This window comes from Acanthopagrus latus, chromosome 13 (genome assembly GCF_904848185.1).
Source record: "Acanthopagrus latus isolate v.2019 chromosome 13, fAcaLat1.1, whole genome shotgun sequence".
Taxonomy (NCBI): domain Eukaryota; kingdom Metazoa; phylum Chordata; class Actinopteri; order Spariformes; family Sparidae; genus Acanthopagrus; species Acanthopagrus latus.
This window is the reverse complement of record NC_051051.1, coordinates 23854695-23998873: the sequence shown is the minus strand read 5'-3', so window position 1 is coordinate 23998873 and position 144179 is coordinate 23854695. Positions and strand designations below refer to the sequence as shown.

At 40.8% G+C, this 144179-nt stretch overlaps 7 protein-coding genes and 1 long non-coding RNA gene across 16 annotated transcripts in view; 2 read left to right on the top strand and 6 right to left on the bottom strand.

Moving 5' to 3' along the window:
• LOC119031442 overlaps positions 1–43610 on the bottom strand; it is a 44542-nt gene extending 932 nt beyond the window's left edge. The window contains exons 1-2 of the long non-coding RNA XR_005078596.1: positions 43526–43610; positions 10305–10483 (exon numbers count right to left, since the gene is read on the bottom strand). This is a non-coding gene — a long non-coding RNA (uncharacterized LOC119031442). The remainder of the gene's footprint in view (positions 1–10304; positions 10484–43525) is intronic.
• An 11422-nt stretch (positions 43611–55032) lies between these two features.
• On the top strand, positions 55033–68814 carry pitx1 (paired-like homeodomain 1). 3 transcript variants are annotated; one of them, XM_037120428.1, is made up of 5 exons: positions 55033–55263; positions 55653–55707; positions 61074–61223; positions 62523–62725; positions 67401–68814. In XM_037120428.1, the coding sequence occupies exons 1-5, from the start codon at positions 55048–55050 to the stop codon at positions 67947–67949; spliced, it is 1173 nt and encodes a 390-aa protein (XP_036976323.1). In that variant the 5' UTR covers positions 55033–55047; the 3' UTR covers positions 67950–68814. The 3 variants fall into 3 exon arrangements, with proteins under 3 accessions (XP_036976323.1, XP_036976324.1, XP_036976325.1); XM_037120429.1 differs by lacking the exon at positions 61074–61223; XM_037120430.1 differs by lacking the exons at positions 55033–55263; positions 55653–55707 and adding an exon at positions 60760–60962.
• A 16686-nt stretch (positions 68815–85500) lies between these two features.
• Positions 85501–103068, bottom strand: LOC119030987 (pterin-4-alpha-carbinolamine dehydratase 2-like). Its single transcript, XM_037119029.1, has 4 exons — positions 102869–103068; positions 101472–101603; positions 88542–88622; positions 85501–85733 (listed from the first exon to the last, which is right to left on the bottom strand). Exons 1-4 carry the CDS (start codon positions 102980–102982, stop codon positions 85638–85640), a joined length of 423 nt encoding a protein of 140 aa, XP_036974924.1. The 5' UTR covers positions 102983–103068; the 3' UTR covers positions 85501–85637.
• A 651-nt stretch (positions 103069–103719) lies between these two features.
• txndc15 (thioredoxin domain containing 15) lies at positions 103720–108734 on the bottom strand. The gene is made up of 6 exons (XM_037119022.1): positions 108511–108734; positions 107512–107831; positions 106440–106586; positions 105919–106082; positions 104937–105067; positions 103720–104092 (listed from the first exon to the last, which is right to left on the bottom strand). The coding sequence occupies exons 1-6, from the start codon at positions 108602–108604 to the stop codon at positions 103896–103898; spliced, it is 1053 nt and encodes a 350-aa protein (XP_036974917.1). The 5' UTR covers positions 108605–108734; the 3' UTR covers positions 103720–103895.
• A 1125-nt stretch (positions 108735–109859) lies between these two features.
• Positions 109860–112945, top strand: LOC119030983 (tripartite motif-containing protein 16-like). Its single transcript, XM_037119021.1, has one exon. It carries the CDS (start codon positions 110012–110014, stop codon positions 111686–111688), a length of 1677 nt encoding a protein of 558 aa, XP_036974916.1. The 5' UTR covers positions 109860–110011; the 3' UTR covers positions 111689–112945.
• Positions 112320–121702, bottom strand: c13h5orf24 (chromosome 13 C5orf24 homolog). Of its 6 annotated transcripts, XM_037119028.1 has the most exons (4): positions 121347–121702; positions 117437–117898; positions 113590–113658; positions 112320–113360 (listed from the first exon to the last, which is right to left on the bottom strand). In XM_037119028.1, the coding sequence occupies exons 2-4, from the start codon at positions 117893–117895 to the stop codon at positions 113346–113348; spliced, it is 543 nt and encodes a 180-aa protein (XP_036974923.1). In that variant the 5' UTR covers positions 117896–117898; positions 121347–121702; the 3' UTR covers positions 112320–113345. The 6 variants fall into 6 exon arrangements, 5 of the variants coding, with proteins under 5 accessions (XP_036974923.1, XP_036974922.1, XP_036974919.1 ...); XM_037119027.1 differs by having other exon boundaries at positions 112320–113658; XR_005078485.1 differs by having other exon boundaries at positions 112606–113360; positions 113590–117898.
• A 253-nt stretch (positions 121703–121955) lies between these two features.
• ddx46 (DEAD (Asp-Glu-Ala-Asp) box polypeptide 46) lies at positions 121956–135517 on the bottom strand. Of its 2 annotated transcripts, none has more exons than XM_037119996.1 (23): positions 135359–135517; positions 134921–135091; positions 134242–134361; positions 133783–133870; positions 133521–133689; positions 132907–133148; positions 132037–132147; positions 131642–131807; positions 130336–130456; positions 129807–129982; positions 129297–129418; positions 128351–128429; positions 127088–127170; positions 126382–126546; positions 126064–126226; positions 125592–125785; positions 125350–125487; positions 124773–124922; positions 124392–124619; positions 123889–124107; positions 122749–122893; positions 122574–122647; positions 121956–122412 (listed from the first exon to the last, which is right to left on the bottom strand). In XM_037119996.1, the coding sequence occupies exons 1-23, from the start codon at positions 135373–135375 to the stop codon at positions 122365–122367; spliced, it is 3189 nt and encodes a 1062-aa protein (XP_036975891.1). In that variant the 5' UTR covers positions 135376–135517; the 3' UTR covers positions 121956–122364. The 2 variants fall into 2 exon arrangements, with proteins under 2 accessions (XP_036975891.1, XP_036975890.1); XM_037119995.1 differs by having other exon boundaries at positions 135341–135491.
• Positions 135518–136177: 660 nt separating this feature from the next.
• On the bottom strand, positions 136178–143055 carry camlg (calcium modulating ligand). The gene is made up of 4 exons (XM_037120164.1): positions 142691–143055; positions 141472–141929; positions 140719–140784; positions 136178–139739 (listed from the first exon to the last, which is right to left on the bottom strand). The coding sequence occupies exons 1-4, from the start codon at positions 142842–142844 to the stop codon at positions 139548–139550; spliced, it is 870 nt and encodes a 289-aa protein (XP_036976059.1). The 5' UTR covers positions 142845–143055; the 3' UTR covers positions 136178–139547.
• Between the last annotated feature and the right edge of the window lie 1124 nt (positions 143056–144179).

Below are 144179 nucleotides of genomic sequence, written 5' to 3'. Positions count from 1 at the left end.
CGTCTTTAATCCCTGCACAGGGATTTAGCCAGTGACGGGGGGAGGGAGGAGGGAGGAGGGAGGAGGGAGGAGGTCTCAAGGGTGAGAGCCTCCCTGAGGTGCTCCCACCCCAGGAGCAGGGCCCTAATTGGGGTCCTTGTAGCCAAGGTTTTGCTCTCAGCTGGAGCACATAGAGAGGTCAAACGTCCTGAAGGAGAATTGTTCTGCTCTGATCTCACTTGTTTTGTTCTGAATCGTTTCCAACATTTTCTAATATTAGCTTGTTTCTTTTGTTATGAAGCAGAGCTGCTGCCAAATGTCTCAGATAAAAGAGGCCTCGACTCAGAGGCTTCATAAAACAGCATGGCAACAAAACAATAGAGTTTGGAGAGACTTTGATCTGCTATCAGGTCCTCTACTGGTCGGATGCTGAGTCGTCCTGATGTGTGTCACAGTGAGAACCATCTGTCACACACACACACACACACACACACACACACACACACACACACACACACACACACACACAGGCCTGAGCCACACGGTGCATAACTGTGATGAGAAGAGTGACAGAGAAATTCACCAGCTCCGAGTTGTTTATGTCCCGAACTCTGAAGTTTATTCGCTTCAAAAAAGTAACTTCCAATTTTTTTTAGTTGCTGTCTGTTATTCGTCACTCATGCGGGGATCATCTCTCTTACGGATTAGACTGTTCTCTGTTGCAGCAGTTAATTAAATCCAGCTAAAAGTCCCAAACCACACACTTTGATTCCTGGCCGTGCATTAATGTGTTTGGCCCGACTGTGTTTGCTTTTACACTGTTTAGACACTTCGAAAACAAACCTCTTTATTCTGTAAGTCCCCGTGAAGTGCAGCCAAATAAGACACAGACTCCAAACACAATAAGCTTTCACTTTGTGCAAAGCGCATTTCAAAGAACCAGCGTCCCCGCAGACACGTCTCCAGTGGTCACGCTCAGGGATTTAATTCGTTATATCGCAGCCTCTCTGCCAGGCGAGACGGAGGCCAACAGATAAGTGATATCTTAAAGGAATTACACACATCTGCTCCTGTTGAAATATTACAGTGACAGTTTGTCACTTAAAAACACTAAGACAAATGTTGATGATTACCTTTATCATTACATGCATTATCAACATGTTTTTTAGCCATTCAAGGGTGAAACAAATCTCTCTGATTGGCTGTTCAGCTAAGCAAATCAGTTCACGAGAAGCAGCATGGCAGTCTCTGTGGTGTGTTTAAGTGCAGCTTTGTGGCCGAGACACAGATGAAGTGAGGCTGCGCAACAGTCGGCCTTCATCGCCGTGAAATGTTTTTTTTTTTTTTTTTTTATGATCATACCTGCCAACTTTTATAATGTTCAAATGGCACGTTCTGTTTCTGTAGACAACTAATTAAATGTGAGTTTTATGTGTTATCAACTGAAGATAGATCATAGTGTTGGTTAATAATTAATTAAATCAACAGTGCTTTAAGAAAATCTGCTGTAACAGACATTCATTCAGACTTTAGACGTGACTGAGTGGATTTGCTATCTTCACCAAACCTATTCAACTGTTACTCAATCCCATTTACGTAACTGAAAGCAGATTCAGCAGCGGACCTTCGTGAATCCACCTGTCATGATAACAACAGGCGATCAAAGCTTCACAGTAAAGATCAACAACATTTGTCCCTTTAAGGAGGACAGTCTCAACATCAGTACCAGGCGATTCTGTAAAGCCTTTAATTACGTTCATATCAGGTAATATTCAGACATTCAGGTAATATCTGGAAGTCTTTTATCCAACAATATCTGCACAGGACGACGACAGAGCGGTTTAGCAATAGGAACATTTTGGTTCCAGTTACTGACTTATTTATTTTTATACTTTATTCTCATTCTGGGAGAAAAAGAAATAGAGAGAGAGAGAGAGAGAGAGAGAGAGAGAGAGAGAGAGAGAGAGAGAGGCTTGGGTAAGAGTCAGGTAAGTGGAGGGAAGGGAGTGTAAGGGTGAGTCAGGGAGATTATACGGGGGAGGAAGGATGGGAGATGGAAGTCTGTAATTGGTTGCCTGCAGAGGATTAACCTGTCTGTCTCCAGCCTCTCCCTGCTCCCTTAAACAATATACCATATAACAGCGTTACCATGGCAACTACTCTCTCTCCTTTAAACCCCCTATCGTACCTCCTCCTCCTCCTCCTCCTCCAGGCGTCCACATCACTCCAAGAAACTCAAATGAAGTCACCTCTTGTTCTCTGTCTTTATCTTGGCTCTCTCCCCAGCTTCATCTCCATCGCCTCCCTCTCACTCTCAGCCTGTGATATAAACGATTAATCAAGTATGAGAGGGAGCAGTATCGTCCTACCTGAGCAGGTAAGCGGAACAGCGGCTACTGTACGCTACATTAGCATCTGGGTTTCCTGACTCCTTCGCCGCAAACACTATAATTAAAAGGCAGGGAAGGGCATCTCCCCCCCACCCCCACCTCCTTTTATCTCTGGATTTAAATTTGATTGACGCCTTGAGACTGCCATACCACACACACACTGTGCACGTGTACACATTTCACACACACACCCACTCACGCTCCTAAACCTCAGATGAAGCCGCAAGGCAAGCAGAAACTGGTCGGTGTGTGAGAAACCGCAGCCAGCCAGACACACAGAAACACCGACAAACAGCCCTGTGAAAAGGGATCGTTCTGCGACGTTCCCACCACATCGCTGGATGACAACACACAATAGGACAGGAAATAACAGCCAGACTACACACACCTCCATCCTGGATTCCGTCTGAACAAACAGTTGATTGAGAATAGTAAGATTAATGGATGAATGGTTTGCTCAATAGCGACAATGCTGCCAGGTATGAGAACACAGGCTCATTACACACCTATTGCACAAAACACTGTAATTATATATTTCATATTTTAAGAGATAGAAGTCCAGGACTGCCTATTATCTATTATTCATTCATTCAGTCACATTCATTCATGATTATCTTGCTCATTTTTAGTGTGTAATGTTCCCAGAACAAGTGCACAAGACAGATGATATCCAAAGACTACATAATCCATGAAAAAAAAAAAAAAAAACAGGAGCCGAGAGAAGAAAAAATGATCAGACCTGCAGCTTTCTTCATATTAACATGAAATACTGTAGATACAGAGGGTCATCTCTTTTTTCTTCACCTTCTTCTGTTCACAAATCATATAAAAACTCAACAATACACGCTCAGATACAATCAATAACAGTCATCTAACAAGTGTTACTCAATAATCATGACTTAATTTGAAGTCGTTGCCCAGAGAACTCCACAGTTTCACTCCATACACTGAAATAAACATCTGCTTTAATGCAAACAGACATTTAAAATCAAATTCTTGCTATGATGGTCTGATCTGATCTGAACAGAAAGATTTCAGGCGTTATATGTCTGACATTACACGTGACTAATAATGTTTTCAAGTTAATTCAATCCTCTTATTTAAATTCAAACAACAACACTGAACAAAGACAAACTATCTGTGTCCGATGACAAGATCTCAAGGGACACCTGTGTCCGTCCACGTGTGAAACAGCCTCTATAACACGTGTCATCTAATGTTTATCTTTCGCTCTCTGGTGGGTTTTCAATGGATGTTATTAGGGTATAGATTACATCTCTGTTTAAGAAAATGAATATGTACAACCTAGGATGGAATGAAGTTAAAACACAATCATTACTTGTTGTATATTTCAGTAATAAACTTTGCTTTGTAATAAATTCAAATTCATATATAGACTTAAAGGGTTTGGACTGACTGCAGACCCTTGTCAGACTCCACATTTAACCTCTTTAAATTCTGAATCATTAACTGCAAACTGCACTAATTGCTTTTATAATTTCCAGGAAACTTCTTGGTCCCCCTAATTCTATAATCCAGGAATTTAGGTAGAAAAAATAGTGGTCTGCTGAGTAGAGTGCAATGTTTAAATCAATAAATACCCCAACTGTGTTTCTTCTTATTTCATATAGCTGCTGTGATTTCTTTTATTTCCTCTATTATTGCTTTAGATGTAGATCCATTTGTTATAAATCCATACTGTGTCTCACTCAATTTATTGTTCCCTGTAAAGTGACCTTATCTTCGCGCAAAACAGATGTTATTTAAATATTGTATATGTATATAAAAAATAACACAGCATTGCTCAGCATTACATGTGTGATTAAACTGTCATTTAATCATTATTAAAATAAATGAATTCTTACTTTACAACATTTGTGGAAGAAGTACAGATTTCTGCATACTCTTTTTTTATTAGACCATATTATCAAACACAATCAATAATGATAATTTTATTTTGAAGCCATGATAGGATTCCAATTATGAATATAATCCATGTTAAGATTTTATTTTTTGTGTGAAAACTGTGCCAAAGCATTCAGAAAATACTGCTGGTATAATAAAACACCTTTCCGTAAGTGTGTGAAATCTCTCAGAAGCACTGAAGCCGCGTTGTGTTTAACCACAAGTTTCTTCATGCTGTGAATCCTCCTTCACGTCGTATAAACCTTTTACACGACTGCAGCAAATGCATCAGCTTTTCTGCTGTGCTACTGTGAGCAGCTAAAGCTGCACGGTGGCGACTGACAGCAATCCACCCATGAACTTCATGACTGATGTCGGATCAACTAAAGAGGCTGCTGATGATCCATGAAAGTCGGGCTTACTGGGATGAGTCTTAGTCATATGTGGTGGTGAGAAGCCGCTGCTCTGCTGAGTAACTGTTTTACTCACCTGTACTGAGAATAACTGGAAATGTTGGTCTGCATGCGTTTGTTGTATAAACTAATTTCATAGACTCATTTTAATTAACTGTTAGTCACTATTCACCCTCAAGAGCTGTTTTATTTCCCTTATCATGACAGGTGTGCGTTTACCTGATGTTGTTATGATGTTATATGTTATTGTAGGTGTTTAAAGGGACAGCATATCAGTAGAGTTTGTACTCGGTCATCAGTGCTTAAAGCATATATATTATATATATATATATATATATATATATATATATATATATATATATATATATATATATATATATATATATATATATATATATATATATATATATATATATATATATATATATATATATATATATATATTATATATATATATATATAAACTTTCCACTGAACGACACCATATGACAGTGCAGGAGGAAACAAGCATCTACTCATTAATGAGTGGCTTCATCAGCTAGCCTCATGTTCATGAGTAGATACATGTTGGCAGGTGTAGTTTGGTAAATATTGCTGTTTTTTGAATGTAATTTTTTAAATTATTTTTTTATTTGATTTAAAGCAAAACCCCACAGTTTCTTATTGCAACACCACTGTCATAAACACATTACATCATAACAATGTCATGTGTTGAAAATGTTCATCTTGAAGTAAACATGGATGTAACGCTGTCATCCAACCCTCTATCTGATTACAAAATCCGATTACAAAACACCGGATGATCAAATTGATATGAAAGCTGTTATTTTAAAGTGAAGTTACACAATGTTGCATTAACTTTTAATTTGCCTGGAATATGAGATTCAAAATCTATTATACAAGGGCGTCCTGGCCAAGACAGCAGCGTCTAAAGTTTCACATAAATGAACAAACAACATTTAATTTTTACAATAAAGCAACAAGAAACATTTAACTTAAAAACATGCAGGAAGTTACATCAAGATTGAATGAATTCACCAGTGTTCTGAACAAACAGTCCTTAATCCTATTTCTATAATCCTCCTTACTTACTATCAAGTTAAAGGTGTCTCTGTAGTTCACACCAGGATGAAGGAACAAAAACATTAAAAAGCACTTGAGGTACATCATCGTCCGCATGACTAAAGATGGCAGCTGCTGATACTTTTAGGAGTCCGTAGAGAACAAATGTTCTTTCGATATGGCCTTATTTCCAACGTTTCTCTCGTACACAGAAGACTAAATGACTTTCTCACACAAGCTGCAGTGACAGAGAAGGCAGAAATCTTGAATACAAATATCTCCAAAGCTCTGCAACTCACACCAAAACAATCCAGAAGGATAATTAAGACTACAGGTGAAAGGCACTGTCCTTTAAATGTTCTTTATCTGATGTTACAGCTGCATTATTACGTGCTTAACTTAACTTTCTCTCACACGGATCACAGGTGAAGGCAAGAGTGGTTTATGTTAAAATACCTTTAATGACGGTGTTGTTTCAGTTCATTCTCGCTTATTTCAGTCTTCTTCACTCACTGTTATTTTTTTTCATCTGCAGGAATGCTGCATGAAGAGACATGTAAATAAAGCCCTACAACAAAGAATAAAAAGATTTCTGCGGCTGAGCCTCAATGAAGCTGCCATGCGTTGTTACAGCGTGAGCTGAGACACACAGCAGAGCCACATACCCCATCACAGACCCGAGGATTATACTTTTTAAACAACATCTGTCTCTCCTTCTCCTCCTCCTCTCTCTCTCTCGCTGTCTTCAGGAGGACGGGATAAACAAGCCAATACGCATCCAGATCATAAACCATTATCTTGATCCTTTGCCTGTCTCCTGTGTATGTTGACGGAGATTACAAATTACCAAGTTTGTGTATTATTTTGCTTGGCTGCTTACGGTTTGGTTTTCCTGTGTATAACCAGATGTGGTTCACATCACCAGGGCCAACTGCAGTCTGTGTTTTAAAGTCCTCGTGAATGAGCTGTTGCCTGCAGGGAGATGTGTTAGTCAGTGAACCAACCAGAGAGACACAATACCAACCAACCAACAAGAACGAGCCAACTGGTCAGCAGAGAGAATCGGCTCGTGGTCATCATCGTCGGTCATCGGCAGGATAAAAAGCCGACACACTGAAGCCTGGTTGGAGCTGACGGGGGTCAGCTGAGAGGAAATCACTGTGCCTGACTGAGACCACCTGACAGACCATGACATGAACAACCCAAAAATACTCATCTTTAACTGCTTAACAAGCAGCATCTTCCAAGCGAACAAGCTTTATCCACCAAAATTGTTTGTTTAAATGTTCAAAGGTTAAGAATGAATGCAATTATCAAAAGAATGTGACGAAATAAGAGTTTTAAAATTATATTAAAAGAGACATCTACTGAAGTTAGCATGCTAATTGACCGGTAAACCTCTCTCCTCCAGCAGTCAAAGCTTCTGTGTTCGTGCTTAAAACAACCAGTACTCCCACAGTACAGCTGGCTAACTGAGCTGACAAGCTAACACAAGCTAGTTAGCAGCTACTCCTGTGATGTGCTGTTTGTTGGGAGTATTAATATTACAGGTGACCAAATATAACATATTGCACCTTTAACTCTTCTCTCTGATGGAGATCCACGTGGTCCCAGAAACACTCAACATGGCAGGAAAAATGTTTCGGATGTGTGTGTGTGCACGTGTAAAAATTAGAGGGAAATTTACGAGGGAATACTTGATATTAAGGGATCAAAGTTAATATCCCCTTAATTGTTTTCAAGAACACCTCAAGTCAGCCATTAAAATAAGCCAAAATACCTATTATGATTCTATATTGTGTGAAAAACAAGTCTATTCACTTTGCAAATGCAAAGTGAACAAGGGGGTTTTCCCAATCACTTCAACAGCACAGGACAACTAGCTATGGATTTGAAAACAAAAAAACAATAGCTGTCTTTTTTTTTTTGGTTACTGGTTGTAATAACTTTTTACTCAGCAAAATAAATGCTGTATTGCTGCAGAGCAACCAACACATCTGGCAAAGACAACATCAGCTGGCATGCTAACCTGAACAGTGACTTACACAAGAAAACTACCAACCAAACTGTCATCTGAAGCAGAGAGAAATTAAGCAGGCAACAAACAGTCAATCAGGCCTTCAAATTGTCAACCAGCCAGAACACCAAAGGAATATTCATCTGGAGCTGAGGTGCACCGAGCAACCACACCTCAGGGATTGGCAGCAAGTGGCTTTTGTGGTGCAATCAAATGAAAACGGTCAATGATGTTCAGACGTGGGAAAGATTGTTTGTTTTTTTTTCTGTACAGTGCCAAGCCCAAACAGCAGATCAGAACCTGCTGATGATAAGCCTATCTGCTGATGAGCCCTTTAAACTGTGGAGAACTAGCTTCTATTTTGTGTCCCTGCTCGATAATTTACAGAGTGTATCTACAACTACAACTGCAACTACAAGGTCTATTTGAATAATCAAGTCATCATAATAAAGGGAACACTCAAAAAAATCTGTTCCGATGTGTAAGTGTAAGTATGTCACTGGGTCAGAGTAAATTATGTTGGTACACAGCATAAATTAGCGCTTTTTTTTCTTTTATAAACAATACAATTTTAGAATGATTATACCTGAGGAACGATGCAGCTGCAGCTCCAAATCTCTAGAATTCCAAATCAAAACATCTGAATATTAGCTCTACCAACTTTTATGTTAATAAAATGAATCAGAGCAATATGTTTGTAGGTTTCAGTAAAGAATACTCAGGCATATTTTGGCACTTTTTGGCACCAACTCTTGTGCCTAATTCTGCTGCAGTCAGGCTGTCAAAGGGCCAAGACAAGATTCTTTGGCACTTTTGCGTAAAATATACTTAAATGATTAATTATCAGTTATGCTACAAATGTGGGCTGTATTTGGCTGAATAACCGATGAGAAACATTTTTTCTAAAGAAACACAAGTAACACTCTTAAAAACTGAGTGTAAAGTGTGGATGTACCTCTCAATATCACCAGAAAGAGGCAATTACATTACTATGAACTCATCTCTTTCTAACGCAACTGGAAATAACCTGCTACTATCAGAGTTTGGATCTACTAGTCTGAGTTTTGCAGCAATGCAATTAAATACAAAATAAATTTGGAGATTATCAGCACCGTCACACCTCTATAAAACACTTTGGTACAATAAAAGCAAAGACAATCCCATCAGACACCTGCAGTTACCTCAGCATCTCTTTAGAGGATGACTCACTCGTCTGTCAGTCGTCTCTGTGCATCCACGCACTGTCACATCCTAATCAATTCATCACGCCGGCCTAACGAGAGCGAGTTCTGCTTGAGGTGTTTCAGCAAACCCAAGCGTGACAGCAGACGGAGAAAATAAACACCTTCTGTGCGATCTCTCACGCCTGGTTAACATCACTGACATTATGCCGAATTTCACAAAATCACCAGAGAGTTTTGCCTGTGAGCAAATGTGGAATCCAGTGAAGCGCGACGCTTTTGATGATAGTGCTGATGATGCATCATTCTCCTGCGCTCTCACAAGGGTCAGGTGAGGTTTTGTGAGCACAGTTGCTGTTATGATGAGCGGTTCATGGCGTCGCGTGTCTCTTTGGTTACGTTTGGTGTCGTGTTTTAGGGGAGCAGAGAGCTGTGTGAGGTCTGATCATGAAAGAGGGAAAATAAATGAATATTTCTGTGTTCCACAAAACCTCTGTGAAGGTTTTTGTCCTGTGACATACACACTCCAACACATGATATACCAACATCACCATAGCAAAGGAATACATCGTATGACTGGACCATATATGGAACAAACATATTTGTTTAGGTTTAGGGAACAAAAAGTAATTTATTTGGTTTAGGCAATGAAAAAATACTTCACCGGGTTTAGGGAACAAAATTACTTGGCAAGTTTTAGGAACAATATATTTGGTTTGGTTTAAGCAAAAAAAAATGAGTCACTGGGTTTAGGTAAGAAAAATAACTGGTTAGGTTCTAAGTACTTGATTTGGTTTAAGGGAACAGACATTTCTGGTCAGCTTAAGAGAACAAATATTTGGTTTTGTTGAGGCAACAAAAATACTAAGGATAAAAGTAAGTAAGTAAAAATGACTCCTCCTTTTGCAACTCGAGTTCTTCTAGTGTCCATGCATTCTGTAGAGTAAGTCTTAAAGCTGTATTTAGTGCATCTTTCTGTCATATGTTTTAGGTAGTTTGAACTTTTGATCTCAGTTCTCTTTGACATGAGAATATATCCAGCTGTTTTAAGGCCAACGCTCCTGTTTGGCCTCCTTGAAATTCTGGTGGCACACTCAATTCAAAACAAACCACATATCATCATGATACGTAGTTGTTTTATAGCTGTGCATTGCTGCAAATATGGAGTCGTAACAGTTGCAAGTATGTACTTTAGAAATAAAATCTTTTGTGTACTACTCCTAGAATCAATGCTGGGTCAATTAGTCCTGTACGCCTCAATGAGCAGAGCACCGTGTTGTGAAAACAGAAATGTCATGCTGAGAATCACTGTTGGTACAAGTGCTCATTAAATGTTAATTCTATTGTCATTACACACCATCAGTGATATTTGCCAACCTCTCCCCTGGTTCCTCCTGAAGCCCTGCCCTGTTTGATGTTCTGGATGAGAGCTAGTGTTTGTTCACAACGCCAGCGCAGGCAGAGACCCACCAAGTCAGCACCGCCGCAGGTCGGATCATGTCTGACTGTGGGTGGGAAGCATCGCTGAGGAAATACCTGCAGAGAGAAGGAGGACAGGAGAGGACTGACTGAAACCCTCTGTGTAGTGTTTGTGTCATTTTCTGTCTTCTTAATTTGTGATGGGACCACTTAAGCACAATTGCTGCTAATGAGGCCAAAATGCCAATTAGTGCTACTGCTGTCATTAATCTGCTGTTTATGCTGCCTTTATATTGTATTAAATAAGCATTTTGACCCTCACATTTTTGTCGCCACTAAAGAACAACTTGCTCGAGGATTGTTCAACACAGGACCAAGCAGCCAGAGACCTAACCACAGTCCACAGCCTGTTCTACTAACATATTATGAAACAAGTCTCATCAGTATATTTTTGCTGTTGTTGTTTTTTTTTTTTTTTTATTACCAATTAACTGAGCAAGTGGTGTTTATGTTAATGTCCTTTTGTGCACATTTCCATGTTTTTCAGCATGGCACAGGACTCGCTATTTACTCAATACTCAAAAAAATCGCTCCTCACTGCACCAGCATACTCGGTCTTTTCTACATAAACACACGCTGAACATCTTTGTTAGCATCTACAGGATCATTCTCACAGGTGGTGGTGGCTCCTTCACTGAGCCCAGTACTGCTGCCTCCCGGCTATCGTTCGCCCTTTGAACCTGGCTGGAGCCGCTTTCAGAGCTGACAGAACAGAGTTGGTTATTACACTATTATCTGAGTCAAAAGCCCCTGAGAGCCTCTCTCTTCTTCTTCTCCTCCTTCTCCTTTTCTTTTCCCTTTTTTTTCTGTTCAAGTCCTGACATACAGGAAATTACCACAAACACAGAGTAGTAGGAGTAAATTGCTCCAGTCATGTGGCCGGCCTGCGCTGCACTTTTGACATCTTTACCTCAAGTAAAAAAAGTCCTGTTCATGCACACACACATGTGGCAGTAACTGCTTCAGTTTACCCTCACAGAACATACGACCACCACAGCTACTGCTATAAACCTTGATTAAACTAAATTACTGACATAATTAATCACTTATCAACCAACTAATCTCCCTTTTTTTCATTAACTTAACAGTCGGAACCCCAAACATGCCGTGCTGCTCCAGCTGTTAGACATGAGATTATAAATGTTCTGCACCAATTGAACTGAACTGAATTGTCACAGTAAATGCAGTTTTTACTATTCATCTTTTGTTCACATCATCCATGGCTACTTTTTCATACTTACAAACACACACACTTCAAGCATGTCAAATAACTTCACCTGCCGTGGCCTTATTTGCCCCTTGCCCTTTACAATGCAGCTAATCCGCAGATACACCAGAGATCCCTCTATGCATTCTCCATGAGTGGAGGTCTGCGGCTCCGAGCGCAGTCAGCCTAACTGCCCCCCCTGAGACCACCGTAAACAAGGAGCCTCCGCCTGTCAATTACTCCCAGGAGTCTGTACACCAAAGCATATCGGCTGCTGCTAACATACACATGCACGGAACTGCTCTTGCATGTTGGCAGAGGAGCAGTGGCATCATGGATATGTATGACACACGCATTCACACAATCACACACCCAGACAGCTGTGATTTCCCCAGGTAGCCACTCTAAGCCTGCAGAGGGAGGATTTGTCGGAGTCCTTGTTTAACACAGATGTCAAGATGAGGGCGACGCGGTGCGCTGGAAGGGGGATGGAGTTGATTTCTGACAGAGATGTTCATCTCATGGTGCTTGATTGACAGGGAGACAAGCCCCCAGTTTAACCCTGCATGTCTGACAGAACATCTCCTGAATGATCAAGTGGTAACACAACTCAATTTAAGCAGCTGTTCATGTTCAAGAGGTTTTATGGGGTCAAAGGGGGTTTTGCATTTGAATTTGCAACAATTTTTGGGTGTCTCTCTGGTTTTAGCTGGCCGGGGTGCACGCTGGGAATTTTTTGCCATGCAAGCTGCGTGTCTTGGAAGATTGTGGTGCACATCAGTAGGTTCAGGTCGGTCCACCATTTTGATCCAGAGTGAAATAAATCAACAACTACTGAATGGATTTCCATGAAATTTTGTAGATACTCTTGGACCCAAGAGCTTGACTGTTCTTTTTTGATTTTCATCTATCGCCACCAACAGGTCAAAGGTACCAACCAATACTGGCAAAACTTGCAAAACCAATGACATTCTCTTCACAGATGCTTTGTGTTTAGTGATAATCATATACTAGCATTGTGACACACTTGTTTATCTACCTGGTAAAAATTGCCTTTCTAAACATGAGTGCATGAGCATGAGTTGTTGCAGTGGGCATGTTAGCAAGATCACATTCAGTTTAAAGCATTGCTATGCTAACCTGGTTTGTTATACAGAAGCATCTGGAAAGGCGCCACAGCTGTTTGGAAAAAGCAGGCACTTTCTAAAATACCTGACCGATGGTTGGACGAACCATCTGTCTATCAGCGTCTATCATGCTTCAACCTCAGCCAATCACATCAACAGTAGGAGAGTACAACCAGAGCCTTTGAGTGGAGAGAGTTGAGAAAACAGTTGTTCAAAATGCCAAAAGTCATGTGATTCAGAGAAGATATTTCCAGGAAGCTCTAAGCAGGCAATTTAAATGCATGATTATAGAGACCAAAGAACGTTGAAACGAATGTTTCATTTAAAGGCTCCACTATCTGCCGCTGTTTCAAAAAATAAAGTACACAGAGAATGACGCGACTCTTTGAATCAAGCAAAGTCAAAAATGCAATGCCTTTAACCTTCTTTGCTCTTCTATCAATGAAATAATCTCTCTAGTTCTGAAATTACTGATGCTACATCGGCTTCTATCACTGGTCCTCACATCTAACCCACGCCTGTTGCTGCTGTCTCTATAGTTCCTCAGAGGATGCTGACTGGCTCAACTGCTGTTCAAAAGCCTGGCAAGGTCTTATATGCCAAGACATGTGTGGTGTTTTCTTTGTGTTCTGCTAGTGTTTTATTCATACAAAACCAGAAGTTCCCAAGAAGTCACGTCAGGCCAAAACACTTCTAAAAAGTTGCCTCTGTGACTTTGTTAACTGCCCATGGGAAACTTTCTGACCTGTTACCTGCGAGGCCTTAAGTGCTGCTATGAGGAACTGTACCTTAATGACTCTCTGGGGCGTGGGCTGTCAAAAAAGAAAGAAAAGTTAGAGATGTAATCTCCTCTCCTGAACCATTCTGCTGCTTTTTGGTTACACTTGCAAACAAATCGTGCGTGGAGGGAAAAAAACTCAGCCCCTCGGGAGGACGAGACAACCCAGACAATGATTGGCAGCAGCTTAACAAAGCACCTGTCTGACAGAGACGAATAGACACCACACACGCAAACAAACAGCAGAACCTGTCCTGTTGTATGCCTCCACAAATGAGGCAGAAAGAGAAAAGGTCTTTAACTCGCTGCTGCCCATCCAAATTGGTGTGTAAGGAGAAACGGCGAGAAAGCAGCGTAACAAAATGGGTATGGGAAATTATGCAGAGGCAAACAGTGAGCGTTGCTGGAAGAGGAGGAGGAGGAGAAGATGTGGTGACATCAGACTTAAAGCCCAGAGATGGGGCTTGTTAGCAGGAAGCTCTATTAGGTTCGCCTCCTGCCCTCTTCTCCGTTCTCCTTTGTCCTCCTCACCTCTCCCGCCAGGCCTAAATTGGCCTCCAGAACTCCACCTGACTCCCCTCCCAGCCTGCAGCGCTCATGTATATGCATCTCAAATCCCCCCCGGACACGGGCAGACAGGCAGGCCAGGCGTAGCGCTGGTTCACCTAACAAAAGCAATTTGGTACGATACACCGTTTGGGTCAAGTACCCTGCGTGTTCCCCCTCAATTGTTTTAATCAGGCCAAGGTAGCAGGGAAGAGAGGGCTCGGAGGCACCTAAAGGCACCTTTCCTCCTGGCCATTATCCTCCGGTGGGTGAATCGTGGCTGTGGTTGTTAAGAGAGACGGACGTGACAGCCCATCTTGTAGACGAGTCAATTAAAGAGGACTGGAACTTTTTTAAGGGTGAAAGATGCATATAGACATATATGTTTTCAGGTGAAATTAAAGGACAGGTTTGACACCAGAGACGTGGAAGTGAGTGTCAAGAGGTGAAAAAAAAACACTTGTTAAATGGAAAGCTCGACAGAATTTATTGGAGTTCTCTGGAGCAGACAAATTAACACACTGTGGAGAAAAGTTTTCACATTCGTCCTTTTGCTTCTTATTATGAGTTTTGCACGACTGTCACCACTTTGACGATCACCTTATTGTAACACTGGCACATCAACGAGCTCAGAACATCCAAAAATTCCTAATCTGAGATTTTTGTCCTAAAATCTCTCTCACATTTAGCGAGCCATTCAACTTGTTGTGAATTGCTTGTTTCACATGAATGCAGCCTGTTCATGACAGGTGTATGTAGATTGTTCTTGACTCAAACAACGGCTGTGGAAAATACAAGAAAGATTTTATCCATGCAAGTAGCTTATTCCGAGTCATATTTACATTTACTGTTAAGTGGTGACCTCTTGCAAGTATCACGGGAGCAAAGGAGGAAGTCAGGTAATGTAGTTTAAAGAGTGAAGGGAGGAGGTCGGGAAGGATAGAATGGCCAAACCCATGTCTCGAGTGAAACAAAACATCATTTACCTGCTTAACTGAACAAACTTAAAGGGTCAAGTGGAAAAAAAGTTGATCTTTCAGTCTCATTCTAAGCTCAATGATTAGACATTTAACAATCGTACTTATTTTAACCCAAACCATGAGCTTTTCCTAAATCTACACACATTGGTGCCCATACACAACCAAACTGCAACTGTATCACAACATTAACCACAAGTTTAATATTTTTGCCATGACTAACCAAACCAACGCCTCTCCAACCGTCTCCATGTTTTGTGAGTCACTGAGAAAACACCTATTCTGTCCTTAAGGTTTGAAGAGGTGTTGGGCAACAAAATGGTTTTTACAGACCTCAGGAAAAATTTGATCTTGCGGTTCATCAGAAAAATTATGACAGATAAAAACATAGATACAAGCATCCCAAAAAATCTGTCCATTGGAACAATTTCAATAAGTAATCTTGGCTAGTTGTAGTTTATCAGGTAAGACGACGGACAGGCCAACAATGTCAAAGCATGAGGCAGTCATTTAAAAGTGAATCTTGGCACTGTTTATTCTTTGAAAATGAAGAGGAGAGAGCCGTCACATTTCAAAGACTGATTTTGGGGTTGATAGAAATATAACCACCACCCTGAGACAACATTTGGTAGGCTAAAGCTCTGTCCATGACAAGCACTTAACCATTTGTGAACCTCTTAAATGGTTTGTCTTCAATTTTTCTGACTTGAACTTGAAACAGCCAAACAGGAACCTCCAGATGTTAGGATGTGTTTAGTTTCATCTGTCTTTTCATCCAGTGTGTTACTGTGTCATTCACTTGGCTCTCATCCTGATTTAGATCATAGGAAAATAAACAGCAGCTGGCAGGACAAAGGGGAGAAAGATGCAGATAGATTCCACTGATCAAAAAGCAAAACAAACATTCATGTCCCGAGGCAGCCGTGCCCAGGATTCACCTTCACAAAGACTGTAAGTGTTTCGATATCTGAAAATCCTCAGGTGTCAATTGTACTTGATGTGAGTTAACACAGGTTCATGTGTTTCATAGGATATTTCTTTGGCCCCGGGCTACTTGAAAGTACAATGACTGACATCCTCCATGTAGATTACAGAACCATATTTTGACAAGTCACCTGACCCTGCCACTGCATGCTTCACAGTCTAATGAAACCATACTCACACACACTGATTACATACCAAAAGAGAATGAACAGAAACTGTCATTCACTATAAACGGACACTTGACAGTCCTGAAAATCAGCAAGTCACAGCAAACATCGCATGAACAACGTGGGAAGTCATGAGCTGCCCTTTGAAACATTCTTGGCGCTAGTTGTTAGCGCGCTACGGTTGTGTAGCACTGACAGTTTGTATGACAGATGTATGACTCATAAAAGAATGTGAAAGGCGGACTCCGACCGTGTAGAGGTGGAACGGCACGTTACCCACAGAACTGGTGTGAACAATTTCTTATTAAACGGCAGGGGAGGGCTTGTCTGGTAGCGAATGATTGGATAACAATGGGTACACGAGGCAAAAATACACTGGACTGTTGTGGAAATAAATGTGTCCTTAAGTTTTCTGGAGTAGCAAGATTGCAAAGCCAGCAAGCTAATTCGCTGGCTAATGGTTTTCAGCAGCTCAGTTAAAGATTTTCTTTTAAAAGGTGAGGAGCACTGAAAGTGTAGGTAGGATGGTAACTAACGTTCGGTAACTCAACAGTGACACTGCAGTCAGTCACTATAGAGACTTGGTAACAAAACAATGAGGCTGTAAGCAACAAATAAAAACAATTGCTGACAATCATGCTACCAAGCTGGCCACAACATCATTCAACGTTGATATTAGACTGAATGTAGGTTGTGACGTTGGGTGATCAGATTTCATTGTCAGGAGTCAGGACCACGTCTAATGATCACGTCAAGAGAGACGGAATACAGACACGCGTCCATCCATCAATCATTGTCTGTAATCGCTTCTCCTTTGCAGAGTCGTGGAGAGCCCGCAGTAGAGTCAACACTGGTCGGACACTGGTGACATCTGAAATTGATATTTGTTCGGCTTTAAGTCGTGTTGGATGAACCACATTGATTTGTCTTAAAAAAATGTAGAAGAAATGAACATGATATAGTTCACTAGGACTGTTGGACTGTGAATTTCTCAACACATTTGTGCTTAGGCATAAACAACCTGATCCAAAGTTTTATTTCATTTATTCAAGATGACATACATTTGAACACAAAATAACTACGAAATAAAAAACACACACAATTAAGGGATTAAATATGTACCATTTAGGTCAGGCTTAAAAATAGACTTGACATAGTTTTTGTGTCACTGACAATCACCTGATGTAGTGCGCTCCACCCGTATGTTTCCTTAACGTAGGTCAAACACAAAGGCATTTTTTTCAGCTGCACATTCAACTTGACTGCAACTGCTCGTTGTACAGCTGTGTAAGTGAAGCATGGTGATATTTTTAAAAAAAGAAGAGAAAAAAAAAGGAGAATGATATTTGAGAGGGGTTATTACAGGTATCTGTCTGTCTGATGAAGTGCAGATGGCGTCTCTGAATAGCTGACTGTCTGTGTCACAGGCAGAAAACAGAGTTTTTACACCACTGCAACCCATTTAAATGTTGTTAGTTTTGGCCTCTATATAAGGCTTCATGTTAACACATCATTGATACACATGCTCACCAGAGCTCTAATAAGCATCAAACCTCTACAGTTTGATCCTGAAATTGATAGAAATTATGGCTGCTTGAAGATAGGGAATCATAGAATAATTAATAGATGTGTAAATGGATGATTGCATCCACCTGCACTAAATATACTTTTCTTAAAAATCCCTTAAAAACTCTCCCTTCCTACAAACAAACCATATTCAGGTGACCCCATGCTGCAGCTTGAACACCCTCCAGCTCCTCCCATCAAATCTAACTACCTTCTACTGTCCAACTGATGTCTTATTGGTTTAAAATGCAAGTGTGTTATGTCCCGCCCAAACCTTCGACCACTCTATTCCTTAACCGCTTAATGTATTTGACTCATTTACATTCAGAGGTGGAGCCTCGCAGACCCCTGAAGAACGTTCAACTTGGGTCGAGCCTCACGGGCTTCCTGCTCTTTCTAAGAAACTTTAATTCATTGAAACGATCGTGAGCGCTTCAGGCAGCTGACAAACTGACAAAAGACCATTGCAATTTTTCTTGATGACAATGTCACGATGAGTCATGTGGGTGTGTGTGATTTCCGTTGCTTGCCAAAGTTCAAAGTCAAGCACTGCCCTTTATGTGTGCACATGCATGTTCCTGCACATTTCCCTCCGATTGTATTTCATTGAAAAAGAACATAAAAGTATTTGTCTGTGCATGTTTGTTTTTTAACTACCATCTTCAAGAGTAACCGTTTCCCTTACTGCTTTAAACTTGTCTCACCACCTCTTTTCACGTATCTGAAACGTTTCCACTCACACGTGCATATATACACAATGCCTCTCCTCCATGTCTGTGGTGGTGTGCGTGTTACTGCGACACCAGTGATTGACAGGTCACCCTGCAGGGCATCCTGACATGTTGACAAAGAAAACACAGACGATGAGAGAGACAGCGAAGAGGACTGGAGGGAAAACCTGCCCGGTGATAATTACACCGCCCTTCACCTCCTCCACTTAACCTTGACATGATGTAGATCAAAATCACTCCCATCGCTCTACTGCAAGCATTTTCAGAGAGAGAATGATGGTTAAAACTATACTGTTACAGGAAGCTGACCAAAGTTTCAAAAGAAACACTAATACCAGACAGTTTTTTCATTAACTTAAGGAGATAAACATACATTTAATTATTTTTAGGCAACTTAAAAAAAAAAAAAATTCAATTGAATATCTGCAATGTTGTCACAACAGGGCTCTCTTCATCTCTCTTTATGGCTACATGATCTCATGTGATCTCATGGGGAAGTAGACCTAAACTTGGGCCAGAACTACACTAAAAAAAGAAACAGAGGCAACATACTACCATGGCTATTGTGTGAGTCAGCAAAACCAGAATAAATAACTTCAGAGCCACACACATCGGACAAATTAAATATGGAAATCAAGATCGACATTTGATGTTAGTATAAAATCAAAAGACACAGGATTTGTTTATTGGTATCAAATTCATGTCCAAATACTGAAATAACAAATATTTTTTTGGATTCCCAATTGAACATGGGAAGACAGAATAAACACCGATTTTCTATTGTTGTGAAAGAATTGGAGATTTTAAGTTTCTGTCAACAGTAGTATGCTAGCTAACGTCAGCCTCGAGGGCTGGAATGTTTCCATTCCTTAGCAGCACCATCAACTGCTCAAGGATCACCAGTCAGCATGTTCAGCAGGCATCAAATGCTGCAAAACTGCTTCTCAGTGGACCCTGTGGTTACAATAGTTCCCCTGCTTCTGTTTCCAACATCTAGAACCTTAAAGATAGTCAAACATAGTTCAGTAAACTCATTTTAAAAGGTAGTAAGGACAAAGTTTCACCGGTCACAGCACAAATTAAAAGTTACATGCAAAATGTATTTGATATGACAGCAGCGAACAGTTTAACACCATCGAATCATCGGCTCATTTCACGGTAGTTTTGACTTTAGAGGCCTTTCAGCATCAATCCAATTCTTCTTACACGAGCACGCCCTGTCTTGATGGAGCCAAATGTTTGAGCAATGCTTTCCCAACTCAGCCAGCCCTCATTACCCTCCTCTGACTTGTCCAGGCTATCATCATCCCTCATTACACCCTTGCAGCGTGTAGTTTACCACGTGCAGCTCAACCAAAGGGATATAGATTCATAAAACATTCAGCGGCGTGCTACGTTTACACCCACTTTTCTAATGTAAACACAATGAGGGTGTAAAATGTCACAATGAATCTTTCAGGGTGGAAATTACACGGGCTGCTCGAGGGGCAAATTTCTGCAGGGTTTTTTTAGCTCGAGGTTTTGTTTTCGACTCTTCAGGGGCGAGAAAAGAAGATGGTGGCTGATTGAGGAAAACCACAAGCAAGCGTCACTACAGTGATTACAGGTCATAAATCTTCGCTGTTTAGAAAGGGCGATGAAGACAGTCAACCGCAGGCTGAATCTGCTGCGCTTTCAGAATAGAGACGAGAACAGATCAGTGGAATCAAATTTGTCGCCAGAAATAATAAAGGTTTCTTGAAGATAATTTACCCTGATTTTACTCCACGATACTTTACCCAGTATCCTGTACGCCGGAGGAGAATTTCAAAAAGCTTTAGCGACTTCATACTGCCAATATTTTGATTCAGAAAGCCCATTTTAAACACTTCTTGACTCATCTTTCAGATCTTGAGCTGCAGCCTCTCCACCTTCCTCGGCCAAAAACATTGGAGGGCCTGAAAATCCTTTCGTCAACTTTTTTTTTTTTTTTTTTTTTTGTCTGCTTCCCTTTGACACTGGAAGTGGATTTAACAGGTGAAATCAATAGGAAATAAGGGCTTTCACCTGGATTCAGGGGTCTTTTGATTTCATGAGAACAGCATGCAGTTTTTTGTGCCTCTCTGTGTGGGTACAACAAATAAGCATTGTGTGTCGAGGAGGAGTCGTAGCTACTGCAGAGTGTGTGAACAGCGCACCTTGTTTTGACTAGTGCCGTGAGAGAATTGTTGCGCTGCCACTGAGGCAGTTCCTGTGTGTTGATGGAGGCAGGTTAAGAGTGTCAGTCTTGCGTCTCGCGGATGCCCTGCCTTAACTGTTATTACTACAGCTATTCAGATGCTCCTGTGACATTTTGACACGGGGAGAGTGTGTGTGAGTGTGTGTATTCTGGGCTTTTGTATGCACATGCCTGCGTACATACATGGCTGTTGTGTGTCCTGTGCATGTCAGTGCGACTTTGTGACAAACGGCCGAAACATTTGACTCGAGGGCTGCAGCGCCGCTGAGTGAAGCCTCTATTGTTTTTGGGTTTATCTGCCATTCGAAGGCACTGAACTTGTACTAAATAGACTGGGAAGTTATTACTACCCTGTGTTGTGTCGTTGTTCTTGTTGGACAAATGAGAGTCAATGGGATTTGTTCGAGGGTTTTCTGTTACTTTGATAGAATTCGGCTGGACGAGCCTCGTCAGTTGAAGCCACTTGTGTGAGCAGCTGGAAGAATCAGAATGAGTAACTTCACATCAGCGCTGATCTTTAATAAATCCACTCTTGGATCGACTTACTTTCTATAAGCCTGGAAGTGTGTAACTACACCGGCGGCCTCATGATCTCAAGCTCATTATACACCGGAACAAAGAATCCATTGTTGCTGGTTGGATGAAAAAGGGGAGCGTTGTGATTCTAAGATCATGAATGTAAGATTTGCCCTGTCAGTGTCAGTGTAGGCAGAAAAAAGGTCTTGTTATTATTCTCTCTCTGTGTAGAGGTGATTTTAAAGTGGAACAGTTACAGAGCGTTTAAAGATATTTTATTTGTTTTCTTCCATGATAAAAATCATCTCACGATTTGTTTTGATTCAGAGGGCAACGGTGCGATTATAAAACGATTATCGCCACATAAAATATTTTCTGTCATTCCTCTCACCCAGCGACTGGTTGCCATTTTTAATATTTATCATATATATAATAATCAAAAAGTCAAATTAACAGATGAAATTTCCTTCTTAAGTGCAAAGAATGATGCAAAATTTAAGCAGTAGCCAAACTATGAACATATCTTAAAGTATTATTTATTTTATCACACCATCTCTGATAGAATGGTTCGGCCCATGTGGGGAAGCACTGTATGTACTTTGACATCAGCGATGGTTATAATCATCCTGTTTGCACCCTGTATTTATAAAAACCATGAGACATGATGAGCAGGTATTACAGTGTAATGCTGCCATCATTATTGTACTTATAAAGTATGCAGATTTTTCTAGAACATCATTATTTTAATGACATTGCGTGATAAAGATGAATCTGAACAATTCTGGCAAAACACTAATTATTCTTTAAGCCGTTCAAATCTAGACAAAGAACCTTAATGACGACATAGTTTCATCGAGCGATTGATCTAAAAATCCGTCATCTAATTACAAACTAAAGAGCAGCTCAGTGTTGGTACAGTTGCACTTCGGGAAACAGTGTTAATATATCATCCCAGGCACTTCTAAGGGTGGGCCATATTTAGTATACTGCCATAATACCCTATCATCAATTCTCTTTGTACCGGCGGATTGTGGAGGCTCACAAGATTACAACAGGCAGTTTGAGTGAGGCACATTTACAGGTGTAAGCTCGGGCTTTTGTCTGCACTTTGCGAGCGAAGCCTGTGTAAAGGCCGCTAAGACAGTGAGGCTGTGTGTTCGCCGCTGCTGCTGCTGTGGCTTTAAACACACAGTCAGGACCTCAAGCTGAGCAGTCAAGAACCCAAAGCTCCCCAGAGGGGGGGTTCGAAAGACTCGACAGGGACTCAGATATAAACTCTCTCTTCCGCATCGCCTTGTGTCTCCATCCTGTCCCAAATTGGCGACACAGTCTCTTGAAACAAATTCAAAGATGCAGCAGCTCCAGGTTTGGAAACAAATCTCGGCGTAGGTTCGTAAACAGAGGTCGAATCTCAAGCAGCGGAGAGACCGGATTACGTCTGCACTGCACCAAATCCAGCCAATCCCCACTTTAACCCCCACATCCCCTCCTCTCCTGTATCTGCTTCCACCTCAGCCACACGTGCTGACCAGGGTGGCTCCTAACAGACTAATGAGGGCCACTTAGGTGTCGGCATTAGGCTTAGATAGCAGAGTGACAGGGTGAGGACTTACAGTAAGTCCACTGTAAGTCCCTGCTTTTCTCGCTGACTCGCTATCTCCGTCCTTCTGTCTCTTTCTACTTTTCTTTTTCTGACTCTTCCAGTTGTTCTTCACAGTTTCTGTCTCTTTCCGTCTTAATTTTTCTTTCGCTGTCCTTCCTTGAATTCTTGGTTTCTTTCTTTTTCCCCCTCTCTACCAGTCAGGGCTTACAAAGGGCTCATATGGGGTCTGTGTGCAATGACTTCAGTCGCTATGTCTGAATAATTCAGGTGGGACTTTACCTTCAAATGCTGTCAAAACAATGGTATCGCTGTTACACCTGTAACCCCCCCTGGATTTGCTCCACAATCATTCTGTCAAAACATTCCAGAATTTGTTAACAGTTCGGACAATGAAGAAGAAAGTTTATCTCACGAACTGAGTGAATATGGACGAAAAACATTATTAACTGTAAACACAACTTTATGAATAAAAAGAGAGTACATGTAGTTTTACCACAGGTTGAAGGATGAAGTCATTTAGTAGAAAAACATTTGCCATTAATGACCAAAAAAAAAAAAAAATCAATTATGATGGAATGTTTAACTGGTGCTGCCGATAACAGTGATATTTAGAAAAGAAATGTTAAAATCATGTCAATAACACACATTTTATAATACTACATAAACAGGCCAGTGTCACTTTAATCATTTCAGTTTCTTTTGGTTCTCACTTAGTCCTAGTAGGTCACTAAAATGCATCTTCCCCTCAGAAAACAGTAGAAAAAGTAGGATCAGTACGATAGTGACAGTGTAGGCTTCATGGTGTGTATGTGTATCATATTACAGTTATTATTCTTACATAGTCACAAATTACCTCGTCACTATACATCCTGAAATCTTTCTTCCACTGACTTCCAAAACAAATGCACGCGCTAGCCAAACAAACCATGTATGTTCTTTGTACCTGCTTTGATTTAAAGAACTAATACCACCCTGTCAAAATACTCTATTACAAGTAGAAGAGAGAAGAGAATAGTGCAGTAAGTAATATTGGCAAAAGTATGCAAAGGTACAAGTAGTCATTTTTATTGCAACAACACAATGCAAGTATTGATACATTCACATGTTAGCACTAATTTAATGTTAATCATTAATAATCAATAGGTTTTGTGTTGAATCTTCATATGAAAAGAAATCATAGCTGTGAAATAAACTTCTGCAGAATAACCCAGAAAAATACTCAGTTGCAAGTACTTCAAGATTGTTTTTTAGTAAATATACTCTGTTGCAACAGATGAAAGTCATTTCTCTTCACTGAGTAATACATCAGAAATTAAGTGTCAGTGCCAGAAACCACCAGTAATGAGGAATCTCAGGTGCTCATAGTGTGAGATGTTGTTGAGCTGCTTTTCAGGTGATCTCTGTTCTAATTTCTATTGTACAGAAATCTTTTTAGAACATAATTTCTGTTTTTTCAGGGTCATAACACCTGAGAAGTGGCTCAGCGTTACTACCAGTTGACAATTTCTCTTTAATCACATGCAATTTTCTGTTAAGGACAGAAAAGCAACCAAAGCAGGATCAAGTCACACACTCATGGCACTCCGAAGCCTGCAATGCGGAAAACATCAAAGCAAAGCAAAGAAGTCACAGGGAAAGGCAGAGCTGATGATACAGCTGGATAACTGGTTTTAATTATATGTGTGGTGGGTAATAACCGTCTCGTGGCAACCATCTCCTACAGCCAGAAAATAACCAGGGCTGGCACAGGAAATCAAAGTATAACCTTGTCATAAAGTTCAGGTTTGGCGAGCGGGTTTAAAGTTATCGTTCCTCAATGGCACATAAATACAGCGTGTTGGAAAAGAACCAGATCACACCAATTTTCTGACAAAGGTAATTTGAGGTGTCATGTGGGACAGAAGACCTCCATCTAATTTCTGCAAGCCACGGAGAAAACAAAGCGGTTATTCTCCTGCACACACGACGTCAACCCTCACGCTGCTCCAAACTTCCAGAGTGATTAGGCTTTCCCCCCTCGTGTTATTTTTCTTCCCGAGCAGAACCTGTCACAAACCGTGTGCTGGCTCTGTGGGTTTGACAGGTGCAGCCTTACACGTCTCTCCCAGGCATGAGGTTTATACTTTTTTGCTCGTTTGAACCGAACGCCTAAACAGAAATCCTGCAGAATGGATACGAATGTCGACTCTGAACTCGTGACCTTTAGACCAGAGAAACAGTTTCCCTCCTCTGGTGACAGGATTTCATGACAAGCTAACATTCAAATTTACTTTTGACATATTTCACAGGGCACAATCATCTAAAACTATAAGAAGTACCAATGGAGAGATATTTATCTGATGTGTGGAGGAGGCAGTCAGAAATGTGAATACCACAAAGGAAAATGCTCGAGTACTCTTGTAAGCTGGTATTATCTTGACTGTTACTATCAGCAAAATGCACTCAAAGCACCTGGAAAGCTGTTTCAAACTCTGATCTATACATACATTGTCAGACAAAGAGTCATTTAGAGTCATCGTTTTGTCCTCCAGTCACCAGCTGGTCACTAACTTTACCTGTGTCCTGTTTGGTGCTGTCCAGGTGGTATACACTCTTTTTTTCAGATTTGTTTTGTTCTGTTTTATGTTTTTTGTTGTTTGAAACAGCTGCCTTCCTGGAATGACACATCAGCACAAAAAGTCAAAAAGGGCAGAGTTGCTGATGATTCTCTGCATTATCATCTCTAAGAGTGACTCCTTTCACATTATGATGGGCCAATTGTTATTATATTATTATAGCAGCTTTAAATGCACAATATGTAATTCCTGCCACTAGGGGTCTTTCAATCAAAGTAGTGTTGGATCGCAGTTGTCCTAATACAGCATCCAAAATCTATTGGTTTTATTCAAGTTTGTTACTGTCATATCAGCTGATGTTTTCCCGGAAGTTATAGTGAAGGCCGACCAAATGAAACACACAGTTACTTTAAAAAAACGATTTCATTCTCTGGGTTTTAACACATCGTTGGAAATATTTACAATAATATAAGAACACAACTCAATAAAACAGTCTGTAAAATGTATTGTCAGATTGATGCATCTCATCCCCTTCAAGATAGATAATTTTACCAGGAACACTTAAATTAGATTATTATTATTATTATTAGTATTATTATTATTATTATTATTATTATTATTATTATAGCACACAAGCATTTTTCACAACTTTAGATGCCAAGAAAGCCACATTTTCTGTCTCTGTACAGATACACAACTGCAGAAAAGAAAATCTTGGCTTCACGTTCACAGACGTCTAAATTGGGTGGATTTTTCTGATTCTGTCGAGGTTTTGTGGGGTGCAGAGAACAGCTTTGATGTCACCATATATCTTCCTGATCTCTCCGGCTCCGCTCTGGCCTCTGCTACCTTCAGGTTTTACTTAAAGCACCACCAAACGTCTAATTTAGGGCCAGGCTTATGGAAATTGGACTTAATATACTGCTTGTCCCTTTCCCCTTCTCAAGTACCCGAACAGTCCCCTCTGAGTTGGGGAACGTAACTCATCGGTAAAGGTGTTTGACCAAAAAACCAGGATAAACCACGACTGAAAATGTGTTTCACAGTTCTACCTTTAGCAAATAGGCATCTTCCTTCAAATAATCAACGAGCGCAATCACATTTATATTCAGAAGAAGATGCAACAGAGCATTCAGTGACATGCATATTATAGAGCTTATGAATGAATCATCATCGGTTTGCATCTGTGACAGTGAGCACAGCTGGCGTTGTGTTGGGAAGTTCATGTTAGTGGCCAAAACACAGGGAAGTCCCTCCAACAGTCAGTCGGAAAAATCAGTTGGTAAGGAACAATGATGCTGAACATGACGCCAGTACAAACACACAGGTACGATCATGTCTTTTCTGCACAAGCACCATCTTATAGTGCTGCTATTTTGAGACCTTCATTTCTTTAGTTTGGGCTTCAAACATGGTGTGCAAAGAGCCATCGAGTTACGAATAACTGTCGTACAGTCAACTCATAAAGTTCACAGTCAGGTGTCAGAGGATGATATTGACCAGCTGAAGGAAACACAGTTGAACAAACAACACACCTCTGATGACACTGTATCCTAACCCTCTATTTAGCATTTAAATCAGTAAGTGTGTGTTAGTTTTACAGTAAATGTTAAAAAAAAAACAACAACACAAAAAACAAAACAACTATAAAATAAATGCCTGATATCATAAATTAATATAGTTTAAATTATATATATATAATGTAATGTCTTCATTGGTTTTTAACATATTTTAAACCACCTTTTGGATAAACGAGTAAAGGATTCATTACACACAATAAAGAAGAGCATACTTCAGTGGTGTCACGTGCTCCTGTCATACACTGATACATCTTTGTTGTACTGTGTTATCAAGTATCTATACAACTGTCAGAGATGCGTGGTTGGAGGGGTTATGATTGATGACAAATGCATTTATAAATAAATCCTTTCACGTTTGATCATAACTTCATTATAACCCATTATTACCCATCTCTAAAGGGTTTGTACAGTGCTTTGAAATGCTAAATATGGGCGGTCATCCCACCTGTTTTCATTCAAGGTGTAAAGTTGAATAGTAAAAGCAGAAACTGTAATATCATATCAGTGCTTTTCCATGTTCTAGCCTACTTTCTTCATATCACACATACATTTTGTGAACCACACTGCTGTATTCTTTATATATATTCTTGTCATTATCATTATTATTGCTCTCAGCCTCCCTTAATTTCAACATGATATCAAAATTGAAGTTCCTCAATCTTTGTTAAGCAGCCATCGTCGTCGTCCACGGTCATTTTCTTTTGTTATTACAAATCTTTTTTCACAGTTATGTGTCATAATTGTCATGAAGTAATGTCATGCAGACTTTCTGCACAACCACGCCTGGATAAAGGGATACTGACAAAAATAAAATGCAGATTTTTCCTTTGTGCATATCTGTTCTGTGCCACACCACAGCCCAGTTATGCAGAGGGCGATCTTATGTATGCACAGGAAACTGATACACGCAAATGATTTGCTTTGCATTAAATCACCTTAACAAAACACGTGCATTAGGCCAACGGTCTGTCTCCTCCTCCCTCTGCATTTGAATAAAAATGCACCTTGACGTAGAAAGAACAAGAGCGAGAAGGAGAAAGAGAAGCCTTGAAATGTAAGCGGTCTGTCCTTGATATCCCCTCCAATTTATTCTGCCTGTCTGTCAGCACTGCCATCCATCTGTAACATGAAGACAATGATGAAGCTGTCTCTCATTTGGCAGCTGTGGCCACTTGTCAGGAGCCGACCAACTCCTTTGCATGCAATGCAAACACCCCAGCCTACCTTACAGCAGCCCAGTCTTCATATTAAGCAGGTAGAGCTGGTTGGAGACAATCAGTAATGGAGGTGTAAGGCTTGTTGCAGCAGTAGAAAAAGGGAGGGGTGAGCATGAATTATTCCTACTGTGCTTTTGAATGGTGTTGACATCTGCATATGACAATGCAATGAAACAAACCGCAAGCAGCTGCCAAGACAGGTGGATTTAATGCAAGAATGCAGATTTGAAAAAATGACCCGAAACTATTTGGCCATGCCAAAGACGCGGCACGGCAACAACAAAAAAGCCATCGCGGTGACACATCCTGTGTCCTTAACAAACATCCATGAGGGTTTGGAAAGCTGACAAAAGTGCAGCAATCCATTACACCTAATGATGAATACGCCCAGAGGAAGAAAAAAGTAAGCACCTTTAGCCATGTGTCTGAGAACAATCCACACATCCGCATGTGCTTCAATTAGATAAAAGGCTTCCATCGTCCGGGCCTTTGTAGAGAAGATATGTTATTATCAGTGATTGTTGCACATACATAAAGTGACAAATGACAAAGAACTGAGACCTGATGACGACGAAAGGACGCGGTTAACTCGCTTTCAATGGGCAATGCATGCGGTTTGTCCTCTGATAATGGTACATTGTGAACAACAAATCTGTGTTGAAATTAGCAGGAGGAGGAGGAGATAGTTAGCTGTTAGCTGTTAGCTGTTAGCATCCAGTGGGCAACAGAGTCCTGTGGTGTGTTTTGGATAAGGGAGCATACAGCTAACGGAGCTCTAAGAGTTAATGGAGCAGCTAAAGGAGGTAATCGCTAATGCTGCTTTCCATTCAACTCAGAACGAAACAATTCCGAGCTCCAGCATGAAAAAGTACAATGTCAGGCCACTTGAAGCTCAAAATTCCTATTTGTAAACTCATAGACATCCATCCATCCTGAGTCTGACTTCACACAATCATTGCAGCACCCATGAGGAGGGGTAGGATGTATTGGTATTAAGCCAGTTTATGGCATGTTTACACACATTTTCAAGTATTAAAAGTTGTGATACAAAATGCACAACGGCCTGTTCAGGTTACATCTGCCAATAGAAAGTGTGGACTACTGTTAACCTGCATGTATGTCAACACGTGGCTTCTACAGAAGCGCCTTTGTTTTCTATTGTTCTGTGCCGATTTTTGATTCAGACACGTCTCATATTTTGTCACTCACATCAATAAAACCACAATTGTGTGCTGCTGACAGCTGAGCAGCTTGTTTACAAAGGGAGAGATTTACACTTTCACTTCTCCTGCCACAAATTTGTCAGTCGGGATTGGGGATTCACACCCCGGCTCCAAGATCACAACCTCACTTCTCAAACTCCTTCTGGTCTTCCAGCTGGCCCCTTGGAACAGCAATAACATACTGACATAAACAATGTGTCAAGTCATTTCTCTGCCTGGCTGCGGCTTCTACCAGATATTTGTGGATGTACAACTCACACTGTGACGCTTTAAGGAGGAAGCAGTGATGGATGGAGTCCAAGCAAATTACAAAAGTGAAGAGGACACTTACATCGTGGAGGAGGTGTCTGACTGGACGATGGAAGCAGATACCAGAAAGAAAAACTGGACTCTCCTCCACAAATTCCAGTGCTGAAATACTTTTCAGTGTGTATTTGGGCTGACACAACATGCTCATAAACACATATAAGAGCAAATGTTTCTCATACAGACTGAAACACTAAGACACAAATAAAACCCTGCATTGACATCATAAACCATTTTTAACTGAAGGGCAAACCTTCAAACTAACACAATGACTAACTGTCCAAGATGTCTACTACTGTTCAGTTGGAGATCTGAGAGATTTGTGAGAAAGATATATTTTAGGCTACTAGTTTGTGTTTGGTTTAAAGTGGAAGCAGTATTAGAGTTACCTTGGATTGAAGGTTAAACGGCGGTCAAGTCAGAAGAAGGTTAAACATCCACTACGAATCTGTGCACAAACTGGTGCCTCATTTTGGGTAAAGTAGTTGACGCTGTGTAGGCTTAACTGTGGAGGCAGATGGACTCCTGACATTATGTGATGAAGTCAAGAAAAAGGTTAACACTGATGCTGCTATAGCATCAGTTTAATCAAAACTGGAGAATGTTGTTAATTGACAGACTAATCAATGGATGTTGGAATAGTTAGAGACATTTGGTTTTGGACTCTCTCTTTATAGTCTGACCAGGGACCGTTAAGTGAAATCTTGTTGTTACAGAATACAAGGATACTTCCAGCTTTGTAGCAACAGTCAGTGGAAGGTCTAACCAGAGGCACAAGACAGTACATTTCACAAAGCCGTCTGAGAAAGTGCAGTTCGAAACTTTTCGGAAAAGGACAAATACTTGTCTACTACTTCATCGTCCATCACAGGCTAACTTGGACCAGTCAAACCAACAGTAGGAGAGGCTACCACGAGCTAGTTGGTAAATCAAACTGTTAAAGGAATCACAAACCCTTAAAGAAGTCTATCAGCAGAACAAAGAAAACAAGCCATTGTTGTTTTCAAATGTACAGTCGCTTCTCTGGCTGGTCGTCACATCCAAACCTGGCTCATAGCTGCTGTTTCTATATGCCAGCGGTTCTTAATTGGTTGAACAACTGTGTTCGGCCACGAGCACAAAACTTGAAGATGGATTCGCAGGATCGGATGATCTTGTGAATCTAGCTGCCTTCCTAGAAACATTACCATTTTACTTATTGGACTCAAATTCTGATAATGGATCATTTCAGTTTGTGATGCTCAGAGTTCGAGGGCTTATACAGTACATAGCTGTATTTCATTACAACAATGGTTGTAAAGTTGAGAGAGATAAGAGTGTCCACTTGCTTTTGACCGTAAAGTGTAGATAGACAGACCTCTGACAAGGTCACGGATGAAAAGGCAGAGCAGAAAGACAAAAGAGACAGAAAGAGACAGAAGAGGCTGATTTATTGAAAACAATGTGGAGACGGGATGGGTCTGGGCATCGAGAGAGCATTCCTCCCCGACCAGACATGATAGGGAGACGGAGAGAGAGAGAAACAGAGATGTGGCGAAGAGCTGAACAAGAAAGTCAGACACGAGAAATCAAAGCAAATGTTTCAAAGTGAGAAAAAACGGAGGGGGCGGCCAGGAGGACCGGCAAATAGATGGATGATAGACGAGATGAAGGGCAAACAAAAGGGAGAAAAAAGTTACAAAAAAAGGAGAAGAAAAGGGGATAAAAGGCTGAGAAGAGAGGAGGGATTAGGGGAGGGAAAGAGGGAGAGGGCAGAAGAAGTTACAGAAGTGAAAGAAAGAAGTGACAGAAGGGGAAAGAAAGATCAGAAGGGAGACAGAAGTGAGACAAAATGTAAATGACACAGAAAGACGAGGGAGCGAGGAGGAGGAAAAGAGGAGAGAACAGCTTTTTAAGCCAGCCAGGAGGAGAGTGCCAGCTGTGTTTATCTGACCTCTGACCTCAAGGCCACTCCAATCTCTACAAGACCCCAGTCTGACTAGCAGGCACACACACACACACACAACCACACACACACACAGTGTATGTACCTCACCACAGTGCGGCTGCAAACAGTGGATTACTGAGGCACTACTTTACCTGATTAAAACAGAGCAAAGGTTAGACCGACTGACCAGGCAGGAAATACAGACATTTGTCTGAGAGGAGAACACACCTGGCAGAAAACTAAACCACCCTCCAACTGAGGAACAGTACAGGTCATTTACAAGTGACTCGTTTCTTTAATTTAGGGAGGTTAGTGTAGTTTCTCACCAAGAACAGTGTTTTGTAAAATTGGAAAATAAAATCAGAGCCTGTTTTTGAATATATCGTGGCGAGAAAGAGTCTCTGCAGTCATGCAATCAACAAAATTGTCTTAATACGCAGCTGAAAATAGTCCCCAGCAAATTCTCACTTTACATGGCTGGAAAGTCTCACGAGGTCTCCTTAAAATATGCAGTAACGCCACACTTGAAATGTTCAAACACGAAGCGTGGTCAGTGGATTCAAAGCCCACTATCCTGTAACTCCCTCAGTATCCCCTCCATGCAAAGTATAATGCAAGCTTTATCTTTTATACTCCACATGACAGTCTAGTCATCACTCCGATGTGTCGATCTTCTTACTGTGTAAAAATGGGGGCTTAAAAGACACAGATTTTAAAAAGGAGAGGTCAGGATTGTTGGAGCAGAGGTTGAAATATATTGAATTCTAGTCTCAGACTCTGTTCAAGATCCAAAAACATTGGATACCACATTTCCCATGATGCAATCATTATCATGCCTTTGAAACTCCACACTGCAGTTTGTGAAGCAGGCTTTCATGACATCAGGATTATTTCCTCAGTCTAGAATAGAGACGTCATTTTAAGTCGTATTAATCAGGGTGAGAGAACTAATTTATTATAGAGGCACCCGACTGGTTTCTCAACATATGCTTTACCATTGTGTAAGGGTTGGTTGTTTACATCAGCAAAGTATGTAAAAGAGCTCTAAAATTCTCAAACGCTATAATCATATATGCAAAAACCTTAAATCTATATGCTCACCTTCAGTTAGATAATGGATTTTAATGGATTTTTCTTTTTTTTTTTCTTTTTTTTTTACTCACAGACACAAACAGACGTGGAAGAAAAACCAAGGAGGGGAAGTTTTTCAGCTTTTTGTGCCAGAAGAGGAGAGCTGCTCTCTAATCCTGCAGCCCTGGCCTCTGGCAATCAGCTCCTCGCTCACAGGCCAGACACACACAAACACACACTTACACACACTTACACACAATGTGTAGGCCAGATCAAAGCCTGACAGCCTGCGCAGACCCCCACTGCAGCCTGAAATATGTCTCCAGGCCTCCATGCCACACCTCTTTTTCTCCTTCTCCCCCAACATTTCTCCCCATCTTTAAAATTCTCCCTCATTTCTCACCCTCTCACCCTTTATATCCCCTGTCCCCAAAACTCCATTTCGCTATCTCCCCCTTTTTTTTCTCCCTCTCTCAGCGCCTGCATCTCTCTTTCTATCCCCGTGAAATATGTCCAGCTGGATTTAGCTTCTTCCTCCTCAGCACTCAGCTCACAAACCCAAGAGAGAAAGAGGAGCAGCTGGTTTTACACAGCAAGAGGAAGGGATGGCTGGATGGATGGGGGGGGCGGGTATAAGAAGGTAGATGGGAAAAGAGATATGGGGAGTGAGAGACGGAGAAATATGGGAGAAGGTGACAGAGGAAGGCTGGGAGATGGAGAGAGACAATGAACATGGAGGGGGAAGTAAGGAGAGACATAACAGTGGAGATTTGCTGATGTAGATTTCAGCCTCCACTGTATATAAAGAATTATTGTCTTATTCAATATATACTCACCTCAAGATGTATGCCGACATTCAGTGCCAATGCAGGAAGTTGTGCACCCTGTACACACCAAGACCATGTGTTGTTTTACTGACCATCAACATAATCTTTTTTCTTTTTTTTTTTTTTTGCAGAATTGTCCAACATCATACTGTTAAACCAAGTGTACCATCTTTATCTACATCAGTTTCTTCAGGGTCCTGGTCTTGCATGTTCTGGTCCAGTGTCACTCATGTGTACTTACTTATGTATTACATATGTGAGTTGACATGAAGGGACAAACAATTAAGACTCTGGAGATGATGTTTCACAAAAGTTATAAAGCATAACTTAACAACTCACAAGACGTCTTGATTTCTAAAGGGGGTCTGGCGCTGATGTGCAGCCACCACCTTAAAACAAAAAGATAAAGCGAGACTGGTTTGTTTATTATCCAGATAACATGTCCAGATATACAGATTGCACTTTAATACCAGATGCAAATGGGGTGACTCTCATCGTTAGCTGTTAGATCTCTAAAGATCACACCTGTGCTGCTGTGACAAAATGGTGGCTGTGAAAAGCGGATTGTTCAGTTTCACCTGCATGGAAATGACACTTTTATACCACTGTCACATAGAAAAGACATTTATATGATCATACACAGAGTGATAATGACTGAAAGAATGATCAGTCTGGGACTCAAATTACTTTTGATATATAAGTAAATAGACTTTAAGACTTTTACTCAGGTGCAACTCATCTGGGTGACCAAAAGTTTTTTTTTTTTCTTTTTTTTTTTACTTTTACTCTGTAACGAGCTTTGGGAACTTTTTACAACACTGCATTTGGTTTGGTTTATCCAACAAACATGCTTCGGTTAATGTTAGCTTCATATTTTGTCTTTAGTTGAATGTCAATAAAGAAACCAGCCCAGACGTGCCCTTGACTTGTCACTGGCATTTGCACAAAAATATCATATCACATTCACAATACATGTTTTATGACCTGACTTTCGTATCAGGAGGTGGAGGTGATGATGGTGGAGTTTCAGATGAAAATTTGCCAAGCCAATGACTGCAGTCTGTGGTGACCGAAGCAGGTATTTTAAGCCAAAACATGATCTGCTCCTTATCCTAAGCAACTTGCTTTTGTGCCTAAACCTGAAGAACCTAAAGAACAGTTTTAACATGTCAGAAAGATTTGCAGTAACCTACATTGAGACTGTTTATTCGGGTGACAAGGCTAAAAGAAACTCTTCTTGCCTGTAAGTCACATAGACTCTTAAACCAAGATCATAACGTCTTTAACCAAACACTATGAGTGCCTGAACTTTACTATAAATGTAATGATGCTGCAGTTTCTTTGAGAGAATGTTGAAATCTAAAATCAGAAATCAAATGAAATACGCTGTCGGTGAACGTTTTACTGACATGTATGACGTGTTTATAGAAAATGTAAATCAGCACAACTGTATATTTCCTCCGCAGCGTATCTGACGTTAGTCTTGTATCACAGTAAAAATGTAGGAGACTTGTTTATAATAACTTCTGTTTAGTTACCCCGTTTCACCTTCAACAGTTTGTCTCCGGTTTGATCTCCCAAAAGACCCAGAATGAAACTGAAAATATTCATTAGAGCTCCTGATATGGGTGAAATGAAATGCACACAGAGCAAAAGATGTGGATAAGCGGCTGAAATATGCGGCTAGGAACAGGCAACATGGGTGAAAGCTCGGCGCTCAGAACAAGCACTTTGTTCAGATTAAACAGAAGACAAACTACATTGTTATCGTTGCCAACAACAACCATCGGGGGCTGAAAAGAAAAGAGCACCACCTCTTATCAACATAAATTCCAAGTGAAGAGACGGCAGCATCGCCCACGCAGCTCCTGAATGAAAGAAAACGAAGAAATCTTTTAGGATTACAACATTAAACTCACCCTCACTCACCACAGATGAGAACACCAACTAAACATCTACAGGCTTCTTTCACATCATTTAATCACACCTATACTTAACATATTAATTTGGCATTTGAGGATTAGTTTGGTAAATTACAGTGGCGACTGTTGATTTCTATGATAGACAGAGTGCTTTGGGTTTTAGCACACCCGTCCGAGGAATGAGTCACAGCATTATACTTCTCAGACTGAGACAAACAGAGATTACTGGGCTTACCTACTGCCACACAGGTAGACACTCTGTCAAACACACATGCATGAGACACTAGGACACACACACACACACACACACACACACCACCACCAGCAGACAGCAGCTAAAGCTTTAAGACAACTTATCAGGAGCACCAAAGGAATGAAATTTGATCCAGTACTGTTGCAATCAGTTTAAACGGTAGAAAGGTAACTGATCGGAATTCAAGGTGGTTTCAGCCCGTTCAAAGAGCCTTTGTTTCACTCCCAAACGAGCATCAGTGCAAAAAAAACTGTTTTACCGCCATGAAAAGTCTTATGCAACGCTGTGTTTTTTATAAGCGTATGAAGCTTATGCAAGAGCCGTACATTTCAAAATGTGCATTACCAAACAGATTCTGTTGAATTGTTTTTCTGGGAAGTTGTTACACACGATACAAACAGAACAACGTACCGTAAGATATCGCTGCAGTTGTTGACTGTTTCTGATATCAAGTGAGATATAGGATTACATATTTACCCAATAGTTTTAGATATTAATTGGTTTATATCTCACAGTTTCATAATTGCACAACTAGACAGTCTCAGGATCTCCATCTCCCTTCGTATTAAACATCAGTTTCCTATCAAATATTGTGGCGTTACCTTATGGATTGATACTGTTTAATTATTAAAGTCTCATTGTTTATACAAAAACTAGACTCAGATATTTTCAGCCATTCTAATCATTTGATCAGTTGATTGAAACAATAATAATCACTCTTAGAAACCGATGTTCATACTGTTAAAATGCTTCTAAATTCTATCCCATCGACTTTTATTGTGAAATTGTATTTTGTATTTAAAACTAAAACTGTTGATTGAGGTTTTAATATAAGCTGTGCAGGTTTCCAACTCTTTAATTTCCTCATGTGTTTTGTATTTCTGTACTTGAAATTAATATACTGACACATTAGGTGTTGTTAAAAGTATTCAAAAGTCAAACTCGGGTTAAAAGATAGAGATGTTAAATCTTACTTTGGTAAGGTGAATAGTGCTTGACTAAAAGTATCTGATATTGAATAAACTTAAAATAAAATCACTTTTAAAAGTAAATTACAAAGATATTTATGTGCCTGTTTATACATTAATAGAACAAATCAGATCCGATATTCAGCTTTTACCTGCTTCTTCTTTCTCTTCTTTTCTTTTTTTTCTGATAAAAAGCAATAGATTTTAAAAATGCATTCACTTTGATACAGCCTGATATCAGCAAAGTACCACAAACCTAAAGTTATCAAATAGATCGTGGATATTTCAATATTTGCCTTCAAAAATTCAGTAGAGTGGAAACATAAAGTAACAGCAAAAGTACAGAGCATGAGTAAATGAACATTACATTCAATCACTGGAATTAGGCAACAAATGCACTTTGTTTAAAGGTAAGAGAAAGTTTGTGGTTTCTTGATTACATATATATCAACATATATAGACTATTTAAATTATTGGCATCAGTCGATGACCAAATTAATTAGATTTAAAAAATGGGCTACTTTGGTTCTGATGCAGTCTACAATCTTAAAAGTAACTGGTAACTAAAGTTATGAAATAAATTTAGTAGAATATAAACTACAGTATTTGCCTCAAATGTGTTGCATAGTGGAAATAATATAGTACTTGGGCATTTATTAGTTATATTAAATCTCTGGATACATTAGATTGATAAGATATGCTGTGATTTTTTTCTCCTAAATAACAACAATAAAACAACGAAAGAAAAATGCGTCTTTCAGTTGTGTTGTGCCACATGTGTTTGCAGACAATGTTTAACATTCTCACTAACAGCTTCATAAAAACAGTCTGTAAAACCTGATGACAGATTACGATGCTCATTTAATTTATCGCCTCACTGTTGCGTAATGTCTCCCACTTTAATTCTTCATTTGGAGTGCGGCACTGTGCACCAGAGTTTGCCCTGTTATGAGACAGGTGGGGTCACACTGCCTCACCGACAAGATTTTTTATTAGGGTTTGGCTTTAAAAGGAGAGTTTTAGTGTCCCGAGATGATCTCAGTGTTGTTTCTGAGCCTCCGCCGCCCCAAAGACAATAAACTACAACTCCCTGGAGAACAGTTCGCATGAAAAACAGAACACTGATCAACTGCTGGGATATTTAAATATATCCTTTTATAAAACAAAATGTACAAATGAAAGAACTGTATTGTGTTAATTAATTAAAGGTTTTATGTGATTAAAGTAAATTTCTTTTGATTGAATTCAATTCTACTTTGTTGTCATTATAATTGCATGGGAGTATAGAGTAAACATATGGAAAAGTTGGGTGCAAGATAATTTAAAGTGTTCACCATTTTATGCACATTCAGACAAAGTCAAGGAACATTTCTACATTTTTAGAAATAAGTTCCAGCATGTGTTATACTGTACTATCCACTTTTCCTTGTGTAATTCATATAATCATATCTTGTGTCAACTGTGTTCAGCTCAAAAACAGAATTTAAGGTTAATAAAAATAACTTTTGCTCTGCACTGTGAGAACGTGTGTTTCGGCCTATTTGCCAGCAGAGCTTGTAGGTTCGCTCCTGACCATGAAAACAGCAGTTTCACCAGGTATCACTACTTTCTTGTTTCCAGAGCTCTCAACCACAACTTGTGGTCTGTACAGGGGTGTATCAGATATGGCCTCCTTGTTCTTTTTCCAGCCTCGAACGACAACCTGTTACATGACCAAAACTAGACCTCCGCCAACGCCCAGCCGTCCCCTTTACGCCTAATCCGATATCAAATAAAACGTACTCAAATCCACTAGATCCGGGTTTTATTTTTTATCACATCAACCTGGATACCAGCCAAGTCTAAATACATCAGCCTTTTTTTCAAGGAGACCCGTAAAAATCATCATGGATCATGCTGATTTTTTTTCTCATCAAGATCTGTAAATTATTCATAGCTCGGTCCAGAACAAACCCCATTTACCAAAAGTTAAAAGGGGTCTATTCTGGGCCGAGACCCATCTTCCATCCAGGTTTCATGGAAATCCCTTCAGCAGTTTTTGTGTAATGCTGCTGACAAACCAACAAATGGACACGGCTGAAAAGATGAGCTCCTCCGCAGACATAACCACATACTCAGGTAACAAAATGTCTGTAAAAATGGAAAATGTGCATGTGCACGAGTGTTTGTGTGTGTGTGCATGTGTGTGTGTGTTGTTTCCAAGTTGAATTTACCTTCAGACTATTACATCCATTATGTTGACATGACACTGTATACTGTCAGCCACACTGAGTCAATGGGATGACTGAATTGAATGACAGCGCTCAAATTACTACACACACATACCCTAACATATAGAGACAGACACAAAGAAACACACGCCCTTATAGATGGAAACACACACACACACACACACACACACACACACACACACACACACACACACACACACACACACACACACACACACACACACACACACACACACACACACACACACACACACACCACCCTCAGCCCAATTCCTCAGCCGCCTACTGCGTACATTGTCTGCTGCTCCTGAAAACGAATTAGTCACACATGTTTGCATTTGTACACAAACCCTCCCAGAAACAAACACAACAGGCATTCAGGGTCATACGTGCATGTGCATGTGCACACACACACACGCACAACACGCATGTGCACAACTACACACACACACACTGAAACTTGTCAGGATGTTTAATAGCACACACATGAAGACAAACATGCAAAAATGAGCATTCTTCTTTGCAGCAAAAGCACACGCACACACGCACACACACACACACACACTACACTGGTGGTCCTGCTTGGAGAAGAGCTAAAGCTCCGTCTCTTTTGTCTCTCGTGGGAGGCCCAGACAAAAGCAACAACCTGACAGGTAAACAAGCCATCATGTTTGGGCAGACCTACCTGGGAAAGGCTCTCACCCTTCTCAGCCTCACCCGACACACCCTCCTCCCACCTCTCTCCCACCGCCACCGCCACAGTCTGTGGCTTTTCTTCCCCGACACTCCTACCTTCACCCTCGTCCGTCCGGGCATTTCACTGCGTTTCGTAAACCTGGACAGAAGTGTCGAGATCCGGAAGTGAGGTGCAAATTAGAGGCGTGATGCGAGAGAACGCTGGATGTGGCAGCCATTTTGGAGGTCCATTAGCTCCACAGCAATAACATGTGACCATAATCCAACAGATGTGGTTAAATATGTGCTATGTCGGAGTCAAAACTGGTCACCTGCACACTTAAGACATTCACTCGCTCAAATAAAAGCTTGAAGTGACTGTATCTTGAATCTGATAAGCACAGTAGTTATTCTACAGCTATTTAGGATGTCGAGTTATTAGCCAGTGGTTGAAAGGAACTTACAAGTTACTCAAATACTTAAGTACAATTTGAAGGTATTTCTACTTATTTTCTGTAACTTTATTCTTCATCTCTACTGCCTTTCAGGGGGGAAATACTGTACTTTCTACACCACTTCATTTATTTGACACCTGTAGAAGTTTCTTTACAGATTGAGATTTGACAGAAAAGCATGTGGTCCACAATAACTTTATGAGTTGCACTGTTAAAGTAAAGACTGAACCAGTGTTTAACAGCATTTTTTGCTCATGACTCCTTACAAAAATAACAGCTGGGACCTCCATATCACATTTTAAATGTCTATTAGTTGTTAATAGTTCCAGTAAAGACGTCCTCACATTACTTCCCAAACTAAATATGTGGAAAGTTAGTTTCATATCAGTCAGTCACACTTTGATGTATACATGTGAATTATAATAACATGTTACAGGGATCATTTTTCAAGGATCAGTTCTTTTACTCCTTTCCTTTAATTTAAGTGGGATTTTGAAGAGATCTCAGCACATCTTCCACCACAGTCACTGGCTGTAACTGCAGTGGACAGCACCTTTTAATTTTTACATTTTACTTACATCTTAAAAAAGCTCTGAAGATGATTTGTCCACATAAAATGTCAATGCGACCTTTAAACATTCCCTGTTCTGTTGCTGCTCACGTGTCCTCTGCCTTTGTATTTGAATGTTGGCTCCACTTTAGGTCCTCAGCATGATTCTTTGGACATTAATCATGCAATGGCTCTTCTAGTCTGTTCATCATGCCACTACACACCCCACCAGGGCAGGTTTCATTGTATAATCAGGAAATAAAGACGTGTTTCACAAGATGGAAAAAGAACAAAAGATGTGATGATCTGGCTGGGCTTGTGCATGATGTCACTGAGAGTGGATTAAAGTTCAGTCGTGGTTGGTTATACAGGTTCATAAATGTCATAGCTGACTTAACGGCATTTTTAAATGAGGCTACATTTGTTATATCTCAGCCTTCAAACCTCAGAGAATCGTTTTTAGAATGAGTTTTTCTCCCCAAGAATAACATTTCCACTGCAACGCTGAAAATGTGGGAGTTTCTTTGCCAGCAGCTTCAGTCCAAAAATAGCATCATCACATTTCCATATTGGTAAAATCTTTATTATCTTTATTACAGCGGGTCTCACGATTCTTGGCAAACACTGAATGTTTGTCAGTTTTGGCACGGAAACTGAAATGTATCATGACAATTAACAAATATTGGTCAAACTAAAATTATCAGAGCTTTAGGCCAATGACACTCGGTTTGATGTGTGTATAATTCTCCCTCACACACAGCTATCTTAAGTGCACACACACACATACACACACAGTGAAGCAACAAATCCTTGCCAACTTCAGCCTTTCCAAACAATTCAAAACATTTGGGAATAAAGCCTCGCAGCGTAAGACAAGAGTCTAACAAAAGCCACCCACACCTGCTTTATCACTGGAGTGTATTTCTGGCGTTTCCCTCTGACTAAACATTGGGAACTGGATCGTTCATTCTGCAGAGCAGATGTCAGATGGTGGACGATCACGACCACAGGGACGGAGAAGGAAGAAGATGGAGATAGGAGCAAAAAAAACAGACAAACGGATGAGGAGTGAGGAGAAAGAAGACGCTCGGTCAGAGACTCTGATGAAAACTTGACATGGTCAGGGATTTAATGAGTGTAGACACAGGTTACTTTACTTACTGTTTACCCAATTTGATTAAAGATCCACTTTGTGAGTTTTGGGATGGCAACCGACAATCGCAAAGCCTCAGTATCCAGGGGTCAAGAATCAACTCTCTTACAAAGTGGACCTTTAAGTAATACGCTCATCTTTGCGTGCTTTCTCTTGATTTTGCTGAGGTGAACTCACAGTACAGTCTGTGAAGAGAAGTGTGGAACTGGAGAAAACAGTTTTCAGTAAATAAATGCATTAAAGCATAATAGATTTTCGGCTACACGGTATTTGGACAGCGATTGTGCTTTATGATGATCACCAGTGAGAGGTCACTTTTTATTGAAAACTACATCATCAGATAAGCCTGACAGAGGGGGGAGCAGTAAAGGCAGGAGAGCTGAACGCCGTGTTACGTGAGAGGCCACGACAAGCCGTTTGCGTGAGCTGCTGTGGGAAAACACTCGTTCCTGACTGAAGATAACCAGAGTCCCTCAGTTCATCGTCCTCCTCCTCCTCCCTTACTCCTCTTTAACCTGGCCTGCTCCGTCAGTCAGGCTACTGTGTGTGTGTGTTAGCATCTGTGTGTGTGTGTGCCTGTGTTCACCTGTGTCTGTGTGTCTGGCTCAGTACTCAGCCTGCAAAAACTAAAGGACAAAGAAACAAGTTGCTGCCTATAGCATAAAGTTTATCGAATGCAAAAAGAAATTTTTTGTAAAGAACATTTGGGCTCAAAAGCATCTCTGGTGTTCACTGAAACATATGATCCAAAAAATGTTTCCGATTTACGCCACAACGACCGGGAGGCCGATGTTAAAATGCTTAAACATGTTTAAGGAGGTGCAAAACACGTTGCTTGACACTTTAGCTAATATCAGCGCTCATGACCAGTGTACAGGGGCTGAATGTTTATAACTCACTTATTGAAATTATATTGAAGCTTAAAGTTCTGCATAATTAAGGGCATGGCCACTTTGAGTGACAGCTAGCCGCGAGCTGTCTGCTCAGCTAACCTCTCGGCCGTGTGTGCAAATATCTGAGTAATCATGTCACTTGCTGTGCTGTTAACTGGACTAAGAGGTCAAAGTGGAGGGAGAGACGCTGGTGGTTTGAATTAACGATGGACCCCGTTAGCGTTAACAGGCAGAGAGATTCTGGAGGCGACAGCCATGGACAGAGCTGCAGAGTTTCTGGAGGTGATGGAGATGCAAAGATGTTGATCATCCAGTGTTTGTGATGGATTCAGTGGTGTGAAAAGAAAAGGGTATTGTTGACGTCTTTGAAATAAGCATTTTGCAGAAACAAAGTGATGCACCAATCATTTTTGGAGCATTTTGTCAGCGATAACTTTTATCAGGGCAGTTGAAGGTCTTTGTGGATAGTTTTATCCTTACATGAGTACATAGTTGAAATTCAAAACACTTTACTAACCGAGAGGCCTTTGCTGATATCCTTTTTACAGAGCAGAGGCTCAGTGTTTAAGAGATTTTGATTGATGAACTTGAAAGAAAAGGTTTTATTTTCACCACAAGTACGCTGCTGCTTTAAAGAGAGGTCTTCAGAAGAAGCTCCAGGCCTCTGTGCACTTTTATTGGCCTCACTAATGACACAGTGTTTGTGCGATTTTTTTTATCAGAAGCCAGAACGTGAGAAGGAGCTAAAGTGCTCCTTGCTAAAGACTCTCATGCACAGCTTTAGAGCAGCAGATAGCGTTTTATCTGACAATCAAGATAAAACTGCCAGGGTGAGTTCACTGCTCCGGCTTTTCCCACTCTCCATTCCCATACCTGGATCATGTGGAATTCCCAGAGAAGGGCAGTAAATTGTCCAGCGGGGCGACGTTGTCCTCTCCCTCCTGAATACCTTTCACTCTGAGGAAAAGAGACAAGAGCAGAGGCATGTTGAGTTTCACCTACGTGTCCTTTCTGAAAAACACATATATCACTTTTTTTTTTTTTAAAGGGAGCCTGAGCGTGTGTGTGTGTGTGTGTGTGTGTGTGTGTGTGTGTGTGTGTGTGTGTGTGTGTGTGTGTGTGCATGTAAATACTGTATGTGCTACGTTCAGTCCATGACCTTCTCAAGTCGGACAACTTCCCAGAGTGCGCGAACAGGGAGCGCGCCTCCTTTGTGAGAAATAAAATATGCGGTTGACCTTTTGTTGATGGACAAACACAGCTGAGGTACCTGAACAAATATGTAGAGGCTCGTTCCCCCTCGGCGGTTTCTCTCGATCAATATATGAAGTTTACTGCAGAGAAGTTCAGACCTCGCCAAGAACACGTCACCTCAATAGATGCTGTTTTGATGTATTAGCCTCTCAGAAAGTAATGGAACACATGAGTGGTTTTATAAAGCGACGCTGTGGTCAGTTCAGGGCGTGTTGTCAGCTCTCTGAAAGCTGAGGTGTAAGGCAACGCTTTGTATGTGCACTCATTATTAGATGTGAGTCCATAAGAGTCAGTGAGTTTAACCTGCAGCGTTTCAGGTTTTCCCATCTTCATAACTCAAGTGATAATATACCAGACCTGTAAAGTGCGAGTCTTCAAACAGGAGTCACATTGGACATTTAAGAACGGTACATTTACAGCAACAATCCTAAAGCTTCCGTAAGCGTCCTCACAGTTAAAGAAATATGCTTATTGGCTGTGGTGACAAGACTCCAGGTCGTGACTGCACCCCGCCAAGAAACAGTCCTGCACATAATCCTCAGCAAATCAAAACAATGCTTCAGTGATGTGTAATATAGTGACTGGGAATGTTTTCCCCTTTAGGCAGAGTCACACTAGCTGTTCTGAGTCTTTGTGCTAAGCTCAGCTAACCGTCTCCTGGCTGTAGGTATCCAAGGCGAGTTGATTTTCTAATCAAAATATCAGCATGAAAGCAAAGGTTTGACTGCTACCAAGACACACTTCTCTTTATGAATGAGAGAGTAAAAGTGCCCCCCACACACCACTGGAAATGTTGAAGGAGTCCAGCCGTGTTTGTGCTGATCAAAACGGGTATTTGAAGCCAAAACATGATCTTTTCTGAACCCTGACCACGTGGTTTTTGTGCCCAAACTGACCAGAGCACAAGCATTGTCAGAACTCGAGACCCCCCCCCCAAAATCCATGCCTGAATCCATGTTCATGCAGCTTATCATGCTTTATTTTCCGTTCTCTGCTTACCGTCTCCCGTTCAATTAGCTTTAATTACTTCCTGTTTTACAATAGCATGCAATATAATTCCCCTGCATCACTTTATGATATGACCGTTAGAGGAAGTTACGTGAAGCGGCAGAAGCAGACCAATCACAATTTCTCCTGTGTTTGCAAGGACACTTGAACAAGCACTTTTCTTATAAACTAGATTCCACTGACTCGCCGTACCTGCAGAGCCACCAGATGCACCTGTGGAACAGGTAACGTGATGATTCAGTTCTGGAGTATAAATCAACACTGAAGTCTGTAGTCAGCACGCAACCAATCCCATGAATGACCCGAAATGTGCAGTGTTACATACGTGTGCATGAGCGCATGTTCTCTGAGGACATACAGCTGTACGCATGTGTGAGTGAGTTCGTGCACATGTGCATGGGAGTGTGTTTATAACTGTTTACACTCTCAGAGGTTCAAGCCTTTGCTCGGCCTGGTTCCACTGAGCAGACAGGTACACCGACAGGCAGGGAGGCCGTGGCAGCTTCTTAATCATTTCTCCCTCCTTTTTGTCTCTTCTGACAGTCCTTCGCTCTTGTGTGACGGCCCACGCCGCCCCCGCCGCCGCCCCCGGGCCTGCTTCCCTTTTCACGGCTCCTGAAGCGAGACTACTAATGCACTTGCTGCACTGCTCGCCGCCTCGCCCTGAGCTCCACACTCCCATGACAGCGCAGGACGCTCACTTTGTCTGCCGTGTTTGTCCAAAAATTGTTTCAATATGTATTTTTGGGAACGGTAATGTTTGCTTAATAAATCTTTGTGTCAGGGGAGCACAAAGAGAGTTATAGGTCGAAACCTGGGCGGGTCGGATTGGACACTCTCTCTCTCTCTTTTCCTCGTTTACTCTCCGCTCTACTTTCCATTCTCTCTCTCTCTCTCTCTCTCTCTCTCTCTCTCTCTCTCTCTCTCTCCCAGGTTGTTTTTCCAGCCTGCTGTCAGTAGGTTTACATATACATGTATCAGGCCCGGTGCACAGCCTTCATCTGAGTAACCTTTGACAGTTCTCATGCCCTCAGTTTTACTACCTTCACATGCCCAGTTAGCACAAGGTTCCCGAGTCTCTGCAGAGATATACAACCTGCTGTGGAGAGCATCCACACGCCATAAACATTTTGTTGTCATCCAAATTTCTAAAGTTAGTAGTGGACATGCACCAAGAAATCCAGCTATCAACTACATGCTGAGCAAAGCTTCAGGCTCTTGTGCCAAAAACAACTTATCTAGAAATCTCTCCTCAAGTAGAATTTCATTGCATTTAAACTGATCTCTTGTTATGGGAACGCTTTATACAAAAGGCCGAAAGGATTTTTACAGACACTCTGGGCAGCTCTGCTGAAGCTGAGTCAACACACACACACACACACACAGAGGAGGGGAAGTAATGTACCTCCAATGATGGAAAATTGGAAACGGTCCCTTTCTTTCAGCCCAAAGATGAGGAAGTGGAGCAGCAACGATCGACACAGGCCAGAAAAACAGAGAACAAGTACAGGCGTCTGGCAGCGATGTTCAAAAAGTCACCATGACCTCCAGCACTGATAGAAAAATAATTCAGTTTTACTAAAATAAGCTTAAACACATGTTGAATTAAACATTTTGCATTTGAAAAAAAAAACATTCTTGCCTCATCAAGTGCCCAGTCTGTCAGATTAAAATTGGCTGGCTGGATTCTTTTTTTCATTTTATTTTCACTATCTGTGTCATGTAAATATAAAGTACCTAATGTTAAATATCAGATGGAAGTACATCATCATATGCAGCTCATTAAGGAGAGGGAGCGCACCCACAATGAGGCGGCAGGCATTCATGAGTGGGGGCACCAGTTATATCACAGCCCCTACTTGGAGGCGCCACTGCTGTTGTAGCAGGAGGTTGAGGGGAAGGTGATGGTGTTATTCCAAACAGTAGTTGAGTTCAGGCCACTGATATTTTTAAGGAAAACTAGACATTTCCAGACATTTTGGTGGCTACAAAACCGTGGTTTTTTTTACAGGAGACCTGCAGACATTTCCAGCGGTTACAGCATAATATGAGCATAATGTAGCTGATCAGCAGAATTTGTTACCTTTAAACAGATCCACGCTAGTCATTTCCCTTTGTTTCTAAATATTTATGCTAAGCTAAGCTAACTGGCTGCTCATCCTGCTTTCCGCCAGAAGTCAAATTTCAAAATATGCCTTTAATGTTTGAGAGGAGATCTGTCAGGGTAAGAGGAAACCAGCGATAAAGCAAATGTCCACCTTTGCTCAAAGACAAGCAATTATATGTGTGGTGTCAAGTCTTGACAGAGAAATTTGTGTTTCTCTAATTTGTAGTTGTTGTTGGATGTAGAACGCAGGATGGGTTTACAAAATGGATTTAATCTGTCAAAGGATAAACAACAGTTTGGTAGGGTGCAGAAATTCATCTATTTTACAGTTTGTATCTCATAAGATCACTTAAATCAACCGAATGTGAAGAACCACGCACCCTAGTTGAGGCCCTTTGCAACTAACCGACATTCTCCTGTAATCAGAGCCGCCACATGACCTTGGGGTTTTTTATTGTCCCTCGCTGGTGACAGAAGCAGACAGAGAGGGAAAGAAAGGGGGCGGACAGTTTTCCCTCGATGAGCCAGAGGCTGGGATTGAAAGCGGGGAAGCAGGGGAGGAGAGAGTACAGTGATCTTAGTGGGACGGCGCAGGGCAACGCTATCCCAAACACAGCAGAGTGCTATAAGCCTCCGCCATAAATCTCTGAGCTCGCCGAGCCACAGCCAAGCTTGTTCAGCGCTGTGTGCCGCTCCAGAGGCCAGAATCCAGATGTTGGAGAGAGACGGTAAATAAAACAATCTATCAAAACCAAAGAACCAAAAAAAAGGGGGGGGGGAGAAAAACAACTTTTTTAAAAAAAAAAGACTGTTTTTCATGCAACCGATATTGGAAATCTGTTCTAAGCTTCAAGAAAATCAATGAGGTTGAGCACACCGACCAGACGCACATCATGTCCAACACAAACTCCCTCAATGAGTGAAATCAGTACTTTAATCCCATTTGGGACGACACAGATATTATAACACCAATGCGCTCCATGCAGCTCAAGGTGTTTCTGAATACAAAACAGGCCTGGTCCTCTGGATTAGTTTTTATCATTTATAGATGCAGGTGGATTGAAGGGATAAACAGATATGGAAACCTCATTGTGGACTAAATATCTGCGGCTTAAAATCTTACTGTGCAGAGCAAAGTGATGGTTTATTGTTTAAGACCACTGCCTCTGGACATGAACTCCTGCTGGCCTGGGACTGACTCCTGGAGGACCTATTTGTATCCCGCGTCCCTGCTGCTGTTGTGTCTTTCTCGGCTTTCAGCTGGCTTGATAAACAAAACAAGACAAAGAGAGCAGAGGACTCAGATTACTGCAAAACGTTTTGATATATAAAAGCCTGAATTTCTGATTATGTACCACAGAGGAAGCAGAGTATTGGAGGGATTTACAGCCACAGGAGGGAGGATTTTTTATATGAAAACACACACGCACGCTCCCTTCAGCTCCCTCCACAAATTAACTTCTAGTGTCCGGTTTAATCAAGTCACAGGAAGTGGATAATCGATCCTTGAAAAGTGCTCGTCTCTTTGCTTATGTCCAAACTGATCTCACACTCAGAGGGCTGATCGACATCAGAGCGCCGCGTGCAGTTTAAAGACGTCACATCGAAGGATTTGAGGGATTTCTGGGTATTGGGGTTCACACGGTTTTCAAACAGTTACCTGCTGCTGCCATTTGGAGCCGCCACAGTTCACATGAGCCTGGTGCAGCTTTGAGCTTTCAGTTCAAAAATGAGTATTTCCGTCTTTGCTGGAGAGCTTCTCCTGTCCCTCAGTTTCAGGAAGAGAGTTGATTAATTCTTCAATGCTGTTTATCCTCAGATTTCATGTTAATCAGCCAAAGAATCTGAGGGTTGATTTACAAAGTACATTCGATTTTAGTCATTTTTATGTCCCCTATTTTTCCTTAATTTGATTTTGTAAAGAAAGTGAAATCTGCTCTGACTGTATCACATCAAATGGAAATATTCTCAATTTCTTGGGCATCGTCTGACACACGCTAGCACTAAATTCATTCTGGCATATTTGGCATTTTTGGGAACTTTAGCATCTCCGCCACTATTTTAAGATACATTTGGGAATATGCTGCCAGCGACGGGGCTACAGTTTTGACTAAATTAATATAGATGGGAAAAAAATATGATGTGAATCTGTGATCAAATACTTATTTCAGGGTCAGGTCACTCTAAACAGGATGTGCCACATTTCAAACAGACAGTTAAATGAGTGATGTTTGAGGTGGACCATTTAAAATTGGGAGTTAAAGGATCAGTTCACCCAAAAATTTACATTTTGTCAAGATGGGTGAAATATTGTAGTCCACCAAACCTTTGTGGAGCTTTGCAAATGGGAAACAATAACAACAAAACATAAAATACATCCAGCTCAGCACAATCCCAGTGTCCAGAAAGCCTGACATCCCGAACTGATTAAAAAAATAAGTTATTTGCACCATATTGCACCCACTTCAGATGAGGTGTGCGCTAACACTTTTCGCCTGGCTGCTTTAGCTGCAGTGATGTTTTGCTGTCTGACTTTCCATCAGCATGAGGGAAAGCATATTGACCGAATTCAAATTTTTTGGTGAACTCATCCTTTAAGTTCAGGAGCGTTCAGCCTCCAAAATCAACGTCCCTGGACAACAGGAAACATTCCCTGCCTAGAAGTTGAAATCTGGACTGAAAGAAGAAGACATTATTTATCACTCGCTTGTTTTCTGCTTATTCATCGAAAGGGAGTGATTGAGAGGCGTCTTTTTAAGACGAGCTCAGTCCAGACTGTGGTGCTAGTGCAGCCGATTTTGGTGGTCGGCCATTTAAATGTTCCACCAAAAGGAAATATCACTTTAGCCAGCATTAGGCTTGATGCTCAGATGAAAAACTGGAAGCTGGACGTCCGCTTCTCATCAGCACTAAGCCAAAGAGGCCCATGAGTTTGGATAAAGTGGAAAAAGGGGGATGATGCCTCCTCTTGAAATGATGATCTATGCACCAGACCTGTTTACGTTGGTAATCTCCGAACCCTGCGCAATCAAAACATCACTAATTTCACTGCCGATTGGAAACTGTGACATCTGCGTTCTCAACACACTTCAAGGGGGATTGCTTCAAAACAGAAAAAAAGCTGCAACTGGGAAGCATCCTTTCCTCATAATAGCCCCAGTGATGATGAGAGGGTGACTTCATCTTTGTCCGCTCACATGTTTTGAAGATAAATATCCAGAGTAGTGGAAACTTCATGCAGTAAATATCATGGCTTGCTGGCTGTCGTGTGTCTGTCTGAGTGTCTGGGCAGGTTGGCCGGGTGTTGGGTGTTTGGCTTGTTGACATGCAGGCGGGCTCTCTCCAGCTCGGCTCCGAGTTCGAAAAAAACAAAAAAACAAAACGGCAGCGACGTAACAAAGAGGCTTTCCATCCTGTCGAGCCGTCCGGCGTCAAGCCCACAAAACCCCCCTGATTGATTCTACAGAGTCTGGACGACACACGGTTCAAAAAGCACTTCTCTGCTCCTCGCTCAGCGGAAACAGGCCTTACATACTAATGCCACGAGCTCTGCTTCAGTATGATCGTCCTGGAAGGAGGGAACTTGTCGGTTGAGGAGAATAGAGCAGCAGGTCCTGTTATCTGATTCTGCTGGGATTCAGAAAAACACACACACACACACACACACACGACTCTGCAAGTGTCGCAAACACACACTCTGACATCCACCCTCCTCCAAACTCAAACTCTTCTCCTGAGCTTGTTTTCCACAGTGTGTATCAGCCTTTCTGTTATTTAGGAATAACTATTTACGCTGCGGGGGTGACCATCAGACAGGCCCTGGCCACAGACACACACCTCCTCCCCCCTCACACGGGCAAAATAATCCCTCCACCTATTTGCACAGGAGAGATGAGGCCACGGCCTCACCTGCAGGGCACTACTTAACTCCTCGAGTCACTCGTTGAGTAATCACAGCATTCTCCTACCTGCCTGCCTACTGCCTAATTATAGAGGAAGAGTGTGTGTGTGTGTGTGTGTGTGTGAGTGTGAGTGTGTGAGAGACTCATTATTCAGCAATGCAGGCCTCACAGGTAGACAGGCTGATATTGCCTAGCATTACAGCTTTGTGGATGCAGTTGCATGCTGAGGAAGTGGGGTCAGTATTGAAGCCAGTCGTGGCTCCAGTGAAGCAGGTCGATGTGCATGTTTCTGCAGAATTTTTACAGCTGCAGCGTTGAGAGATAATTTTAGGTAATTTGGTCGATTTCAGCTAAATCGGCTGTTTTGCAAAATTGTCACAAAATGTAATTTAAAATTCATTTAAAAGTCGATACGTAACAGCTGACCACCTTGAATACTCACAAAAATGGGAGCAGTTATTACATCCATGACTGTAGCTACTGTTAGCGTGTTAGCTCAGTTAGCAGTGCAGCTAGCTAGACTACCAGGGGAGAGTTAACATTGCTTACACAGGCGCTATGAACTGAAGAAGGACAGAGGTTTTCAGGCCGTGGCTAGCCCGTTAGCATGCTAACTTCAGTGGATATTTCTTCCACACAAAACATAACGTCAAAACTGTTATTTCTTCACATTATATTCACATTAGTTCATGTGAGCCTTGGATTGTCGTTATGCAACGCAAGACTGTACATGACATTTTTGCCGTGATTCCTTAAGCTACACACACACAAAATCAAAAACTATACAGACTAATTCAAAGTAATAATCACGTGCTGGTGATGAGTTCAGGAGCCTGGCAGCCGGAGGACAGACGCTGCTGTGTAGTCCGGTGGCACGGCAGCAGATACTGATACTGTCTACAGACACACGGACTCTTAGTTGTTTCTGTGACTCTCAGATCATCGATTTTTTGAGCCTGCACCACATTTCTTTAACTGAATGAAGCAAGAGGTGAACCAACCAAATGTTGGGGGGGGGCTAAAAAAGCTGGGTGAAAATGGGCCCCTCACACTGGTCAGTTATACAACTAATATAACTATAAACCGCTTCAGCTGCTGTTTTATGTGTTGATGATCTCTGGTCATTAATTTAGGTTTTAAATTATGTTATCATTAGTATTTAATTGTTTTAAATGTTACTATTATGAACATTGGAGACTTAGGTTATAATAAAAAAATAGGTTTGTATTTTGTGTATTTTTCGCTGGCACCTGATGAACACTGGCTGGAGACTCTAACAACACTCACTGAGGGAAACATTATATTTCTGAACTGCACTGGGAGTCTGTGTTGGGTCGGTGTGCTAGAAAGTCCTGGACGGTATCACCAGAACCCAGAGTTTGTATTTGTGTTTGTTTGGGTTCGGAAAAAAGATTTTTATAGTTTGTGATTTTTTTTTCTATATGACGCACTTTGGTTTAAGGTGTAATTTGTGAGAGAGGGTGATTTTTGAGTCTCATTCCCAACTCGTCAAATACTGACGCTTTGAACAAGGCTCCAGTCCCAGAGCGGCATCATTTGACAAGTGCGTTCAAAAATCAGCTTTTCTTACAAATAGCGTCTTTAACGCGGAGGGAAAGATCGTGATTTGAGTTCAATTTCAATAAAATTCCTCCTGAAATACGGACACAATTTAAATTTAGGAATCGTGGCGCACAAATTTTACATTGTACACTTTACAAAATTCGTGCCCACGCACACAATCCTACAGTACATTTCGTCACAATTTCACGGCTTGTCACCAGTAGTTTGAGCACATTATTATTTTCTTTCTCTTATAATGATGCAGTAAAAAAGAAAAATTAAAAAATTAAATAAATAAAGCAAGCGCTGTTCCAAAGCCGGCGCCATCCAGGCCGGATTATTACATCACCGCATCGCACCTGCGTGTGCAGCGCGTCCATTTTGATACAGGAGAAACTTGATGTGTAACCAAGAAAGAAAGAAAAAAAAACAGCTGACGTGAAGATGAGAGAGCCGTCGGTGTCTCCTCCGAGAGGCACCATGGGAAGTTGGTCTTGCCCGTGTCCTGGAGGGAGGCCCCGCTGCTGCACTTTAATCCCTCCAGGATCCCTCTCTCAGAGCCGGGCTTTGCCTCGCAGCGCAGCTCTTGGCCTGAGTTGAAAAAGGAAAAAGTGTAAGGGTGGGACAAATTTCACACTTTCTCCCATGTCTCCGGCCAAAAAAAGAGGGAGCTTGTAAAGCGAGTATGTGGAGCTGGAAATGATTCTTCTGCCACAGAGACGCTGCGGTGGCTCAGAGGTGGGACTGCGTGGGCTCCTTGAAACCCAGCCTGGGTCTGTGGATGTGAAGGACCCACACAGGAAGACACGGGGGAAAAAAACACGTGTAGAGACTTTTCAGATTCTTTCTTAGTGAATTAAATTATTTGAATATTTCACTGGAGCTGTTTTTATTCTCGCCTCCATGGTTTGTGTTTATTAGACGCGTCAGTGCTCCAGTCCGCCCACGTCTTACAGACTAAATCTGCTCTAATCTCGGTCTCGACGTTTTCTATCCTTCTATCTTACTTTGGATTTTTGGGCCTTTTGTGTTTTTAAATCAGCCGTGCGTTAACGCTGAAGACTTGACCTGAATAATCAGTTTATTTGCTTTCGGCTGAAAGGTTTATTTAAAAAATAAATAATGTGTTTTGTGTCTTTGTTTCTCTTCTTTTGTCGTTCAGAGAAAAAAAATAGAGGAATCCAACTGAAATTCCTCTGAAGCGACAGAGCAAATAGAATAATGGCACAATTAAAATGTTTTATTATTAACAGCGGAACAAAACATCGCTCAAACCTGCCTGTAAATATTTGCATATGAACAATTAACTGTTTAAATAATCACCCGCTGCTGACGAGAGATTTAACCTATGAAGACAATTAATTATGGAGAAGACAAACATGATTAGTATTAGACCTGCTGGATAATCAGGATATTTATAGAAACGAACTGCTGTAAGAAAAAAACTAAAAAACTAAAAAAAAAAAAACTATACATAAAAAGGCCGAATAGTGATTTTGTGTGTGTGTGTGAAAGGCGAAGAAACACATTCGAACACTAATGAATTAGGAAGTAGAAGTCAGTGTGACGTCACTTCAGATTAAAAGTGATTAAAGATGAAAACAAAATAAAAAATAAAATAAAATATCAGACGTGTTTTTCATTTTTCTGTTATGACAGAGAAAAAAATATTATTTCTCAGGCCGTAAAACAGTTTTTCAAGTCCAAGAAAACAGAAAAGTGGATCAGGAAGGTTTTCCGCACAGAGAGGGAAATATGGACAAGATATTATTATATAACACATTATTATTATTATTATTATTATTATTATTATTATTATTATTATTATTATTATTATTATTATTATTATTGCATTGTTATCATTGCATTGTTGGTATTATTATTACATCATCATTGTTATTATTATGGTTGTTATTCTTATCATAGTTACAGACTTGAGGATGCGGGTGAAGATGTGAAGATGACGCAGTACAGTAAAGTTTACAGACGGTAAACTCGAGTATTTAAAACTGTGAATATGAAGATGAGGCTGACGGTGCGGGGAGGATGACAGCAGACAGAGGGGGAGGTGGGAGACGGTGGCGGGGGGGGTGTTGCGGTGCAGTGACGTCACCTCGAGGCGTGCTGCAGAGCGCTGTGCGAAGAAAACCAAGGCAGCGCCGCGGAGACGCGTCCAAAGCGCTGATTACCGCGGACGCAACGTTTACGCGCAGCCGACGGCGTAAAGTGGATTTACTGAACACCTGCATGGAGGAAAACTGAGGGCTTTATTCCTTTTTTTTGTTCTCTCTGTCGACTGCCTCTGCTGGGAGGTAACTGGTGAGTCAAACACGCAGCTTCTCTCCTTTTTCTCGTCACGAGTTTTCGCTCAGAATGTTGGCCGCCGTCCCGCTCTCTCTATTGCCTCCGATGTTTGCAGAAAAAAAGACTATGAATCACAGACGGATCCGTTCTGAGAATGATGCAGGCGGGGGGGGAATTAAATAGTTAGTGATTCCTGCGTGTGTCGTCGTGTGTTAGTTTCAGGGTCAGAGAGGATGCAGTGACCGCGCAGAGGCCGCATGTGGATGGAGCTTTTTACGCACAGCAACGATTTCTGGAGAGCCTGCAGAAAAAAAAGTGGTCAGCGTTGGCATCACTGTCAGGCGGATATCAAACCGATAACCTGCTGTGATCTCTGCAGAACATTCCAGATAAACTCTGCGCTGATCTCTGAGGTCTTACTGAAGGGAGCCGAGCGAAGATTTACTGAGGACAGAGACAGCAAAGGGATTCCTGTAGATAAGAGCGGCTGTGTGTGTGTGTGTGTGTGTGTGTGTGTGTGTGTGTGTGTGTGTGTGTGTGTGTGTGTGTGTGTGTGTGTGATGTTGGGTTAGGGTTGCTGTTGTTGTTGAGGGCCCAAATCATAAAGATCTGTGAGGAACATGAGTAAAGTACATTTTGTTTTGTTTTGGCTGCATCGCTTTTGTAATTATTGTTCATGTTTTACTTTTTTTTCTGGATAATCAAAGTGTTCCCTGAGTTCTCACTGATGTAGCAACGCTGAGTTAAATGATTATTATGATTCAACTTCGTGACGTTTATCAGAGATGATATCTGTGACACACACGCAGGAAAACTGTCCTCTGATGCAGCTTCTCTTCTTCTTCTTCTGTTTTGTTTTCAGGCAACTGGAATGGAACTGAATCTGTCGAAGAACGGGATTTCTTGTGGGGAGCCAGGTACGACTCGTTCTCTGCTCGGTGTCATATGTGTACATACCTGTTGTGATGCTATATACAGAACCAGAAGCTGTCATTGAAAGGGTTCGTTCTTCGGAACCTGTCCGTTTGGCGGAACATCAGAAACGTGAGCACCGTGCGTGTTCACGGACATCTGCCTCCTCTGCTTTACGGACGCAACGTGTCTCCAGATGAATTAATGCGCACGGCACAGACACGTTGATACGCGGATCTATCAGCTAACGAGACGCAAATGCAGGCTCGCGGGGAAGTTAAAATGAAAAGCAGAACGAAGAGTCGTCGAGTTCTTACTTCCACATAGTTTGTCTTTGTTTTATGTCGTGTGGTTGTTCTGACGATAATCGTTTCCTGGTGGCTCGTTTTGCGATTTTGAAAAACAAAACAAAAAAAAAGTTCGAAAAACATCGAACCAGACAAAAAGAAAATTATATTTAGATGGAGAAAAAAAAGCAGCAGTTTGTGATTTTTCTTCTTATGACGCAACTGAGAAAGAAGTTTTTCTGTAAATCTGGATTTAATCACAGAGCAGAGAAGCAAAGATGGAGCGTAACATGGAGAAGTTTGGAAAATATTCGAGGTTTGGGGACATTCACATTTAAATGTGATGTTCCCTCCAGGAGGTAAACATTTATAACATTAAAACGGTTTCAGATTAAAGGTCAGGTGCTCAACAGGACGACACACACTGGAAATATAATTATTATAAAGACAAATAAAAGATAAAGAGCTTTTAAGGGACAGTTGGCGTTTTTAAGTGGAGCTTGGATGTGTGTGATTCACGACTGTGCACAAACGATCAAGCGATAAATGTCGATTTTTGAGGACTAATTTCAGCTCAACTCAAGTTATCAGCCTTTGTATTTTTCCTTAAAGTCTCAGTAAACGACTGCTGGGCTGAGTAAACACACAGGGGGTGTATAAGTCCAAGGAGGCATGATTCAATCACAGATATATAGAGATATTGTGGCGTTTTCAGTATGTTTTCCTTGTGATCGAGGTCGTTGTTTTATTTACACCTGCATCCCGTCTGTCAGCTGGTTTGTTGGTCGTCAGGCTTCAGGTCAAACAGGCCCTGGACCATCACCAAGGAAATAATCAGCTCTGTCCTTCTCCGGTTACCCTCCGTGTCCGGTTACATCTCCGCTGCTGTCCTGCCTTTGAGTTCTCTCGCCCGCTTTAATTTTCTATATGCTTTGTTTTGTTGGCTCGACTCGGTGTGTGTGTGTGTGTGTGTGTGTGTGTGTGTGTGTGTGTGTGTGTGTGTGTGTGTGTGTGTGTGTGTGTGTGTGTGTGTGTGTGTGTGTGTGTGTGTGTGTGTGTGTTTCTGTGTGTCTGTGCTTTTTTTTTTTCTTCCTCTCCTCCTCAACCAAACCAAGACTGTATTTTCACGTGTGTTTTTAGTGTGTGATCAACGAGAGTTCGCAGAGTTTATTTTCACTTCTTGGAGGAAGAAAACGAAGAGAAAAAAAATATGAGTGTTTGCGTTGCCACTGGCCTTTAACCTGTCCTGCCGGATGGAAAGGCTTTTTAAGTCATCCATCACACGCAAGTGCCCTCCAGAGCAGAGGAGGAGGAGAAGGGCGCAGGCAGGGATGAGGGCTGAGGAGGCTGGGTATTTAGATTAGCCCCATCTATCAGCCTGTAATATCTGCTGGAGGACAGAGAGGACGGTAGAAACACGGGGACTCCTCCGTGGAAAATCTCCATGTGCTGTAAATCCTTTAATATTCCAACGGGGATTTGAAGGGTCAGTGGGTTTATTCTCATGTTGTACTTGCAGCCATATGATGTTGAGAAAATGACTTTTTTTAGGACAGTACTGCTCGTAAGAACGCCTCATAATGACCCGCCGAGAGACCGTGTACCCTTCACGGACACGCAATGTACCCACCAACCTACAACCTGCATAATAAACACCACCTGCTGACACAATCAGGTGACCAGGTAGCTTGAGTCACTTCCGCACGAGCCGCTATATTTGTGTGTTGCCTGCACACTATATATATATATATATATATATATATATATATATATATATATATATATATATATATATATATATATATATATATATATATATATATATATATATATATATATATATATATATATATATATATATATATATACATATATACATACATACATATATATACACACACACACACACTCCAAAACCATTTTTACGCACTTGGCTGCAGCTCAGATCGCGCGTAAAGCAGGCAGGTGATGGTGTTTTTTTTTAGTTCCACACAACAGGCCACAGTTCTGCTATACAAATTTAAAAATGAGACTTCAGATTCCTCACAGGCCTTTCTGTGAGCCGCGCTCAGAGGCTGAACAGATCTAGACGGAGAAAGCAAAGTGATCGTTGAGAGCCTGAACAATTGTCCTCTGAAAGGGCCTTCGGGGGGAGTTTTCCGGTCGGACGGGGATCTCATGTCAGAAGTCACTGTCACACAATGGCTTCGACAAGCTCGAGACTGGCGCCGGTGACAGTCCGAGTCTCAGACGGTGAGGCCTGAGCCGGTGCGCTTTTTTTTCTTTTTTACCTGACACATGTAGGCGACACAGCGAGGTGGCGGGTCAGATGGTCTCATGTTGCAGAGGAGAGACTTAAAGGAGCGCTTTGTAGGTTTGGACAAGAAATTCAAACTCAGAGTTTTCATATTTCAATATTAATGAGGGGAAAAGAAACATATGTTTTTTTTCTATAACTGAATAAACGAGCTGTTCTCAGAGGAAAATAATGTCCTGAACACTGATTGAAGCTAGGAAGGTGGCAGGGTCCGCCACATATAAATAAAGATTGGCAGAATGAAGTTGTGTTGTCCTGTAATGTCAGTTTGTTCTCTCAGTTTCTTCACTCATGGAAACAAAGAGAGAGTCAGTGAAGATCCATCCATCCATCCATCATCTGTACACATTATATGTACGCCGCTTAATCCTCTGCAGGGTCGCGGGGGGGCTGGAGCCTATCCCAGCTGACTTAGGGCGAAGGCAGGGGACACCCTGGACAGGTCGCCAGTCTATCGCAGGGCTACACATAGAGACAAACAACCACACTCTCATTCGTCAGTGAAGATCTTTCTCTTAATTTCTTCCCCCCAAAACTACAGACTGCTCCTTTAAAGACAATGCTCGGCCCTCCAGTCACTCAGAGATGACTTTGCTCGTGATTGGAGAGAAGAGTATGTGACTCCTTCTCCTTTTGAGAGCTAACAAAACACGGTGTTAGGACTCTGCTGCAGGAGAACATGGCATTCTGCGGGAGGTCTACACGTGCGCAGTCACACTAAAAAAAGAGAGTCTGGCGCACACAGAGGTGAATTACGCGCACTTACTCTACCCCCCAAAACGCTGAAATGCCCGAAAAACCAAAACCCAAACTAAATGACATAACTCGTATTGGTCTGAAATAACAGATCCACCCACGACTTCCCAGGATGCACCAGGTAAATCTCAAAGTATTCCACTAAAGCCTCACCTGGCGCCTTCCTGACCTCAGACTGATTCACACGGAGAAGTTTGGCCTCCGTGTTTCGTGACCACCAGCTGCCGCTGAGGGAGTTTGTAAAGCAACATCTTTATTCTACTGCAGCTGCTGCACAACTCAAGTTTTTTCTTCTTTTTTTTTCTCTTTTTTACTGAATGTCTCACTCCAGTGCAGAACACACTGACATCAGATCAAATGGACGGAGCTCTGTGTTTCTCCACACAGGTACACTGTACACTGAATGACCTGGAAACATAACATCTGAATTTGAAAATTCACGTATATCTCGTTCCCAATTATCCAGATCACACTGAAGGGCCTGATTCTGAATTATTTCAGGCTCCAGAGTTGTAAGAAAAAAAAAACGTATAAAGAGTAAAGTCAAGAACGCGCCTGTTACTGCGGCCTCCACCGGCGTCAAAAAATTATACTAGCGCACCATCTCTCGCACCTGGGTTTGAGGGGCCAGATGAAAACATTCAGAAAAAGTTGTTTTATAATTAGAGTTTGTTCGTAAATGTTGTGTCAGATGATTATTGCATAATCAATTCAGAAGGTGTTATTTGTGAGAGAACTTGATTTGAGTCCCACTGATAACTCCGTGTTTTGTCGGTTGCGATCACAGAGGCCAAACTTCATCTGAGGTCAGGATGGCGCCAGGTGAGGCCTTTGCGGAGTACCTTGAGATTTACCTGGTGCATTCTGGGAAGTTGTGGGTGGATTTGTTATTGCGGTCCTACGTCAGTTTTTTAACAGTTGAGACTAAAGAAAAATCAACTTTTCTGACAGATAGCAGATAGCAGCCTGCTTGGTTCCTGCAGCTGACAGAGCCCCGATGCGCTTGACTTTCATTAGTCCTGATTGTTTATTTGTGGTGAAACAACGATCTGATAGAGCGACACTGTGTCATTCACACACACAGTAACTGTCATATCATCACACCGAGGAAACAGTAACTGGGCAGGCCCGCGTTAGATGGCAAATGTTTGATCAGCTCAGTACATATCCGAGATATACATTGTGTGGAGAGCGTGTGTGTGTGTGTGTGTGTGTGTGTGTGTGTGTGTGTGTGTGTGTGTGTATAAGCGCACCCAGCTGGACACATTTCAAACATGCCTGCACGAATAAAAGGCCCATTTTACTCTCATTGAGCAGGCGCTGCCCTACGCGCTCCCGAGACGCGAAGAAAGAAAAAAAGAAGAAAAAAACAAAGAAAGAAACTGAACGCTGCAAAAAACATCACCGTCCAGTACTGACACGCAAGTCCATCAGAGTAGCAGACAAACTAATAAGGTTTAAATTGTTTTGGTTATTTTTCTCTCCACCAATTGACTTTTTTGACTTTTTTCGGAGCGTCTGATAAATTAATGGCGGCTTTTCTCACTTCTTTTATCTTGACGTCAGATAAATATCTTGTTCGGGTGGGTATCTTTTTTCTTTTCTTGCAGCGGGCAGGCACAGTGGGTGGGACTCGCTCGTTTTAGGGAGGTTTAACGCAACAAATGGGTGTGTCTCCTGTGTGGGTTGGAGAGCCGGAGCTCACTCTCGGTCACAGCGGCCAGAAGCGTTTCCCTGCAGCGGAGAGAAAGGAGAGCGCACTGGGCTGTCACTGCTGTAGCGGAGGGAAAGGGCGCTGAGTGATTATTTCCTTTTCTCCCTGTTTTTTTTTTTTCTCTGCGTGGAAGAACAAAACTCTGGTTGGAAATTCTCCCTGTGTGCTTCATCCTCTCATGTCGTGGTGTGTGTCTGGCAGCGGGTGGATTTTTGGCTGTTGAGGGGAAGCTTTTACGCACTCCCACCAGGATTCACCCCAACGTTTCCTCTCTTGTACGCATCCTTCTCTTCAAAGGTGGGATGAATTTGGACAGAATCGCAGAGGCAGTGAGAGCCCCGCCGGCCCGCGACGTGGCCCCCGCGTTTCATTTACCGAGAACTTCGAACAGCAGTCGAGAAACTTTAGAGAACTCAAGCAGCGAGTCTTCAGACACAGAGTTGGCAGGTACACCGTCAGAGTGCTTTTAAGCAACTCGATTCCTTCTTCTAACTGTGATTTTACGTTTCTACGAGCACGTTTAGGACGGGCTGTCGCAGAGGCATCCCGGCGGTTAAACGCTGCGGGATAAGAGTATTTTTTTGGTTGCATTCATGTTCCAGTGTTTGCTTTTTTTCTCACTGCAATGGCGATGTATTTCCGTGTGTGACAGGGCAACACGCACGTGGATAAAATACACAAAACTCATGTGCTTTAAATGTTAGTTTGGCGTCTTTTTTTCTGCTTTCCATTTTAATACGCAGGAATAAGAGGGGGGATAGTGCAGTTTTGGTGCAGTTACACCCCATTTCTTGTTTATTGCGCTGGCCGAACCAAACATTTGGCAGGATCCCGAGGTCTGTCAGGGAAAAATGTGCAGAACAGCCTGGCCTGCTGTCAGTAGATGCATTAAAACAAACTATAAATACTGGGCCCGTCCTCCAAACTAAACTAAAAGCCAGAAGGTCTGTATTAACAACTCTCAGAGAAGCTTTTTGTTCTTCAGCCGCATTTTCTAAAAAAAAAAAGAAAGAAAGAAAGAAAGAAAGAAAGAAAAAAAAAAGAAAATCCAAAGCTGTCTCTTCTCTTTCTCAGACCACATGAGGAAGTAATAGCAGAACGAGAGAATGACAATTGTTTCTCGTTTCCTTTGATGAAATAATTTATTAGGCTTAAATTAAAAATTAAGATGTTGTCGCTGTAAGTCTAAAGTTACTTTTTTTTCTTCCCACTTTTGGCAAACTTTCAAGAGACAAATCCCTTTTCGTGATTAACCTTTGCACGTGTTGACCCTTCAGTTTAATAAGGCAATCTTGTTGGGACACGAATACAAGATAGCGGTGGAGAGATAAGAGCGGTCAGACCTCGTCGTAAAGAAAGTGTAATATTGATCTGTAAGTGTAAAAAGAGGCGCATGCCTGAAGGAGTCGATGCAGAACTCACAGACATGTTTGTAAATGTTTGGCTGTAATCTGTCACTTCTCGTCCGAGGCTTGTTTTTTTTACAGACATCTCTGTGTATAATTTATTTACAGCTTTGACTTTGCTTATTTCACGGGGACGGTTCGTTTTTATTATAGTTGACCTAAAGTTTAAGGGGGTTTTGTTTTGCACGTTGTTGCACATAATTTCAGCCTGAATCTTTCGACATTTAGTAGCAAATACTCAGATTCTTCAATGCAGAAAAAATGTCCTTTACCTGCATGCTGTTCGAAGTAAGCACGAGCTGTAACACACAGTAATTTAGCCCCGATTTGTGACACACAGAAAAGGAGAGGAGCGCTGAACACCGGAGCGATGACGGCAACGCGGACGATCCCAAGAAAAAGAAGCAGCGGCGGCAGCGGACTCACTTCACCAGCCAGCAGCTGCAGGAGCTGGAAGCCACTTTCCAAAGGAACCGTTACCCGGACATGAGCACCAGGGAGGAAATCGCGGTGTGGACCAACCTGACCGAGGCCAGAGTTCGGGTAAGAGTCCATCGGGCGGGCCGCCGGTCGTGCGTAATGTGTGCGTAAAGACGATCTGACAAAATAAATGTGAATATTATTGGGTAAATGAAATACCTCAAAAGTGGACAAAATGAATAATGGAATATTAACTTAAATGTGCCAAAAATAGATAAGAATATTCACAGAAATTTAGAAAATTTTAACACAAAAATAAAACTACAAACAATCCTGAATTCTGCTTTAATTTCAGAGTCACACTGTGTTTGATCGGTGCGCTGAAACAAGATGAGAACTTCATGTTCCCACAAACATTTTAATGCAAAGTCACCGATGTTTTGCCTGAGCCAAGCTGTTGTGATATAGAAATTCAGTAAGAAATTGTAGAGGAAAAATCGCTCACTGAGGATGTCAACACCAAAGGTCGAAAGGTTCGTACGGAAGGAAAAGAGTGAGAACACAAAACTTTAAACGTCACTTTTTTTCAGTGACTTAAAACAACTCGGTCAGTAAAATGTTATAAATGTGTGAGATAATTCAGAGACTCTCTGCTGACAGAAAACACTGGGAGGTTTTTAAAACTGTAGCGTTAACAGATATTCAGTTGCACTCATGCTCGACTGTCAACTGCGGTGCATCCAAAAACTAAGTCATCCATGTCCGAAACGCGTGCGCGCATTTGTGACACACGCGGGACTAAAAACACGTCCCAGTTCAAATATCTCATGTTGAAAGTTTAGCAGAAATGAAAGCTGTCTTTAACTATTTGGATGTGTTGGGGGTGACATCCTTTGTAAGGGTGTATCCGCGCTGCTAATGGAGCCAATGGGGGATTTGTCTTTTGATGACATCACCACCAGTCTGGACCCTCATTTGTCCCCGTGGAGGAGACGCTTCATGCAGCCAGATCCACCTTGGAGCTGTGCAGGGAGCAGGAACCGCGTGTGATTCTGTTCATTTAACAACATGTGTGAACTGTATTTTATTCAACCAATATTAATCGTAAAGGACGTGAATTCTTCAATTCTAATAATACTGCCCATTCAAAGTAAAACAGAAATAAAAGGATAATAATAAATAGCTGACGAAGTAAGTTAAGACTGAAAAAAGGTGTTTTTACACACAGCTATTCGTGCGAGCTGCTCCTTTCTCTGGGAAAAAAATGCGAGAAATGTGCGTAAAACTCAAAACAATTGCATTTGGTTTTCATTTGGAGCAACTGGCGCCTGGCAGCCCGTCCCAGCAAAAATCCACCATCTCAAATTGCATGAAAAAAAAAAATGCACAGAGCTATTTAAAGTGAATGGAAACACGTAAAAAAAAAAAATCTCAGAATAAGTTTAGAGTGCTGCATTTTTGTCAGATTTTCAAACAGCGCAGCCTTTTATTTTGTCGGAATTGAAAATAAGAAGAGCGCAGAGACGCGTGAATACTTCTGATCCAGCATCGCAGCGTTTAATTAAATGTTTTGACGTTTTAAAGTGTTTGGACTTGACCCTCTGAGGTCACGAGTGTTCAGTCACGCTTGACAGAGAATGAGATTGAGTGATATTTGTGGGCCTGGTTGTTTTACCTTCAGCTCTAATGAGGGTTGTGTGCGTGTTAACATGAGGTGTGTGTAGTTTTGTCGCTGCAGCCGCACACGAGCCGAGGCGCTGCTGTGACGAACGCAGCCGGTGTGTTTCCTCCGCGGCTCTCTGTCACATCGCTCACGTCTTTGTGGACAATTTGTCCGCAGCACTCTGCTCTCTGCGCGGCTATAAATAGCTCCCGCGGGCCCCGTCTGATGAAGCCACTTGTAAACTGTTTCTACTATGAATTAAAAATGGAGTCGCAGAGTGGCGACGGACGGATATTTTGTCAGGTTTCGATCAGGCGTGAGGATCTCCAGGAGCCGCGCTCCTCTCATTCATTTACACTGCTCCCGCCGCGCGTGTTTGATTCATGCCTGGCTGTATTTTGTGAAGTGTCACACACACACACACACACACACACACACACACACACACACACACACACACACACACACAGGCGCTAAATTGAGCCGCATTCAACCCAGAATTAAGTTTAATTTATTCGCTAAACATGAAGGAATAACAATTACAGTAAATATATATATTTGAATTATACATATCCCAAACTGGAGCTAAAGTCTGGTTTATTTCAATGATGTCACTCAAACTACGTTTTTTAAGAGCACAATTCACGTGATTCCTGAATTATTTTTAATAAGGTCAGAATTGCGGATTTTTTCAAAATAAAAGGACATTTCATTCACGCTAAATACTGAATTAAAAACAACAACAACAAAAACTTCCGATACGATTATGGACAACAATAGCTCATGTAATTATGTAATATTAGAGCTCATTTAACGCTTCAATAAACACAACTGGAAATGGATGAATAAAAAGCCCGTTATAAACATGCGCAAACAAACAGCAGCAGTCTGGATTTAAGAGGCTGCGTTTCACATTCCGCTGCTGTGTTCACTTCTTGTGATTGAAGAGGAGTTTTACCGGATGAATTTAGAGTTTAAGTGATCAGAGTACCACGTTTCAGAGCTGCTGGTTTACTTTAAGTTTGCGTTGCAGTAGGATTTTATTAGGAAAAGACGATCATGACCTGACACACACACACACACACGCGCGCACGCACACAACGGGGGGCGAAGTTATTTTGTCTATTTACAAAAAGGAACAAGCTGATTTTTGTGATTACGTATAAATGTGTAAATGAACGGAGGCGAGCTGAAGAGTCAAACGAGCCCTTTGTGTGTGTGTGTGTGTGTGTGTGTGTGTGTGTGTGTGTGTGTGTGTGTGTGTGTGTGTGTGTGTGTGTGTGTGTGTGTGTGTGTGTTTCCCTCAAATGATCAGAAATGAAAGTGCAGGCTGGGCCCTGTTTACAGACCGCTGTAAACAAAACTGAAGACATCCGAGAACATTAAGCAGATGTTGCATTAAAGAACCGTCGGTCAGTGCGGGACTGCGAGACTCACATGCTGGATTTCGTTGCCGGGCTTGTTAAGAGTAAATGAGGAAATTACACAAGATGGAAGATAAAAGCATTCAGAGATCATTCATTTAGATTTGGCGTTTTTTAAGTTTGTGGACTGAATCAAGCAGCAGCAGCAGCAGCAGCAGCAGCACGGAGGAGGAGGAGGAGGAGGACAAAAAGTTCACTAAATATTATTCTGCCACTACAGAGAATCATTTATTAGATTTTAAGTTAAAGTGGCGACATTCTTAAAGCAGATCGGAATGTTTTTACTGTTTGTGTTCGTGATCGTGCCACTTTTGTTTTATATCGTCCTTTGTCTTCAGGCGAACTAAAAACACACAATACACCAACAATACAGCATGTAACAAAATACACATTTGCAGCAGGCAAGAATCCAACATTCAGTAATAATGAGTAACGAATGATAATTCATCATTTGTGATTTGTGCTCCAGCACGATGATGGTTCCGTGTTAATTATCTCAGTGTGTGTGTAGATCATTCAGCTTCTGTGAGTGTGTGTGTGGAGTTTTGAGTCAAAGTAAATCAAATCCCACAAAAAATAAATAATGAAAGCTTAAATTCCCGCACTTGCCACTGCTGTTTTTATAGATATATTTTATTAAAATATTTGACTTATATATTTGTCCCCACAACTTTCTGATGAGCATAATTATTTAGAATGTGCTAAATAAATCGCTTGCAGCAAGAATTCTAACTAATAAATCAAATGCATATTTTGATTGTGTACATTACATAAAATCACATGTTAATTTTCTTCTTCTTCTTCTTTGTATTTTAGTCTTTTTAATGACTGACCTTTTTTATATATAAAACTACAAATGCAGAGGTGAAGAGTGTTTCCACTGTTTGTGGTAAAGTCAGCCTCTTTGTGGCAGCAGTGATGTCCTTTAGCAGAATATTAGAACATGATGATTTTAATGAAGAGGCAGGTCTGTAGCACAGTGGAGATTTTGGATTATAAGAAATGAAAGTGTTTATATATTTGACGACTTTTATTCCTATTTTTTTTTTCTTAAGAAAAATCTAATTTGTAACTGTTTCAGGTGACTCTGCTGCTCACCTTGTGTTCATGTATCTGCTGCACATTATTGTTTTTTTTTAATTAATTTGAATTTGCAATATAAAGTGTATAACTGATCGAAATTATTATAACAATAACTTGTGACAATTTGAGAACATTTTGCTCTGCAGCAGACGGCAAACTTGAACATCAACTCTAAAAGACAAAACAGTTACATCAAATACAGATGAAGGAGAAAACTTCACCAGACTCCCTTATAAAATCGCTCAATTTTGTGAGTTGTTGATTTCAGAGACACTGTATGGACTTTATGAAACGCCTTGTCTGACAAATTCTTAATTACTCCGGAATTATTGTAAATTCGGTTTATCTTATAGCCTTATAGCACATCTAGTTCCAGTATCAACTACAGTCAACAGCAGCAAGGAGATAAATTCCCCAGTCTCCCCTTGTAAAATCGCTCAATTGTGTGAGTTGTTGACTTAAGAGACGCTTTCCAAACTTTATGAAACGCTGTATCTGACAAATTCTTAATCACTTGGGCCTTCTTGTAAATTCGGCTTATGCCATAGTCTCGTTTTACGGGGTGCTGCCGCCCCCGCAGCACCTCTAGTTCCCGCACCCATGCCAACTAACCGTGTGTATCCTCCAGGTGTGGTTCAAAAACCGCCGGGCCAAGTGGAGGAAGCGGGAGCGGAACCAGCAGATGGACCTGTGCAAGAACAGCTACCTGCCGCAGTTCAGCGGCCTCATGCAGCCCTACGACGACATGTACCCGGCGTACACCTACAACAACTGGACCAACAAGGGCCTCACCCCGGCGCCGCTGTCCACCAAGAACTTCACCTTCTTCAACTCCATGAGCCCCCTCACCTCGCAGTCCATGTTCTCGGCACCCAACTCCATCTCCTCCATGACCATGGCCTCCGGGATGGGCCACTCGGCCGTGCCGGGCATGCCCACCCCGGGCCTCAACAACATCAGCAACCTGAACGGGATCGGCACGTCCGGGATCAACTCGGCCATGTCGTCGCCCGCGTGTCCGTACGGGCCTCCCGGCTCTCCGTACAGCGTTTACCGGGACACTTGTAACTCCAGCCTGGCCACCCTCAGACTCAAATCCAAGCAGCACCCGACCTTTGGATACAGCGGGCTGCAGAGCCCCGGCTCGAGCCTGAACGCGTGTCAGTACAACAGCTGATTTTTACAGCTGCGTCTTACAAATATTAATACAGACATATATATGTATATGTATATATATATATGTGTGTGTGATAAACGGACACGATCTGAGAGCTTAGAGGCTACCTGCGGATGGGGAAAAAAAAAAGAAATCAAAGACAACTAAACTGGATTAGTTGCGGTCATTTTTCAAAAGAGAAAAAATGGATTATGCGGGTTAAATGTGTTTACCAATGAACTTGCACAGCAATCGAAATGTCCAGGTTTTTTTTTTTTTTTGTAATGATGAAGACGTGTTACATTGCTGCATTGTACATATATAAATGTAAATATATACAGGCCTAACATATAAAACAGACGGTGGTATTTGCTTTTCTTTTTCTGTGTGTGTGTTCGTGCGCTCGCTTTGCTTTTTGAAGACTCTCGACGGAAACCTGGATTTCTGCGAGATTGAAAAAAAAAAATTAGAAAAAGTGTCGAGCATATTCCAGACTCAACAAGAAGAAAAGAAAGAAAAAAAAAGAAGAAATCTGGCTTTTATTGTACATATTTTATACTGCTTCTGTGTGCTTTCTATTTACAGTCTATGCAGGAAACCACCAGTCTGACTCCAGTGACTTTACTTTAAAATGTTTTTGGTCTTTTTTTTTCCCTCATTTTTTTTTTGTTTGAAAACCCATTTAAAAAAAAATCCCGCATGTTTAACTTGAGTGCAACGTGTTTTGTACGATAATGTAAGACTTTGCAGAAGTTCATTAGCCTAAACTGTATACAACTACAAAAAAAAAAAAGAAAGAAAAAAAGGGTGATTCAGAGTCACTCATGTGTTTATGGTAACATGTTTGTTTGAATAAAACTCCAGGAAAAAGAGAGGTTTATTTCAAGGATGTTTTCAGAGGAGTCTTTTTGTTTAGCGGAGTGATTTGTTTTCAGAGGAGCCACAATAAACAAATTGGCAGCACATCGGCGGCGTATTGATCCGCTCAGTTTAAGAAGGGGGATTATCTGAGGTGTATGAAGATTTCGGGAGGATTAATGGGACTAGCCGGCACTTATCTGGGCTTTAAAACATTACCTTTTATTTAGTCTTTTCTGTTCATTTTGAAGCATTTATACTGCTCTATCTAAAATACCCTTTTTCTCTGTGAGAAGAAATGAATCCAAAATGAGTTCAGTGAAAACTTCCAGACCTGGTTATATTAAAAGGATCAGTATGAACAGCCTTACCTATATTCTGTGGGTATTGTTATTTGGCGGATGTAATAATAATAATAATAATAATAAGAAGAAGAAGAAGAAGAAGAAGAAGAAGAAGAAGAATTAATAATAGCCATGTTTCGCCGTTCAGTGCAGAAAATAGTCCCACATGCGCCTCATCACACCGGATTCAATTTACAGACACTCAGTTTCTGGCGTGCGCACTCTCGTCCCTGAGCCTACATGAGCCTACCTGCTGCCCCACTTTATCATATCTTAATCATCTATTTTAAACTGATTTAAGGATTTATAATCGATCTCCTGGGTCGTTTTGTTTTGAGCTGCAGGAATGCGCAACTCTGAAACAGACTCGACTCGCCAAAATGCGCCAAACCAGCTCCTCCAGCTCTGCCAAAAGCCAAGAATTCAATCAATGCCGTATCTCGCGTTCTGACACCTCATATCTATATTACTGACAGTTAGACTGATATTAGCGCGCTGCACAAATGAGGCGGTAATGATTGTGTGCTTTAGCTGATAGGGCTCCGAGGAGGGAGGGAGGGTGTTGGGACACTAAAGCTCCTAAAACAGCTCCAAGAAAATTATTACACGGGTTGTTCAACACACACAGGTCAACAAACTGTGATCCAAACCAGTGTTTGGCACTAATATTCCCTCATTATTTATTAAATCTTGACCTTCTGGTGGCTGATTGGTAGCACTTCTCATACAGCTCTATACTCTTTTATCCCAGCTGAGGTTGTATGTTGACTTTGGGGATCTTTCTGGACAATGCATCTTCTACAGTGGCTTCATAATAACCCTACACTTTTTAGCTGTGACCTGAAGCCTGTCTGACTCTCAGGAGTGAGTTTATCTTGAACTCTTGGTGGCTTTTGGGTAGTTTGAGTCCAAACACTGAACCGCGTGAAGGCCACGTTGAAATGCAAGAAATTATTATTCTATGTTCCCTCTAGAATATTTCAGTTTTATGTTTTGTGTTGATTTGTTGCCTGCCTGCAGTCAAACATGACTTATGTGGGACTCCTGGGTCTCCTATAGTGACTAGAAAGTTCCCAAAGTATTTGACCACAATATTCAGCATTTCTGAACCCCAAAAGTGAGTTTATCTTGAACTCGTGGTGGCTTTTTCACTATCATTAGCCCCTCTATAATGTTCCAACAATATGTTTCATCTTTATTTGGAGTTATGCTGACCTCGAGGTGCATTCGTGGAAAGGATCCCCTGCGGTGGCTTTAATATCCCCTTCGTAAATCAGCGTAGTGCCCTCGGATGCCTTTTTAAGTGAACTGCTGCAATATTTTACTTTAATAGCGAGTCTGACACGAGCCTGGTGACTTTTACGTCCCCTTTTGAAAAATGTATCTTCTATAATATTCCTCAATATTTCAGTGTCTGGCACTCAGATATGTTTTTTATATTATGGTGGCTTTTTTGTATTTGATCCCATTTTAGCTCTGTAATATTTTATCTATGAAAAGTGAGTTTATATTGACATTAGGGTGTCTTTTTAGGAAATGTACCTTCGATGGTGGCTCTAACTTAATCCTGTGCTCTTTTTCTTTTTAAATCGTTATCTGACTCTCAAAAGTGAGTTCATCTTGATCTCACGCTGGCTTCTAGGTTATTATTCTAGTTCCTCTACAATATTCTTTGCTTTTACTCAAGTATTCAGAACTCATTCTAGAGTAAAAACAAAGCTATCGCGTTAATACATTACTTTGGTTAAAGTGAAAGTCACCCAGGTGAAAAGTACTCGAGTAAAAGTCTTAAAGTATCTGATGTGAATCGTCTTTCATCTGATGGTTGATAAAATGATCTAATATGTTTTTCTTTTGCTCCCATGCAGCATCTAAGTAATCAAATATATGAAATGGAGTAAAAATAGTACAGTATTTGCCGTTATCTTTATTTGGTCTGTCTGTGTTGACCTTCAGGTGCCTTTTTGAAAAACGTGAGTATTTCAGCAAAACATTTAGGATGTCTGATGCTCAGAAGTGAGTTTATTTTGGCCCTCAGGTTCTTTTCCCATTAAATTATTTCCTGTAATGGCTCCGTAACATATCGTGTCTATGATATTCCTTTACTAATTCACCTTTTCATTGGTTTTATTGAAAGTGAGTTGAACTTTGGGTGCCTTTTTGGACCAACCAATCTCCTAAAGCAGCTCGATAATACTATATAATAATATTTCACCACAGTGTTTCTAACACCCGTCCTGCAGGGGCTCCGTAATGTTTCTGTAACACCGACAGTAGTGAGTCTGTGACACATCAGGTGAGTTTATGTCGACTTTGAGGTGTAAAAAGTGGTGGTCGAAAGTCAGTTTATCTTGGCTCGCAGAGGCTTTTTGGTGGATTTATTTGCTATGATGTCCTCATGATATTACAGCAATATTCACTTTAATAGGGAGTGTGACACGAGTTAGTCAACTTTTACGACCCTTTTTGAAAAATAAATCTTGTACAATGTCAATATGTTCCTTTAACATTTTACAAGTGTGTGTACACTTTTGTGTTTTGTTGACCTTATATTGTTTCTCAATGAACCCTCTTGGAGAACCTCAATAATATTCCAGTGATGTTTCATCTTTGCTTGTAGTATATATGACAGTCTAAAAAGTGAGTTTATGTTAATCTTTAGATGCCTTTTTTGGAAAACCAACCTCAGATGGTAGCTCTGTAATATCCCCTCAATATTTTACTACACTTAAAAGTCTGTTTCACTTGCAAGTCAGTTTCGAGACAGTTGGGTGCTTTGAGGTTGAATGTGTCTCCTGCAGTGGCTCTTTTGATATTTCATTATCCACATGTGGTGAGTCTGTGAGGTTTAGAGTGAGTTAATGTTAAACTTCAGGTGATTTTATCATCATATACAGTCACACAGAGTTCCTAGAGTTCTCTGAGCTTCACCATTCATAACGAGTCACTACAGTCTCACCATCAGTGCGCGCGGCCTCAAAATTCTTTCCTTGGGCGCGCCGGCGTGTACGGGGGGGGGCAGCACAGTTTACTCGTGCATGGCCTCTAATTGCATCTACCTGCTTTTGATTTGGGGGGAAAAAAATTAAATAAAAACGCGTGACGAGAGGAAGAAGCTCACCGGAACTCGTGGTGAATGGCAACACCAAAACAAAAACAAAGCTCGCACGCTGTCGTAAAAGTTACCCATAATACCTGATTCCAGTTGTAAATGAGGAGCGTGAACGCGCCTGAACCTGGAGGGCAATGTTCAACACGACGCCTCATACACGGTAAATATTTGAACTCATGCTTCTCGGGAAGGGAAGTCCCCACTTCTCCTGAATTATCAGAGACACGATGAAGGGAGGGAATCAAATACATAAAAGAAGTACGTGGATAAGGATAATTTCTTCTTATTTAACACATCATGATGGCTGATGGTCATAGACCTGTGTGTGAGGGACACACACGTGATTGCATTGATACAGAGTGTTAACACATTAAAAAACACGGCAGTGTTGGAGGCAACTATTCTCTCTCCCCTGCATCTCATAGAAATTCAGAATTCAACCTGAAAATATCGACTCATCGACTGATTAATTACATTATCAGGAGATTGATCAGGAGTGGAAATAACTGAGTCAATTGTAGGCCCTTAAATTCAGATCAGAGCATCATCACTTCTAACAGTCACTGCAAATGAACTGCACTCACTGTAAATTAAAAAAATATTAAATGATGTTATATAAATTAAATTAATTAATTAATTAATTACATTCATTTAGTTCTTTTATTATAATAATCTAAAGAAAACACTGCTGTCTGAATTATACCTATACTATACCTTGATTAATGACTCTGCTGTGAGGGTGTTCGTCAGGGGCCCAACGGCTTGTTTTGTGCCCCGGGGCCCCCTTGAACGGTGATCACGGCCATGCCACCGTGAAGCAGTAGGCTGTCGAGGAAGCAGAGTAAAGAAACCAAGACACCAGAGTAAAAGAGTGTTTGCAGATATGCTTAGTGGTCGCATACAAAAGGCAGCACACTCAGTTTATAAAATTAAAGATGTCCTCATCGTGGTGGCACAGCAATTAGCCACAATTATTTTTTCATGTCATCGTTTGACAGACAGAATTTAGCGGAGAAAAAAAAGCCACCATGAATTACTATGCGGACACTTACAAACTTCCTTGACAGACATCTCAATAATCTCCTCAACCCCGCCCATCTGGTGTACCCCAATTACAAAACAAGCGCTGCCAAAACCGAGGCCTTCCCTCAGCTATGAACAAAATGCTGCGCGGCTTCTGTTAGTTCCCTGCTGCTGCCACCCGGCTGCCTGCAGCAGCTCCTCTGATCCTGAAACCTGCACTGCAGCTGCTGCATCCTGTAAACACACCGAGTGCCTGTTTACATCCAAACCTGTAGTTTATTCAGAAGCACTGCCTAGACTCTGTAATATAACAATACTGACCCTGTAATCAAACAATAGCAGCAGGGGTCTATTAGGACATGGCAGCAGCAGCCTTCATCTCTCTTAATGAGTGATTTTTATCTCTCTGGGCGTTTTTTAAGGCAGCTGCTGCACCCCAACAACAAGATAGCAGCCGGCACAGTACGTAACATCAGGGCTGACCATCGCCTACAGCATGCCACAGAGTGCTGAGCATTATGAACGAGCTGCCAGCCTTACAGGAAGCCAATATTTTTTAGTTAATTTTCTTTTGCCCAGTGATGAAAAGTAAGTGAATTTTTAGCTTTTTAGCTTTTTTAACTTCACATGAGTATTTCTATTTTCTGCAACGCTAACCTTATTGAAAATATCATACTTTATACTCATTTAATAGCTTTAGTTACTAATTACTTTGCAGATTTCATGCTGCATCAAATCAGCATGTTTTTAAATTGATTATTTTTGCCACCATCAGATATATTTGAAAAAAAAAGAAAAAAAAAGACAACGATTCTGATCATCAAATAAATGCTGAATATCGGATTGGATAAAGGCCATGGCCAAATATAGGTCAACCCATAGAACGATGAAAATGTGTGTAGTTCACTTTGACTTTTTATACTTAAAGGGGCTATTCTACCAAAAATTCAACTCAAGTCATTATCTATTCAGCCCCATGCGGATGCAAAGTCGGGTTTTGTGGTCCACAAAACGTTTCTGGATTTTCGCATCAAAACAGTGTTGCAGCGTTCTCCTGAACAGCTGGAGTAGCTGGGGCTTTTCTAGCGTAATCCAAGTCTCCAGAAAGAGATCCTAAATTGAATTGAAAATACATTATACACACCCTTTTTACTGGTAAGATCAGCACTGTAGCTGCTAAGCTAAAAGCGTTCGACTGTGAGTATAGGGCGTTAATTTCTTTAGATCAATTTTGTTATCTTAGGGCTTCCAGAAACTTGCATTATGTCTGATATGCAAGGTGAGCTGTATTGAGCCAATTTATGTTTTATTTCAATGTTTTAAAACAGGTCTCCATCTTCTTCACTTGTTAGGAGAATGCGCCAACACAATTTTGCTGTGTAACTTCAACCAACCGTGAGCAGGTAACGACTGAATTTTCATATTGGGTTGGACTTTTCCTTTTCTTTTTTTTCTCCTCTTGTACTTTTTACAAGACTGTGCATGGCTTGTAAATCAAATTACAAGGGCCAGGGAATGTGCCAAGGCCATCACCAGAATAAATATTGACATTGTACATTTATGCACGCCGCAGATGTGATACATTTGTGTGTTTCATATCAAACAAATATCTTTTAAACTTGCGTAATTCTGTGATTGAGATCTGGTGAGGTTGGGCCTAAATTGCCCAGGTGAAGCGATCTCAAAGAGCTGTCTCTCACTTGGCAACCATCCTGCCCCGGTGCCACACCACCACCACCACCACCTTCTGTACAAATGTAATGTATCCTTTGTCTGCAGAAACATACCGCCTTTCTCTAGTGACTGGGCTGCACGAGATCCATCACAATGAAGATCTTGTCTGCTTCTCTTATCAGCAAAGTTTATCGCGTTGTAATGTTTTGACCTTCCAATGAATCAATAAAATCAGACACACGCTATGATAGATGACTTATTTAAAGGCACATTTTAGGTGTGATTACAATCTCTGCAGGCTGATTTCATCATACTTAAATCAATCAAAAGTAATTGCTGCTCGGAGTGGAGGAAAAATGCATTCAGTCCAAAAACCTTTGAGGAAACTGCCTGATAGTGATTTAAAATATAAAGGATGTGTAGTAAATGTTGTTAAACTGCTTTACAGCTGCACAATGTTTTACTGGAGGACAAAACCATCTCTTTCATAGGGTTAGAAAAAAGGCCTTCACAAGAAAGTGAACCAACAAGCTGAATCCTGAATTGCTGCTCACATCTGATTGCTTTTGGATTACGGTTGCCATGAAACTCACAACATCACAAACACCAGCTCAAGATGTTGCACGTTTTTGCTTTTGTTTGTTGTGTCAAACAGACTTTGGGGGTTGTCGTATCTCTTTTTTTTTTTTTTCCTTCAGTTTTAACTGAGTGGAGGTGTTTCCACAGCACACACACACGCCAGCAAACCACTGTGTGGCTTCCTGTCTCATGTAGTGTGCCACTGTGGTGCGAACTCACCACAGTGCAGCCAGACTCATGGGAAGCTGCCACAGGTGAGTGACACAAGATGGACCAAATGTAACATGAAGGTTCATATGGAAGTGTGGCACAGCAGAAAATGGAAACACACTTTTACAAAGTATTTGAGTACATGTAATTAGTAACATGTCAGCTGTGTCCTGATTTCTTTATTTGTACCCACTGATCAGACTGTATCCCTAAAACAATGTCCATCTCACAACAGATATCACACCAAACTCCATTTAAAAAACAGGGAATTTACACTCACCAACATTATTAGCAGATGCGTATTGCCAGCGGCACAGTTAAAACTGTCATTACACTAAAAGACACATTTTATTTCAATTCAGCATTACTTCCGTCCACAGAGTAAGTCTCATTTTGGTGGACTCTCTACTTTCAGATGAAGCGCGTTATGATGCTCTCAGACTAAAGAGAACAGCATTGTCTACATAGCGTGTGAGGGCAAAACCGTCACACCTTCACAAACCCAAATTTCACAGGAGCCGTCACGGTGTTGTGAAAATCACTTGATATCACACGGTAAGCACAAGAGCAGGTATCAACTCTGCTGAGACGAGCGTTTTGCTGGAGGAACACACCTGTCAAAAACAAAAGCAAAACACCACCTGACCTATAATAACAGTGAAATAAATGAATTGGGCCTTTGTCTTGTGCTACTCTAAGCGCTGGTGTGTGTTATTTTAGCACATTTTAGTTGGTAACTACTTTAGCAACTGTTACTGTAACACACGTCTCACACGTGTTGTGCGATGAGAAAACCTGTGACTGCTTTATGACCGACAGCAGGTGATGGAGAGATGGATGGCCCGGTACCACAGCCGGTACATTAAGTACTGCCAACATACTTGAGCTGTCTTACCCGTATTACTCACTTTCTGTCTGGTCCTCAGGCAAAAGGACCTGACGAGGATCTTGTATCTATTTTTACTTTAATTTTTGATTAAAAGGTGTTTTTCACTGGAGCTGGTGGTTACATAGATGGGCCTTTACGTTTGGCGCTGAAATTTCATGTACATTTGTGATCAAAGCTGTAAAAATCTGTGTTAAAGATCATTTTGTGTTTATTCATATGTGTGTTTATAATGAGCGTCTCCACTGGCAATGTAGTCGACCTGAATTAGATGTTGGAGCAATTTGTGTCAGTGTTTACAACCATTATAAAGCTGTATGAATTGTTTCTTTAGTTCAATAAAGACATTAGCTGTCACAGGAACTTTCCCACGGGACGAGGAACCTTCAGATGAACTTGGTAGATTTCCACCACCAGGACCAGGGTCTAAATCTCATTCTGGGGACATTATTTTACCCCTCAAGAAGTCCCTGCTCGAGGGTTTGGCTTTTTCAAAGATACACTAACTTTTGGGGCGGGACCTGCAGCACTGAACATTTCTGATTAGTACTCACAGCATTTTTATTTCAGACACCAATTTTATAAATCTACAGCTGCAAACCATTTTTGTCAATAAATAGAATACAAGAAGGCTCAAGTGAAGAAAAATGAAGTCATTTATCCAACCTGCTGAACATGGTCAATCATTTGATTTAAACTGTCTAGACTAATCATGGGACTATTCTCTAACAACCTATATATGATAGAGCCCAAAGGCACCTAAATGACTGAAACTCAACAGCCCATATTATTAAAAGGTTTTTAGCTCATCATCCTCTGGAGTGACTCAGATTTTCTCAGCGATTCCGAGACGGTTAATTTTTTTGGTTCTTCTGTTTTAACTCATCAACATGTAATCGATGGTGGAAATACAACAAGCAGCCACAGTAAAACCTTTAGTTCTCCCTGGGACTTATTCCTCTGTGTCACAGAGCCACTGGTGCCACATGCTCCTATACAACCAGAAACACTGTCGCTGTAGTTTATTTGAGTCACTTTCACATTTACAATCCCACCGTCAGAAAGTCTCAGTCTCAGTGTGTCTTAAACTACAGCTGGAAAACAGTCCCCAACAAATACTTTAGTTTTTCCTGGTTGAGTACCATTAGCATCAGTGTCCAGCTTATTTTAGAATAAAATAAAAATAAAGTATGTATTTGTAACACATTTAGGAACTAATGGGCATGGAGCTGCTAACCACAAAAAGAGTATAAAAGTCAGAAAGTGCTGTTAAAGGAAATAGTGTATACTAAGTTTGAAATATAGAAGTATGAAACAGGTGTGATGCTTTCTCTTTTGGACCAGGCCTGCCATGGTGAGTTGAGTATTCATCAGCTGACAAGCAGACAAAGAAGGCATATTTTTAGATATAAACCAAATTTAGCGTGTGGACTTGATTCCTACTGCACGACTGAAAAAGTATTTTAAAGGCTAACAGCAGGTTGGATGAGGACGCTCACTGTAACTCTCCAACAAAGAGTCCTTGAACAAGACACCGACATTCTCCTGAAAATCTTCCCGGTGAGGAGGATCAGCCAAATGTCTCAAACGGCCCAGTAGCTGCTTATTTTACCTCCATCGTCCTCCCGTATCTCATTGATTTTATACTTTAACAATGTGACCCTAATGCTGTTTATATCCCAGTTAAGGATTTTATATCTTTGTGATCAGACTTAAATCTGAGTCTAATGTCAACCTAATGACTCTAATATTAACTGCTATAAATCAGCGTTTATGCTGTGCTGCATGGAGATAAACTCTGATTCATGGGAGCTGGAGAGTTTTTTACAAAATACTGGAACCTGCAGTCAAAAGAGTACTTGGCCAGTAACTGCCTACTGTTGCAAGCCAAAGAACAACAGCATGAATTACTGTAATTATATGTGTCCTAAGAAAATGATGTAATTACCGCCAAGACTGAGTCTCAGTACCGCAGTAATTCTGACAAAGCTGACACATGACAGTCATTTTGGGATTAGTGACCGTGCTGAGTCGAACTGACTTCACAGCCAAGTGTGTGTGTGTGTGTGTGTGTGTGCGTGTGTGCGTGTGCTTGAAACACACTAAAGACAGCTTTGGGTGGCTACTGTATGAAGAGATCTGGTTCAACTCAGCACACCTTCATTTTTTAAAGAAGCCAATTTCCTGACTTTTTTTAATAATCAAAACTTCACAACAGCAGTGGGGTCTTACTGTACTTTCATGGGCAGCCATGAAACATTTAAGAAGTAAAAAATCCTGATCTTTACTATTGTTCTCTTAAAACACCCACTTGGCCATTGACTGGCTCCATCCATATGTGGAAATGCCTTTAAATCTGAATCCTCTGGCTGGTTTTAGAAATACGTCAGATTGCATGCAAGTTTGTGAGAAAATGACTTCTCATTTGATGTATGACCTCAGTAAACAGTTTCATAATGAGCTTGTGGTCTCGCTCTCTAGTATCATGTATTCTTCACCACAGCTTGATGCTCATTTAGTAAATTATGGATCCATTTAGAGTCTAATAGACACTAGCAAAGGGTAAATAATCATGTATCTCCAAATGTTGCAGGTCTATATTTTTTGTGTCTTTACGGGCTAAAGGAATTCTCCTATTTATTCTGTTACATAAACAATTTTAAATCCCATTGGTCTATTTTAAAAATGTACCGTCACAAAGCTAATAACAGTGTTTTTCTGAACTCGTGAAAGGCTGAGGGTTTGTAATGGATGTCTGTATTAGGGAGCCTCTCTGTTGCTGACAACCGTGACTATGATCCATCATATCCCACAGAAAATGTGTTTCCCCTTTCACAAAGGAAAGACTCTTGTGACAACTTGTCTTTTAAATGGAAGAAGACAGCGTGAAACTGCCATTTATCAGCACAACAGACAACAATATGTTTCTGCTCACAGAGATGAGAACAGTCAGCGATCGTCCTGTCGCTACTGCAGCACCATATGGGAAATGTACAAACGGGGTGCATTTGATCAAATAACAAATTCCATACAAATGTCTCTGCAAATGTTAAGCTCCTGGTTACTTTCTGGCATCGAGCGCAGGCTGTGATTACTATCAGCGCTGAGTCTGCAGTGAAATGCCACAACAGTGGATCCCACATGCTGAATGCTGGCCCGTGCACTTCCCCCAGAGACTCCAAATGCAGACTTAGGTCAAGATTGACTTTCTTTGACCTTGTTATCTTTATTTGGCTGTATCAGATTTCAACTACTGGCCCGCTAGCCGAGATCCACCACATGGCCGGGGAGTGAAACTGTGATTCACACACTACAGAGGAGAAATATGGGCCGCTATCACGTACAGCAGCTGCTTGGAAAAAGCCCAGAAAGCCTCTCTCCTGCTCGTGGCTTCTTCTCTCACTCACTGATGAAACCCCCCCTCCATCTCTCTCTTCCCCTCTTGTGTCGCTCTCAGTCGGCCACTAGACATTTATGCTCAGGAGAATTATTATTTTTCCATCTCAAGGTCTACACACACACACAAAAAAAAGAGAGAGAGGCATCCCCCACCTGGCCCGTCCCACTCATCTATTCTTGACTTTATTCCTTCCCACTCTTCTCTCTACGTTTGTCTTTTACTCTCCTCCTCCTCCTCCTCTGCAACCTCTTAACCCCCCTCAACTTCCCTCCCCACTCTCCCCGCCTCTTTCTTTCTTCCTCATTCCTTCCCCTGTCTTTCTGTCTCCCTCTGGTTCTCGTGTGTGTGTGCAGACTGGACTGCTGGCGGTGCAGAATTAGTAGGTGAAGCTGAAAACGGATTAGGGAGCCAGAATCCCGGGAGTTCACTAATGGGAGGGCTGGCTAGGCTGCCTGCTGCTTCTGTCCATCAGCTGAGACCAATTATCTGAAGGGGCCACATCTGGCCGGGTCTGGACCGGCTTGGCCTTCTAGGAACGTCTGTCTGGTCCCTTAAAACTCCGCCTTCTTTTCTGCAGAGGAGAGATGATGATGTCCTAGCAGCTAGAAAGGCTGAAACGATTAGTCAGTTAATTTATTTAGTTGTCTGACAGAAACTAATTTATCATTTTTATTCAAATTTGTCAATTCATCAGCGGGAGCTTCAGGGCCTCTTCCATGGAGTCTGCCATGTCGCTCAGCAAGGCTACAGTAAGCGAGGGTGATAACAGGGGTATTCAGTTGGTTGCAATCTGCAACCTCACCTCTAGATGCCATGAAATCCTGTCCATAAACAGTACGGGCCCTTTAAGTCATTAGTCAGGGAACATTTTCTATAAATCTTCTCAAATATGAGGATATGGGGAATTTTTGATGTTTTAAATACTTGAACAAGAGAAGGACATCAAATATTGTGATGAACTAAATTTTATTATTATTATTGTTATTATTATCATTATCATCATTATTATTATTATTATTATTATTATTATTATTATTATTATTATTATTATTATTTTCTTACATTTTGTAGACTGAACAATATACAGGAAACAAAATCTAATAATAATAATTGGTGAATGAAAAACAGTTGTTCCATGCAACCCTCGAAATGAAAGTTTGAAAGGAAAAGTCAGCAGTTCACAGGTTCATCCTCAGCTCATGGTCTGAGTAAGTAGGAGATTTTAATTTCAAAAAAGCAAACATACATTCAATAATTACTGCATATAGAGAAAAAATGTTGCCATCCTCATTTCAAGATCTGGTTTATAAATGTTGCCTCAGTAAAAGTTTTTTGGACTGATTCAGATACTTCACTGCAAAAAAATGCAATAAAGAGTGTGAACAGAAGCACAGTAAAACGTTTTTTGGACTTACAGAAACAGGATGAATACAAACATTTTGGGAAATTTACTAATTCACTTATCAGCAAGTACTTTGATGCGAAGACCTCTCTTACATCTGTCAAGTTGTTAGCAAAGACAGATGACCTCCCTGAAACACTCAGATAGTTTAATGTTGTTCTTCTTCTCTGCCTCTCTTCTTCAACCATCCTTTGACCCTCTGGATGGGGTCCTTCCCACAGGTTTGACTAAACTATATATTAACTCTCCACCTCGGTCAGCTGCAACAGTAAAATACTACCTACAAATTCACACATATACACAGCATATCAGCCAGAGATCTGAAATCTCCTCTTGATAATTTAACCACATGCTGATATTACTTTACCACATACTTGTAATTTAACACACAGCAGATGCAACGGCAGGTTCCCTGCACCCAAATCATGTTTGCAATATGATATATTTCCAGTGACGAACTGGGAACAAAACGCGCATTTTCACCCACAAGCGGCCCGGGGGGCGCGTGCGCATGCGCAACCTTAGAGCCGGTAAAGAGCACGCGCTGCTGATAGCCCCAGTGATGGTGAGCGTTAACTCACACGCTATACACAACTGCACAACAACAATGCATAAAACAAATTAATAAACCATCAGAGCCAGCCGCTCCATAATAAAAACATGTCTTACCGTCATGCAGTTATCCATGTCTACCTCTTCATCCGCCTCTGGCTCATATTCCTCTCTGTCCTGTCTTCCTCCTGGTGTGCTGGCTCAGCTGTGTCGCTAACATTAGTGATAGCAGTATTAGCACTGGTGCTAGCTCAAGCTGCACCTTATTTTAAAAACAACTCAGTCAGTTTGCAGCATTTTTCCCCGCCAGCCAACAGTGCTCTCTGAGATTTCTCTCTTTTTCTCCGCTCGCCCCGTGTGTCTCTTGATGCCTCCATTCATTTTTTTATTTACTACCTTAATCTCAGTCTTCCAACTTCCAACAACCACGCAGACGGTCTACTCGATTCAGTCTCGAAAATCCCAGAAGGCATTGCTTCATTTTAACTTTTGCAAAAATCAAATCAAATAAAAAAAAAAAAATCCAGGTATATTTGTTTTATTTCAAATCATGTACGTTTTCATCTAAATAAGAAATAATTTCGCTACAAAACAATCAATGCAGACTGATATGAAAGTTTGTGACCGTAAAAGGTAACCATGACTGTGATAGAGAGAGTCGTATGTGGTATTTAAATTTTTATTAAAATGGAGTGTTTTGTTATATTGGTGGATGTGAAGGTTTTTGGAAATTGTGGTTTTCATTTAGCGCAGGAGTATTATTTACGTCTCAAAGTGGGCGACAGAAATGATCTTTGGGCTGCGTTCTGATTGGTTGGCTGGCCCATAAGGCCCATGTGGGCAGGTGGCCCCTCTGGCATCTGTACAAATTCCAGATTACCAGTCCATCACTGTATATTTCTAACTTTGAGCATGCGCTTTAGCCTCACTAACCTGCATGAGGAGTGACCTTCACCGTTAAATGGTGAAAATATGACAAATTATTTAATCTTGTGTAAATGCAGCTGGTCTACAGCCAATATGACTCAAGTTACCAGTCAAGGACAAAATGTGGTCAGAAAACTGGACTTCTTGTTTTGATTATTCCAAGTACACCTAATTTAATAATTTTCACAAATAAGTGCTGGTTCTTGAACTTGTTCCATTTGAGATTATTGGGAGCTTGATGCTATCCAAGGAACCAACTGGCTTTTCCCCCAGTTCTGATCAGAACCTTTGTAAGCAAGGATGCTTCATCAATGACCTGTGGAGTATGACAAACTTACTTTTAGTTAAAATACTCAGAAAGGTTTTAAATTTGGTACTCAGACTCGAACGGTGGTGGAAAAGCCCCCAGAATGAAGATGAGAGGCCACAGAGGCCATTCCACTTTGCAGGGGCCAGGTAATTTGCATTAATTGTAATGACCTTGGCTGCTCTGCGTCTAATTGCTGTTTCCTGTAAGCGTGCTTCTAATTGGAGTGGAGGCATGCCTCTTCCTTCATATCACACACACACACACACACACACACACACAGACACACACACACACGGAGCAATCACCCCATAGTGGACTGTCAAATTGCCATCTTGGCACATTTTGAACACTGCGCTTTAACTAGAAAGCCACTGCATCCTCTTTATGTTAGTGTCGTTCTGACATTATCATAATTAATGTTCCAGGGCAGTCAAGCAGCTGGCCAATCACGCTGTTGTGATGTCACCACTTTGCAACCCAACATACAGAAGAGCAACAAAGTTCACATCTGGAACAAGATGCTTTGTTTTAAGGGGTTAAGAACAGGACTCACATCCCATTTGGAACAAAGTGTTATACTGTTTGTGTTTCGGCAACACAGGCACTTGGTTAGGTTTAGGAAAAGATGTTTTTTGGGTTGAATTACACCCTTTAAGAACCTTAACCAAGCCTTACACAGGATGACGTCACCCATGTATGTATCTCACCAAACTTTTTCCACAGCCATAACATTATAGGTTTTAACGATGGCCCTGGAGCAACGCCAACATGTCAGTTTCTACCAGATACATTTAATCTGATTGATTACAGCAGTCAGTTGTTGAGATGTGTCTATCTTCTAAATATAACTATACAAACTCAGTGGGAGCCTGTTAAGATCGGCTTTAGTTCGCTTACCATGTGTTTATTTCTACCTCATACACTGTCAGAGTCGTATAAAGATCCAGTACTCAATACAGTTAAAGGTTTGGTTGGACACACACGCAAAATTTGGTTCTTTACTTTGTTGATGAGAGTTGGCTGAGAGGATCAACACCACAGGACTATGTCTGTTTCTTGAGTGTTTTCTTCCCATTAAAATGTTTTGCTGTAGCGCCCAAATCCACATTAGCGGTTCAGACAAACACCGAACGGACATCAAAGAATTAACTGCATCAAAGGTTGACTGTTGTCTCAGCTCACGTATCCTGCGTGTCGGCCAAAAAGCTGCACTTGAACACTCGACCTGCGGCCAACAAGCTCGTACATTCTGTGCCTCCGTCAAAGGAAATGCTTCTCTGCTGAAACACAAACTGTTGTCCTCATTAAGCCACATCTTTTGACACCTAATTTTTCTAATTGAAAATACAAATATGGGTGAAGTGATTGATATTTCAGCGACAGGCTCCCTTTCCTTTTTGATCCACTACCTGAACAGTCAGAGGGATCTGTGCAATTGCCCAAAACGCCTCCGATAAGAGCCGTCCTGTGCCCCACACCGACTAGAGCCACTGATGCTCACTGGCAACCCTGACACACCAGCCATAAGAAGACTACATGTAGCAAGGTAGGTGCTGCGGATATAAGTGATTGGGGTTAGGGTAAAACAAGGAGGACCACATATCAACAGGGAAACTGACTTCAACACATGCAGTTTTTGCCCTTTTGAGTTTTAGAAGTACCAGACTCAGGACCAGTAAGGTCTGACCAGTTTCTGTTAAGGAACAACCATCTGAGCAATTCAGGTGTTCAGGATTTTTCTTCATTGTACACTACCTGGATCAGTCCCAAGGGGAAAGAATTTAACGTCCTTCCTCCAGGCTCAGAGGAGAGAGCACAACAGAGGAGGACAGAGGCATTCTGCAGCCCAGCCTGGCAGCACAAACACACTCCTACTGGTTTGGCTTTTACTAAACTCTTTTCTCTTTGCTGATCTTTTCGTGCAGTCAGGAAAACACAGCAAATCATCCCTTACCAAACCGTAAATCAAATAAATCCCCTTCCTACCGACTTTGACCCCTTTCTCATTTTGCTCCACTGTTCAGGGCCAACAGGAGAACATGTGGCGTGGCGGAGGACTGACGGGGGGGAGTATCTTCTGGATCGCTGGCAAGTACCGGACAGAGCCCTGCAGAGCAATTACACCCTGTTCTAAATCCATGTGTGAAAACAAACACTGCTGAAAAACTAGAAAACCCACACAGTGACACACACGATGAAATCAAATCTGCCTGAATCAGTTAGAGAGACAATCCTAAATCTAAACCACAGAGTCTGCAAAGTCTTTCAAGTTTATTTGAACTTGAGTGCAGAGACGAGACCATTTCACCAAAAAATGATTTATTGATACAGAAAGTTTGTACAAAATATGCTTCAAACTAAATAAAAAAAATATCTTCCACAGATTTTATTCAAGATGGATGGATCAGCAGGAGATAGTGAAGACAAAAACATTACACTGAAACTGCGATTTTGTCGATAAACTTTGCCATTTTGATGTCCCGCTTTGACAGTCCTCCACAGTCATGTGTAGTGAGTGTAATCTGGACCTGTGGGGACACAGACACACTGTTTGCATTCACAAAGCTAGAACAGGTCAAGCAAAGGAAGGTTAATGTCATCAAGTTAAACACCTGCTCTTGGTATCTATTTAGCAAATTTCAGCAAATAAAAAAAATCTCTTTTTTAATTTAATTTAATTTATAGTTTTGTTAATTCTCTCATTAATTGGTCTTGGTTTAAAGCTTTTGAGTCAATATAGGAGACGTGGATTTTGCTGAAATCAGCCTGTCCTCACAAGAAAATGGACATTGGTTTTCAGGCAGCTTATTATGACCCATATTTTGGTTCATTGCTAGGTGCCGACCTCTGGTGGTGGAAGTAAACATGATGGAAACAAAAGAGGAAGTCAGGTGATGCAGCATAAAGAGCAATAAAGTTCACACATCAGAACACTGTTTATGTCCCATGTGAAACCAAAAGTCAACACTGACTAATTGTAGGAACGTTTGCACTGGGGGGTGTATGAAGGCCTGAGCTGGCCAAGGAATATTTTAAGTTCATGCCAATAATCACAGGTGTTGCTAATGTGACAGAAGCAGTTTATGGCTGTCGGATAAGATTGTGGATTGTGTTTGGCTGGAACGTTGTGTAAAATAGCATGGGCACTGGTAAGAAATCAAGCTTAAATTGAATTATGAAGTATTAGTAAGGGGTCAGTGTCCTCTTTTCAAGTGCACGTCGAGACAACTCAGCCCAAACAGGAACCAGCAGCAGCTGAAGTACAGACTTTATCACTACACATTTTAAATCAACATAACTTCAGCTAACATTCACATTTGAACTCAAACCATGATCTCCTTAAAAATAACTAAACTGTAACCATTTAACAACGTTAGCCATGTGACAATGAAAATCTGGTACACCTGTCACTGGTACACGCCAACGACCATTTACATGTTGTTTTGGTATAATTGTCAATTGACCCAATTATTCCTTTAGGCACGAGGACGTGTTGGTTGAAATAGTGATTTTGTTTGTTTTTATATGCTTTCTTGTTTGTTTCTCACCATGACTCTAGGCCAACACTGTCATCACTTGTAGCTGCTGACTACAGCTGCTGTTCTCTGGAGACAAACAGACTTTTCAATGCTACTTTTCAAGACTGCAGGAGTTCAGTGTTTGAACGTCAAGACAGTTTTTCATTAGAGTTTTCCTTTAAATGTCACAACTCCTGTTTAAACAGTTTTTTGGAAGCAGAAGCTGATGTTACTGTATGTTGGTAACTGTATACTTTTGTTGTTTTTTGCTGTTGCTTTCTCATGGGGAGTTTATCCATCAACCGAGTACTTCTGTGTAACTTCTCCAGTGGCCAGATTCAGACGACAGGCACAGGTTTTGGTTTGGTCTCTGTGTGACATTACTGTCAAGCTGCTCACAGGCACTGTGCCCAGCTAGTGTTGGCAAAAAGTAGTTCCAGCACACAGCTCCCCCTAAAACCACAAGTTGATGTTTAGTGAGCGTCAGAGGTGTTGGTTGGCATTTTTTTTTATTTATTTATTTTTTTTATAAAGAACTCTGGACAGAAAACAAGCTACCGTTCACCCATCGTTCCTGTTTATGTTTGATGGCTGACTCCTGCGCTGTGCTTTAAGGTGCAGATATGAGTCTGATAACGATCTTCTTACCTCAATTTTGGAAAGATATCAGACTATAAATGAGGCATACTGCCAAGAAAGCTCAAACGGAAGCACTGCAAGTCAGGAGCAAAAATATCAAATTGAATAATTGATGAACAAATATGAAAAATAAATATCATAAAACACAAAATAATATATAATATGACCATTATTCAAACAAAAGTAATATACTGTTTTGTGCAGGAATGTGCAAAGTAGTCATGAGGGAGTGTGCATTAAGTTCACAGTACGCAGTGTATTTTATATGAGTAGCAAGACAGTAATCCAAACAAGATGCGTGAAGTAAAAAGATGTCCTGTTATATGGCAGGAACTGTGATAAATTCAGTGGAGAGTTTTTTTTTTTGGATCCACCCACTGAGGTTTGACTCGACCAATGAGGTTACTCCCTGGAGAGCAGCACTGGCTCAGAACCACATGTTTGTAAACTCGCATCTTAATACTGAGAGCCCAGAAAACGGAGCAGAACATGAGCGAATATTAAGAGGATATTAGCAGTAGCTCAGTATACATCATCTATTTTGTGAAAGTGAGTGGGATTTATGTGTCAGTGTCTGGTGGAAAGTGCTGTGGGGGCCCAGAGACCTGTAGCACCGTTCTACAGCCACTTTAATAAAGAGTGGATTAGGAGCAGCATTCCTGTCAGAGCGGCCCGGTCCACCACACAGTAACTCAGTGGCTACAGCCCTAATGCTGAGAGATTTTCAGGGACTGCGTTTGTCATATCAACCACCACTTTATTTCTGAAGCAGGGAAAAGAGAGAGTGCGTGTGAGTGTTGAGGTGGTGGGAGCTTCGTGGAGGCGAGGTGGAGATATTTGCAGGGCTTTTCACAAGAAAAACGATGGGATTATAGTGAGAAGCTACTGTGTTTTTTTTTGTAGTTCTGACTAACGGAGTGTGTTTCAGGCTTTGAGTGGACCAGCGAGGATTGTTTGACATGGGAACAATCTGACTTTATCCAGAGTCGATTGATCTCGGTGTGCCTGTAATTTGTTATAAACCAACCGTAGCACTGTCAATATGGCATGATGACACTATTTGATTGCACAAGCCCGGAATTCTGTAATGAACACTAAACAAATTCTCCACTGTAAGTGACTCCTCAACCACCTTTTTTAAAATTGTAATTTGGGCCACAACATATGGAAAGTTCTTACCTTATTATAAACGTTGAACCACTCTGGGTGATGGTTCATCTTCTCTGCCTGCAGAGCCACCCGGGACATGAAGCCAAATGCCTGGTGAGAAGGAAACAATCAGCCGTCAATCAAAATCAATTCAGGAAGTTAATTTCCCCTCTTACAAATCTGAAACTTTTTTTTTTTTTGCAATTCCTTGTGTGAATTTTAGTCTAGTCTACCCTGACTGATATAAATGCAGTGGACAAAATATAATGAACATTTTTTTAGTACAAGATGAAAAAGGCTTACACAGCACCACAAACAACAGCCATAAAAAAAAAAAATAAATCACTGTTCAGTTGAATCACCATTTCCATAAAATAGTTTCAACAAAAGCAGAACATTATAACTCTCGTAAGGTGAGATTTATTGTAGAGCTGTTGTTTACGGTGGCAGGTATGGACGCCCTTAAAACTCATGAGTTTAACAGATTATTTCCTCATTTTTTCCCGTGATAACGAGTCAAATCCACTTGTGTTCTCGAGATCCCAAGTTATTTATGTTGATGGAATAACAAGAGTTGTTTTGACATGATATCAAGATCATTTTCCCGATAATTTTACTTTTTTGAGTCATTATAATGCAGTAAATGTTCAAATGTTCAAGGCCCCAAACTGTACAAAAGTACCACGTTTCATGCTTGGATTATCTGGACTAATAACAAATAAACGAATGGAAAAGTGATCCAGTTGTCATGCCATCATCAAGCATGTAGGATTTAGACTCTGATACAGCGGCACCGCTCCGCCCTGCTTCTAATTTTGTTAACAGGACATCTCAAACTCCAAACATGGTCAAATTTGACTTTCTATTGTTGGTATTTGATCAGTTGAGAAGTTGTCTGTTACCACTTTAAAATTACCATCATAGACCACCAAGAAAATGGGAACATATCAATATGTGAGAAAGAATTTGGGGTTAATTTCCTATTAGCTGCATCCGAGAATGAAAAGGTAATACATGAATCACGGGGACATAAAGTAAAAGGAGCGCTGCTGCTGTCGGAGGCACAGAGAGGCGCAACACTACTTCTCTGTGCCTGTAGGAAACACTCATGAAGGCCTGTATGTGCATATTTCCACACCCACGTCAGCAGCGGACAGCATGCACACACACACACACACACACACACACTCAGAAACATACACACTCTTCATATTTCGAGTTTGGCATGTGGCTCTCTCCAATCACAGGCCATCCACGGAGTGATTACGGTTATTCTAATTATCTACAAAGACGAGAGTGAAATCCCTCGTCATGCCCACACTGAGGAGAGAGGGGGGGGTTAAATCAGGTAGGCCTATTTCAGAGCAATTTCCCACTGCAATCTCAATTAAGCCCCTAAATACTTCCTCCCTGCCTAATTAAATCAACTGAACGCCATTGTTTACAGCCGTGGCTGCGGCCCCGTCCACCACCTGACATGACGAAACAGAATTACTCTCACAGAAGAAATGGCATTGAGCTGTTTTAGTGCGTTGTAACCAATTTCTGAGACGTCCTGTCCGCTGGCCCGCGTGGCGCGACGCGTGTAACACGATCGGCAGCTTGATCAAATTGGTTATCAAGGAAACCGTCTCCTGATCAATTTAAGTAATTGGCATATTCCTGCAACTTGACCCCACTGGCACCAATTTGGAGAGTGAGGCGGTCTGCTTTTTCTCAGTTCTCATTGGCTCTAATGGAGATGGTTAAGCAGCCTGTCATGTCAGGTGTTGTCCAAACATGTCCCCCCTCTCTCTCTCTCCTCTCTCCCTCTCAGGGCCGAGCTCCAGCTAATCTGCAGCTGAGGAACATTGAGTGACAGGTAAAAGGATTCTGTGTGAACACTTAAGTGTTCCTGCACATTGTCCCGTTTCAAAACACTGCGTTCTTTCAAACACTCCACTTCCCAGCCTGGACTCTGTTATTGAACAAAAACTCATCTCCTCGCATTTATAAGACACTCCCAGTTTGCCAAACTTGTGTGACGACAGTTTTCTTTTTTTACACCAACAAATCATTTTGTTTTCAATTTTTGCAAACATCACTGGTACCAGGCAGGTGACAGATCTGCAGATGCTAATGATGCTTGTTAATTTTTTTTTTTAAAAGTACAGAATTATTATAAAGTGACTTCAGTGTTTGTGTCAATTACACACCAACATAATGGAACAATGGAGCTGAATTTGATCACTGTTGGAATTTCCATTGTCATCAGCAGGGGGCGCTCTGCATCACAGATCACTTCACAGACAGTGAAGTCTTTATCTTCTCACCTTCATGCCGATGGAGAGCACAACAGAGGTTCACAGTGCATTAAACATTCCTGGAGCTTCACAGCAAAACAGCATTGCATTGCGAAATCTTAACTGTAGCTGCTAAGCTAAATGCGTTAGCGCACATCCTGTCTGAAGCCGGTGCACAAGCTTGACTGTCCATTGAGGATGTCAATACTCAGGGATTTCGGGGGCTTCTGGAGACCTGGATTACGCTGGATGAGATGTATTTTCTGTTTTTGGTCAGGTTAAATCGAGTCCCCATCCACTTAAGTTGTTCAGGAGAACGCTGCAACACTGTTTTGCTGTGAGGTTCCGGAAATGTTTTGGGTTTGGGTGAAATCTTCCTTTAAGTCCAGAGCCAGACCAATATTATTCGCCAATTTTGACTTTTTACAGACATGTGTGTATTAGTGTATATGCTGGCTCAGAGATAATCACAATTGTAAATTGCAGTACAAAAAGATTAAATCTAATTTACAAACAGTTCCACCAAGTTTATTTTTCAACTGTAAAATATTCTGTTCAGTGCCTTTCTCGGTCGCAATTTAATGCCCAAATTGGACGCATCTTCATCAAAATTGTTTAGTTATGTTATAAAATGACTATCAGACGTTATGATCAGAGTTATTTTTATCGGAAAAATACCAGTATCAGCCTCAAGAATCCAGGATCAGTGGAGCTCTACTTAATGCCAGTTTAATTCCTCGGCTGCATTTGAGGCCTGTGGTCAGCAGTCCAAATTGCTGTCTGCTGATTATAGCTGGGTTACACAACTGTAAGAAAATAGGGTTGCATTTTACTGGAACAGTTTCATATTTGTTCCTCCTGGAGACGAACTGTTTTCAGGCTCTTGGCCTTGATCAGCATGTGTGAATAATGGCTGTACTTCCCCACTTAATACAGGGAGGATCCCTTTTCAACACTACGCCTCTGCCAACTGGGTCACACCACTTTAAAGCAACATTAACACAATAACACAACTGTAGATGTAGATTCACTGACATTACAAGTCTACAACTGCAAAGATCTGCAGTCACCTCTTCGTGATACGTCCCCACAGATTTCTATATTTGGCAGAAGAAGGAACTCCTAATGTGGAACAACAATCGGTCTCTCTCAGTTCAGTTTTAATTCAATTATATTTTCCAATGCCAGCTCATGGCTGTTTGCTAATGATTCAGAACAAATGCTTTATTTGAAACCAAATAAGTGTGTTTTTGATTTGTATTTTGAGTCACTTGTATTGACAGTGAGCCAGCCTTCAACCAGAGCTTATACTCATTATCCAAACTTCAAAGTGCTGCAGAATACGCGAGAGAAGTGTCACACTTCCTTAAAAATCACAAGTCCCCATTTAGACCTCACTGATGCACAAACGAACCGCAGTGCAAAATGTAATTTGGAGGGAAAGTGGAATGTGAAACAGAAGATGAGGAGTTCAGCCTGTTTGCAACATGAACCCTCAGAAAAGACTCTTCATGTCCAACAAAATATGGGGAGAGAAAACGCGAGGAAGGCAGTAATCTCCCACCACAAGACCTGAGAAATGGTGGCCTACATCGACCCCTCTCTCACAGGTGGAGGTCCCTCGGGGGCAGTAAGGAGAGTAGAAGGACACAATTGTGGCGGAGTGGCCCGTCTGTCACCTGTGGGTCAACTCAACGCCAAACAAGAATATAAAACCGACCCTCGACTCCCAGCTGAGGTCTTATGTCAACAGAGGTCAAGGACTCTCCCTCTCAAAGTGCTTTGTTTACCCCATTTGTATTGTACGGGCCACACTTCTCGAGCCAACAGGTCAGCCAGCCTGTCGACTATCCATCCATTCAGCCAGCCAGCCAGCCAGCCAGCCAGCCAGCTCTCTCCAACTGGCCCAACAAGCTGTAGCTGTCAGCCTCAGATAATTTGACATGACATTATGCAGGCCCCATCTCAAATAATCAGAAACACCCGACGGCAGACCCCTTGCTATGCCCCTTTCCCCACGTTCCTGCTTTTGAGGAGCCGATTGGGTGCTATTACTGCATGATTGTCACACAACACTGCATGAGACAATTTGACGTCGGTGCAGAGTGGTGTTCTCTCTCTCTCATTGCGGCCGTGGGCTGGAATACAGGACTCAGTTTCAAACACATGTGTCTGTTATTTACAGATCGGTTTTCCACCGCCGCGCGGTCCAGGGGCTTAGAAACGCCTGCTCTGTCTTGCCAGGACTAAGTGCATGCAGATTGTGCCTTCTCTTCACCAGCCTCTGACGGACACACACACGTGCACGCCGATGCATGTATAAAAGCACACATGCAAACCTCCTCAGCATGCACACAAGTATGTGCCGACACACACATGAAGACAAGCCGCTCTCCTCCATTACACACCACCACGACTACCCAATGATTACCCTGCGAGCCCCATCATCACCCGCGTCAGCGTCAGCCCCCTGGAAAACCTTCGCTCCTCCGCAGTGAAAGGCAAGAACGCTGTGAATTGCACAGTGGTGGTGGTGATGGAGATGATGATGACCACCACACCTCTTACGTCTCATTTCTCTCCTTCCACAAACAGCTCTGCACAAGCTTCCAGCTGGCCGGACAAGGCTGCCCGCTAAGTTGACATGTAACTTAAAGCAGAATATTGAATAATTATGAAGCAAAGCTGCCAAGTGCTGGAGTCCTTTCATGTAGCAGAGGGCGCTCTGCTGGGTTTGTCTAACATCGTAATCTTCTCAAGTTAACGTCCTTAAAAGTTGAGAAACACGACGAGGAGCTTCAATTTGATACCCTGACAAAAGGTGATACACGCCGTGAACACTCAGTGACTAATATCCTGTGTAACAAATGTTCACGCAAGTCAGCTCCTATTTATGTAAAGAGTGTCATGTAATGCTCAAGCACGGCGTTGAGGCCAACTTATGCAAACCCCCTCATTAACTGCACGGTTACCAGCCCGGGCTTAAAAAGACATTGGGCTCGTCAAAAGACAGCAGACGTCAGGGCCATCTTAGCTTACCCAACGACTGATAGCCCGATTATCTAACCACCTCCGCTCGGGCGCCACACCTCGCCACTGCCCTCCAGCCATTTTGACAAGACGAGTTGAATGCGGGACGTCTGCAGTTCCCAGGGAAAGTTCCATTTTGGAGACGGAGGTGGGAACTGAACACCGCTGAGCCCATTAACCGGCCCCTCACTCCCACAGCATGAGCGCTCGTGTACGATGACTGTGTGTAAATAAGGTTTAGATGTGGAACTTTAAACAATTTTTACCATTAAATGACCAATTTTCTGACTTTAAAGCTAAAATTTCATTCCAAGATGCACAGAAAGTTTATTCACAACTAAAACTGTCCACTGGTTAAAATCAAACCCATTACACAGATAAGAAATTATAGAATACTCAGGAACCAACACACTAATTAAATTAATTAAAAGATTTACTGGATTAGGACTGACCATTTCCAATACTGTCAAGTCTATCCATTAGTTTATTCATTAATAATTGAATTCGTAATTGTAATCGTAATTCTATGATGACACTAGTAAACCGTGCTAATAACGGTATTTTTAGGGCTGTAACCAACCATTTTTATATTATTTCTACTAATAAATAAACGTCCAAAATAGCCAAAGTATTTCTCAATCAAGAAACACGTGTTTGCAGTCATTACACAGAGAAAACACCACCGAATAGTCAAATTTGTTAATTGTTTGTATGTCAGACGAGGACGGATTTCACAGGTAGGGAACACAAAGAGCCAATACCAAGTGACCAGCGTCAGCAAAGTAATTCATCTGGCTAACCTGTGTGTATGCGTACTGTGTGTGTGTGTGTGTGTGTGTGTGTGTGTGTGTGTGTGTCTGTGTCGGTGAAGCAGGAGGGGGGAAGGCTCTGAGAGTTTGGTTTACCCAGGGGCTCAGTTTTAGTTGTAGGACAACTTATTCAACACAAGCAGAGCGAGGCCCGTAACGAGAGGCAGAGGCTTGAGGGAGATTTGGTGGAGAGGGAGCCCCTGACTGAATATAAAAAGGGGGATCAGCCTGTGAGAGCGCAGCGGAGGGAGCGGAGGGAGCCGTCGGCACACAGCAGCAGCTCTACTCAGTCTCAGAATTGGAAGTCCAGAAGCTGTGCGGACGCTGCAGCGTTTTCCGGTGCTCGTAATGCAGTTATTGTCTGCGGTGAACCGCATCTTTGGCGTGTTGTTTGACACACAGTTGTGTCTTTTTTCCGTTGTTGTAAATGTTAATATAAAAATATCTATTAGCATTCAATGTTTTTATTTTGTCAAATATTTCTAATGAGCAGATTCTGAAGCAGCTTTGTGGACTTTTGACTGCATCACGGCTTCAGTCTGTAACATGTATATACTCATGTTGAGGCTGCACATGGCCGACTAACACATCTCCCTGCACATTTAATATTAGGAAGCCTGAGTCCCAGAACTTGCAAAATAAATATATTTTCATCTTATACCTGTACATAAATCACAGAACAGTTAGGAGAACATTAATAGAGTCATTAGCCTCTACTAGGAAGATACTACTACACAGAATGTAACAATTGATTTTACTTTCATTTCATGAATCTTAATTTCACTTGGACATGTGAGCAAAACCTGTTTAATACTTCATTCTAAAATGTACATTGAGAACAGTTTGTTCAGCAATTAAAGGAAAAGTGACTGTGAAGTAACTGAACTTCACTACTTGCCCTCATGTCGATGGAAAGTCAGGTGAAACGCTGAAGTCCACAAAATATTTCTGAAGCTTCACAGCGAAACAGCATGAGAGAATTCCTCTAAACAACTGAAGAAGAGATGTTTAAAAAAAAAATGGTTGAAAAAAAAAAAAAAAAAACATAAAATGGCCCCATACATCTTGTCTGGCGTAATCCAAGTCCAAGCCCCGAGATCCAATACAGACAATCCAGGAAATTGATTTGCAAAGACTATTTCAAAACCCTTTTTAAAGCCGGAATCTTCACTGTAGCTGCTCAAAGCGCCTGAAGTGGGTGCATCAGCTCAACCACGTGTCAGGGAAATAAATAATGTCTTCTCAAATAAATTTGGGATCTCTGGACTTCCAGAGACTTTGGATTATGCTGAACGAGTTGTATGAAGCCATTCAATGATTATTTTCAGTTGTATAGGAGAGTGCTGCAATGTTGTTTTGTTGTGAAGCTCTGGAAATGTTTTGTGGAATGAATTTTCATTTTAGGGTGACTGTTCCTCTAAAAGTTAAAATATATATATATATATATATATATATATATATATATATATATATATATATATATATATATATATATATATATATATATATATATATATATATATATATATATATAGTTTGAGGAGTTTAACTTGAACATGAAACAGGAAATGATGTCAATGTGCAGGGTGTTGTTGTAAGAAAAAAAGTTAATTTTTAGACTCGTTCCCAACTTGTCAAATACTGACGCTCTGGGCTCGTAAATCTGGTCGACCGCCATTCCAAAGTGTCAGCATTTGACAACCTGGGAATGAGACTCACAAATTTAGTTTCTGACAAATCAGACCTTTAAACTTTGCTTATTTCTAGCTCTTTGGTTGCCGTAGTATAATGTATGCATTATGTTACATAGGGTACGAGTTTCCCTCACTTCACAACACGGTCTTGACTTTATCAACTACTCAGTCTGCTGAAACAGATGAAACAATTGAGCGATTAACCGTTCAATTGTTTCATCTTTAAAATGTCAAAATAGGTTTAAAAAAATAGCAATTCCCCATTATTCAATGTGATGTCTTCAACTGTCTGAACATCAGCCTAAATCCCAGATGCCTAATATTTAAAACCTGCAATTCTGTTCAAAATGTCATAAAACAAAGACCAGCAGCAAATCCTCATGTTTGGCATTTGTGCAAACAGTTCATCAACAATCAAAACTGTGGCCCATCCAGTTTTTTTGTCAATCTACCACCTGATCAACGTGCTAATGATTTCACTTATAACTCTCTTGAAAACTTGTTGAACTCTTCACTGATGGACATCCTCATTCGCCGTCTTAACCTGTAACTAAAACCAGTTCAGTGCACTTGGGACTCTAACTCAGCGAGTTCACTTTACAGGAGAGACTCCAGCTATTTTTCCATCCCAACTGCAGCTTTTTGAGTGTTTTTTTCCCACCGCTGCAAGACTGAATATCTGTGGGAAAAGACGGAAGACCATCGTTGTCAACTTCACCTAACGTAACACAACAGTTGAGCAAGCACAGCTCACCTCTCCCGATACAAGCTACATCTTAAGGCTACCCATTTCACTTGTGTCGCATGAATGTTTCCACTTCACCCACCGAAACGTAAAGCAGATGGTCATCCGTAAACATACATAACATAGGCTTTATGCGTAAACAATATCAGTGAGTGCAACTTAAAAAAAAAAAAAAGTATAAATAAAAAGGCACACTCCCGACCGAAATGTACAGTATCAAAGTTGCACACACACAGATGTTTCCACATGTGATTGCAGGGATTCTCACTGACCAAAGCGACTCCAGAAAGAGGATTTCACCTCTCAAACTTGATTAAATATCACCAGACTTGATGAGGAAAGACCACTGCCACTAACGATCCGCATGTCGCAGATAAATTATGGGCGAAACGGCATCATAACACTTTCCATTCGCTGCAATCAAAATGAAGGAAAATGAAGTTTAAAAAGTCCAGCTGTCATCTTCTTTTTTTTGGTTAATTCACAGCTTTGAGTGGCCCTTTCTGTGTGCAGCTCCACTTCAACAGATGTATTCATAGACACGCCTCTACCGCCCTCTACAGCCAAAACGAAGAAGTGTTTCAACTCACAGATAGAGGGGATTTGTTATTCTCATTATAAACTCTCGGGGATCTGATTTCCTCAAGCCCATCACTCGCAGATAAGTGGCGAGTGGAAATCAGCCAGCATGTCGCTCCTCATCTCCATTCCCCTCCGGTAAAAGCCCTTTAAGAACAGCCATGAAAAACGAGCTACATGTAGAGAGTTTGTGAAAATGCATCAAGAGAATTGCAAGAGAGAGAATAAGAGAAGGGAACGGCGAGACAGACAGAGAGAGCTGCCAAACATGTAAAATTGGAACAACATGAGCTCATTCCCCAATAACATGGGGCACAGAGTGGGAATGAGAGACAGACGAAAGACGGAGAGACAGAGATGAAGGGGAGATGAGGGTGGCAAGAAAAAAAAAAAAAAACAGAAAGCAGCGCACATCTACCAGAAGGAATGATGGGGTTGTTAGTGGTTTGTGAACCAGATGAAACATTTTAACCAATTTGATTGTTTGTGAAAGAAATCATTCTGATCGAAACCCCAATTGCTGCCAACTGGCCGCCTGGCGTGTCTCAGGGTAATGCAGCCTGACATGTCGGGGTAAGAGGAGAGGCTTTAGAGCCAGGAGGAGCAGATGGGGGAGGTCAGCGCTCGCCGCATCGACTTCAAACACGGGGAAGTGTAAAAACAGACTATTTTAGAGGCTAAAACAACTAACGACAGGATTAGAGGAAGTCCGCTAAGTGGCCTTGAGATGTTGCAGTTTACTTCGCCCACTGTAGAGCTGAGGCAGCGGAGCAAACCGGGACAAAAGACGTTTATATGTAACTTTTGGTGTTTCTATTACCCTCCAGAAGTAGAGTATGAACTCCATCGAGGGCACAATGGTATTACTTGACTATTGTCAGACTGAATCTGCACCTGTCTGGCACATCAAGCATGCTGAACCCAACACTTCCAGTTGTTTGTAGTGCGTCTTGTGGCAGATGCTTACAAATGTACTCAGGAAGAGCCTCGTCACGACAAAAACATACTACAAACTCAAATCTGTGGGAACACGAACACGTGCTTGATGAAATAAGCTTATCTTCACTAACTGGCGTTTTCGGAGCTTTCAGTCGTAGCGAGCTGTTTTAACAGCACTTGAAGGGGGAAGATGGCAGCACCTGCTTCTGTTCAAACGCTTGTTATCATGTAATCAAATCATGTACTCGGGTCATAATAAGATTTCATTTGCTAAATAAGGCTGCAGGATATAGTCCAGATCTCTAGAAAAAGCTATTAACTGAATATTGACTTGAATATTTTTAAGTGTTGCTTTAAATATTGTATTTTCTTAATTTCACAAGCTTTGGCGAATGTTATGGAAGTACAGAACGCGGCTGGGCAATGAGGCCTTAAAGTAATCCTGCTGTATTTTTCAAGCTTTATCACGACACACTCAGTATGTCAATATTTCGACAATTCATAAAAGGATGACTGTTGGTGACTTCACACATTAAACTCAATGAGATCATCAGTAATGTGGATCTGATGACAAAGTGTGTGAAGGCAAGTACCAGGAAAAGACAACACTTACATCATATCACAATATAACCTCACCATATAATCTCATATTATGAAAACGGTACAATGTTGATGCATTTCGCAGCCCTAGTACAGAATATTGTAAAACTTTATTTAAATGTTAAAATCTTCTGACAACTCATCAGGACAACATTAACCATAAACCAACGTAAAATGTCTTTAGTGTTACATCCACATCACGTATGTCTCTGATTTAAATCATATGTGGGTGTCGTGAGAAGCATGTGAAAATTGAATGTTTCGTTTTAATAATATCCTCTGTGAATGAAGAATACAGATCTTATGTTCGATCAAACACGTGACACTCAGCAGCATGAAGTGCCACCCAGGATGCAGCGGTAAATGGTTTGAAGGCACACCTGAATGAGTTATGACACCTTTTATATTTGCAGTCTTAAGTTATATTGTATTGGTGTTATTAGTTCTATATAAATATATTTCAAGTTTACATCAAGTTTTATGCATGTACAGAGATAATATTTTGTGAAATTAAAGTGAAGAGTTTGTCCCATGATATTTTCTGAGATGTTGATCGTACTGTGATAATCTCATGCTGTTGCAACAATTGAATAAGGGCCAAAATGTTACTGTAGAATAAAGTAACTAAAGATGCTTGTTTAGACTCATAGCCTGTCTTAGTTATCCTCTGATAAAATGTTTCCTGACATAAGTCATAACTGTGGTAGTTTAGACTGTGTTTTACTTGAACCAAGTGGTTGCTGCAGCTTGTACTGAGACAGCGTTAAACACTGATGCACTGAGAACATTAGCCTGAAATTAAAAACAGAAATGACCTCACGTCTTGGTCTGGGACAGGAGGTATTTCTGCAGAATTAAATAAATACTGGGATTACTTTGTGATGCAATGATGAAAATACAGTTCAAACAGAATTATGCCAATCAGACTATTCTGGTCTAAAAGAATAAATGTGTCATAAAGAAAGCTTCCGGATTGTATTTCACTATTTTGTTTGCCACGTTATTATGTTTTTGTCCTTATGTTTTGTTTGGGAACATGTGCACGGCCTTTGTTTTTGTTTCAACTACAGGAATTAACATTTATTTATATTGAGAAAACATGTTGATATTCCTCAAAGAAAGGGATAATGAAATATGATTTTGGTATGCCTACACCAGTACTGAAAGAAAAAGGACGTGATAAACCGACCCATTTGTTTTTTACCAAGTGATTTAAACAGGCACTAATCGACTGTTATTTTTCATAGTAACATAAAGATTAACATACAGTAACACGACATTATTACTGCGATTAATATCCCCAACATGCTCTGTCTCAGTCAGAGCCCCACTGATCAGTGAAACAACAAGCAGGAATAATACCTTCTGTCATAACAACCTTTCAATAGTCCTCAGTGCTTTTTCTTTGCAGGCAGGAACAAAGAAAAATACATGAACCAAACGAAACCAGTGAAAGCAGAGAGGAACCTGCTCCACCTGCAACCAATCAGCACATAAACACAGATGAATTTGTGTGTTTCCGATGGTTAGTGAAAATGGCCGTGTGTCTGGCGGCCCGAGTCCTGATCCCCATCAAGCAAGCCTCCAGCCAGCTCACAGCAGCCCCCCTGAAGACCACAGCAGAACTCTGAGGCCGACAGAATTCAGCAAAAACTGCACAAAAACTGAGTCTGGAGTAAAAAAAAAAAAAATAGAAAGGCAGAAGCAGATGTCAGCTGCCTGAGTGTGTGTGTCCATATCCACGCTGTCGAGCAGCAGCGGGAGGCAGATTTGTTCAAATTTTGTGATTACTTATGACTTTTAATCTTAAAAATTCTAACAAAACGAATCATTTGAGCTACTTATATCCAACTCTTTGTTAGAGTTCTTTAATAACGGCGGTGAGGTCTTTTAGTGCTGACAACATTCAAATCTAATTCAATATGGAAACTAAAATCATGTTGATTTCTGTGCATGTCTGCTTGAAATCAGCTCTTCAGCACAACTTTCTTTTTGAAATAATGAGCTGCTACAGACTTTGTTGGAAACAAGAAATCAGATACACTTAACTGTACATGATTATAGAGTATGTGCCCGACTATATTGACGTAACTGCCCGCCTTGTCTAGATGTAGTCTTAACCTTAAAATGAGGTCTAAATCCTAAACTCAACCAAAGAAAGTGACCCCCCTTTACGAAAATGTCCTTAAAAAAGGTCTAACACATGAGAAGTACATCAACATAAATACACACACACACACACACACACACACACACACACACACACACACACACACACACACCTGATTAAAGTTTTTAAAGTGAAGCTCCTTGAAGATGGCATTGCGGTCTTCCACCTCCACCCAGCCTGTGGCCCTGAGCTCCATCACCAGCTGATCGCGGTCTGCAGGGGAGAGCCAGTGGGAGTCTGAGGACTGGAGACAAAAGAGTGTATTATTTTTTCATTATTTAGTTGTTCTTCAGTTTTTATTCACTTCCCTAAAACACCGACACATGACATTCTATCAAACCTCCATCTAATTCTACGTCAAAAGTTCTACGTTGAATTATACCTTAAAGTAATCCATATGTAACACATAACTTTTATGGATACTAACTTAAAAAGTTGCATTAACTTAATTAAAGCAGACCAAATTGTTTAATTTTAATCACATCGATGACAAATTACATACTGTATGTAAGCAATTCTGACTTGACAACATCACATCTTCGAAACTGGTATTTAAACTGATATATCTCACAATTAGTTCTTGGTTCATATTTTTAGAATTCTTCTAATTTAAGGTTACTATAATCCAAACGTGTTGATTCAGTCTTGACTGCTCCTGTAAAAAAACAGATTTTAGGTCAAGTTTGAGATTTCCTCCATAAATGTCACATTAATTTTAAGTTACCTGAGTGTTATTAGTGCTGCAGCCACAAGGTGGCAGCCTAGCACCAATAACGAGTACCAACGCTTGACCAAACAAGACAAACTCACATATGTGATAGTCATATTAAACTATGTATACTGAACTGAAATCCCCCACATGTAAATTGGGTGTGGAAAACACTATCGAAATCCTTTAACAATTCTTATTCTGTTAAATATTGGCTTAATTATTTGCAAACACGCCGTCACAATAGTGTGAATGTAACACCTGTTTAACCTGTTAGAACCTTATCTTCAGTTCGGCTCATTAAAAATCAACGCATCAGAATTTAATGTCAAAATATTCATTTTTTTTTTCTGACAAATGCTTGCAGAACTTTATTCCCAGGTGAAGACTAACCTTACTGCATAAGGTAACGTTAGCTTAGTGAACGAGCCCGGCTGAACTCGAAGTAGAAACTTTAAGTTAATATCGCCTGTTGAGTTATATCAATCAGACTATTACCGCCGAATTAAAGTTAAGCTACAAAGCAATTCCAAAAGTGCAAAAAAAATATGCTCATTACGGTGTCAGTTTACAGATATGGATGTAGACCTTAAATTCCGAGTGTTTTGAGTAGAGTTTGGCGTACAACATTCCATGCGACAAAGACTTGTGTTTCACTTGCTGTTTCAGAGTCTGCAGCGTCCTACAAGTCCTCCTTCTCCCGTGGGATTACGCTCACACACATATATCTCTATCCTCGTATCTACCTCGTAGATAAGATGCTTAGACATGCTAATGCTAACTGTCACCGCAGCACTCACCATTTTAGACGAGTTGTTCGTGGAGAGCTGAGGCAGCCACAGCCTGCTCAGCCCCAGCAGTCGGCTGCAGGGCCATGAGCTGCTGCTCCTCAGGGTAAACATTAACCCAGACATGACTGACCCTTTGTCAGCTGTCCTCCTGCTGCACTGCCACCTCCTCTGCTCTCTCCTGTCCTCTCACACTTTAGCTGTTCTGCTTGCTGCCTGATTAAAATCCCTTATTTTTAAATGGAAGTCTTGTTATGCAGAGAGTGAGCGTTCCATGCAGTTATATAAAGGTCTATGACAAAATGGGTGCAAAATTATAATTATAATTCAAGTGGAATATTAATGAGTATATTCATACCCAAGCCAAATTTTAAAGGCACATTATGTAGTTTTGGAGAAGAAATTCAAACTCAGAATTTTGATATTTACAATGTTAAAGGTAATAATAGAAACTCAGATGTCCATAACTGAATAAACAACCTGTTCTCAGAGGTGAATAAGGTCCAGAACACTGTTTCAAGCTGGAAAGGTGGCAGGGTCCGCCACATATAGTTTAGAATTTTGTTGTTTCTCTATTCAGTTTATTAAGTCATAAAGATGGAGTTGCTTTAGTTTGCTTTGGCATAAAAACAAATCAGTCAATGAAGAACTTTCTCTTCCGATTGAAAGTTTTTCCCAAAAACTACATAATGCTCCTTTAATTAGGAGTTAATACAATAGGATTACTTTGAAGTAAAGTCTTCGTCAGCTCAACTCACATAAGAAACAAATGTAAGCTGAGAAGAAATGTCGAATAAAAGAAATAGAAGATGACTAAACAGAAAACAGAAACAACAGTCCAAAAGCCATGAAACATTAACAGCTACAAATCATTATAATCTTTATTATAAATCACAATGGCTCACATAAATTAATTTTGTTCATCAAACACTTGAAGCATAAACAAATTAGCAACTGTTAATTTTAATAACAAAGGAAACCATTTATCCAATCATCATGTACATCCAGTGACTTGCAGTCTGTGTATGTGTGCGTGCTTTCAGTCCTGGTGCTCGTGCTCCTGTCCCGGTATGAGCCAGCGGATGCTGTCAGTCCGCAGGATGGCGTACGTAGTGAAGCCCATGATGAAGAGGACAGAGAAGACCAGCAGCCAGTCGATGCTCTTCACCGGGACGCTGGGTAGAGGGCCGACAAGGTCTGCGTCCATCACGTTTCTGTCGGAGGCGGTGTCAAACCCTGGAAGAGTTTATCAGAAAACACAGCATGACTGATGAGACTATTTATTGTCTTAAATTTTAGATATTGTGGTATGGCCTAAGTGTTTTCTTTTTCTGGTTTTAAAGGGTCAATTACAGCAAAAAGATGTCATTCTTTTCATTTACCAACACTTTACCAAAGCACTTTGTAAACTCTGTTTTCAAAAGGTGCTTCTGTATATAAATAAAGTTCATCAATTATATCAGTTGGGCGATATTGGCCTATCACGAATATATTGGTATGAGTGTTTATGTTATCCAATATGCACTGATATCAAACTGTTATTGTTAGAGATCATGATGTTTTGTATAATTTTGAATTGTTGAATTCCCAGTGAAGACTGATGTTTGAGTGCACTGGTGTCATTTTAAACTAGAAAGATTGTTGTTCAACAGCAAAATATCCTGCCTCTGTTATCTTTGTGTTTGATAAAAACATTTGAGGGATTATTCAAAACAATGTGTGTATATCAGCTGATATATCAGTTATATTTTTTCACTTCTCCTAGTGTCACTGTCAGGCTGAAAAATTAACTATCAATTGGATTCCAGTAGAAACAATCTCAAGATGTATTTGATCTTGTAAAAATCTTTATGTCTCATGCAGTCAGACATGACGGTGAGTCAGCGAATGAGTTGAATAGAGAAATCAGTTTGAATGACAGGGAGCTTCCTGCTATTTATTTATTTAGCACAGACAAAATGTCCTAAATCTAAATTAATTAATGTTTTCCAGCTACAGAAACAAAGCCAGTACACAGAGGATATTTATAATCATTGATGGTGCAGTTCTAAACATAAAAATCTTCAGACTCGGTTTGTACCTGTCTGGTTAATGATGAAGGAGGTGAGCGTCTCCAGAGTTCTGTCGGTGTGGTTGAAGCGAGCCATGGGTTTGGCTCCCTGGAACAGCAGGATGTTGGGCACCGCCACGGTCCCAAACCTCGTGGAGAGGCTGTTTGAAGATGGAGTGGACAAGAATTACAAATGACAATTGAGTTCTAAGTATTCAGCTGGCATGCTGATCTGAAGTAATCCATTCAACCAGTTTAAACATAATGCTGAGTTAAGAGTAGTTCAAAGGAGTGTTGATTGAGGCTGTAGTTAATAGTGATGTTGTGTTGATCTGCATTATGTTTAAGAGTGTTTCTCAGACAGAATCTTATAAGGGCCTCTCACTGAAACAACCCAGCACAACACCACCACTGAATAAACACTGCCATATGGGAATCAAAATATTTGTTCCGGTTCATTATGGGTCCAAACCTGGAGGTGGTCCCAAGATAAATCATAGAGCTCACCACCTAATTAAAGTGAAAAAATTAAACAATAGTACACAGAAATGTTTTCTTATATCACTTTTCTCAGATTTTTGCAATTTATTCATGCAACACTGTAAACTTTGATCCCACGAGTGAAGCAAAATCCAGGAAGAAAAAAGAAGCCTTTAGTGGAACTGCTCACAAACCCACAACCACATTGAGCCCATAATCTCCAGGGATGAGCGATGAACAGTGGACATCTGTATTTTAGGGGCTCACAAGTCAAAAATGTGGGAAACAACAGGTCTAAGGTTCCAGTTTTATCTGTGACCACAAGCAGAAACTTTCTGATGGATCTCTGTCCTTATTAGCTTGGTAACTCTTTGGTAATTAAACTGTAAGGCTATATTTCTACCAGATAAAGAACTGATGTTACCTAAGCTACATACCACAAATAGTGATGAGAGTCAGAAATTCCTAAATGCTCTTTCCTTTCACAGAGGGAGGGAAGATACACATTAATATCATAAACAAGACTCATCACCTGCTGTGCTGCGAGGCATCCAGCGCCAGGAAGTGCATGCTGGGGAAAACTCTGGGCAAGGCGTTGAAGTGTGGTGCCAGGTTGGCTGAGAACTGGCACCAGGCGGTGAAGAATAACACCACGGAGCACTCTGTGCTGTTAGCATTCAGGAACTCCATCAGGTCCTGAGAGAAAAGACATATAGGGACACAGACTGAGGAATGGAATCCTCTCCTCTGCCACTTAATTTGAAAAATTAAAAAAGTCGTGAATATCAACATAGTCTGATATCATCTTTTACAAAAGTAGGTGAATGGAAACACCACACGTCCAAATACTGTTTGGTCTTATTATGCTGTCTTGGCTTGTTTTAAAAGGAGCAGTAAAGAGTAGCCAAAGTACAGCTTCCACAGCTGTATGAATAACATCAAAGTTTTGACCATAAATGCAAAACAAAAAACCCTGCTTGTAATGTAAATACAGAAAAAATATCCAGCTGTTAAGAGTGTTTATGACACAGAGTCAGAGGGCAGCATGAATACCTGTGAAGCATTGAGGACCTGCACAGTGAAACTGTCCATTCCTGTGATGTTCCTCTTATCACAGTTCACCTTGTACGTCTTGGCGGTCTCTGTGGCATTCTGCTCCTCCACTGGACTGATGTCCGCGTGCACTATTTCAAGAGTGACCTGAAGGTAAACATCCAAGGAGAGGTCAACGTCAGCAGTACTGCCTCTCCTGTTTCAACTCATCACTGTGTTCGTATCAAATGGTTTTAGCTGAGTCATGGTTCTGCAAAATCAGGCATGGAAAAATAACTGAACTTAAACTATGACTACAACATGGATCTACAATGATGTATTTTTATAATGATCCACAGATTATTTCTTTTCTATTCACTGATCAGTTGAAATTACTTAAAATGTCACTAAGATGTCCTCAAATGTTTTGGGGCAGTATTAACTTTTTTAAATAACATTAATGGACGTCAAGAGACTTAAAACAAACTGATTATAAAAAATATTGTAGTGACCCTTTGCCTCTGAAATAAGTCTGTCAGTCATTGGCTGTCCAACACAATACAGCAGAGTACCACTATCTCTGTGATGAGTCAAATCACTGACAAAAGAAATATAACATTTCATTTACAACCTGCCAAATGATCAAAAAGTGTTTTCCTCCTCCTAGTCTGCCACATGTCTCAAATGAGGCCTCTGCCTCCCTGACAGTGGCAACACTCTATCAAGTGGTGAAACATTTACAAAAAAAAAAACAAAATCTTGACAAAAATGGCTCTTACAAATATAAACAAGCCTAAATCAAGAATGTGAAAATTCAAATTCATTTGGACAATTTAAAGAGATTTTTCTTTAATCCAGAAATCACCTTTTGACTTTCCCAGAAATAATTTGTGAACTCCTCAGCCAGCTAGCCATCGTGATTCTTAAGCCACAACTTTAATTTTAAGGAAACAACTCACAGTGGTATTTTGTCACCAGAAGAAGTGACACAGAATAAAGATTTACTGTCCAAACTTTACCATGGTTTCCCTGGAGTCATATTCTTTAACTTAGAGCAACTCATATTCACACTATAGCGCTTCTAGATAGTAACCTGCTGTGATGATTCAGAGCTTGTCTCCTCCAGTGATGCTCCATTAGCAGCCACATCATGTGCATCACACTGGGCACTGTTGTCGTCACAAGGCGGGGAGAAGCCTGACTGGAAGTCTTTCACATTTTTGGGAAAGAGGGATTCGATGTCAGATGGATCTATGGGGGCTTCTGTTCCCATCACGGCATCTGCGATCTCAGCCGTCTTGAACTGCCTCTTCGGCAGAGATTCCAGGTCGTCTGACTCCACAAACTTGGGGCTGTTCTCCAAGTCGGACACTGCATCCTCTGACCGCATGAGCTCCAGTGACTCATCGCTCCCTGAAAAACATCAATTATAGTTCAAGGTTAAGACTCATGTTAGATCACATTATCCCTATTCTTTCCTTCCTTCCTACATTTACTGCCAGTTAAAATTAGGATTTACTTCAAGATTCTTTTGACAGCTTTTAAAGCCCAGTATGGTCTGGCCCCCACGACATTACGAAACTACTAACTCCCTATGCTCCATATCGTAACCTAATATCATGTTTCTCATGTATTCTTTGAAGTTTATTTTGACCTGTATTTTATGTGACGCACTTAGTGACCTAGTTTAGATAAATTACCAGTGCACTTAGCTAAAAAGCTAAGGTTTACACAGCTGAAGTGAGTGCAGTCTAACGCAAAAGCCCAGCATTAGATCCTACCTTTATGCAATTTAGTATTCAGATTTTATTGAAATTGCTTTAAAGAGGTGTAGTTTACAGCTCTAGCTCAAACTATAATGCACGTAACGTTAGAACAAAATTATTAATTCAGCATTACGGAGATCGACATAATGTTTTGAGCAATGAGCATGGTTCGTTTGGTTAAACTGATATCTTATTAAAACACGAACACAACACTGCGACAGCTAGCAAGTTAATATTAGTGTGATAACCAGTTAGCTGTTAACAATAACTGTCAGTTTACTGTTATGCTAGCACTGTTAGCTCACGAGCGTCTGTCAGTCTCTTACCTTGTGCCGCCACAGAGAACCTCAGAACATCAGAATGAAACAGCATGAATAACAAAACAAACGAGATGTAAAGTTTGTTAAGAATGCCCGTCATGTTTTTAAAATGTAGCTGGATACAAATGTGAACGGTAATCACGACATGTTGAGATTTTTCATGATATGATGTTCGGCTTCGGAAAGAATGTTTCGAGGTACGGCGGAAGAAAATAAATGCAACACCTCAGACTTCTGCTTCCGGAGGCGGACATTAAACCATGAGGGACCAGGTGGACGTTTGTTGCAAACGTTGCAATGTTGTGATTCTCAAGCCAAAACACATTTTTATTTTTCTGTTAATGAAAATTTGCTTTTGTTGTAAAAAAAAAAACTTTTTCCCTTTTAATTTGAAATCTGGTACCCAAGTTATGGAGAAACTGGCCATAGTTTGTTTCAAGATTTAAAAAGAGGGATAAAAAGAGAATGATTCTTTTTATTACTTACAGTTATTTTTAAGTGATCAGAGGTGCCATTCCAACATGCATAACTGGCATCTTGACAACTGTATCAACAAGTTCCAGCCAATCAAGGACTCCATATCATCCATCAACAATTTAGACTGTACATCAGCCTTTCCTCTTTGTACACTTTCATACTTCACTACCATTCAAATACCAACCAATGTGGGCTGTTTCTTTCCCAGTAACTCTATCCCAACTAAGACTATTTTGGCTTTAGTCTACTTAACAGTAACACACCTGCCTTCAGTTGATCCCTGTACAGAAAGCTTTTGTTTCATTCATGAAGCTGTTTTCTCATTATAAGTTATCTCTTTAAGTCAAGAAGTCAATCTATTTCGTCAATACAAAAAGATAAATACGGCAGAAATGTATCATAAGAGCACAATCTTTATCTTGGCATAACAATACAATTCACTTGTGATCTCAAGACAATGGATTTAAATTAATTACAAGTAAAGTCTGATACATTGGTCAGGAACAGGTTCTCCTTGATCTGACATTTTTAGCCGGAAGCAGTAATAATTAATTTATGATCTCAAGATTAAAGCATGAAGAAAATGATTGCAAGCAAGCCATTATCAGCCTCCACATGAGATCACATCACCTGCATTATTTTAATTAAACTGTATTGATTTAAGTTGTTACATTTACTCCTGTAAGTTGAATCATTCATAGGAATTTGCACTGTTAGAATAGAGATGCACCTCAACTGTCACACCACTCCTCTGCCTGGAAGTCAGCACAACTTTATAACTCTCACCAAGACTTTTATTTACTGGCTCAGCTCCTCCTGCTCTGAGTGATGCAGCTCTGACATTGGTGGTTCCCTCCTCTTTCATAGATCTGCCAGTGTAGAGGAGGGTCTAGACACCATGTGATGAACTGTAACAGCTGATTGGCTCATACACTACAGACCAGTGACTAAACACCAAGGAAATGAGCTCAGCTTTTATCTGGAAACAGAAAGTGAAACTTAATGACATTCACTGTCGTCTGGAGGAGAAATGGCGCAGCAAGTGATTCAACTGGATCGAGAGAAACTGAGCTGTTCAATCTGTCTGGATCTTCTGAAGGATCCGGTGACTATTCCCTGTGGGCACAGCTACTGCATGAGCTGTATTAAAGACTGCTGGGACACGCAGAATGACAAGGAAGCACACAGCTGCCCTCAGTGCAGGCAGAGCTTCACACCGAGGCCTGTCCTGGTGAAAAGCACCATGTTAGCAGAGTTTGTGGAGGAAGTGAAGAAAGCACAACTTCAGGCTGCTTCGCCTGATCATTCCTATGCTGGACCTGGAGACGTGGCCTGTGACTTCTGCACTGGGAAGAAGCTGAAAGCCTTCAAGTCCTGTCTGGTGTGTATGGTCTCTTACTGTGAGCAACACCTCCAGCCTCACTACAGTGTGGCTGCATTAAAGAAACACAAGCTGGTTGAAGCCACCTTAAAGCTGCAGGAGAACATCTGCTCTCGCCATGACGAGGTGATGAAGATTTTCTGCCGCACTGATCAGCAGTGTATCTGTTATCTCTGCTCCATGGATGATCATAAAGGCCATGACACAGTCTCTGCTGCAGCAGAGAGGGCTGAGAGGCAGACGAAGCTCAGGGGGAGTCAGCAAAAAATCCAACAGAGAATCCAGGACAGAGAGAAAGACATCAAGGAGCTTCAGCGGAGGGTTGAGGTTGTCAATCTTTCTGCTGACAAAGCTGTGGAGGACAGTGAGAAGACGTTCACCGAGCTGATCCGTCTCATTGAGAAGAGAAGCTCTGAAGTGAAGCAGCAGATCAGATCACAGCAGAAAACTGAAGTGAGTCGAGCTAAAGATCTTGAGGAGGAGCTGCAGCAGGAGATCACTGAGCTGAGGAGGAAAGACACTGAGCTGGAGAAGCTCTCACACACTGAAGATCATCTCCATTGCCTGAACAACTACATCTCACTGTCACGTCTGAGCGAACCTAAAGACTTACCCAGCATTGTTATACGTCCTCTGCGCTCTTTTGATGGTGTGACAGCAGCTGTGTCGGAGGCCAGAGATAAACTTCAGGCTGTCCTGAGTGAGGAGTGGACAAAGATCTCACTGGCAGTGACTGAAGTGGATGTTTTACTGCCTCAAGCAGAACCCAGAACCAGAACTCAACTGCTGAAGTATTCTAGGGAAATCACACTGGATCCAAACACAGCAAACAAACGTTTGTCATTAAGTGAGAGGAACAGAAAAGCAACATTAATGTCAGTAGACCAGATATATTCAGCTCACACAGACAGATTTGGTGAAAGGTGGCAGGTCCTGAGTAGAGAGGGTCTGACTGGACGTTGTTACTGGGAGGTGAAGTGGAGCGGGTATGTTGAAATAGCAGTTGCGTACAAGAACATTAGCAGAACAGGGACCCCTACTGAATGTGGATTTGGATATAATGACAAATCCTGGTCATTACAATGTAACAGTAGAGGTTTTACATTCAGACATAATAATACTGATACTTCTGTCTCAGGCCCTCAGTCCTCCACAATAGGAGTTTACCTGGATCACAGTGCAGGTACTCTGTCTTACTACAGCGTCTCTGAAACCATCACTCTCCTCCACAGAGTCCAGACCACGTTCACTCAGCCGCTCTATGCTGGACTTTGGCTTCCATATCTACTACCTGTAGGTACAGCAGAGTTGTGTGAGCTGAAGTAGACAGGAGATTAAAGAGAGACTCACCTGTGGTGCTGTACATGTTGGTGTGTCTGCACTGATCAGACATGGGAGGTGAGACAATGATGATTTTTCTTGGATTTTATATTGTTTTTGTTTTTTTTCCTCAATTTAGTGAATATCTTTTGTTTGATATGTCTGCTAAATTTACTGAACATTTGGGAAATATTACATATGCAAGATGTGAAATGAAGAATCGGTTTTTCTCAGGCTTACTTACATCAAGAACATGTGGCGTGTAAAATGTGTTGATCAGAGACTTAAGATTTTTATGTCATTTTATTTGTACCAAATCTTTATGAACATATTTTGTGTAATTTGATGTTTACTTATTAGTTTTCCATATTCTTCTGTCAGTACCACATAATGTGCCTCTGTTTTAATGTTTCAAATCACATTTCCATTTTCTTTATGTAACCACAACCTGCATGAAAAACATCAGTGAAATATCAGTTGGTATAGTTTCAAAATGAACCCTCTGAAAATAGTTTGTTGGTCATATCATGTCGATATGTAGTAACAAATTTAAAGAAGCATTTATGAAAAGTCTTTGTTCAAAACTTACAAATAAACTTATAAATGAATAGGTGACTTATTTTTTATATTTTTTTTATATAGTATTTTTAAAGGAAAAACTGTGTTCTTACTTTAACTGTCAGAATATCACCAAAACAATTTGATTTCCTCCAAAATTTAATGTAAATCAGTCACTTTTTCAAGATGTTGTGGGAACAGAAACACACACAGGGAGATCAATAAAGGCAGTCAGATAACCTCTATATATCATGGAGCTGATGGCTAACTTCAGCAGAAATAGTACAGTTCTGAAATGATTTGAAGTTGTTCACATGTTGGCTCTTTCATGAAGGAAAACACTCCAAGAAAATATTTCAGGAGAATGTGTTACTTTCAGATTTATTACACAACTTTTTTGTAACATTCCACAACAATCATGCAGGAGTAAAATGGGAATAATACAAAGCTTTACAGGCTTCCACCAATCACACTTCAGGAATAACTGGGCTTCACGTCTTCAAAATGTGAGGTAATATTTTTGGAAATCATCGTCTACAGACAACAGACTGTGTGTTGATTGAATGCTGAAGATGGTGAGAGAAAAAACACAAATCACAAATAAACTGATAAAAAAAAGCAGAAATAACTTAAACTATCATATTCCTGTGCCCCGTGTCAGCACTGATGTAACTCACAAATAAAAATGACAAATATATCAATAAATGAATCGTGTCAGTGAGTTTGTTTTAGGTGATCTACTTTTCATAATCATCCCTTTGTCTCTTCTCCCTTCTACGATGTCCTCTTTGGAGGGTCGGCACCCAGAATGTCAGAGAATTCCATCAAGTAACAAAAGTCATGAAAGAGATATTTTTGTCACATATATATGATTTTACAGCTTGTCCAAATATTTAAAATAGTATTTCAGAGAACAACTTAAAGCAACAAAGTAAAAAAAGATGTTCACAAATGTAGTCACACATAACAGACTGCAAATACTGGATTAATCACACTCTTAAAGGTTTTTTCATTTTGGATCGGAAAATCTGCAATCAATGAAAGATTGTGTGGATTTCTACAAGTTAGTGGCAGAGAGGCTCGTCACTGTTCCTCTGTCGAAGCCTCATGGGAGCTGAAGCTGTTGAAGATTGACAAAGTAATCAAGCTTGTAAAAAAGCCAAAATGTTTCATCTTTTCACAGCAAACATTTACTTGAAACACAGGTGTTACTGGTGACGTTAACCCTCTTTTCAAGTGTCAGAATAATCCGTGACAGTGTGACAGCAAGGACCCTGGAACTGATGCAGCTAAATGGAACTGAGCCATCACTCATTGTATCATTTACAGCTGTGCTTTAGTTGGTATACCCTGCTAATGGTGCATCCCTCCAGCATTTCTATCCCATCAGGCTCCACCTCATCATGTGCAACTGGATCCTACAAAAAAGCAAATGCAACACCAACACCATTAAAGATATGTGGCCGGCGATCATTAGCAATGCAGGAGGAAGACGCTCCCAGATGAACTGAAACATTTTATGCTCGCTTCAACGTCAGTGAGTCCGTTTTATGGTCTACTCTGCCTCACGACGACCGCCCATTGTCATTATCCACAGTGGGTATGAGAAAAAAACAGCTGCGAGTGAATGTGAGTAAAGCTGCTGGGCCTGATAACATGCAACTGATAACCAACAAAACCTATATTAAAAAAACAAAACCCAAAATTCAGAATATGAGACAACCAGGAATCATGTCAGCCATGACCTTTAGTTAAATATCAAACATGGCTACATAAGAATTATACAAAAAGAGAACTACTTTCAAAGTAGAATAACTGATGAATATAAATACAATAAAATGCAAGGAAATAAGTTTACATCATAGCAATTTACAATGCATTCAAAAGACCTGCTTACTATGAAACAATTTAAAGGTTTATTTTACTAATCCAAACAATCAGACTATCTTTTATGGGATCATGGTCTCCAAGTGCTTCTTCATTTATGATCTACACAGTAATTTTCATGCCAAGATTAACGTGTGAGATGTTGAAGTCTTTTTAAAAGTCAAATAGCATAAACGCTTACAGGTTAGATAACATCATATTCTTTGGTCAAGGAGGTGAAAAGGATGTTTGTACTGTATCTGACGTTTCAGTAAACTTTGTTAACACCACACACATCAACAAAACAAGTGACAGAATGAGTTCTACTCAAGTATAAAAATACAACGATAATAAAAAGTGATAGTATCAAAGTTTTCACAGTACAATACGTACAACAGATTATTGCACCAAATTTGAAATGTTTTAAGTTTTGTCACGAGAGAGTAACACAATGAAGAAATACTGTCTCCTCACTATCAGGGTTTGAAATGCCTGTATATAAATATAATACCAAAAACTGAATGTTCACTGGTGCAAGTTTTAAAGGAACAGTTCAGTCCAAAATGAAAATTCAGTTAGTCGGGTGAATTTTCATAGTCGACAAAACATTTTTGGAGCTTCACAGCAAAATACAAACTGAGGAACTGATGTTAAGAAAGGCTTTAAATAAAGTCGTCTAAATCAATTTGGGATCTTTGGGCTTCCAGTAATTTGTATTATACTGGACAAGCTATAAGGAGACATTTCATGTTGTTGTTTTCCTTTGTCTTTCTTTCTTTTTTTGCTTTGAAGCTCAAGAAACGTTTCGTGGAAACTTGATCTCAGTGTCCATCATCAGGGAGTGGAGAAGATATTGACTGAATTTTAACTTTGGCTGAACTGTTCCTTTGTGATTTATACTTAAAATTGTGTCTCTCTATTCTGTTTTACGCTTGTTTGCACTAAATTATTCTTATTAATTATTAAGTCTTCACCAACAGTCAGATTCAAGTTCTCTACAGGGCCGTGGTAATGTACCTAAAACAACATAATAAGTAGAAACATTGAAAACAGACATGATCTGACCTCGCCATCTTTAAAAATCAAAACTGTAAAGTCTGGTGATCTGTACTCTTACTTTATAATGTAGAAATGTTTAATGGCCTGTTCACTGCTCCCCTCTGCTTCTAATGAAGCTCCAACAGCTTTGGCTGTTAGCTCTGGAGGAACAGCACCACCTGCAGCTTCCCCAACAAACACAACCTGCTGGCTCACAGTGCAGGAACACAGAATAGAGGCCAGCAGCTGCTGACAGTCTTGTCAGCGATGGTCTCATCTGTTTATGGTTCAGCTTTAAAATGCAAATTTTAAAAAAGCATCTCAAGTACTTTCTTTTTCTTTAAGCACAACCACAAATAAGATCTTTGAGGCTTTGGTTCACACAAATATGACATCAAAAAAATAATGCTTTTGTGTAACTACGATATTAAGTGCCAGATCAAGCAAAGTCAGTGCATTCAGAGACACATTCATATAACAGATAAGACTGCATTTTGAATTTTTACTGGGACAAATGGGGGAAAAGTTTAAAGAAAAATATATTGAATTCTGCCCAGTATCTATGTTTATATCCAATTCTACACCAAATGATGCAATTAGTGGTTTTGATGAATAACAGAAAAGATACGCACCATCTAAAACGTGACGAGAACATGTTAGAAGAACCATTGTTCTGTACAAACGAGAACCAAACACTGTCAGATATCGAAAGTTGAAATTGAATGCCTTTTGGTTTAGTCTTGATACTGATTTCCTAATATAAATCAAAATGTTGCCAATTTAAGACTTTCAGCAAACCTCTTCTTTAGCTGCTTTGTGCTGAGCCAGTTATAACATTTAAGATTTTGATATCTAATAAAGAATTTATCTAAATTTACATCTAAAAGACACTGAGATCGAGGCAAGCTGACAGATTGGTGGTCGGGGTTGTAAACTGTCTTGCGGTCGAGATCAAAATACCTTAGATTTGACTGTAAGGAGCGGCAGAGCATACAAACACAGTTCATCTAAACATTTACAGGTGATTAAGGAGCAACAAGACAAAACTGTCCACGTTAGCCGGTTAGAAGAAAAGCAGGAGGTAAACTGTGTTGATGGGAATGTTTGTGCATTCTTTACGTTTTATACTTTTGGTTAAAAAAAAAAAAAACTTGGATACAAGTCTTATTCCTCACAACAATCTGTATGTTGATTTAGTTGCTTTGATGACATTTGCATGCAGATAATATGTAGACAGGGTGACATTTAGAGAGTGAACTATATATCATATTAGCAGGAGTCATGTTTTGTCAGTGTTGATTCTGGTGCAGGGTGGAAAAAGTTGGATCAATTGGGTTTCTGAGGATTATCTGTACATCTGTCTTTGAAGTGCCACTGAGCAAGGCACTTGACCCCCAACTGTTCCTCTGAATCTTCTTAAAAGCAGAACACTCAAAATAAAGAGATTCAATCCGGAGTCTAACGAATATGACACATTACAAAGGTGCTACATATAGCATTTAGTTTTTTAAATGAAAGACTATATTTACAGCAAACATCCTGTTGCAAAGGCAATGTTGCTACGTGTCAGTGTTTCCCTCCTTTCTTGCTTTGCTTGTGTTTGTTTAAAGAGCAAGAATGAGAGCGAATATCCAACGACATTAGATAATAAGGAACTCAAACTGTAGTGTGATGAACATGAGAGTAAAATGTGTGTCCAGCTCAGCTCAGGTCGTCTTCTCATGATGGCCTCCTTTGTTTACAGTAATAAAACATTTTAAAATGAATGTTTCCATCACTCAGCTGTGTTAAAATGCTTCATGAAGCACACTGAAATACCTCTACAGTTAGTAACATAAAACTTCTTGCTCATGTGGCATTACTTTTTTTTCCCGCTAAGAAACCAGACACAGCAGCGTGTAGTGAAAGCTTCCACACACCATAGTTCTCCAGCAGTTGCACCGAAAAACTAACAGTATTATATCAGGTGGCAGGCACACGGATGACACCAACACGAATAATAGAAAATCTCCTCCTTGCAGCCTCACAGCAGACTGGTACAGATTACAATCACCACCAGTATCTGGCAGGAATCCTGCGCTCATGTGTCTCTTTCTTCAGCTGATGGAGGGTGAGTAGAAACAGACAGAGATTTTACTCATTAGCTGTCTTCTCTTTGCAGGAAGGTTCACAGAGGATTTCCTTGTGTGGTAGAGGATAGGGGAAAGCCGCGCCGCTGCATGTGCTGCCATAAGCCAGTTTGTTGAGGCGTGAGACGCCTTTGATGCTGCCGGGAGGCCGACCAGGACTGACCTTGTATCCCGCCGCTCTGGTTGTACCCAGCGGCCTTCCCGGGCTCGTCTTGAATCCAGCAGCTCTGGTGGTGCCGAGGGGTCGACCTGTGCTGGTTCTGTATCCGGCTAGCTTGGTGGTTCCCAAAGGCCTACCGCGTCTACCTGTCTTCCCCACAGCCTTGTTCTTCTTCTTGCCGTCATCCGCTGCTTGATCAGTGCTTTTAACGCCGGGTATTTTTCCAGGCGAGCGGGGGTCACCCCCGAGCACCTCCTGTCTCTGGCACACCATGGGCTTGTGGCTCTGGGTGGGCAAAGCCATGGGACCCAGCGTCATCTGGAGGGACGGGGGAGGAGGGTAGAACTTGTTGGACTGGGAGGTGCACAGTTCAAAGTGGGAGGCGGGGTGGTGTCCGTCCTCTGCCAGGCATGACGGCCTGCTATTCATGCAGAAATCACTGCTGGTTACCTGACGCATCATCTTCTGCTGGGAGTCAGAAAGAAGTTGCAACTCTGTTAATATCACACACAGATAAAACACTTCTTTGTAGAGCCATCTCTTCAGCTACACAAAATAAATAAAAACTATCAATATTTTGATCTGAGTTAAAACCAAGTGTGATGGACGCCATAATCTAGTCTGATCACAGATGGTTGCCATAGAAAAAAACGGGGAAGAGGCCGTGTGCTAACTTGATGTCCAAGGAAAGTATTTTCTCTAAAAATCTGAAAAGTATTTGATTGAAAACACATCCGGTAAAGCATAAATCATCTCTGTGGGGCTTGTGTTACTTCTTTTCCTTGGTGTGATGCACAAAGCAATAATTGGCTCATTACTGTCACCCTCAGGCCAGAAGCCCTAAAACAGCCAATGTATGTTATTTTTAAAAAAGTGAGAAAGGGGATTTATGCTCAGTCTGCTCAATCAAGCTTTTCTATGGGAGTTTTTTGGGGCACGCTCCCTTTTCAGCCACTAGATGTCGCTCTACAGCACCAGCGTCTCAGACCAAAACAAATGTGCCTGAGCAATTTGTTTCAGGGAAACACTGGAGGTGTGATCGAACATAAGTTTGTTTTATCATTCATTCAAACATATTTTCCTATTTCTTTGTTCTTTGGGTTCATCTCACTAAGAATGAGCTGCTCGTCAATTAGAGGTTTTTTTCTGAATTGGGTTTCATTCCTCGTCACTCTGCCTTGCAGTGGATTTTGGGAATGAGTCAACTGTGTCAGTATATGAAGTTTTGTCATTGTTTTGTTCTGCCAGTGTGCCTGGATGTTAATGCTGAGGATGCTTTGATCTTCTGTGTTATGCTGGTTCTCCGGGCCTGGGTATCTGAACCCATACAGTACTTTGATTTGTTGCTTTGTTTTACACTCTGAGTCCTCACAAACAAAAAATAGGTTAATATAAGTTATCTTGTTTTCTTGTTTTAACTCATTGACCTGATTTTGAGTACACCAACCCAATTGTGTACATAAATAATAACTGTGGTACACTGTAGGTAGGGGTAGGGACATTGGACGGTCAATACTGGCGTACATGTCATCTTAAAGAGTACAGATTTGCAATTTTATTCAGATATCATTATGCAGAAAGAGATGTGCGGGGTCATTTTTAATTCCCTGTGAGACAAACTGCTTCACTGCACTGATGTTATTTTTAAAATTGTATTGTTAAAAAGCTAAACATCCTTCCTCAGTTGCATATCTTTTCCACAAGCATTTGATAACCACATTGGAGGAGCCACTGCAAAACTTTGTATGTAACAGCTGATATATTAATGTCCAATCCAAAAATCAAGTATCGGTCGGGTTCTACTCAGTGAGACCTGTGTTAGAGGAAAAGTTCACCCCAATTTTTTACTTCTGTCTCTATTCATTAAGCCCCAGGCCAGTTAAAAGTTGAGTGAAGCTTTGCAGTCCGCAAAACATTTCTGGAGCTTCACAGTAATACAGCGCTGCAGCATTCTCCAGGACAACAGAAGTAGACAGTACTCGTATCAAACAACAACAATAAAACAACAACAGGAAAAAAAGTAAATTGAATGCCTCTTTGTAATCCAAGTCTCTGGAGGCCCCGAAATCCCAAATTCATTTGAAAAGATTTACATCCTTCTTAGTCGTGTCGTGTTTTAACTCGGTCAGCCAGTGTTACTCTGGAACCAGTTTCCTGACCAGTTCTCCCAGCAAGGTAAACTTGTTTCAGAGCTGCACCAACACTTTGCTGGTCTAGAACAAAGTACTGCTTACACCAGGGGCCGGGGGAAGGATCATCGTGACCAAGGACCAACTAGAACCACTTATGATCACCATTTTAAACCATCAGAGCGTGTTCTGACTTACCCACTGTCAAAGAAACAAAAGATTTGATCTAACTTTACTAATCGAAGCAACAGTGGGCCGAGGACCAGTCCCTGTTTGGATGCCAGTGTAGGCACACAAAGTCCGGAGCAAAGAGTCACTGTGGTTATATTTACTGAGAGATCCACATTTCTATAGCTTTTCTTAACAGTGCTCAGAAATTGGAGACACTTAGAGTGACCGAATATAGTCACTTACTCACACTGCCCATGGAAATAGAAACCGGCTCTTAAAGGCTCACAGGTTGAACCAACCTTGAACCAGCACCAGCACCAGCCCAGAACCTGCACTTAGTTCACTTTGGTTGAAAAGGGGCGTTAGTGAAGCACATTCCTCCAGCAGTGCTCTCAGCACTTTACTGCACCAAGCCCAATCCAACATCAAACTTGATAGCTTTATATAGCTCAAAATTAATAAACCACCCAAAAACTATTCATCATGAACATCATTACTCATCATTATTCCCTGAGAAACTGAAGAAATAATGTTTATGTTAACCTCCCAATGTTAAAGAAAGTGAGAATAAAATCTATTCCTTTATCAAGAACCTGCACCAAAAGTTGTTTGGGTGCATTCTGGGCTGAGACGGATCCTGCACCCAAGTTTCATGGAAATAAGTTGCGTAGTTTTTGTGTAAGCCTGGTCACAAACCAACCAAGAAACAAAGGTAAAAAAAAAAGAAAAAGGTAAATAACCATCTCTTCAAATCAAGTTGGGATTACTTTGAGCACGTTTTACTTTTTTAAAACAGGTCCCCAACTTCTTCATTTATTTCTAGGCAGAAGCTGCAACACTGTTTTGCTGTGAAGCTCCAGAAATGTTTTTGCGGACCACGAAACATCATCCGACTTTCCACCACCATGTCGGGGTGAGCGCCTAACAAGTGAATTTTCATTTTTGGGTGAACTCGTCCTTCAAAGACCACGAGAACAAAACATACAGTTTAATAACGCCGTGCTGAAAGACGCTGCACCTTTACCTGGTGGTCTGCAGCTGACCTCTGACCTCTGACCTCCCTGTTGGGGGGGAGTGAGAAGACTTTCTCTTACATCATCACTCACAGGATTGCCTTGCCATCACAATTAGCTCACAATCTGACTGTTCACACGTGCATTTAGTTGCAGCAATGTAATCCTGATCATTAATATTTACTATGAACACATGAGGAGGCACATAAAGACAGACTGCTGCTGCTGCTGAGATCTTCTTCTGCAGAGGACACAGGCTGCAGGGAGGTGTGGACTTTACTATCACATACACTACACTGTCTGTAGTAATATTCATTCACAAAAAATATGCACATGGATTCCTCATCTTTTGCATCCAGACGACAAAACCCTCCTACTCTCTCCGTGTCACTCTGCATCCGTGTAACGTTACAGCACAAACAGCTGAATTCAGCCTCGTTTTTGGCCTCGTTTTGTAGAAAAAGGGGTTTAAAAGCTTTGACGAACAGGGCGGAAAAGTCCGACGATAGCCGATTTCACGTCTTGTACATTAGGCCAGTGTAGCGAAGCAGACAAACAGAGCCTCCTGTCACCAACATCAGCTCTTAAAGGTTACTGTACCTCGATTGTTCGCAGATCTCGGAGCAGAAAGGGTTAAGGAGAAAAATGATCTTTCATCCCTCAAAGCGAGAGTCGATCCATTTTTTTTCCTCCCCCACGATTGTTGTCGCGCCGCAGGACAGTCGGCCGGATGGACTTTAATCAGCACGTCGGATTGTTTATGGACGAGATGTGAAATGGTTCACACAGGCAGTTTTTTTTTTCATATCCCAGCTCCAGCGGTTTGGATGAGAAACGCAGCCATTTTCCATTAAAAATTAATAAGACGGGAGCGCAGTCTGAGCATGCGCAGAGCAGCGAACAGTGGGGAGGGAGGACGTGAAGAGGCTTCTCCTCCTTCCCCTCCTGAACTACATCCAAACATGTAACGTTTTCACTTTAAATAAAAATAACATTGTTTATTTACAAAATATATATATATTTTTAATTTATTTCTTACTGTCATAGTCTCGAAACTGAGACATAATCCAGTTTCAGTGCGAGCAGCACGACCCACTACTGATGAATAATATACAAACGAAAGCTTGTTGAATAATTTAAACATTCAGTAAGAGCACACAGCATCTATTAGACCGGTTAATGCAAACAGCTGGACAAAAAAACAATTCATTTCCTTAGCAACACACTGTTTTATTGTGAGGAAAAGTAAAAACATCTGGGATCTCTTTGTAAATGATTGGTATGTTTTCTTGTACATACAACAGGGGGAAATATGACAACAACAAAAAATAACATTAAAGAGAACAGGTCATATTTAAAGACATTACAAATGGCTCAATGACACCAGAGGTCTACACAGCATCAGGTCTGATGCTTTTGGTATTTATGGTCTGTCAATATATAAAATCAACTGAAACTAAGGAAAAAAAAAAGAAACATTCACTAAACTTAGGCCATTGAAGGAAAGATTATTAAAAAATATAGACTAAAATATTCTTCAACCACTTTGATGCAACAGTAGAGATGACAGGAGACTGGTGAGAGATGGAAACGCCTCCAGAGAGCCTTGCTTCCTCCTCTACAACACTTTGTACCGGCCTTTGCTCGTCGGCTGATACGAATTTTGCTAAAAAAAAAAAAGGAGGGAAAAAGACAATAAGCGACATCTTTCATAGATATGTGCTGAACACACACCTGCTCTACATATCTAGTGAGAGACAAACTCTCAGACAGGCTCCTTTTTATCTTGATATCAGCATGACATCCAGCAGTGTGATGAATACTTACTAATCTGATGAGCTCCTCTTTGATTAAACGTGTAATCTCTGTTTTGGCTTTCTGTACAGCCAGTTCATTTGCACCTAGACAACAACACATTAATGTACAGTATTAGACATCAGAGGTACATGAAATATTGGCATTCTGGAGAGGAAAATGGAAATATACTTTCCCTGGCACATACTTTCAATAGCCAGGTAGATCTTGCGTTCTCCCTCCTTGGGCTCTTTGCCTGGAGGGAAATAGGTTCCTCTGATGGTGATGGCGGCTTCAGAGTATTCACCGATCCTCTGCAGAGCCTCTTTAGAAGTCACCTTCCACCTGGCCGTCTGAGCAAGAACAGAAAAAGAAAAAGGGGAAATAGCAGATACCAAAGTCTTAAGATAACAAAAGTATTTAAACACACAATCAGCACAGTGACTTGCTTCAACTTCTTTCAACATTTTAAAAACACCCTGAAATCAAAATGATATAATCAGTTTTTATGTTGAGAGATGTAATCCAACGTTTTGATAGTTTCTCAGGTTTGTCTGATGACAGTTGTGAGGCTGTTGTTTGTGTAGCCTCCACTGTCAATCAAATCACATCGACACATTCATGATCAACTGACCAAAACAGAATCTGGATTTATTCCTTTTTCTCTTTTTCACCGTTTTCAGCTGTGACCCATAATAAAAAATCTGTGGAGTTCAGGGGGATTGTTTCTTTACTTGTGAAGTGATGGAAGATATTAATTTTTCTAGATAATGAGGGTTGGTTTTAAAAGATGAATAAATAAACAGAAAGAACAGTTTACAACAACCTAAAATTATATTAGGCAGGTTGAAAGAAATATTTAGTTCTTAGTTTCTTATCAGAACTGCACCACAAACTTTGATCTTAACACTGACTGACAACGACACGACTGTCTCCACGATGCACAAGGGGGCGAGATGTGTTAACATTTTGAGTTTATCTGTAAAATCTGCAGAGTTGTCATTAAAGTTCGTGTGGGCCTGCTGACGAAGCAGATTAGTTGAGCTTTTGAGCGCTAAACACTAAACAAAAAAATAATGGCAAGGAATGTTTTATGTAAGCTTCCTCATTTAATAAAAGGGTGGAATCTAGTAACAAATAAAAATATCTTGGACAGTCAAAGATATTTGAAAAAGTCAAAGAGCTCCATAAAAATGAAACTTCAGATTTAAACCAAAATATTATATATATTATATTTCATATTATCTGTCGCTCCTGGACACTTACGAAGGCAAACTGAACATGACTGAGTAAGACTACAGCTTGTGGTATTAGCAGAACCTCTCATGACAAAGCGCACACTGCTGACCTGAGGGAAGTCGTTGATCTCCAGCTCCTCTTCGTATCTCTTGACGGTCTCAGCCTGTTCAGCCGCCTGCCGCTCCTCCTCCAGCTTCTCCACAGGGGTGTAGTTCAGTTTGGCATTGATCTTCTCCGCCAGCTGCTCCGCGATGGTCTTGGCTGACACAGAGGGGGTCATAATGGTGCCTCCACGCAGGATTGCGTTGGTGGCCTGCTGCATCACGTCCTGTACAGGAAGAGAAAAACAAGTTTGATTTTTGTTGGAGAGCAAGAATACAGAAACATAAAACAAAACAAAAATGAAATAAATGGCAAAAGAAACGAGACATTGACAGCGTCTGTGTATTTCAAGTGAAATAAATAAGAACGTAAGGTCTCTTTGAATAAAATCTATGCGTACTTGGTCCATAGTTCTGTATGCACTGATTAACAGGTAAAACTTGTCTCACGTCTCACCGTGAATACAAACACACTTCCTGCACTGACACATTTAATCTCAGTTGGACGTACCTGAGCCTCGGCGCCCAGGTTCTTCTGAGCGTTGATCTTGAGCGCCAGCCTCTTGGCCATCTCCAGTTTCTGGATGTTTCCTGCAGACGTGGGTCCGAGGCCTGGCAGCCCTCCGGGAACAGATGCAGTTGAGGTAACGGTTCCTGTAGAGCCGGTGGCTGACCCAGGAGCAGACAGATCCTTCACCCTCTTCTTAGAGTTGAACATGCTCTCGATTTGCTCCTCAATCTGAAAAAGGAAAGATAATTCAGATAGATTTGAGCTGGATATTATTAACGAGTATAATTTTGAAATTGTAACTGGGAAACTTAAGATACCATAGAGTAACAGTTGAGCATTTTGTTGCCAGTCACAAACTGTGAAATTTAAATGTTCGCTCACATCCAGGGCTCCGTCCTCGTCATCAGAGTCCTGCAGTCCAAGAGCAGCTTTCTGCAGCTTCTTCCTCTCATTGGCCAAGGCATGCTCTGTCTCGTCAAACTTGAAACCTTTTCCTGAGAAGCCGCTGCTGCTCTTAATGGTCTTACCCTCCTGCATAGAAAAAGGACAGGAGGGAAAAAAAAACAGTAAATTAATTCCTTTGTCAAGAGTTTCCAGCTTATCAACCGGATCTACTTGATAATTGATACAGCACAGCTTATACATATTTACATGTGTTTATTTGCATATTGATGTACTCATTCTAAGCAAATCTTCTTGAGAAATGATGAGAAAATGATGAGTGACATATCCAACAGTGAGTCAGTGCTCTGTAAGTGTAAAGGAAGCCAAACTGGCTGGTTGAAACGTTTAAGAAAAAAAGACAAAACTTAAATCAAGGGACAGCTTCATTTTCACCACACATACACTGTGATAATGACATCTGTAAAGATTTCAGAAATTCAAACAATTTTCTCCCACTGCCACGTGATGCGCGCACACTGTTAACTGTTTTAGACATCCTTTCCCCTCGTCTTACCGCTTTCTGTTGGTCTTTGAAGGAGGCCCAAAGCTGCTCCAGTTCGGGTGGGACAGGAGAGCCGGACAGCTCCAAGGCTTTGATGATGTCACCAGCATAGCGTACCTGATCCTCAGTGATAAAGGTGTAGGCATAACCCTAAAAGAAGGGACAGAACGTAGAGACACAGAAAGATGTTAACGTCCATAGGCTTAAAAATAAGCATCAGAAACACAACACAAATTCAGTTTGAAGAAGCCGACCTTGTTGCCTGCTCGGCCTGTGCGTCCGGCTCTGTGGACGTAGTCCTCATAGTGGTTAGGACAGTTGTAGTTGACCACCAGGATCAGCTGCTTGACGTCCAGACCTCTGGCTGCCACAGAAGTGGCAACCATCAGGCGACATGCTCCATTCTTAAAGTCATTGATGATGCTGTCTCTGTCGTACTGGTCAATTCCTAAGAGTACAGAAAGAAAGGAATTTATGAAATACCAAATATTAGACAGGATTGTCCAGTGGCATTTCTTTCCTCATCAACTTGTTTCCAAACACAAGCATATTCTTCTTAACCAAGCTCAGAAATTTTCTCTTAACCATGTTATCCTTAATGCCTTACACTGAGATTAATAAGTTCAAGTTCAGTCAGAAATGTTTAATTCTGGATAGAAAACTGTGAAATGTAAAAACATCCAGCTAACGAGATGTTATGAGTGCATCCTAAATGTGACCACTCACCTCCATGTAGGGACATGCAGGGGTACGAGGCTTTCATCAGATCTTTCAATAGTGCGTCTGCATGCTCCTGCTTGTCCACAAAGATGATGACTGAACCTTTTTCTTGGTAATGACCAAGCAGCTCCAGTAGCTTCAAGAACTTCTTGTCCTCATCAATCACCAGCTACAGAAACAAATGCAAAATAAGGAGAGGTGAATATGGAGAGTGACGAGGGTCTGATTTGGACTGTGTTATCAGAAAAAAATAATAGGTGAAAATCCAAATATGGCCAATAAATAAAGCATTATCAATGAGCTAGAGATGAAACGTAGATTTACCACATGCTGTTCGACGTCAGAGCAGACGACACTGCGGCCTCCCACCTGGACCTCAATGGGCTTGGCCAGGATCCTACGAGCCAGCGCCTCCATGGCTCTGGGGAAGGTGGCCGAAAACATGACCGTCTGACGGTCTGGACGCACGTTGTCCACAATACGCATCACCTGGGAGAGGGACCAGACGACAACTAGATGTTATTGAATTCTGTAAATTATTATTTTTTTCTTTTTAGAGTATTTCATAACAATCATAATAACTCAACTCAACTTAGTTTGAGACACACGGAGAACAATTCAAGAAAACAAAAATCAATAGAACTTTAACATGATTCTTGCACAAAGCATATAAATTCAAGCACTTTCAATGACCTGTATTTATTTATGTCTACTATTGAAAACTTTCAAAGCCTTGGTTATTAATTCACAAACTTTCAAGGATTTCAAGCACCCATGGGACACCATCATTATACAACTAGTTTCTACCGTCTATGTGAGATAATGGCTTACATAAAGACTGTTTTCAGAGACTAACATCATTGTTATGTAAATTAAATGTTTTACTGACCAACTCATTTTTGCAACTATACTGGACTCATCGTATATGCATTTCCAGATAAATTAAAGCATTTTAAAACAAAACTGTTTGAATACCCAGGAAAGTCAGCAGGCGATACAGAGAAAGAATGAAATATAGTGGGACACCCACCTGTGGCTCGAAGCCCATGTCAAACATCCTGTCTGCTTCGTCCAACACCACATATGTAACTCTGCGCAGGTTGGTGACCCGACCTACAGACCGAGTGAGAGGAGCGAGACGGAAACAGTTAACCACAAATCAAAGTAAGTGCTGCTTTCCTCAAAAAACACCAAATACCAAACACTGACAGCCTTTTTCAGGATACAACTATTCAACATTACTTGACAACAAAACTTCAGCACATTCTTCTGAGAACTAGTTTCAGCTGGCCAGGGTTTTATCTTTACTAATACTTCAAAATGTTTCTCTTTTTTTTAAATTTGTTTTTGGTTGACTCTGATCTTGCGTACCATCTCAGGGGCATGAGGGACCTGTAAAAGTCACAAAACAGCCTCAAGATACAATACAAGAGATGGAGCCCCATCAAGCATTATCTGACCAAGCGCCTTTTCACCTACAAGGGAAACATATTACAGATTACCTCGCATGTGTGGAAACAACAATAATCCCTTCTATTACAATACAATGAGTGCTCAGAGAGCCATTAAAGATTCATACACGTACAATAAAACATGGTCAGCAACAACAATATCACAAAAAGATTTCTGAGTATTTCTTCACATTTTTATGTAAATGCTCAGCGCTGTGCAGGGCTCTACAATGATATTTATTCTCAGGAGCAACATGAGCTCCAAATTAAAGATAATGAGGGAGACAGCTCAGATATTATGGATGTGAGATTTGTGGAAATAACTGGATAATCTCCATCTGTGCTTTGAATATTAAGATGAGCCTTTATCTCCTCTAGGCAGTTTGAATTAATTCACGCAAGTATAAAGTATATAGTAAAACAATGACATCATAGAGCCCTGGATGAGAATTCAAGCTGCTCTGATTTAACATCACAATTTACATATCCTGATACAGAATGTTACAGTACACTTATAAAACATTTTGGTCGTCACTGGCAAGTGAACAATGATCAAGTCACAATTGTGAGGAACCACAGAGGGAGCAGCACCAGATTCACCTACCTGCACTTGCCCTGATCTTCAGGAAACACATCACTGTCTTGTGGATATGACTGATCCCAAAGGTGGTCAAATAATGTCGACAGTTTAGTAAGTGGTACTGACTTGGATCATTATGTTATTTATCATATTGTAACATTTATTACATGCGAGGTAATGAACAAAAGGTTCACAAGGCATTAAAAATGCTTGACAGCCTATCAGAGTAAAGAAGTGAGAGGGTCCAGGTGTGTGAACTCACCGCTGTTGGCCCCCAACATGTCAATCATTCTTCCCGGTGTGCACACAATTATCTCAGCTCCTCTCTTCAGCTCAGCAATCTGGAAACCAACAACAACTGACAGTATTAATGCAACGCTCAAAGTCCAAATGTAAAGGCTGGCGAAAAATAGCAGTTCTTACTTATTTTACAGAACATCTTACAGTTAGTTGGAAATCAATGTTGCAACCAACTATTACCTTATCAGATTAATCTGCTGGTGTTTTTCTTCATTAATAAATTAACTGTTTCATCTAAAAGTACTTCACCAATTAAGCATTGCATTAGTACATGATTGTCTGATGTTTAACGGAAATAATACACGGTGCCAACGATGCAACTTGACCACCGACAGATCAGTCAGAGATTTGGGTGTGTTATGCTTGTAGTGGTTGAAGCAGACACAAGCTGCAAGCGATGAGGAGCAGGCTGCATAGGTATGTTAAAGCTCACTTTCTAAGTGTCAGATTAAAGAAACAAGAAGAAGCATTTTTAATGTGAGCTATGAAGGTGCTGGGTGGCATATTTTGTTAACTTTAGACAGGGACAGACTAGCTGTTTACCCTGACTCTAGTCTTTGTGCTTGTGCTAAGTGAGCTAGCTGCTGGCACTGGACTCATATTCACCATACAGACATGAGTGGTATTAGGATTGTACACTTGCAGATATTTGCCCCTTTCATATCACAGCCAAATAATTTAAGAGATTTAAAGAACTATATTCAACAAAGGACAAAGAATCAAGAAAATAAAACAATAACTTCTGAGTTTGTGTCACAAGTGGAGCTGGTCTTTAACGTAAGTAATGTAATTATAAATGAACAGGATGAGTAAAAGGTGGGACTTGAATGAAATGACAAATTGAATCATTGTATGACAACAAAAGCCCTTGGGATCTAAAATCAAAAGGATTCATTTTGTGTGTTTACCTGTTCGCTGATACCCGTGCCTCCATAAACACACACCACTCTGAGTCCAAGCGGCTTAGAGAACTTCTTACACTCTTTGGTGATCTGCAGAGCCAACTCTCTGGTTGGAGTCATGATTACCGCTGTTGCAGAAGAAGGAAAACATGATGAGAATAGAGTATTTGTTCATTTTTGAATATCTTGAGCACTTCTGTTTTCACAATATTTATGAATACGTGATGTAATATATTTTACCAAGAATATTAACTGAGATAAAATCGATTTTTAGGATGGCTGATGAAGATGAGCAATGCTATGGAAGCACAAAACAGCCAGAGGGTTATTAAAATGAGTCCTATTTTAGTCTTCCTTTGACCTATATTCGGGCCTTAAACCACATCCTGCAATCCTAGTTCTTAATTTCTGTCTCAAACTACATCAGTTATTCATTTATTCCATTTGAATAGGGTCAATAAAAACAGGAAACATTACTGTCAGAGTGATGGCAGTATGAAATGATTTATTCCTTACAGATTGGTCCCTCAGACTCCTCTAGAGGCCTCTGGTCCATAATGTGTCGGAACATGGGCAGAAGGAAGGCGATGGTTTTCCCGCTGCCGGTCTTAGCGATGCCGATGAGGTCTCGGCCAGACATGATAGCAGGGATTGCCTGAGCCTGGATGGGGGTGGGCTTCTCATAGCCGTGCCTACGTGCATTACAGAGAAAGGAATTTACAGAAATATGAGTTGTTGTTTTATGGTCAGAAAGTTTAAAATATTGCACACAATCTGCATCTGATTTTTATTAATAATGTTATAACACAAAAGACATTACCTCCTGCATTACCTTCAAATTCATATCCAGTTGAATTTATTTCATATTTCGAAAACATGAGCTCCCGCACGTGAACCTAAATCAGTGCTCGAGCCATTTACACACAAACTGCCTGCCTCACTATCTTTTTAGGATCATCTTTTTGTGACTTTCTATTGGCAAAATCACTGATAAATCACTCTCTTGCCACTCATCACACTAGCAGTCACCATGAGTCAGACTCACTTCTTCATAGCACTGAGGATCTTCATAGACACTCCACACTGCACCCAGGTCTTGATGGGTTTGGGACAGCCCTTCCCTTTGACGATAATCCCTTCCAGTTCCAGCCTGAATGCATTCACATCTGTAGTGATTACAACATGGCAAAAAGAGGATGTTCAATAGGCAGTGAATGCTCATAAATAAAGATATTCTAAAATATACAATGCATGTGAGCTGATACAATTTGCTTGTTTAACTGATGAAAAGTTGTGAAAACTGTTTTATTTTATTTAACGTTACCACCATAAATTAATAAAAAGGTGTGTGCAGCAGAGTCAGTGCCTTATCGTAAAGCTTCCACGTGAAAACAACACTACTGTAAATTAAAACAAGCACAAAAGGCACTGCAGTGGATACATTTTTTGTTTTTGTAATGTGATGTCTTGAATAGATGCAGCTTTTCATTTGTAGTCTGCTGTAGTCTGATTATTTCTGAATGAAATGGGAATTTAAATGATGAAAAGTAATAAGAGATCATTAAGGATGCCATACACTGAGATGCATCCAGAATCATTTTGCCTTCAGATCGCTGACAGCTGCTTCATACTCGAATTGTGGGGCCATTGATGATTCACATGTTTATTTAATAGATCACATTAATGCTCAGTAAGGCTGCTCTAATATACAAGCCTGATCCCTTCCCATCTCTTATTGAAGCAGGTGACTTCTGTTTGTCCTGAGTTTTTATTTTTATTTTAATGTTGACAATCAACGGAAAACATTTAATGAATATATTAAACCAAAATATGGACAAACACCACTGACTGACTAAATTATTGCCACTGTATAAATAGAACCAATCCTTCATTTTAGGTCTTAGCATTTTTTATTACTTCACATATTGTCAGGCTTTAACATTTTTGACATTGTATCTACTATGATAGCTGAGTTTAAATATTTTCTGTCGTATTTCATCCCTTAAACAAAATCGAACTAATTGCTGAATGTCAATGTTACATAAAGAACTTCTTCAAAAGAAAAGTACAAAAACAAAAAAGGTTTTCTCACTTAGATAAGGAAATATCTGATCAAAGAATAAGTAAACAGGCCTATAAATATGATCAAATAATGAACTTAAACTTCACTTTTGATACCTGACATTTCATACACAGCCCAAACCGCCAGGCATATCTTTGTACACACTGACAGCAGAAGCTTGTATTTCAATGTGTACAGCTAGATGACTTTTGTACAAAACACATTATATAAATGTCCTCTCAATTCTACTCAGTGGTGGGAGAAGAGCCAATCAATTTGATTAACTGACCTTCCTGAGTCATCCTGGTGAGCTCGGGGACCTCCACGTAGAAGTTCTTTCGGTATTGCTCGTATTGGATCTTCCCGTGGTCGACAGGCTCGAGGACCTTCCTCTGTTTGGTCTGGAAGCCCGTCAGAGCCGTCTGCAGATCCACCTCCTCCTCCTCTGATGAGTACTGTCAGACACATTGTTAATGTTGTGAATAGTCAGAAGTGTGTTCCATCAGAAGAAGTTCTTCAACTGATGACAGATTAAATCAGAATCTCTACTTTATGCACAAAACAGAAAGAAAATGCTTTAACATTTAAATTTGAGAGAGCACTCATGTTGCTTAGGTAAAGGATAACTTATAGCTGATGACAAATCAACAAAACATTGTTAGGGGCTACAAACAAAAAACTCACTTCCATAGCATCCTGGTCATTCTCCATCAGCTCACCCTTCTTCTTGTGAGTGTGGGGTCCTTTTTTGGTTTTAACAACTGTCACCACTTTAGTTACTGTCATTGCTCCTTTCTGTTGAAATGTTAAACAACAAAACACACATTTGTTGACAACTGACAGAAAAGAATACAAATGTTTTACAGTCAATGCAAGGATAACACGGAGCTTGCATATGGTAAGATGTAGGACTATGACTAGCTGTAGGATATTTTTGATTGATTGTATTTAAATGTATGATCCTCAGGAGGTTCTGACACTTTTGGCTTTTAAAAGACACTGTTTAATGCATATTTTGATATGTTCTTCTGTTTGGTCAGTGAACCAATTAGTGATTACACTCATCTCTATGAGGCTGCAAAAACAATGATACCTCTTTAGAAAAAAAAAAAAATCGTTATTGTTTTTTTAATTAAACAACCTAGACACATAGGTACAGAAAAAGTCACTAAACATGTACTTTGTAATTGTGTTGAACTGTGCAGCCTTGGGTTAAAATCGGAGTGTCCATGTGTTTTAATTGCAGTTAAAACAATTTCACAAATTGATTTTGGATATCTAGGTATCAAAAATACTTGTGTGAATTGTGTACAGCTAATCAGAGCGACAGTATGTAATTCTCAATGTTGCTGTGGTTCTTTCCAGTTTCGTATAGAGTTAAACTATAGTGCTCATTATTCAAAGTCACTGAAATGATTAGCTGCTACTTGTGGCTGCATGTGAGATTGCCCTTTAACATCGTTTAAAAACGACATTTCGTAACCATGACAACATTTAACATCAGAGGACTGGTCCCTGGGCTTAAGTGATGCTGTAATTTCCCCTCACACTCACCTTATCATTTCCTCTTACGCCTCCCATGTTGAACTTCTTCACCTCCTGTTTCACCTCCTCCATGTAGGCGTCCAGAGGATCCACATCATCCTCCTCGGCCTGCTGCTCCATTGGGGTCTCCTTCTCCTTCTCACCATCCTCTGTCTTTTCCTCCTTTATCTCCTTCTCTTTTAAGTCCCCCTTTCCTTCCACGTCTTCATCGTCGTCGGCCTCCATTGGAGCTGAAATATCCTCGTCATCATCTGCAATGAAGAGTAAGATGCAATGTGAGGCTAATGTTTGTGCTAATAAGTTTATAGTGTTGATTAACTACTTACAAATACCTAACATTTGCTGGCTGCTTTGTTTTTACCAAGACAACAGTAAAACATATCAACGTGTAATGGGAAATAATAATAATCAATGGTTCACCTGACAATTAAAAAAATATTTAAGAAGTGAGATATTTAGGAGCATTTTGGGGAATCAGGAGAATTTGTCATCTCATGTATTCACCAGGGAGAATTAAACTCACAATCTTACACTTTCAGATCAAACACTCTAACTACAGGACAAATTTAACTGAGTTACTACAGCTCACTCCGAGTAAGTTGTTTATAACAGTGCTTCCTCACCATCATCATCCTCCAGGCTCCACTTCTTGCCCTGCTTCATCTCCTCCAGTTCTTTCTTGATCTCGCCGATGTTTTCGATGGCCTTCTTCCTCTGCTCTTCCCTCCACTTCTCCACACGCTCCTTCCGCTTCCTCATCTCCTCCTCCAGCTTGTTCTGGTCAAAGTCTTGCTGCATGAAAAAAATTAAGATCATAAACATTTCAACCATCTACTATATGGTGATGTTTCAGAGGTTATCAAGAACTGAATACATGGCACTTACATCTTCGACTTTCTCATCCTCTTTCTCCTCTTTAATCTTTTTCTTGTCAGATACAGGATCAACGCTGTCTTTCTCTCTGCTCCTTGACCTGTGGGAAAGAGGGCATTAAAGAGAATACTATAAAAAGGTAGCATGTGAAAATTAATCTTGAACTTGAGAAAATCTGCAAGGCTTTTGACGGAAAACCTTCCCATTAAAATTATATGTCAGTATGTTAACGAGAAGAGTGTTGCTGTTTCATAAAAAGGCGTAAACTACCTTCATCTGGTTACTGTACATACAGTATCTGACTCAGAGCTGTTTTGACAAATTTTAATCTGCCACCTAGTGTGTCCACATGTGCTTCTAAAATATGAAAGCTGCACCAAAAAGAAGAATTCGTTCATAAATTACACTCAGTGCTTTCAGGTGTTGCAACCACTGTCTGTCTTGACATGTTTGAATATATGAAAACCTCACTTTTCCTCTCTCCTGCTCTTGCTGGGGCTACCAGATCGGGACCTCCTTGCTCGGGTCCTGCTGCCAGACCTCCTCCTCTCTCGGCTCCTGGACCTCCTCCTTTCTCTGCTCCTGGAGCGTCTGGATAGCAAAGGCAAACACAAACACATGATGTGAAAACATAAATAACAGAGCGCGACAATACTGATCCTTTTCACTTTTTAATCTCAAATGATTTGTCCATTGTGCACACATCACAGGTCCAATCCACCAAAAATTGTTTACTGTAATGAACACAAGCATCTAAAAGTAAAACTTCAACATGTCTGCTGCAGATGATCATGGTTTATTCTGTCACAGGTACAACAAATAAATATGAATCTAGTTGTGATGTTGCTGCAGCAAAACAGTTCTCTTCCATGCCTCTTCTTCAGTCTTATATAGAATATCTAGCACTGCACAACTCTGAAAAACTGCATGAACGTGGTAAAATCAAAAGCTACCACTGGTTACACTGAAATGGTAGAGAAAACAACATGTGGTCTGAGATTTCATCAGCACTTTCATTGCTGCCCTGCAAAGCTGTAAATACAAACAGACCTGAACCCACTTGCAGCCATGACACCGTTTATATAAACAGCTGCAGTTTCTCTCTTTGTCACTCATGTGTTGTCAATAAGCGACAGCACAGAGCACCCACCTGGCTCGTTTTCTGTCTCTGGACCGGGACCTGCGGCGGTCCCGGCTCCGTGACCGCTCTCTCCTGCTTCGGTCTCGGTCCCGCTCGTCTTTCTTGGAGCGTTTGTCCGGGGAGCGACTCTTTGATCGGCTACCTGACCTTCCACGAGACGCCGAGCGCTTCCTGTAGTGTCTGAGGACCAAGCAGAATAACAATCATCTTAATTAATATATAGTTACAATTATAGATAGTTACAATTCATATTAATTCAGACTCCACGGCTATGTGGGATTGACTGCTGACTGATATGCACTAACATCAGACTGTCGTAGCTAGCATGCTAACCGAAGTTAGCCAGCGAAATTAAAACGGCTCAAATTTAGCAGCCATAGCAGTTAGTCACAATCTGTTCAAACGAAGATAAAAAAACACTTTATTGACCTGATATTTCCGACATACCTCGACTCGCGCCCCATCGCTATTCCACCAAGTTAGGTGTCTAAATAAAACTCAAAGTAGTTCACAGAAAATGACGACTGTAGTGCGGTGAGCGGTTGTTTGTGCCTTTCAACCTGCACGTAAGAAAACTGCGACACCTCAATGCACAAACTCGTGCAGTGAGCAGCGTAGAGCGCCACCACGCGGCGGGAGGTCAGAAGACACGCAACAACAGAAAAGCAACTGGTCCAGAGGCACCAAGAGGAACAGAAACTTACATCGGATCTGAGGTGGTACTGGAAGTAACCTCCACCAATCAAACACACTTTATTGATGTTATTGATATTGATATTGATACACTATTATTGATATTATTGATATAGAATAGAATTACTTTATTGATCGTGCTTAAAAAACATGGAATATTATGAAAACAAAAGCAGTTGTAGAGAGTAATGCACAACAATTGCAATTAAATGAATAGTATACACGATAAAGAGCAAATGATAGAAAAGCAATAAAGATTTTAAAAAGGATAATATAATATAATATAATATAATATAGAAATGCATTTATTTGATGTAGTCTGTAAAACCATGTGGTGCCTTTAAAGACAGATGGAGGATTATTTTGCCAATACCAATTTATATCTTTGTATTCAAAATCCAAGCAAAATTACACAATGCAATGTATGAACCAATAATGGTTCACTGTAATGTAGCTAAGAGTCTCAAGTATTTAACTGTCATGGGAAAGTTTATTATTGTGCACTGCCTCAGTCATATAACCCCACAAACAAAATAAATTAAGCAAGTGAGAGTCAAGAAAAAAAAAACAGAGTCTGTCACACAAGTAGTATTTATTTGGTTTGAATTTTTCAGTTAATCATTCCGGTGTATGTTTCATGTTTACATCATGTTAACACTGAAGTTGTTTCTGAAGTTCAAATATGTATGACACTTTAAGAGCCATTAAAAACAGGTATTCTGTAAACATTATCAAAAACAATCAAGTAGGTCAGACGAGTTGTAGGATAAATCACACAAATTCATTTACATGAAAAAAAAAAATATTCACACTAATAAATTAATTTGGATGAAGTTAAAAGGTACAGAGAGCGGACATAACCACACAGAAGTAGAGTATATATGAAATATGTATGAATGAAGCAGAGCGGGACACATCACCAGAATTACTCGACACAAATAAACTCCCTCTGGCTCACACTTATTTACGGTAAAAACCCAAATCATTCCCGTCAACCTCACTTCTCGATTTGTATTTACATTGTAGGAGGTTTACTGCGTGTTCAAGCTCATAGCCGTGCAAATTAACACACTCCACATTCAAGGATTAAATGCTTCTTTTGACTCCACAACGTAAACTAAACGAGGAGAACTTGTCCATAACACAGGTGGACCCTTCTGAACACTGGAGAGAAGATCTTAACAGAAAATATGACATAAAGATCTGTCCATGAGCAAATCTGTCACAACACAAACACATATGATTCTTATCCACCAATTAAAGGAAAGTTCAAGCTTTCAAGACACCAGTTAAGTAATAATATTAGGATAAAATAATTTGCTTGATCGATAAAGGTTAGTTCTTCAGTTGATGGATGAAGAATTCAGCCTCTTTTGTTCGTGCAAGACAACAATACTACAAAAAAAAACATTATCACGGGGAGACACCACAGTGAAAAATGTTTCTTCATGCACAAGTCAAAGGTGTTTTATATCTCAACCCCCAAAACACATAATTGTGTATTTCTGTAATGGCCGTTTTCGTCAGCAGTGCTTGCTTACTTTTTTTTAAAGGCAGTTTTTAGTTTTTAGAAAATGTTTCTGTTTTATGAAGTGATAAAAAGACATCTAACATATGTCCTGTGAAAACCTTTGACTTTTAAAATCAAAAGGAGAATTTGAAGCCAGGTTATATTCAATGTTCAGATTTCTGTATATGCAAATTGGTGCATTTAAACCAGATAATGCCTCTTTGCCATTGAAACTGCCAAATTTCATGAAACGTGCATACAAAAAATATTTGTCTTAATGTAAGCAATCAGGTGAGGAAGTTTAATGGTGAAATTTATTAATTAACATTTGTTACCCTATTCACCTGTAGTGTCTCCCCCTAGATACTCAAACTATTTACCACTTTTAATTTCCAAATAAGCACGTGCTGGAAGGCCACGTGAGTCTCAATGTTTCTTGCACTCTGACACCTTCAAGTAATGAGCCGAGTTTGATCCTATGCAGAAAAATTTCATTTGTCTTCAATCACTTTCTGTACTTCTGCCATCTCTCTTCTGTACTACCCCCATGTCAAGATATTAAAACGGTAATCAAAGCTCTTGATCTCAGCTTATTGTGATGAATATATAGAGCAGTCTCTGACATAACCAACAGAATCATACTCCTCCAACTAGATCGTTAGTGTGTTAAAAATGACCACAGATGGCTATAAAAATGTGGCTGTGCAGCCACGTGGGATGTCAGCATCGACCTGCATACGGCTGATGTTTGTATGGCAGAGCAGAGGGAAGGACCACATGTTAAAAAGTGCCAGATCTGAGATTAAACAGAACTCACAAAAAAGAAGAAATAATTAAAGGTCCTCTTGCGACTAATCACAGAGCAGAGAGTTTTACAAAGCAAGTGTTTTGTCGGACCTCCGTGACGGTTGCCATCTCTGACACTACAAAACTTCCAGGTTGTCAACATTGTGACAGATCAGCAGAGGAAATGAGATTATTAATAAAGGGACTAAGAAGCCGTCTACTGATGCTCCTATTGTCTAACCCTTTAGCTTAATTCAGTCAGTGACTGTTAATCATAACGGATCAAAAACCTCACTACACCTCGTCCCTCCAAGAGTCAGTGTGGTTCATTCAGTTGTCATATAGTCAGTTCAGTTAATTTTACACTGAACGGTTGATTTTGCTCAGCAGGCTATCAGACTTCAGATTCAGGTTTCAGCTGTATAGTAAAAGTTACATAATCTCACTTTAAGTAAATGTTTCCACTCAAATAATGTGAGTTTTTAAAGTCGTGTTTTTGCAACCCTGTATTGGTTTAACTCCACATTTTGCTGCAGTGACGTAGAAGCGTACTCAAAGACGTGTCAGTAAATCGTGACATCACTGTTGGATGTGGTTACCATACTTGCTGACCCTCCCAGTTTTCACTGCCCTCTCCCTCCTTTTTCTTCCAGGATCCCGATTTTCAAAGTGATTAAATATTACTTTAAGCCACAGATTTACACAAGTTTACACTAGAGATCGAAGTATACTACACTGTTTCATGAGAATTCAAACTAAAATACATGTGGCAAAAAAATGCTGTTGCAGTTTACTTTTTAATTGTTTTTGTCATTATTAATTCTTTAAATAAACACAGTTCCTGAATCTCAAATTTTTCAGAAAACCCACTTTGATTTCGTAATCCTCCCTATTTCTGCGCTTTCAAGGTCGGCAAGTATGGTGGTTACATGTGAAATACCCTTAAAATCTTCAGTCAGAGAAGCAGCAATGCATTGCAGTTCAGCCTGATGATGAGTTACTCTCTGAAATTTCAGTTTGTGAAGAGTTTTTCTTCTGTAACGCAAAGCACTGGAGCGCACAGGTTTGATTATTCTGTGTGATTTAGCATACATCTGCCATGTTGTGATGTGAATCTGATTTCTGCAGAATCAGTCATGTCAGTTTCAGATGTCAGCCCCTGAGGGACTCCAGTGTTTCCCATTCACATGTTCAGCAGCTTCCAGACTGATGATAAACTGAACTACTGTCCGCTCTTAGATACGACATTTACCATTTTCTGTGCTCAACCTTACGTAATGATATCACTCAGCACGATGAATTCCACTGTACATCTTTCTCACAAACAAACACTTTTCTGTTTCTCAGCTTCAGCGCGGGGAAAAAAAAAAAAAGACTTGTAATCTGTAATCTGATCTGTAACAAACTCTGAACTCGCTGCTCACATGTTGGTTGACCTTAGTGGAATCCTGAAGCGCTGAATTAATGAGCACTCGTCCAGCTGACGTGCAAATCTTCCCTGATGACAAGGCAGCGAGGATTTGTTGACAGACTGTCGACGACAAAACAACGTCAGCCGGCGTAAATGACCCTGTCTCGTTCCTATGGGAGACGTTAGAAGAGGACGTTGAAAAAGGGAGGCGAGGTTAAAGAGATCTTCCTGGTCCATCAGGGAGTCTCTGAGCCAAAGAGCTGCAGGATCTCGTGCGAGATGATGAAGGTGAAGAAGTAAACACAGAGGTCGGCGAACACGTCACCCATCCTCCTGTAGGTGTCCATGGAGCGGTTGATGACCTCAGCGGGGATGCCGGAAAGAAGCAGGGCAGCGGTCAGCACAGTGGTCTGGGCCTTCTTCTCTACCTGGAGGAACAAGAAGATTAAAAAAACTGCACGGAATCAAGTCAGAAAAATTAACTATTCATGGTGGAGTGAGGAAGAGCTGAGGAGAGAAGCTGCTCTGTAGGCCGGTAGAGACGACAGCAGGGTGAACAGACTAGATGCACAAACAATACGATGCTGAAACGAGTGATCGTTGTGTCGGAATAAATTCATCCAATTTATTTTTCTTTTGTAGTTAATAAACTAAATGTTAAGTCCATGAAATGTCAACAAATTAATAAGCACTCACATTTTTGCTGATAAATGACTCAATGTTACAGTCTCATGTTTTGACTTAGTTTAGCTTTGCATGTAGACTGACAGAAACAGCCAGCCCAGCTCTGTCCAAAGTTAAAAAACACACCCACCAGAACTGGTTATACGAACCGTATATCTAAACCAGTTTAATTAGTTTAAATATGTACATAAAAACAAAGAGTTCTGGTGTCAGAGGGAGTTTCAGGAACTACTTCTTGGCAGAACCGGTGACTTCCTGGAGCCACCAGGTGATACTGAAAAAGAGAGAGAGACAAAGACCCAAACAGGCAGCTAGTAGTATTTATGCTACGCTAAGCTTCTGAGAGCTGTTTCAATCTTCCTATCTGACTCTCAGAAAGAAAGCAAATAAGCACATTTTTTTTCCTCCCATTGAAAAATAATCTAAAATAACAATGATAATCACTGTGGGTGTGTCCAGCAGTGACAGAATCAGCAGCCATGGCACAAGGACATCAGAGGAACAGCAGTGGGTCACATCTAGATAGGACCGTAATCATGAAAAAACCTTTTTGAACCTTTGCCAAAATCTTGTATGTCAATTTCCACACTGACACCTCCAAAGTGTCTCTTCACATCCATCATTAAAATGATTACTTTCTGTAGGCAGATCAACCTGTCCACATGTGTGTCACACATAAGTCTGTGAGAGGACGGGATCACGGAATATCAAGTGCACACTCACCTTTGGAAAGTATTTGGACAACCCCATGTAGGCCAGTTCCAGGGTCAGAAATGGAGCAAATATTGACTAGAATGAAAAAAATAATTAGAGTCACATAATAACAAAATTATGTTTCTGGTAGTCAGACATATTATTATCAAATCTGGGCCAATATCAGTAAACACTTACTCTCATGAACGTGGCTCTACTGTTTTGTGATGCTTTAATGATTTTAAATCATGTTGCTGAGGTCGCCTGTGTTGTCCCGTAACTGTGTTTTATACTTTTAATGTTTATCTTCTTAACAGAGATGTTTTCTCTGCCTGCGGACTGCAGATGCAAATAAGCTTATGGCTAACTCTGCTACAGCTGATAAGCTGTGCACTCAAACAAATAAATAAAACCAGATAACAACAGTGAATGTGACAACACCACAAAATGAATGTATGTAAAAATAAAAACACATTGCATTTTCAGAGCTCGCACAGGTCTCAATCTTTCTTATCAACATGTTTATTTTAGAAGCTTTTAATAGTATATTTTTTACTGACCCTGAATGTCATGATATGTTCATTTTGCTCTTATTTTCAGGTAGTGCAGGTCTGTACTGTTGAGTTTGAATAAGAGCTCAGATATATATAAAACCTGAATTATTCATTTAAGGCCCTTGGGTGACTTCAGTGTGTGCACTGTCATCAGTTAAAATGTAAAAAGAGGCATGAGCTTATCTCACATTCATCATATCAACACAGTGTCTACAGCGAGCAGACTCACCAGATACCTGCAGACAAAAACCCTAACAAAAACAGCGAGGAGGATGCTGCCGATGAGCCTGAAGATTCTGAAGGGATCAAACTCCTCTGTTTCCGACCCTCCATCCTGGGCCGGCTTCTCATTGGCCAGCTGACCCCGCAGTTTCATAGCATCATCAAATCGGGACAGGTACTTCTGGAGGCCTCGACGAGGGGAGCCGCTGATGTCGTCCGACACCCGCTCCCCCCTCGGCCTCTGTCGGATCCCTACGTCATCTTCCAGAGAGCCTCCGTGTGGCTCACAGATGCCTGGAAGAGGGGAGCCCCTCCTCTCCGGGGTGGCGCTTTGAGAGCGGCTGCTGAGCCCCGAAGCCTCTGGCAGGAAGGGAGACGGTCTCGGGGAAGAAGACGACGACCAGGGCTCTGTCCTGTCGAGATCGAGGTGGAAGTGGGGCTCCGTGGGACGCCGGGTCACTCCAGCTGCAGATTGAAGACAACTTTAGATTAAACTACTGAGGATGGGTCTGTGCCATCCTTTCACACTTTAATTTTGATGTAGGGTTTAAAACACAAATACATTAAATGAGCCATCATGTTCAATGGAACTGTTATGTCTAGTATTTATTAAGGATGTAAATCGCAAGTTTGATCACGATACCATATCATGCTGATTCTTTGGATGACGATACGATATTTGCTGATATCACAGTTTTTAACAATGCGATTTCAATTCGATTTCGACACAGGAGCCTGCGATCAGTATGAGATCATATGCCCATTTAACACAATCAGCCACATTTATATCCGATCACAAAAAGCAGCTAAAATATGATTTGACAATGTTATCGTAACCTTATTTTAATAATCGTTCCAGACATTTAAGTGGAAAACAATCTGTTCTTTGTGATAAAAACAAAGCACTATTTAGAAAGAAGTTCTGAGTGGAGGGAAGACAGTGACACAGACGTTTCAAAATAAATGCGTATTTTAAGGATGGTGGTGACATGACTCTCTGTTCTCACTCTGCATAGATGCTATTGGATCACTTATTACTGAATCGATATATCGATCCGGATCTTTGTGTCGTTATACCCGTAGTATTTATAATCCATCTGTCCTGCAGATGATCTGTGTGGCCATCTACAATCACGTCATCCTGATTGTATAATACTGAATTTTTTTGCTATGTTGGAGTGGCTAGCTCTTCCTGACGTGTCATTATTGCGGTTGTCAAAGCGTACCGTTGATTTCCGAATCGTTTTTGGTGTATCCAACGATTCTGTTCATCCTGTCTTCTGAATTCATGAGCAGTTTTCTCCTCCGGATCTCTGCTCTCCTCTGCGCCGCCGACATGGAGCCTGCCTTCTCCTCGCTGCTAGCATCTGCGGACTCCATGTTGGAATAGATGAACGTTAACTACAAATGTAATTCACCGCACATTTAACACACACACACGCGCGCGCGCAAAAACAGCGTTTCAAGTGCTCACAGGAGACGACACAAAAGCCTCGGCTAACTGAATTAAACGGTAAACACGAGCGAGCGCTGGCTGAGGAGGGGGCGCACGGTGATGACGTCACCGCCGAGCATGACAAAGAGGTTTGGGCTGTTTTAAAGCCCTCAACGCTGACTTGCAGGAAACAGAGGCGTGTGTCTGTTTGGTGAGGTGCGCATGATGTGCTTTTAGTGCACCTGAAACCGAAAGAAAACAGGCCAGACTAAAAAAAAAATCCCTGAATGAACAGGGGCAGGCTGAGTGAGTTGGAGGGTGACACCATGCCACCCATCACCAAAACAATGCACACCACCTTTGGCTCGGAAAGAACTGTGATAGTTTGATGACTGCCAGCATTATGATTTTCTTCATTTATTTTAAAACAGATGCAGATTTCAAGAGCTTAGGTTTTTTGTTGAAGATCAGAACTCTTCTACTGCTCGGAGGCCACACCTTGGGCCAGCTATCACCAAAGCAATGCATATTCCACATGCATGGTACAAGGTACTTTGGAAATGTTAAAACACCTTCACTCTACAGAAATGTACAGACATATATACAGTTATTAAAATAGAAATATAGATGAACACCAAGTGCATCTTTTGAATCTGCATCAGGATGAATGTTAACAGCAGCAACAAGATGGTGGTGATAATGTGGTCAGGTTGACTGACCATCAACTTTGACTGTGTGTGAGCACCGAGCATCGATGTTAGTCCACCAATGCATGTTCAATATGTAGAGTTATAGCCTGTTCAGATGAAATTAAAGCTACAATTATTATTTCCAAAGTGTCTGATAAATCATTCTGTTCATAGAATGTCAGAATACAGAGAGAGATGTCCACCAGAGTTTCCCACAAACAAAGATATTCAGTTCACTGTTAAGCTATGAAACATTTAGAAAACCAGAGACTTAAGTTGTTTTGCTTTTTTTAAAAAGACTTAATTGATCATCAAATTAGTTGCAGACTTATTTCCTGTTGATCCATGGACATGAAGTGATTTGTTGGTAAACGGTTCATACTGTGTCAGTATTTGATGACCTGCAAATGAGGATCAACAATCAATTCTGTTTCTTCAGAGTCCCTTTTTGTACCTTCTAAAATTAGGTTGAACTTGACTGAAATCCAGCCTGTGCATGTACACCCACGAAACAGAACCATGTGTATCACGTCTTGGTAAATCTGACAAAAAGTGTCTTTGTGTATATGTATTTTTGTCTTGCTTCTCAAA

Bases quoted from the DNA above. Each gene is read 5' to 3' on its own strand.
- ddx46 (XM_037119995.1), bottom strand. From the start codon at position 135,375: ATGGGGCGCGAGTCGAGGTATGTCGGAAATATCAG. The intron at 134,362-134,920 runs GTGGGTGCTCTG...TTTGCTATCCAG, and splicing joins AGAGACAGAAAACGAGCCAG to ACGCTCCAGGAGCAGAGAAA. The intron at 130,457-131,641 runs GTCAGTTAATCA...TAATCACTACAG, and splicing joins CACCAGGATGACTCAGGAAG to ATGTGAATGCATTCAGGCTG.
- camlg (XM_037120164.1), bottom strand. From the start codon at position 142,844: ATGGAGTCCGCAGATGCTAGCAGCGAGGAGAAGGCAGGCTCCATGTCG. The intron at 140,785-141,471 runs GTGAGTCTGCTC...TTTTCATTCTAG, and splicing joins TTTTTGTCTGCAGGTATCTG to TCAATATTTGCTCCATTTCT. The intron at 139,740-140,718 runs GTGAGTGTGCAC...TTGTTCCTCCAG, and splicing joins TGTCCAAATACTTTCCAAAG to GTAGAGAAGAAGGCCCAGAC.
- LOC119030987 (XM_037119029.1), bottom strand. From the start codon at position 102,982: ATGTCTGGGTTAATGTTTACCCTGAGGAGCAGCAGCTCATGGCCCTGC. The intron at 101,604-102,868 runs GTGAGTGCTGCG...TTTTGTCTCCAG, and splicing joins CGAACAACTCGTCTAAAATG to TCCTCAGACTCCCACTGGCT. The intron at 88,623-101,471 runs GTGTGTGTGTGT...CCTTCTCACCAG, and splicing joins ACTTTAAAAACTTTAATCAG to GCATTTGGCTTCATGTCCCG.
- c13h5orf24 (XM_037119024.1), bottom strand. From the start codon at position 117,895: ATGATGCGTCAGGTAACCAGCAGTGATTTCTGCATGAATAGCAGGCCG.
- pitx1 (XM_037120428.1), top strand. From the start codon at position 55,048: ATGTGGATGGAGCTTTTTACGCACAGCAACGATTTCTGGAGAGCCTGC. The intron at 55,264-55,652 runs GTAGATAAGAGC...TTTTGTTTTCAG, and splicing joins GAGACAGCAAAGGGATTCCT to GCAACTGGAATGGAACTGAA. The intron at 62,726-67,400 runs GTAAGAGTCCAT...TGTATCCTCCAG, and splicing joins TGACCGAGGCCAGAGTTCGG to GTGTGGTTCAAAAACCGCCG.
- LOC119030983 (XM_037119021.1), top strand. From the start codon at position 110,012: ATGGCGCAGCAAGTGATTCAACTGGATCGAGAGAAACTGAGCTGTTCA.
- txndc15 (XM_037119022.1), bottom strand. From the start codon at position 108,604: ATGACGGGCATTCTTAACAAACTTTACATCTCGTTTGTTTTGTTATTC. The intron at 107,832-108,510 runs GTAAGAGACTGA...GATGTTTTTCAG, and splicing joins GTTCTCTGTGGCGGCACAAG to GGAGCGATGAGTCACTGGAG. The intron at 105,068-105,918 runs GTGATGAGTCTT...ATCTTCAAACAG, and splicing joins GATGCCTCGCAGCACAGCAG to CCTCTCCACGAGGTTTGGGA.